The 121,896-nt window shown below is 45.1% G+C and overlaps 3 protein-coding genes and 1 pseudogene across 6 annotated transcripts in view; 1 reads left to right on the top strand and 3 right to left on the bottom strand.

Annotated features, from left to right (window-relative positions):
- Positions 1–550: 550 nt before the first annotated feature.
- Positions 551–12,055, bottom strand: SDS (serine dehydratase). The gene is made up of 8 exons (XM_083145724.1): positions 11,882–12,055; positions 7,391–7,549; positions 7,110–7,149; positions 4,724–4,863; positions 4,489–4,580; positions 3,016–3,243; positions 2,338–2,462; positions 551–1,274 (listed from the first exon to the last, which is right to left on the bottom strand). Exons 1-8 carry the CDS (start codon positions 11,957–11,959, stop codon positions 1,066–1,068), a joined length of 1,071 nt encoding a protein of 356 aa, XP_083001850.1. The 5' UTR covers positions 11,960–12,055; the 3' UTR covers positions 551–1,065.
- On the top strand, positions 9,183–79,948 carry SDSL (serine dehydratase like). Of its 4 annotated transcripts, none has more exons than XM_083145735.1 (9): positions 52,516–52,566; positions 54,006–54,082; positions 62,964–63,140; positions 67,358–67,397; positions 67,562–67,701; positions 72,602–72,690; positions 75,850–76,080; positions 78,307–78,431; positions 79,729–79,948. In XM_083145735.1, the coding sequence occupies exons 2-9, from the start codon at positions 54,071–54,073 to the stop codon at positions 79,920–79,922; spliced, it is 1,008 nt and encodes a 335-aa protein (XP_083001861.1). In that variant the 5' UTR covers positions 52,516–52,566; positions 54,006–54,070; the 3' UTR covers positions 79,923–79,948. The 4 variants fall into 4 exon arrangements, with proteins under 4 accessions (XP_083001878.1, XP_083001873.1, XP_083001861.1 ...); XM_083145741.1 differs by having other exon boundaries at positions 52,532–52,566; positions 54,003–54,082; XM_083145752.1 differs by lacking the exons at positions 52,516–52,566; positions 54,006–54,082 and adding an exon at positions 9,183–9,305.
- On the bottom strand, positions 15,031–15,237 carry LOC146045452 (U2 spliceosomal RNA; annotated as a pseudogene).
- A 27,811-nt stretch (positions 79,949–107,759) lies between the features above and the next one.
- LHX5 (LIM homeobox 5) overlaps positions 107,760–121,896 on the bottom strand; it is a 40,151-nt gene continuing 26,014 nt past the window's right edge. Inside the window, exons 4-5 of the mRNA XM_083145714.1 lie at positions 119,526–119,691; positions 107,760–109,485 (exon numbers count right to left, since the gene is read on the bottom strand). Coding sequence (XP_083001840.1) covers positions 109,118–109,485; positions 119,526–119,691 — 534 coding nt within the window. The 3' untranslated portion in view covers positions 107,760–109,117. The remainder of the gene's footprint in view (positions 109,486–119,525; positions 119,692–121,896) is intronic.

Raw genomic sequence — 121,896 nt, 5'->3', positions numbered from 1 at the left:
CCTACAATACAGCAAGCATCTGTGCACCCACTGCTGCTGGACTGTGAGATGGGACTCACATCGTGAATGCTGATTCATGGTGCAGATGAGTGAATGTTGTAAGTCTGACCTAGTGGCCATTGTCACACCTTGTTTTAGGGAAGGGGTGCACCAAATTTCAACTTGCCTCCGGATAACTGGGATGAACTTATGCCACTGCTGCAGGTCAATATATGTAAATGCACCCTTCTCTCTGATATCAATATTACTAGGAAGGACACTAAAGAAGTGGAGATCTTACATTACCTGTTTGCCTACTTCTTGAGCCACTTTACCCATGAATACCTTATAAGACAATAGAACCTCTTAAAAAAAAAAAAAAAAAAATGGTTTTGGCGGTGCCAGATCAATATGGTTTGAACTCTGTCCTCTTTCGTTACATTGACTATACCATTGCTGATCCACCATACAGAAAATGATCAATGTATGTTCACTTCACAGTTGTTGTTTTTTTTATATTTAATTCACATAGAACATATACATTAAACATATTACAAAAAGTTAAGTCAGTGTTAGGGTCCCTAAATGATTGCATCCTTCTGAAACAGGTATACACAGTGATGTCTCGCATCACATTGAGGTAGCGTAATCACTTTAAAATAAACTTTTCCAAACTATCCACCCTGAAACTTTTGTTGAAATAAAGCCAACCCTCTCTCTGGATGCCAGAGGTTAAACTACAAGATATGAATGGTGGCAGACATCATATTTTTTTTTTTTTTTTTTTGGGTGGTTTTCTTTCGTCCATATACCCTGAATTTGCATATTTGTATATCACCAGTTATTAAAACCAGTAATAATCATCTGCTGTAAGCAGACGGCTGTTTGAGACGAGCTAGTCTAGGAATGTGAATTAACGGCTGCCAATGTTTTATGAATACATTGGGTGTATGAACTCCAGATCTTGTTTGGGCAGAGCATGGTACTACTATCGTGTTCCTCCTGTGTTATGGTGCCAGTAAGGTTAGATCCAGGAGATTGTTAGCTAAGGTAGTCCATACAGTAGATCTAGAATACGCAGACATTCTATGTAGCACAGGATGACTTGATGCCTAACTCCTGCTGGAGTCGGAAGAGCTGTGTTAGGGTGATGTTGTTTCCGCCACATACAATGATAACCAGAGAGGTGAGGTCTTGAGGCAGTTTGCCTTCCTTCTGCAGTTTCCCAACCACATCACTATAAATTACAGCAAGAGCTGCACCGCATGCTGGCTCCACAAGCATCTTCTCATCATCTAGAAAAATACACGCAGCATGATTGGAAAAATATGATTATATTTTATGTACAGTAATACCAAAAGACAATTATGAAAAATCCTAAAGACCTTTAATGTTTTCATAGGTTGTAGCTTTCTAAATAAATCAACGTCGACACTATACCCTTTTTTTATACTTTGCTGTTCCTTATTGTAGCCCAAGTGAAGGGTGAAGAGTAAGGAGGAGTGAGGCACCTGGCCTGAAGTTATGCAAGTAAAGCGGTACACTAATTGGGGGTCCATGTGCTCAGGTGATGACATTGGCACAAAGAAAACATGAAAAATTAAATTCTACCATTTTCCAGTATTGAGTAGTCATCATTGACCTTTTGGTATGGGAGAAAGTGTCAGATCAGGGATTAATTGGGGAGTGAGGACAATGAGTGTCCTGGGATATATTATTATTAAGGGGGGTTCAGTGGGTGTCCACTGTAGGTTATTTTATTACATGGGGAAGTGGGCGATGGGTGTCCAATAGTAGGGGTCCCAGTGTATATCTCTTTCCGGGGCCAGCAATGCTGATAATATGGCCCTGAATTAACTGTTTTAATGGGTTGGCAGGCCTTAGGTTGAGACCTGAAATAAGTCGACATGGCTAAACTCAACAGGGTTGGAAGGTCGACACAAGCATTGTTTTTTTTGTCCCATATGTCGATATGGACACCTTCGAACTGGACCACGTCCCCTCACTGCGCTCTGTGCACTGTTCTATTCTTCCCTAGTGGATGGTACGACAAGAAACACTGCCTGTCGGCTCGAAAAGAACATGAAAAACTCATGTAAACCTTTTGACTGTTGACCTTGCCATTGTCAACCTAATGCCTTCCAACCCTGTCAACCTTAGCCATGTTGACTTACAGTGGTCAACCTAATGTCGACCTTAATAGGGTTGACCCAATGACCGTATCCCATTTTAATATAAGACCTGTTTAAGTATACTGTCCTTTCATTTTCGTATAAAGCTGTTAGGTTATTTAATCTTGCGTGACACTTGAAATTTCACCATTATGACTGACAAACTAGACCTTCTGCATTCACTTACCCAGAAACTTCTCAATAGCGCCTACAGCCTCCTGGTCTGAGATCACCTCTGAGAAAACGGGATGTTCCTGAGCCACTTTTAATGTTTGCGCTCCCACAGTTTTTGCTCCCAATGTCTTTGCAACACTAAGAAATATAAATATTCAGAATTTGTTAGGCCAGTCCAAATTGACAAACAGATCTGGTGATTTGGCAATTTTACTTTAACATTTATGATAAATATTTTCTAGCATGTCGGGTCAAAAGTCATGAACCGATTTTGAACAAGCAGAATAGCAGAGAACCATGTTTTTGCTGCATCTTTGTGGTTACATACAGAAGTGGCAGCCAAGTTCTAATTCAACGGGAGATGTATTCAATTCAGTTCTCTGAGATGAAGTGGAAGCTTGTCTTTAACTACCAATGTGCTGCTGGAATTTTTGTATTCTGGGTTAGATAAATGACTGATGAAGCTTATTGAGTGTTATGTAATTTTGTCATTTCAAAGGCTTGAAAGCTCTCTCCTTTAGTGACTCACAGATACAATGGATTATTCACCATGCCACACAGAGCACAGGCTATATACTTTGTCAGTCAATGGCTTTCATACCGATCATCACCTGTCCGTATGAGCAATCATCATGCATAGTTTCATATCTATCTAATCTAAACATTGTATAGGTTAAGATTATATGCATACCTGGTAATTTCTGGAAGAGTCACTAGTTTCCCAGCTTCCACAGCAGCATGAAGGCTGTGAGCACCTATGGTTTCCATGGCAATGATGGGTACATCACCCCATCCTACTTCCTGCAGGCCCTGGACCACTCCGCAGAGCATCCCACCACCACCTACTGACAGTGCAATTGCTCCAGGCTTCGCAGGGAGGCTTTCCTTCATTTCTCTTACAAGCGAAGTGTGGCCTTCCCTGAAGAATGTGAAACCATGAATTAACAAACGTTTTATTTCATTTGGTCGTGCATGTAAATGCAGAAGCACAAATTATGGATCTAATTCAGGTCCGATTAGAAGGGGGCAAATTCGGCCACGTTCTGATGGCGGGGGGGGGGTTCTACGCATGTGCGTATTTGTGCATGTGCAGACCCCCTGTGGGTCATTCTCCAAGGCATTCACACAGGTAGGGGAGGAAGGAGGGCGAGACACTAGGCTGGAGCCGGGGACCAACTTTTTATGGGCGTTCCCCTGGGAACGCAGGTGGGCAGATGCCAGCGCAGGGTGGGCGGCTGATGTCACATGACATCAGTGCCCACCCCTTTTTTGGTCATCTCCGGCTGAAATAAATTTCTCTTTTATAAATAAGTTTTCTCTTTTATTTCTGAAGGGGACAGAAATCATTCCGTGGTCAGTCACTCCCCAACTCTCTCCTTCGGCTGCATGCAAGTGTTCACGGACACATGTTACTGAGGGTATGTGGGCGTTTGTCGGAGCGGTGCTTGCTCGCTAAGCAACGAATATATGCTGCTTAACGAGAGCGTCTGAATCAGACCCTATATATGTAGTAATGCTGCTATTCCTCTCTACTAATAAATGTCTAATATGAAGCGGGCCGGCAGCTGATATCCATTGACATCAGCTGTCCGCTCCCGCGTCACGCGTGCATTTCTATGGTAAAGCCCATGAAATGCTGGGTTTTCCCATGTGCGCAACCCATGGCCACTGACCCAGTCTGCACTGCGGGGGGGTAAATGAGCTGGCAATTAAGCAATTTGCCACGCCCGCTCGCACCAAGCAGACGCTAAACACTGCTCCCCTGTGTGAGCGAAGCGACCTGAATCAGGGCCTATATCGCTCCACCTTTTCTCTCCAAGGGCCAGATGCATTTAGCTTGAAAAGTGATAAAATAGGGAGAGTTAAACAACCAGCCAATCAGCTACTAAGTGCCATGTCACATGCTGTGTTTGAAAAATGACAGGTAGGAGCTGATTTGATTGGTGGTTTATCACTCTCCATTTTATCACTTTTCAAGGCTTAGTACATCTCGCCCCAAGGTCAGTTTGCTGGAGGTGCAGATGCTGACCAATTTCAGCCACATTTGTAAAGTGCCATGGTTTTGCCTTGTAAATGATTACTTCTGAAGAAAAGTCAGAGATCTCGATCTCTGCTGATTACTTTTATCTTTTTGCAAACTATGATGACATAGGCAATCTCTTACCATATCAAAGGATCATCAAATGGGGGAATGTACACCCATCCGGGGTTATTTTTCACTAGCTCTTTAGCATGCTCGATGGTCTCATCTAATATCTAGAATAAATGGAGATTTCAAAGATAACATCAGATTGGATAATGCTGCTCTAGATATAAGTGTTATAGCACACATAACCTTTAGTCTGTTTAAAGTAATTTATGTGTTTTATAGACATTACTTAAAGGACTATTGAACGGACCTCTCCCACCACAGTGACGGTGGCTCCTTCGTCTTTTACCCTCTGAATGGTGAACGCAGGGGTAGTGACTGGCACAAGAATGGTGGCAGGAATAGACAGCATGCGTGCACTGTAAGCTGCTGCCAAGCCAGCATTACCTCCTTTAAAACAAAGATGAAAATGAGTAAGTTTATATATTCTATCCATTTTGTGTGAACAGTAAGTAGCTATAGAGTTTGATACTGTGCTAATTAAACTAAAATATATATCTTGTAGACAAATAAAGTAAAATAATAATAATAAAAAAATAGATTCTGTTAGTTTACAGGCTGTGGCAGGAGAGTAACTGGAACTTTGTGGATCCCAAAGCAAAATTTAAAAGGCTGATGGAGACTTTTGTCACTAGAGAGAGGGGATTGAGAAAGTGAGAGGGTATGGACAGACTGGCAGAGGCATAGACAGACAGAGCCTCATGTGGGGTCATAGATCAGGGAACCCCCGAATCTCCCTGGCCACGGCGGTAAATTACCATGATTCGCGGCTTCCTGGGGAGTGGCGGGGCTAAATATGCAAATTGCGTCATTTAGTTCTGCCATTCCTCAAAGAACTGCTACGTCAAGTCGCACCCCCAAAGTGCTGGTGACAGTCTCCTCTCTGGCTTCTCCCAGAGAGGAGACTTTAAAAGTAGGCAACCCTGGCATTGATGGAAGTTGGCAGCATTGACGGCACCATATGGGGTCATAGGTGGGTTGACGAGTGGGGGCATAGACTGACCAACAAGGACTGACCCTCTAACTATAGCGGGTGCAAGGAATGTAGCTGGCGGTTTGTGGGTTAGTACTGCTGCTGCAGGACAGGTTTGGTGTATGTCAGTTTACTTACTGGGAGGGAGGCAGAGCCACCCTCAATTGTTTTACACAATCCAGAAGTGTAGCAGCGCTGTTAGTGTGAAGCTGCTGGATGTGACACTGTATAAACACAATCACTCCATGAGCCAGATGCACAAAGCTTCAAAAGTGATAAAATGGAGAGTGATAAGCAACCAGCCAATCAGCTCCTACCTGTCATGTCACAGACTGTGTTTGAAAAAATGTCAAATGATTGGCTGGCTGTTTATCACTCTCCATTTGATCACTTTTGAAATTTAGTGCATCTAGCCCAATGTCTGTCAACAGAACGCCCTGCAACTACCCTTCACACAGTGACCTGAATTCGGCACCTGCCCTGATGGTCGGGGATTGCGCATACCTCCCGACCTCCCAACTATTGTTTTCTTTTTGGGACGTCCCCCCGTCCCGGCAGTGTCCCATGGGGGGAAGGGGGGGTTGGGGCAGTTGGGAATCCCCCCTGTCCCCCAAGAATAGACACTGTGTGTATTTCAGCAGACAGAGGGGCTGGAGGCATAGCCAGTAGCTCACGAAGCTGCTGGGCATGCCTCCATAGTGGTAAAAAATGGGGGCATGGCCTCGTGTAGCACCACACGTACAGGGCACGCCCCTTTCCAGGTAGGCCATGCCCAAAAAATTTTGAGGGGGGAGGATCAGAAGTTGGGAGGTATTCATGCAAATTTCTACACCTGTGCAAACCCCGACTATGAACGACCCCGACTTTTCAAAGTGGAGAGGGAGGGAAGGTGGCGGCACTGTGTTCCCATGGGTACGCGGGTGGGCTAATGCCTTCCGGGGCGGGCGGCTGATGTCACATTGCCTTTAGCCCCCCCCCCCCTTCCTCAAGCCATTGGGCTTCATAGCAGCTGTGTCCCCTGCACCCTCCATATTTACGCCACTGTGCAGAGGCACCTATCTCATGACACTCCTATATGGTATTCTATTGCATAGCCAGCTCTGCAGCTGTTTTAAGTTGATAAGAAGCATCATCCTAGGGGAGGGAAGAGGTCAGGAATCTTCATCATTGGGCAGTGATTTCCTGGCCTCTGCGACAGAATGATGCCTAGTGGTGAGTCTGTGATCCAATACCTGGTTTCTAGGACACGGGTCAGATCACTACTGCAGCAGGAGGCCTCTACATGTCACAGATAACTCCTGCTGCATTACCACACAGCCATCACTGCTGCTGCTTCCAAGAAAGCTTCAGCGATAGCCACTCTGACCACAGATGAATCAGGCCCAAAGTGCAGAGCTGTGGCCGCCTATGCATATGTACATGATTTGCACCAGCCAATACTTACACCAATTCTATGCTTGGTGCAAAAGATAGGCCTCTAAACTGTATTTTCACTTATGTCCAAGTCTATATAAACAGCGTGATCCTGTTTGATGACCATCACTGGCTGACTAGCGGGTTAGGCTATAATAGCATGCTGCTAAATGTGGCTGAAATTACCAATAATAGGAATCAATGGAAGATCCAGGAGATGAGTAAAAGATGAACCCACTAATAAACTCACCTGAGGAGCAGACAAAATGTTTACAGCCCCGTTCTGCCCACTGTAAGATAAACATGCACAACATTAGTTCTAATGCAAACTATAATCAGACATAACAAATAGGCACATTATTAACTTTTTATTTTTAGGTAAGCGGCCATGAACAGCTTTCATTTATACACCAAGAATTATTTTTAAGTGGTACATCTTAATTTTATCAAAAATCCACAAACTTTTCCAAAGTGAATGCTATGATGGCCAAAATTAGCCTATAGTAGTTATGCATCGGACCGCGCACTTACCGTTTTACATAGATTGCCAATGCCACGGATTTTAAATGAGCCTGTGGGCTGTGCATTGTCCAGCTTTAGATATACTTTGGTCTTGCACAGTTTGGACATAGGAACACTGTCTCTCAGCGGGGTGTTCAAATGAAGACTGCTCATTTCTGGCATTGTGACCTGTCGAATGAGAATGCACCGTAAACAGTATGCAATGGGCTTATGCAATCTTGCATATCAATACTGTCCATTTTACTAAAGAGAATGGGCTATTGCACTTGATGGCTTGCACTGGAACTAAAGCGTATATTTACATTGTGGTTAATGGTGCCCATACACTAGAACGATTTTTTGTCCGATTTTCGATAAATCAGCCGATATATCGTACGATAATCGGTCGAAAATCGGTCGATATCGGTCCGATGCGCGCTCCCGTGGATCTTTAGCTGAATCTTCTGATCTTACGTGCTGCACAAAAGATCAGAAGATTTAACAAAAGATCCATAGGAACGCACACGTGATGTTAAGAAAATCTTTGGTAAAGATGTGCAATTGCCTGAAATCTTTGGTCCAGGGCGGACCAAAGATTTGAAGGCTAATTTATGCGCACATCTTAAGATTGCAGATCTTTCTAGTGTGTGGGCACTTTAAGATTATTCCATGGCACTGGATTTAGCAGTAATACAAGCTGATAAGAGTAGCAAGATAATATACAAGGGTCCTGATTCACAAATGCATTCACAGCTGCCAATTTAGTATTTAGTTCCGTGCAACAATACGCTCACATCGCTGCCACCAGCAGTTGTATGAAGATTCCCATAATCAATGCCACTGACCTGCAGCTTGTGTATCAGAGGTGCACACCAGGTGGACATTTACCATTTCGGAAATTCTATGGTCGCACAAAATGGTTACATTTTGAGTCACTACTTGCGTGTTACCTCCCACAAACGGTGATATTGGTCAGCACCTATTCAAGGGACTCGCCACTGCAGATCTGACTTGTTTAACAGTCAGTCCTGCATTGTCAGAATTGTCGCATTAGTGTCTGTTTCCAACCAAAGATGCGGGCTAGATGCGATCTAGCTAGGGTTGTCACCTCATCCCTTTAAAACTGGAGACATATTAATTACACAGGTTCTGTGGCTGGCTCACTTCAAGACTCAATTTCAACTGTTTAAAAAAAACAGCCATCAGACTTCATTCCAACTGTATTTTTTTAATCAGCCACAGAACCTGTGCAATTAATGTCTCCAGGTTTAAAGGGATGAGGTGGCAACCCTAGATCTAGCCCATAATGTATGCGATTCTCGCAGCGTGTATGGGCACCTTTAGTGCCTGCAACATTTTGCGGTGAGCACTGAGATGGTGAATGCATACATGTACATGCACCCGAGATCCTCCATAGGATCGCATGTTGCATACACTCCCACAATCGGCCTGCAGCTTGTTGCAATGGCAATGTGAAGGGGCACAAAATTTATGGTTTGCAGGAGGGCGCCGGACACCCTAGCACCGGCCCTGTTGGTATGGGTGGCGGAAGGTGGAGATACATAAGTATTTCTTATGAAGTCCAAGGTAATGGAATTGTTTCACAAGTAATTGTATATTACCCCCCACCCCCTCATACTTTTCTGTATGTGTGCTGCTTTACAATTAATAAATAACTACATTATCTGGGAGCAGACAATATGCAGGCTCATTTTTGTTAGCTAGTCCAATAACTTTGTGTTTGTGTTTACTGGAGACTGAGATTCAATGTATTTTACACACAAATGCAGAAAGTTTTAGCTGCTCCCTGTTCATCTCCTAGAGACCAGTTTTTTTGTAAGCCAACATAGTTCCCATGATCCCCTTGGGCTTCAGATAATAGAATTAACAAGCATTAGTATTCACAACTCTTCATTCTTGAAGATTGTGCTCAGCCGCCAGTCATGTAAGTACATCCACATTACTGAATTATTTAATGCTTACTATCAGTTATCATTTCATGTGAAATTAATTCTGTCCCTATGCATTCATATTATCACTTCTTGTTTTGTAACAGAAACAACATTGCCACAACATTTGATGCTAAATTAACTAATTCAAGAACAACAATTAATCAATCATACAATGCAATTCAAAAACCAATATTTCTATTTATTGAATTTATTACATATTGATCTGCAAAAATACAGAAACAAACCCTAAAGTGTCATACACATGGTGATATTTTGGATATGTACAATTCTGACTATGCGATTTCCTTTGAACTCCCCAGAGCACAGAACGATACAATCTTGACTATATTTGCTTGAGATATAGCTGATTTTGACTATACTAGAACACTAGACTGTATACAATACAGTATAAATCGGCTTGCCTGCACAGACTATTTTTTCTTGCGGTTCCGATCCCACCAGGGGCATGCATCGGCATCACAAACTGTATGCACACTGTGCGATTTCTGCTAACTTTTCTTATATAGTCAAAATCGGAAGCTCAAATCTCATTGTGTGTATGCACTTTTAGTGTTCCTTGCATGATGGATCCCTATTGGTAATGCTGTATAATCATTATTGGCATTAATGCAGTGGTCTGCAGTAGTCTTGAAAACAGGGTATACATAAAATATTGACATTCAGTGTAGACAAAATAAATGCAGACATGAGGACAAAGGATAGGGAGGGACTTGCTCATGCGTATAATCTAGTGATTAGCCTTTTGTCTTCATGTAAAATGTAAATCGCATATAACTTTAGATATCCTCAATAGTAAATTAAAGATTCAGGACTAATTCAGGTCAAACATCTAGGGGGTGATTCCAATCTGATGATCTGCAATTTCTCTGATGATCCCCAAAATTGAGCATGGTAAACATCCCATAACTTTTGAGCTGAAATTGGTGAACTGAGATTGTCCAACATTTTGTATTTTTCCTATCTCAGATAACAGTCAGCAACAGAATGGAGAAAGGACCTAATAGTTGCTTGATGTATGGGCCCCTTAACATCCAATCATTTTGAAAACCAGTGTCTCTTTTTATTGTCTAAAATAAATGACTTCTTTTTTTTTTTTTTTTTTTTTTTTTTTTTTTACCAACAGTTTGATAGTGACACAAATGTATTGCAGTTGAGGCCCATACACACTGGGCGACTTTGAGCTGAAAGTCGCTCAAAACAGCAGGTTTGAGCGGCTTTTAGCTCAAAGCCGCCCAGTGTGTATGGCCCGGCGATGAGTGCTGCTGCGCGTTCCCGCATCATCGCCAGGAAAGCTGCTCATCTGATGGTTATACCAGCAGATGAGCGGCTTTCAGGACGGTTTTGCATAGCGGTGCCAGGCCGGGGGAAAGCCGCTCAGTGTGTATGCACTAAGCGGCTTTCCCCCCAGTGATGAATGCGATCATCACTGTCCATACACACTGGGAATAGTCGCCCAGTGTGTATGGACCTTTAGAAAATGTGTAGTTTGCGGTGCACTGTGCCTTACTTATATATGCTAAAACTGGAGTATATTATTATAACTATAATTAATGATGCCTATGTTGATAACGTTTTCTTCAACATTATTTTTTTTTCTTTATAGAAAATTACATGATTGATTTTAGGGTTAATACCTGCCTAATTTACTGTATGCATGGTCCCTGTATGAAGGACTCTCATTTATATGTGAACATTTCATGTGTAATCATTATAGGTGCAATATTCCTATCTATCTATCTATCTATCTATCTATCTATCTATCTATCTATCTATCTATCTATCTATCTATCTATCTAAATGTGATTAACTAGAGAGTGGATGCAAGGGAACTCTTAGTGCAGAGGTTCCCAAACTGTGTGCCTAGGCACCCTGCTGTGCCTCATTACTCTTTGCAGGGGTGCCTCTGGTTGGTGGTGCTGAACCAATTGTAATTAATTATGGTCAAAATAATAGGCAAAAACAGTGCTGGTGGCTGCCAATCATAAAATATGTAGTCAAACAAAAGTGAATCCTGTCCCTCATCACATAATTAGCTTTAAGTATGATATAAACATAATCAACTTAATATAATATTTTTTTACATTTCTTAATAAAGAAACATTTGCCCTAGCGGTGCTGTGAAAAAAAGTCTGATCCTCTAGGCTGCTGTGATTCAAAAAAGTTTGGGAACCACTGCCTAATGCAGGGTACACACCAGAGTGATTGTGAGCAGATGGTCACACGATCTGCATCCCATCTGATTCCGATCCGACTCTGATCTGTACCCAGTTGAATGGGTCGTGCTCAAATCCTGACTGCAGCAGGTACTGTAGGATCTGCAAAATGGCCAAATGACCAGAGGGGATGCGCATCGGAATCGGATCTAAAACATGCCCAATCATTTTGGTGTGTACCAGCATTAGTGGCTTGAAAGTTTGGAATACTTTACAGTTATACAATCAGCTATTAAAAGTATCCATATTATTTACTCAACATTGAAAAATACAGTCCATAAGCAGAATCAATTGAAAGCATGATTCACATAGTAAACAAGAGACACATAACTCACCTTCTCTGTAACTGATAGTAAGTAGTGTGGTTCACTTTGATTTGCCTGCTGCTTTGTGTGGAGGATGCTTCTACTCATGTGATGGGAAAAACTTATAGGACCAAGACTCTTTCATGTGGCCAATAACAGACCAGTTAGAAGCACACCCCCTATACACCCAAAACACTCCCTCTTGTCCACATGAACAGAAGTCAGATTTTACAACTAAAGGAGGTGTTAATCTTAGATAACATGTTAGATCATACCAAAAGCGACAAGTTGTGGGTGGATACAAGCAGCAAAAGAAATGCTGTGTATTTAAAGGCTCATTTACCAAAAGGAGAACAAACACCCCCTGCAGGCCCAGAGTCCCCCCTCCCAAATGCATGCCTGATGCGTTGTCAAAAAACTGGCTTAAGCTGGACAAACTGGTTACTGGAGAAAAAAGTCCTCTAGTAAACATGAAACAGTTATTCTCCAGTTAAATAGAGAATGAAAGACAGTCTAGGCAGTGAGGAAACTGTTAAGCATGTGAAAGGTTTATTGTCCTGTTTTCACAACACACAGGTATGACATATGTTCTACAGTAGAGAATGGGCACTGCTGATAAACAGCCAGGAATGTTCGCCTCTAGGTCAGAGAAAAATAAGATGTTCTAAAAACAAGTATTATTGATGTGCTCAGGTGTCTGTGATTCTGTGAACAACATGTTGATATACTGTACTTACTGTACTTACTGTACTATACATGTATGCACTGTATAAGGGGCAAAAGTTTCTGAATGAGCTTTCAGAAATTGTATATGTTCTTTAAAACTACTATTTGTTAACGAAGCACAGCTTGAGGTTAGGCCTCTTAAGGTGGCCATAGACTAGGGCAATTTCTCTGAGGTGAGAAGTCGCCCGCGATCCCCTTTCAAACTGCCAGGGACAAATGCAACAAAGGTCCCTGGGTGAACGCAGCACGGAATAAGGTGTACTCAGCAAGAGGGTGATGTTTTTACCATTTAGCTCTTTAAAAACAAAGGGCCTGATTCAGTAACAATTGGTCCCCAAGGTATTTACTCCAGGGACCGATGTTTTGGCTCTGCGCATGCATATATGGCAATATACGCATGTGCAGGGCTGCTGTGAGAATGCCTTCGCCTTGCATAGTTGCCGAGGCATTCGCACATGGGGCGGGATGTACGGTCAGGGGGATAGCACATGGGGATGCCCAGCATTTTCTGGACGTTCCAACAAAAATGGTGAGTACACCCAGCATAACGCAGGAGTTCCAAAACCTGCATGGGGCGGGCGCATGATGCCATATACTGTCTGTGCCCTCCTCTTTTCCCACCATGTTTTTCGTAATTGAAAGTCAGCCGAGATTTACTAATTTAAAAACGGTTCAAAAATCATCCGATGGTTGACAACCATCGAATGATTTTTGCCCAGTACACTCCCATGCGAATGCATGTGTACGTAGCGAGCCTTACTGAATTGGGCCCGAAATCCATTGGATCGTTGTTTTGAACTTTCTTTAGCAAAGGAATCATTCTTGTACCAAACTAAGGGACTGATTCAGAGCGGTGATTGCTAATTAGAGAATTCACAAATGGAGCGATTATCGATAGACTGTGTGTAACTATTGTATCGCGCATGTAAATGAAAGGAGGGTCTGCGATATCCGTGCTGGCCTCAATCAGTTTCTCTCAGTTGCAAGGAAGGTCAGAGTTCCTCACATTTGCACAGACTGCAAAAACCTTTCAATGGTTTGGGAATTGTGTATGGATTTGTGAGCCAATGCCGGTCAGTGATCCATTCGCGATTCACTTGCAACATTACACAGGACAGGTTTTCTTTCTGTTAGAGAGAGGGATTTTGTTGAAATCTGCACACAAAAAGAAATAATAAAACCCTATATTGTTCTTTGGAGTGTATCCGCTACAACTACTTTTTTATTCTTTTTGTGACAGGTTTTCTTTCTGTCTAGGCGGTGGCTATCTAGTCACAATAATCTCAGGGTTGCCTACATGACCCTCTCCATGAGGGAGAAAATGCTCTGTTCCTGGACTTCCCTGGTAATGTATGATTGCCATCACCTGTGGTGAAACACCTATCTTATCAATTACCTAGCTCCCCACAGGTGATGGCAATCATACATTATCAGAGAAATCATGGAACAGAGCATTGTCTCCCTCATGGAGAGGGTCAGGTAGGCAACCCTGATATAGGGCTTGATTCAGGGTTGACTCAATGTCAATTGTGGACACAGTGGAGCAAAGTTCTGCTACTGAACATGTCCAAAGCCTTAATGTGCATGTGTGGCAATGGATTAGTGAAGCTTTATTTGCACAGTGAGTGGCAGGCTATTGAGCGTTTGGAGCATAGTTGAATACCCTCCTGCATTCTGAGAAAATGCTCTGATCCTGGACATCCCTAGTAATGTATGATTGCCATCACCTGTGGGTTTGAAAAAAAAATTTAGGAGCCCGAGGTGTGCTCCCTACAACCAGTGCTGTGCCTAAACACATGCAAAGGGGGCCGTGCGTTCGAAGTGGGTCCATCTCCCGAAGGAGATAGGGCCCCGTTTTTCCCCTAACCCCTCTCAACCATAAGGCCGAAGAGGGGAAAATAGGGAACGGTGGGTCCTCTTCGCCGAAAATCCAAAAGGACGGGGTAAGGACGTGAAGCGCTACCTGAAGGGGAAGTGCGCAGTGCAAGTGCCATACTAGTGCATGGTGATTTTGGGATCACCCGTGCATGTTCGGCACCCCCGAGTTTCCCCGGGGGCACAGTGCAGCCTCGGACTCCAAGCAACCGACCGATCAGCGTCCGACCAAGGTTTCTCTGTTCCCATCGTAGGGCATTTTCCAGCCCCTGGCATGGGAATGGGTACTCTACTGAGCTTTTCGAAAGACTCCCTTAGGGGCTGCACCCCCCTCGGAAGAGCAATCTACTCAGTCCCAGTGTTTCTCCGCTCCCAGGGTTAAGATACTAGGCTGAGCTTTTCGCTGTGCCCAGGCTGGTGGCTTTGCCAACCTGGACCAATCTACTCGGTCTCAGCTTTTCTCCGCTCCCTGGGAATGGATACTAGACTGAGCCTTTCGCTGACTCATCCTTCGGGGGCTACGAACCCCGTCAAGAGAGTCAAACTACTAGGCCCAGTGTTTCTCCCCCCCTCTTACCAGTGGATTTACGGAAACAACACCTCCTACCAAAGGCAGAGGTGAAGGTACTCAGCAAGACTTTTCACCACTCCCAGGCAAAAAAGAGGGGTCCCATCAGAGCAGCTACTCAGTCCAGCCTTTCTCTATTCTCTGCCAGAGGCCAGTCCATACCCACTGATAAGAACAGATACTACACTTGATCTTAGCCAAAAGGCCGAGTGGGGAGCTAGTTAATTGATAAGAAAGGTTTTTCACCACAGGTGATGGCAATCATACATTACCAGAGAAGTCCAGGAACAGAGCATTTTCTCCCTCATGGAGAGGGTCAGGTAGGCAAGTATTAGATAGATACATTTACATTGAATCATCAGCACCATTTGCCAGCACTTTAACAATTATAGTACCTCCTACTAACTGCTTTGGGGCTCATCTACATTTGAATATGTAATTTTAAAAGATTCCTGTCAGATGTAGCCGTACACGTTAACCCTTCTAGGTGCCAATTTCCATATCTTTTTTCCCAATCTCTCCATATATGGAACTAGTCACGCCCTTTGGGTGAAGCATGACATGCCCCCTCAATGGTGAGCCGTGCAAAATTATGTTACCAACTATAATCACCCTGAAACTATTTTTCAAAAGTAGGGAAGTATGGTTTGGATGACTGTTTTCTGGGCATTCCAAAGTCAGCCACTGCGGATTCGCTTACAGCTGGAGAGCCCTCAGTGTTTTAGGTCAGACGCTCATTATGAGAAAACATAGGGTTGTTCCAAGGCTCGGTGGTGCCATGATTTGTGGGTATTTAGAGGGTGGGGCCTAATGCCAGAAAGTGGCCTCAGCATTAGAGTCTTCTGCGGCTGCTGGAGTCAGGGAGTACTCCCCCCCCCCCCCCCCCCTCTGTCTTTATCCCTCCCCTTGTGTTTCTCCTTCACTACGGAGCTCTACCTGGCATAACACATAATGTGGGCTTTACCTAGTGTAATGTATACTGGGGCTTTACCTGCTGTAATGTGGGCATAATGTGTACCAGGGCTCTATCTGGCATCATGTTTAATAGGTTTTACCTGGCGAGTATCGGAAGCTCTACCTGGCGTATTGTGTATAAGAGGGCTCTACCTGGTGTATTGTGTAAAGGGGTTTTACCTGCATAATGTGTATAAGGGGGCTCTACCTGGTGTAATATATAACAGGGCTCTACTTGGTGTATTGTGTTAAGGGGCTCTACCTGGTGTAATGTGTAACAGGGACTCTATCTGGTGTATTGTGTAGAAGGGGACTCTACATGGCATAATGGGCCTTATTCTAGTTCACTCTTAGAGGCAAATTCCTTCTCAGATGGACAAAACCATGTGCACTGCAGGGGGGGGGGGCAGATGTAACGGTGCAGATAGAGTTAGATTTGGGTGAGTTATTTTGTTTCAGTGCAAGGATATTAACTGACTGCTTTATTTCTACACTGCAATATAGATCTCACTTTGAAGAAAAACCCCACCCAAATCTAATTCTCTCTGCACTTGTTACATCTGCCCCCCTGCAGTGCACATAGTTTTGTCCATCTGAAGGAATTTGCCTCTAAAGGTGCATACACATGGGGGAGATATATTGCTCAGCAATATATTGCTAGGAATATATTGCTCAGTGTCTCCTTTTCATTAGCGACCAGAGATGGTCGCTGATGAAAGGGAACCTTTGCCGGCGGTGCTGCAGAGGTAAACAGCTGGTCGCAGAAGCAAGCTCCTGCGACCAGCGATTAGAACGGGGCTGAAAACTGGAGCACGCACCCGGCGATTTATCGCCGGGGCACACTCCCATCACTGGCAATATGGTCGCCAGTGACCATATTCCCAGCGATTTCAGCAGCCCCCATCGCAGCCGTGTGTACACGGCTTTAGAGTGAACTATAATAGTTCCCTATGTGTAAAACCCTCCTGCATTCTGCAGGAGATTCCCTGAAATAGCAGCAATCTCTCTCTCTCCCTCATTAGTCTAGCAATCTTCCTCATTTCACCTAGCCCACATTACACTTACATTTTTGGGGAAAAAGGGAATGAGAGATAGATACATTTACATTGAATCACCAGCACCATATCCTAGCACTTTAGCAAGTATAGTAGCTCTTATTAACTGCTTTGGGCTCATCTACATATGGATATAAATCATTTTAAAAGATTCCTCTAAAATGTAGCAGTACACACCCACGCTTCTAGGTGCCACGTTCACAGTATCTCCTTATATGGAACTAGACACACCCTTTGGGAGGAGCATGACACGCCCCCTCAAAGTGGCGCTTTGCAAAATTATACTACCTACTATAATCTCCCTGAAACTATTTTTCAAAAGTAGGCAAGTATGGTATAAAAGGGGGCTCTACCTGGAGTAATATGTAAAGGGGACTCTACCTAGCATAATGTATAGGGGTACCTGGTGTAATGTAATGTGTAAAATCTGCTCTAGCTGGTGTAATGTATATAAGTGGCTCTGCCGGATGTATTGTGTATAAGTGGCACTACTGTGTGGCATAATTTGGATAATGTTGACTACTATGCTACATAACATAAATTGGTAATTTTTTATGACCTCGCCTCTAACACATGAAGACCTGTATTTGTGAAGGTGTGCACTGGTGTAATTTTAAATATGAGAGAGGGGGCACTAAATATTTTTCTGACACAGGGTATGTCTAGTTATGGAATGTCTCTCTCCTTCTCTCCCTGATACTGTCTCTCTTCTCTTGCTGACATACTCTCTTTGACTTTCTCTCCCTAACACTATCTCTCTTTCTCTATCGCTATCTCTCTCTCTCTCTTGCTGACACATCCTCTCTCTTCCTGACACAAACTCTCTCTGTCTCTCCCTGACACTCTCTCTTGCTCCCCTCTCTTTGATTCCTTCTCTACATTCCTCCCTGACACTTTCAATATCTCTCTCTCCCTCAGGACGGGATGTACTAAGGGGAAAATGCGGTAAAACCCTGTTTTACTGCATTTTCCTATGTATTAAAACGCCGCCGCCACCACGATACCTACAGTGTAGGGTATCGCCACCTTTGGGTTGCGATCCACTATAGAAGCCTATGGGCTTCTTTTCCCCGCCAACCGCCGACCCCCGTGTCCCCCTTCCTCTGGCTTACCATAGTCCAGGTCCTCCTGGACCCGGAAGGGAAATCCTTCCTCCCCCTAGTAAAGCAGCCGGACATCCTTCCGGCTGCAGGGGGGAGGAGGAGATGCCGGGGATAGCCTGCTTAGCTGTCCCCGGCGTAAGGGGGGAAGCAGGCGGCAGGGAGATGACGGAGACCCCCCGCACACCACAGTACAGGTATCACGCGGAGTCTCCAACACCGCACCGCGATGTCAGCCGCATATGTTAGTACTTATGCGCTGGCATCGCGGTGGGCGGGCGGCAAAGGGCGGCAATGTATTTTAATACATCCGGCCCTTACTCCCTAGCTCCTTCTTGTTCTCTCTCTCTCTCTCTCTCTCCCTGATGCCTCCTCTCACTCAACTGTCTTTCCCTCCATCCTTCATTTTCCATGAAATGTTTGGGGCTTTCAAAATTTGTCTATAGGGCCTACACAAAGTTATAGTTACGCCCCTGGCTCTATGTTCCCAATGATTCCACTTTTTGTACGTATGAGGATGTGAGGCACTGGCAGTGGGCTTCTCTTTGCACAATACGGTGTCGTTAGCATATTTTCACAAGACAACTGTGAAATTGGAGCTGCACAAGAAACTGAGAGCCAGACCCGTAATGAGCTGGCATGGAAAGTGGAGACACACCAGAATTAGTGTGTGCGAAGGCAGAGCTTGTCCTTCCTTGCTGGAGTAGGCTTTGTGTGGTGCAGAGCAGAAATTGTCATTATTTGTGGAATTCATGAGTCACCAGGTGTCATAAGTGTTATGTGACTTTAGTTAAAGGGAGAGATTTTCTTTCTTTTATGTGTCAGGGTCATGGGGCTGGGGATAGGGGGTGGTGCAATTTAGGCTAGGATTTAGGATTATAATAATTACCTTCTAAGATTAACCCTGGTAACCTTCAGAAGTTTTCTGAAATAAAATTTGAAGCATTCTGCTTGAGAAGAGTATGGGACATAATGGCATGTCCGCATTAGGTTTAGGTTGTAAAGTACAGTACACATTGTACACCTCTTCTCTGGGTCTCTGTGTAAAGGTGACCGTGTTGTGCGAAAATGCTTCTCTATATATCTGCTGAAGAGAAAATGGTGACTAAATACTTTGCATTTCAAATGTTGAATATGCAACACAAGGACAGGCACACGCAGACATGCACACTCAGGCGCACACAGACACACACACACATATTGATTAAGAACAATAGGGGGGATGAGCGCTAATAAGAATAGATAGAGAGGTATTGGATAGAAAGATCAGTGAATGAAAAAACACCTGAAAAAGTAAAATGCGGGTTAATAATAATGTTTACAGCTCCTTTGAGCTGTTTTGTAATGTCCGTGGTGCGTGCAGCCTTACTGTCCCTACCTCTAAGTCCCGGAGTCTGGTATGGATGGTAATGGGAGACCCATGCGTGCCTGTTGATAGTTGCGCCGCACGTCTCCTCTCTCTCTTCAGATGCTGTGATTTCGGGACTGGACCGGGGCCGGGTGAGGCGGATAGGAGTAGGCGCAGTGTGACTGATGGAATAGCCACACGCTTCTTCTCCGCTCCCGTCCGTCCGTACCTTCACTCCCTGCGGTGGCTGATGTATAAGCTGAGCAGAGATGGATCCTTCGTCCTGAGGAGGGGGGCACGCTTGGGAATCCACGGATTAGCCTGTTCAACGCGTTTTATGCCTTTGGGCACTTTTTCAAGAATTTCTTGAAAAAGTGCCCAAAGGCATGAAACGCGTTGAACAGGCTACTCCTATCCGCCTCACCCGGCCCCGGTCCGGTCCCGAAATCACAGCATCTGAAGAGAGAGAGGAGACGTGCGGCGCAACTATCAACAGGCACGCACGGGTCTCCCATTACCATCCATACCAGACTCCGGGACTTAGAGGTAGGGACAGTAAGGCTGCACGCACCACGGACATTACAAAACAGCTCAAAGGAGCTGTAAACATTATTATTAACCCGCATTTTACTTTTTCAGGTGTTTTTTCATTCACTGATCTTTCTATCCTATACCTCTCTATCTATTCTTATTAGCGCTCATCCCCCCTATTGTTCTTAATCAATTTAAAAAAAAAACTGAGCTGCTTTTTTTCACTCCAGCGCAGTGAATCCTATATATACACACACACACACACATATATACATAGAGAGATTTGCATTTGTGCACTCTTTTACTCTTTTTGTTTTGTATAGATAGATCATTTGCTAAGCAGAGGCAGAACTACTATTGGTGCAGCAGTTGCAGGGGTGCCAAGATAATTGGTCCCCGGTACAACAACTTCCCGAGGCCCCCAATATATATAAATATAAATAATATAAATATTTATATATATATATATATATATATATATATATATATATATATATACTGCAGTGTGGCTTGCAGTTCTTTTGAATTAAGTGAAGCCCTACGAGTGCCACCCCAGTACCTAGGTACACACATCGACTATTTGATCACCTTGTGGAAGGCACCGAGGCATTCTAAATTCTAAGGAGGAATGCCGGACCCCAACCCTTGCTATATATATATATATATATATATATATATCTATCCAGGAAAAAATGACAGGGGGGGGGGGGGGTTGGACACCACAATTAACAACGGGGAGTGCCACTGCTGCTAGGCTGATCTTCCTTACAAGACACTCATCGTCTGCTGATCCGCTCTTCCAGTCCCTTCTGTGGTTGCCTTCAGTATAAAACACTTCTACTCACATATAAAGCTATTAACCATACTGCACCAGCATATATCTCTTTACAATCACAAAATATCTCCCATCTCGAAAACTACACTCTGCACAAGATTTGCGTCTCTCTTCTGCACGGATCACTAGCTCCCATTCACTATTACAGGACTTTAATCTGGCTGCTTCCACCCTATGGAATGCCCTTCCATGCACAATAAGACTCTCCACTAGCCTCCAAACTTTCAAGCGTTCCCTGAAAACTCACCTCTTCAGGCAATCCTATCATATTTAAGTTCTACACGCATAGCTCTCTGAGGAGACAATGAGCAATATATTGCTCAGCACTTACATATAGCTTTTCTTCTGGACTTGCAACTTGGTGGGACTGCTATGCTATTACTGGTGCCTGTCCTTGTGTTTCCCTCCTATGTCCCTATAGATTGTAAGCTTGCAGCAGGGCTCTCCTACCTTCAAGTCTGTCTGTTGTTACCCAGAATCTGCTGCGCTATATAAGAAACTGTAAATAAATAAATGATAAATAAATAAATTGTGTAAGCAGGTCTCTAGAAAAGGGTGTATGGCCTAATAAAACATGGTTGTGGCCTCAAAAGGGAATGCTGTACCCAGTGGCACAAGCAGAAATAATTTGTTAGTGGTACCATAAGTGTGCGCCTTAGGCACACAAGCCAAAATTGGGCTTGGCCATGTGTCATGATGGGGCATAATCATATGAAACTATACAAGACTACATGACAATAGGGGAATGGCCACATTATGCAACAAACCATATGAATCTTACAAATTATACCACACGCTGTAATACCCAGTACACATTATGCCCCACCCCATAAGGGAAAACCCTGGGCAATGAGCCTCCAACCATGTCAGCTCATGCCCCTCTCCCCGCACTGCAGCACTGTCATATGCAGCTGAGCTGCCTGAGGCTGTTTATAACTCAAACTCACTGACGGTGATTCACCAGTCCAGGAGAAGGACCACCAGGAAGTCGGTGCCCAGACTCCTCTGACGGGCGCCCGTGCTGCAGCCGCTGCCTCAGCTGCTCCGCTGATGTCATGGCAGGGCCGGCTGTCGTACGTCTGTGTCCCACTGGCAGTGACTCTCTGTCCCGAACCCAGGCTGCGCTGTTCATCTGCATTTTGCGGCAGTGTGGGGCATAATGATGTGAAGGCGGGCGGGCGACATCCACATATTAGCTCCTCTGCACTGCAAAGATCATGTGTGCAGAGGAGCCAACAAGATCCCGGACAACAAGGGAGGGCTTACATGCTTATAGCTAGCCCAGCCCAGCAGAGCCCTTATGTTTTTTTTTTACAGTGTCCGGGGCAGCCAAAACTTAAAAATAAAAAAAAGTGAAAAAACTAATAAACAACAGGAAATCATGTGCCCGGGTTATCTCCCCCCCCCCCCCCCCCCCAAATAAAAAATAAAAAAACAGCCATGATATTATATACAGAAAAATTTACTTACAGAATAGACTTGTTTTTACTGGGTCAGCTCAAGCACCTTCTCCACTGCACCTTCTCCTCCCTATGGGCAGACTGCAGCATCCGGTCCCAGCCAGGCTGCTGCAGACACACAGTCAGACTCGCGAGATGATGAAATCATCATCTCGTGAGAGTGTCCATGCTGGTGCTGAGCTCCACAGCGGTGGGTGACTGCTGCTGCTACCACTGCACACACAGTGCAGCAGGGCCGTCTTAACAGCAGTGTGGGCCCCTGGGCAAAGCAATGCACTGGGGCCCTTACCTATTCTCCCCTCCTAGAGGTGGGGGGTGCTATCAGCAACAGCTTTGATGTCCCACGGGTGGCAGGGGGTGCTCTATCTACCATTCAACATGTAGGACCTGAAGAAGTAACTTCTGCTAATTACTCCTTTACTGCACAGGTGGTGGGAGGTTGAACACCAACGTGTGGAAGGGGGCACTGAGCTGAATGAGGGGTCCCTTGTAAATGACTTCCAGGGAGGTAGGGGGTGTTTTATACGCAGGGGAGGGTTGGATAATGGAGTGGGCTTAATATTCGTCATTTTCCGGTGGAAGGGCAGCTTGTTTGACTGCAGATATCGCCATTATCTGGAAATAGATTTCTTAGCCTAGTATAAAAACCTAGAGTCCCAACTTTCAGGAGATGCTGGGAACTTGGAGATCAGAGATCAGGAGCCAGAGCAATCCATTGACAAAAATATAAAACTGTACACCAGACGTTTATATCCGGAGCAAGGACCGGCTGCTGGTAGGCTGATATCTCTGGTTCTGGGTATGATAGAGACAAGCCACTAATGTTGACAGAAAGGGGAGAGTCCCAGCTTTTGGAATATATTCTCAGAAAAACTCAGAGAGTCAGAGAGAACCTGAGAAATATGACTGGGTATTACAATTAACAGGTCGGATGTGGACTGCTGCTTTGAAGTTGGAAATCTCCAGTTTCCTATGGCCGATTTTCAAAATTCTGAAATCCCTGGAAAAAGAGGGTCCTCAGCTATAAGCATAGTGCCCTTATACACCTGTGGCCCCTGGGCAAGTGCCCATTAAGCCCATACGAAAAGACGGCCCTGAGTGGCAGTTGACCTGCTCTCTCCTACTCCTTATGCCCGGCCGCCCCCGCCCCTACCACCTCCACCACGGCTACAAGGCTGACCCAACAGCTGCCACATCCGACGGATGACATATAAACACAATTTACTTAATGTAAGATTTTTGGGGAAACTGTTGACCTAGGGATGCCATGGAAAAAAATACCGATACTCTAGGGCAGTGGTTCCCAGCCTTTTTTCTCTCCCGTACCCCTTGATTAGGCTTTTCATTGATAAGTACCCCCTCCTCTCATTTTGAAATATGGACAGTACTTAGCACTTATGCGGATCCTTATGCATGTCCTTATATTAAGGAGGAGCGGAGGAGTAGTATACAGCAAGGAATAATGCCCTTCTGTGTCTAGACAATGGTTGTGTATTATCTCCAGGATTCCCGCTAACACCTGCAGGATTAATGCCGCTGCTTCCTCCACCTGTGTCAGTGTTGGGCAGATGAAGGCTGATGTCTGAGGGCAGCATGGGAAGCTCCCAGTGGATTGCTGGTTAGGCATATGACACAACATGGTTTGTCTCCATGGCAATGGGTCTTCTTCAGTCATCAAAAGACCTTTTCATCGTCCGCCATTACCAATATTATTTTCAAGTACCCCCAACTGGTCTGCAGAGTAGCCCCAGGGGTACTAGTACCCCAGGTTGGGAACCACTGCTCTAGGGTGATTCAAATAAGTCTGGGGTAGCCAACCCTGGTCCTCGAGAGCTACCAACAGTGCATGTTTTGCAGGTCTCCTCACAGAATCACAAGTGAGCTAATTAGCTCGATCTGTGTATCTTTTAAAATGTGTTAGTGATTAATGAGTGCAGCTGTGCAGCAGCTAGGTTGTCTGGAAAATGTGAACTGTTGGTAGCTCTCGAGGGCTAGGGTTGGCTACCACTGAAATAAGTTTTGGAACCATTGGAACAAGCAACTGTGAATTTGCTGCACATTACAAAAAAGTCATAATGTTCACTGAGCTCATTGGTAGTACAAGATTATCAGGAGAAGCATGGAGGCGACACATTTCTGTGATTAAAACCTGAGCTATGAGAGGAGACAAGGTGAATAAAAATTTTAGAGAAATAAAATTACTTTGGTAAGTTTGTCTACAATTACTAGTATGCTGTCATAATAACTAGACAAGGGAGCTAAGTCATATATATGGGGGGTTATTTTTGTTTACTCTTTCTGACAAATTCCTTCTCACTGCAGGTGAGGCAGATTTTATTTGTGCAGAGAGAATTAGATTTGGATGGGGTTTTATTTCAAAGTGAGATCTATATTGCAGTGTAAAAATAAAGCAGTCCTTATTTTCCCTGCACAGAAACAAAAAAAATCACCCAAATTTAATTCTCTGCACATGTTACATCTGCCCCCCTGCAGTGCTCATGGTTTTGTCCATCTAAGAAGGAATTTGCCAGAAAGAGTCAACCAAAATAACCCCTAGTGTCCATTAAATGGATCACTAAGGACCTAAAAGATGAGGCAGAAGTAATAAGAATGGAGCTGGATAAGCATGAAGGAGTTTATTCCTGGTATAGGTGGAACAGATTACAACATATTGTCATATTGTGTGTTGGATAGTTGGCCCCATAATATCGGCTTCCAGATAGCTGAAAGACAATGGGGAGTATTCAATCTGGGCCAGTATTTACGATGAGGGAAATAGCAGTGACCGCCTATTCAATGCTGTCTTTCCCGACAGCATTGAAGAGGCAGATTGACAGAATCTAGATAGTGTGTCGAGCCACCGAGCCCGAAGTGTGGCGAGCAGACGCGGAATACGAGCCCGAAGCGTGGCAAGCGCAGCGTGAGCCACGAGGCGACGTGGAATACATGTAAAGTAATCCGTGTCCCCTCGCGGGGCTCGCTGCGCTTGCCACGCTTTGGACTCTTATGCCGCTTCCCCACGCGGGGCTCGCTGAGCTCGCCACGCTTCGCGCTCGCCACACTATCTAAGATCAACTCCACGCCGACGTGGATAGTGTAGGTATGAAAAGGTCAGAGAATGCCTACCGCTGTGATCGCCATGCTTCGGGATGGCGTGGATACTGGGGGTTACATCTCATTGTAAGCACCCATCACATCTCATGGCATGGGTGCTTGTACAATTAAAAATCGAATCGCATCGCATGCTGCAATATTCCAGGGGAATGCGACACATCTGGTACCCCCTCTAACACCTGACGGCGGCGGCTGCCCCTGCTGTCAGTCACTGGCTGCTATTCCCTGCTACTTGACGTGGCACTGGGCGCCGCCATCTTGTGACGTCACCCCCCAGGGCTGCACTGAGCTGCCACTGAGTGATAGTAGTGAGAGAGAGCTGCTGCTGTAGGAGGGCAGGCAGAGTGATGCTGCTTTCACACCGCAAACCTGCTTTAGACCATGTATTTACATGCGATATGAAAGGGGTTAAACTTGCTCTGACACCTTTAAAAAAAAAATGTTTTAAATACCTGGTCTAAGCAGGTTTTGCGGAGTGAAAGCAGCATAAGTGTTACAGGTATGACACACAAGCTGCACTTAGCTTTGTGCATGTTGCAGGGAACAGTCACAAACTGAATCAGTGCTTGTGACTAGCATACCAACAAATATAGATTTTAATGCCTTGTTTTTTTGAGTACGTGAATAGTTCAGTTAGGGAATAGGTTAGGGAGGGTGTGGGAAGGATGTATAAGAGAGAACAATATTTTCATGAAAAAGGCCCATGTAAATGAAATCAAGGGGCATATACTGTACTATCCTTGTAGTTTGAAATGGGGGCTACAGAAAAACTAACCACCAACCAACTCCTATCTGTAATTTCTCCAACACACCCTGTAACACAGGGTTGCCTACTTCATGGCTGCAATGTCCAAGATGTCCATAAGGTAATCTTCTCAGTGGTAAAGTGTGCAAATATACATGCTTTCTCCTTTACCATCAATATCCGGAGACTTTCCGAGGTGGCAATATAACTGCACAGTCCCCCAGGTCTACCATACACCTATATATGTGAATCTGTTGGACTATCACCATCTATTCCACAATTCCATATTGGGACTATGCTGGCTACCTGGTAACTTTTATGGCCGGTTTTATGGTATTGGAGATGTCTTTGTCCAATTATCATATACTTCGGCCCCAGGCCTCACACTGACTTTCGTAAGCCTCACTGACTCTACCCCCCCCCCCCCCCCACCACCAATCACACTGGCTCTCCCTCCACTGCTGCCTAGAATCTGTGCCGCTAGCCAAAATAAGTACCCCGTGTCTCCCCTGTGGTGTTCTACATCTGCATTTTTACTTGTCTACCTATCTGGCTGTTGCAGTCACCAAGTGGCGCCACTAAAGGGCTGCCTAGGTGCTATACAGCTCAGTAAATATATGTTCCCCATGTCTGTGCCCTCACCAGGATATGCCATGTCCTTCGTCAGGATGAGTCTAGTGCATATCTGTATTGTTATATATCTGTACTGTCACTGTTTTGCTTGTCCCCACCCTGGCTGTTGCACAGCAATCAAAATCTAATTCCTAGTATCAGTGGCGTAAGTATTTCCCAGTTACCCAAAGACAAGATGAATATTGGTGCCCCCCCCCCCCCCACACACACACACAACGTTCTTCAAAATATATATAGTCTGTTATGTAATATATAGTATATACTGTATGTATATACAGAAAGAGAGGGAGAACACATATATATTTCAGAACTCAGCCACAGAAGCGATTTTGATGGCTTTCAATTAATGAATTAAAACTGGCAGTGGTGGAGAGGTGCCCCCTTGAGGGCAGGAGCCCAGCGGCAGATGACTCCATTGCCTCCCAGAGTTCTGCCACTGCCTAGTATACACAAGTATACCTGGCCAATTGAGCTGATTCTTTATATGTATTAAATGGTACTGTGCTTTGCTTGCTTTTATACTCATAGATATGAGCACATCACGTATACTATATGTAATTTTAGTATGGAATTCCATATGGTAAGAAAATTCCAATTTTTTAAAAGCAGCATTCATTTACACTGCAAAATCAAATTGGTTTTGAGGTATAAATGATTGCCGCTTTAAAAAACCCTGGAGATTTCTTACCAAATCTCTCACTTTCTAAATCTCTCATCCTATTAAATTTCACCCTAAAAATTTAATATAAACCCCCCCCTTTTAGCCATTTTAAAAATAAAGAATTTGTACACACATTCCAAAAAGGGTGTGTGGCCTTACTGCAAGAGTTTGGCCTCACTGCAAAGGGTGTGACTTGCAGGAGAAGACTACCTTAAACCCATAGATGTATATCGGTTTGGGTTTGTCAATCGCACAGATTCTAATCAAACTCTCATGCGAATTGTTGTTGAGGGGACATGTCTGTCTCAACCTTCGGGCATATCTTTTGCCACCCAGGTGTGTCCCCTGCAGTGAAAAATGAAAGTACAGAGCGCAGTACTAACTACACACAATTACATCACACCTACATTACATGCAGGGCCGGTGCCACCACTAGGCAGCTTTAGGCATTTGCCTGGGGGTGCCAGCCACTGGAGGGTGGAACTCGGGAGCAGGTCCCCCCCCCCTTCCCGGTGGAGCCAGGGGAGTGGCGGCCACAACCCCCGTACAGTGGGTGAGTGGTGGGGTTGGTTTGAAATCCCCCCCCACACCCCGGTAGAGCAACTCGGCAGCGGCAACTCTCCCTCCCGTGGAGCGGCGACGGCCGCATCACCCTCCCCCCCAACCCAGCATGCTAGAGCTATTGTACTGTGCTTGGCCACTGCTATCCACATCTCCGTGGTGTCGTTGGCCGGCCTTTCAGCAACATGACCATGACCCCCTGAGCACCCATCTAGCTAGGGGCCCTCTATGGTGACCCGTGCCCCCCAAAAGATACCGGTGTCAGTATTAGGACTGCCGGCATGCTAATCACATTCCCTTTATAAGGTGTATTTGCCAAATCATCTATGGAGGAGCTTACATTCAATTGCCTGTAACTGAAAGTCAGCATGTCCACAGCCAGGTGCAGCAGAGGTTAAGTGTCTGTCTCTGCTGATTTGTATTTTACAGAAATAATTTTTCCAGCAGGACAACCCCTACTGCAGCTGCACTAAATCTAAATGCCACATCCATACACAGGGTACGTTGACAGTGATAGAAAATGGAGATGACATGAGACAGAGGTTACATACTGCAAAATGCATGTTATGAATTGGAGTCACGGCTCTGTGCTGGCTGCGTGTGGGTTGCGTCAGTCCAGTGTCCGGCAGTGTGACTGTGAGGCTGTACCTAGTTGTACTGGAGGATGCAGTCCACCTCTGCCTCTCCTTGGCGGGTGGCAGGCAGATGAGTCTTGTATGGCAAATCCGTACTTTCTTGCCACTGGTGCTAGCAATGCCCACATGTCCGAGTCCCATCTGACTGTCAGCTCAGGCTGCGCAACAAAATCCCTGCAGACTCGGCTGGCACTGGCTCCCCTAAGCGGGTCTGCAGAACCATTGTTATGCCACTGTTGATATGTATACATATGTTTTTTTTAAATAATTATTTATTTTTATTTTTTACAGTATATAGCATAGAAAAATCTGTTTCGCTTTACAATAGGAAACAGTGATAAAACAAACTGGGTAGTAAAAAAACAATTTAGAGGTAGGAGGGCCCTGCTCACAAACTTACAATCTGTTATTTGTTACACATATAACATGAAGAGCAAAGACGCTTAGCAATTACATTACCATTACCTTACCTGTACGTGTTTAATAAAATTTATAAATTCATAAAATCTTCATGATATAAAAAGTCAAAGCCCTTTATGGCCATGCGGATAGCCTGCTACATGTGAGGAAACATTTGTTAAGATACCAAAAGAATGAGTGTAAAATAATTGCTCAGCCTGTGCTGCCCTCTGCTGTTGTAAATACTTACAATATCTCATCACTTTATATCCCAGCAACTGATATAAATCAGACAGTCTCAGTAGCCTAGCTAGGTTTTGACTTGAGGGGTAGCACAGAAAAATAGAAGACAACGGTTTATATTTTTAAAATGTAATTTTTCATACTTGTGTGAGACTGAAGAAAATCTGGGCTAGTGTGTGATCTGGGGAATATTCCATACTTGCCGACTTTTTTTTTTCTCCTCTCCGGGAGAAGCCCGGAGAAGAGACCCGACAGGAGCATGTCAGGGGGGCAAAACAGGCAGATGTCTTCAAGCGCCGCCCCCATGACAGTCAAACAACGTAATTCGTGGGTCCACGAATTGTGGGAGGGGCTAAAATGACGCGATTTGCGTCATTTTAGCCCCACCCCTCGCGTGGACCCGCGAAAACCGGTAATTTTGTGCAGCAGGGAACGGTTGTGCGGGGGTTGCCTGGCCAATGCGGGAGGATTGCCCACCTTCCCGGGGGGCCGGGAGGGGGACATGATTTTTGGGATATTTACAGCTGGCAGGATTAGGCACAGTAATCTTAAAATAAAAAAAGAGTTTACCCTTTGTCCTCGTGCGCTACAACATAGTATCTTTATCAAGGTATGAGGAGAATATTTGCTGTGCACAGTGGCATATCTATACCTTTTTATCCCCATGCAAATAGTTTCTGGTGCTCACGCCAAACAAATAGGACATAGTGCCGCTTACTGAGCCTGCAGGCCTAAGGCCTACCTATCACCTATGTCCACCTATCATGCCCAACACGCCTTAGCCTGATTGTACCCAACTTCCCTGATGTATGGGTGTTAGGACAGGGAGGCCTCACTGTAGCCCAATCTGTACCATTGGGGGAGGCTGCGGTGGGCTGCTTCTTTAGCTCTTTCATTTCTCCCACACTGCAACACTCCCTGGTCCTCAGCCACCTCTTCATTTCTTCTTTTATTTGGCGCCTTCTGCCTTGAGCATGGCATCTTCTAGGCTCTTCCATGGCCACTGGAGCTCTTCCACTGGTGTCTTCTCCCTGCACCTCCCACTGCACTTCTCTCTTATATTCCTCCCGCCAGCATCTGATGTCAGAGGCATGGGAAGTGGCAAGCTCTAACACAGCAAGCTTTGATTGGCTTGCCACAGCATGTGCTTCTTATTGGCTGCCGGTCTAGCACCAAATTTGAAATACAAATTCCAGGGCGCTGCCCGATGCCAATTCAAGTCCTGTGCTGGGAGCCAGCAGGTGGTCCCGGCACCAGACACTCACTGCAGCTTTTCTTCCAAGGCTGAGATCCGACGCTTGATCCCAGTGTTGTCCCCCTGGAGGCACAGCTCCCCCACAGCCTGCTGCTCTTCTGGCACTGATAGCACACACACTACCCCAGCAAGGAGACACATTTCCACAGGAGCTAACACCGTGGGGTCTGCGGGGGCTATTGCTGTGCCACTGGGGCAAATATATATAACCCTAATGAATCCATTAAAACATACTAAATACCTAATAACAGACATGAGTCAATTAGCCAGGAAGCTATACAGCAATTGTATAGACTGAGATCATTCCCATGCCCCTCCATAGTTCCAGCCAACTGTCCATCTTCCTTTCTTTAATACCAAAAGTATTTGTACTCCATATGCATTCCACTGATATCACTTCCGGTGACATATTTCCTGTTCCTCCAATTGTGGTTTCCAGTGCATGAGAGCGTTTGTTCTCTACCATATCCAGATATATTCAATGTCCTTCTTTATGGCAGTGGCCATTTTGGAATGGTTTGTAGGGTTTTGTATGCGGTGGCCATTTTTTATGAAGTTTTGTAGAACCATACAGAAATAATAATAAAAAAAGAAGAGATTAAAGACATAAAAAAAAACGTTATGCCAATTGTAGGTACATAAAAAAACATACAAATAAATATACTAACAAATGGCAGACTTAGCTTAGATATATATTATATAAATCATTTTACCTAGAAAAAAGGCAGATGGTAGAATTTTTCAAAATTGGGAATAATTAGCATTTAATTTTTAGCCAATTCTGTCTGCAATATCACAGCCTCTTACATCTGCATGAGCTTTTTTTTTTTAATGCAATGACGTTTCTTATGTAGCTAATATTGTAATCATGTATATATTTAAAATGAGGCTCTCTTTTGGTATAAAATTCTTCTGTAAAAATAAAATAATTGAAAGAAAGTATAAAATGAATGCCTTTAGTTAAAGTCCTGTAAATCTGGAGCAAGAGAGAACTTGGTAAAAACATCATTGACTGCCTTTACTCCTTTTTGATAATCTACAATTGTGAAAACAGAATTTACATTGGTTATTAATTATTTTAAGAAATTAAAAAATTACCTGTATCTTTCAAATATCCTAACCTTCTATTTATGCCTATTTATGCTCACTTCTACCCCTTCTGTGTCTCCCCTGTCTGCCAGGGCCCTCTCTCCTCATGTGCTTTTCATATATATATATATATATATATATATATATATATATATATATATATATATATATATATATATGTATATATATATATATGTGTATATATATATATATATATATATATGCAAAGAAAGGTGAGGGAGCACAGTGTAAGCATATATTTCAAAGATAATTTTACTGAAGTATAAAATCTCACATACATTAAAATATACAATGACCAGCTTGCCACTGATGTTATCAACGCCCACCACACCGACGGGAGAGGCCGGGACCAGTCTTGCAGCACCGCCGATATACCGTGGACCAGGACGTCTGTTGAAGAGGTTGTCGGTCAGAGGCCACGCGTGGCTATCGGGCACCACCAGTGCAGAGCTTACTCAGGAATGGCAGCAGGCAGGTGTGAGTGATTGTGATGAATTTTGGAGGATGGCCTGGTGTCAAGAAGGACAGCAAAGAATCCACTTCTCTCCAAGAAAAACAGGGACAGATTGATATTGTGCAAAAGGTACATGGATTGGACAGCTAAGCACAGGGGTAGAGTTGTTTTCTACGATGATTCCCGTTTCAGATTGTTTGGTACATCTGGGAAAAAGTCTTGTCTGGAGAAGGCAAATTCTCTCTATAATGGAAGAAACAAAACACTAAACATGAAGCTGCCGGTATTTTCTCTGCACAGAAACAAAATAACTCACCCAAATCTTTGGCGAGTGAACCAGAATCAGGCCCTTAATCCTACTGATAATTTATCACAAGTTCTGACAATCTCCAAGCACCGATTAGGCCAGAATGAGAGGCCATCAGTCAGTATGTGGCCCAAAAGTTGATTGACTGCATGTTAGTGTGAATTTCAGATGTCTTCAAAAAGAAGGGTCAACAGTGCAAATATTGACTCTTTGCATGCATTTTATGTAATTGTCAATAAAAGCCTTTGACATTTATGAAATGCTTGCAGTTGTACTTCTGTATACCATAGTAACATCGGACAATAAGCGTAAAATTTAATAGGATGAGAGATTCAGAAAGTGAGAGATTTGGTAAGGAATCTCCAGTTTTTTTATAGCGGCAATCATTTACACTGCAAAACCAGTTTTAATTTGAAGGCTAAATGATTGCCGATTTAAAAAAACTGGATATTTCTTACCAAATCTCTCTCTTTCTGAATCTCTCATCCTATTAAATTTCCCCCTAAATGTCGTAAAACACTGAAGCAGCAAACTTTGTGAAAAGCAATACGTGTGTCATTCTCAAAACTTTTGGCCATGACTGTACAATTGGGAATGGTAAAGTGTGCTGAATGAACTGCTAGCGGAGTGAGGCACCAGGCCCCTTCACAGAGAAAATTGTCTGTTCCTGGACTTCCCTGGTAATATATGATTGCCATCACCTGTGGTGAAACACCTTTCTTATCAATTACCTAGCTCCCCACAGGTGATGGCAATCATACATTACCAGGGGAGCCCAGGAACAGTGCATTTTCTCCCTCCACGAGAAGGTCAGGTAGGCAACCCTGAGATTAATATATCTGTATCATACAGTATAAAAAAATGTTAATAATATATATTGTAATGGCACAGTGGTTGGCACTGCGGACGAGGCTCAATTCCAACCAGTACCATATCAAAATCTTAAACTCGGCCCTCAGGACCCCACACAGTGCATGTTTTCCAGGTCTCCTCAAAGAATCAAGTTAAATAATTAGGTCCACCTGTGGATCTTTTAAAATGTTTCAGTCAGTAATGAATGCACCTGTCGGGTGACCTGGAGAACCACTGGTGTAGACTTTGTAAGTGTGTGTGGGTGTCTCTGTATGTATTTGAAAATATAGGGTTCGATTCAGCTTTGTTAGTAAAGCAAAAAAAGCACCCAACTGGGCAAAACCATGCTGCACTGCAATGGGGCAGATGCATAACTCCCAACATGACCCTCTCCAGGAGGGATACAATGCTCTATTTCTGAACTTCCCTCGTAATGTATGATTGCTATTACCTGTGTGGAAACACTTTTCTTATCCATTTATCTGTTTAAAACAGGCGATGGTAATCATACATTAAGAGGGAAGTCCAAAAACAGAGCATTGTGTCCCTTTGGAGAGGGTCACGTTTGGGAGGTATGCAGATGTATGGCATTCTAGCCTACCTAGGGTGACCAACTCATCCCTTTAATCCCGGACACATATTAATTACACAGGTTCTGTGGCAGTTTAAAACCAGGTGAAATGGAGTCTTGAGGTGTGGCAGTTTAAAACCAGGTGAAAGCCAGCCACAGAACCTGTGTAATTAATATGTGTCCCAGATTAACCCCTTCCCGCCGCAGCCTGTTTTTGCCTTCCTGACAGAGCCCTTTTTTTCAAATCTGACAGGTATCACTTAAGTGGGGATAACTTTTTTTTGCTTTTACTTATCCCAGTGATTTTGAGATTGTTTTCTCGTGACACATTGTACTTCAAGTTAGTGGTAAATTTGGGTCGATACAGTCTGTGTTTTTTTGTGAAAAATACCAAAATGTCGTAAAAAAATGGAAAATTTAGCAATTTTCAAAATGTTAAATTTGCTGCTTGTGAGACAAATAATCATACCACTCAAAATAGTTAATAACTAACATAGACCATATGTCTACTTTATGTTTCCATCATTATTTCAACATCCTTTTAATTTTTTTGGACACTAGGAGGCTTAAAATATGAATAGCAAATTCTCAAATTTTCATAAAAATTTCAAACACTGATTTTTTTTAGGGACCAGTTCAGTTCTGATGTGACTTTGAGGGACTTGTATGTGAGACACCCCCATAAATGATGCCATTTCAAAAACTGCACCCCTCACAGTATTCAAAACAGCATTTTGGAAGTTTGTTAACCCTTTAGGTGTTTCACAGGAATTAAAACAAAGTAAAGGTGAAATTTCAAAATTTCATTTTTTTTGCAGATTTGCAATTTTAATACATTTTTCTAAGGAACACAGTAGATTTTACTAGAGAAATGTGACTAAAAATTGATTCCCCCAATTCTTTAGTTTTCATAAATATCCTATATGTGGCCCTAGTGTGCACGTTGACCAAACCACAGGCTTCATAATAGAAGGAGCACCTACTTGATTTTGGAGCCTCCTTTTTTGGAGATTATTTTTTAGGCACCATGTAGGTTTCTAGGCACCATAAGATGCTAAAAGTTAGGAACCCCCCCACAAGTGACCCCATTTTGCAAACTACACCCCTCAGGGAATTCATCTAGGGGTATAGTGTACATTTCAAACCCCCAGGGGTTTCACCAATTGTGGTACAACTGGGCAGTGAAAATGAAAAATTAAATTTTTTACACAAAAATGCAGTTCTGGCTCAAAATTTTTCATTTTCACAAGGAATGAAGGAGACAAAGCACCCCAAAATCTGTGCCCCAATTTCTCCCGAGTACGGCAATGCCTCACATGTGACCAAAAAATACCATTTGGGTGCATGGCAGGACTCAGAAGGGAAGGAGTGATATTTGGATTTTGCAGCACAGATTCTGGTGGAATGTTGGTGGGTGCTATGTCGCATTAGCAAGACCCCCGAAGCACCAATACAGTGGAACCCCCCCACAAGTGACCCCATTTTGCAAACTTCACCCCTCAGGGAATTCATCTAGGGGTATAGTGTACATTTCAAACCCCCAGGGGTTTCACCAATTTTGGTACAACTGGACTGTGAAAATGAAAAATTAAATTTTTTACACAAAAATGCAGTTCTGGCTCAAAATTTTTCATTTTCACAAGGAATGAAGGAGACAAAGCACCCCAAAATATGTGCCCCAATTTCTCCCGAGTACGGCAATGCCTCACATGTGGCCAAAAAATACCATTTGGGTGCATGGCAGGACTCAGAAGGGAAGGAGTGATATTTGGATTTTGCAGCACAGATTCTGGTGGAATGTTGGTGGGTGCTATGTCGCATTAGCAAGACCCCCGAAGCACCAATACAGTGGAACCACCCCACAAGTGACCCCATTTTGCAAACTACACCCCTCAGGGAATTCATCTAGGGGTATAGTGTACATTTCAAACCCCCAGGGGTTTCACCAATTTTGGTACAACTGGGCAGTAAAAATGAAAAATTAAATTTTTTACACAAAAATGCAGTTCTGGCTCAAAATTTTTCATTTTCACAAGGAATGAAGGAGACAAAGCACCCCAAAATCTGTGCCCCAATTTCTCCCGAGTACGGCAATGCCTCACATGTGACCAAAAAATACCATTTGGGTGCATGGCAGGACTCAGAAGGGAAGGAGTGATTTTTGGATTTTGCAGCTCAGATTCTGGTGGAATGTTGGTGGGTGCTATGTCGCATTAGCAAGACCCCCGAAGCACCAATACAGTGGAACCCCCCCACAAGTGACCCCATTTTGCAAACTACACCCCTCAGGGAATTCATCTAGGGGTATAGTGTACATTTCAAACCCCCAGGGGTTTCACCAATTTTGATACAACTGGGCTGTGCAAATGAAAAATTACATTGTTTACACAAAAATGCAGTTCTGGCTCCAAATTTTTCATTTTCACAAGGAATGAAGGAGACAAAGCACCCCAAAATCTGTGCCCCAATTTCTCCCGAGTACGGCAATGCCTCACATGTGACCAAAAAATACCATTTGGGTGCATGGCAGGACTCAGAAGGGAAGGAGTGATTTTTGGATTTTGCAGCTCAGATTCTGGTGGAATGTTGGTGGGTGCTATGTCGCATTAGCAAGACCCCCGAAGCACCAATACAGTGGAACCCCCCCACAAGTGACCCCATTTTGCAAACTACACCCCTCAGGGAATTCATCTAGGGGTATAGTGTACATTTCAAACCCCCAGGGGTTTCACCAATTTTGATACAACTGGGCTGTGCAAATGAAAAATTACATTTTTTACACAAAAATGCAGTTCTGGCTCAAAATTTTTCATTTTCACAAGGAATGAAGGAGACAAAGCACCCCAAAATCTGTGCCCCAATTTCTCCCGAGTACGACAATGCCTCATGTGTGACCAAAAAATGGCAGGACTCAGAAGGGAAGGAGTGATATTTGGATTTTGCAGCACAGATTCTGGTGGAATGTTGGTGGGTGCTATGTCGCATTAGCAAGACCCCCGAAGCACCAATACAGTGGAACCCCCCCACAAGTGACCCCATTTTGCAAACTACACCCCTCAGGGAATTCATCTAGGGGTATAGTGTACATTTCAAACCCCCAGGGGTTTCACCAATTTTGATACAACTGGGCTGTGCAAATGAAAAATTACATTTTTTACACAAAAATGCAGTTTTGGCTCCAAATTTTTCATTTTCACAAGGAATAAAGGAGACAAAGCACCCCAAAATCTGTGCCCCAATTTCTCCCGAGTATGGCAATGCCTCATATGTGACCAAAAAATACCAGTTGGGTGCATGGCAGGACTCAGAAGGGAAGGAGTGATTTTTGGATTTTGCGGCTCAGATTCTGGTGGAATGAATGGTGGGTGCTATGTGGCATTAGCAAGACCCCCGAAGCACGGTGAAATGATGAACCTAATAATCCATAGATGTGTGGTATATTTTAAAACACTCCTTTATACATAGGCCGGGTTTGTCGGGGCAAGTTTCACAGTGGAAAATAGTATCCTTTCTTATTCCCTTTTTATAGCAAACTTTGCACCTTTTTTGTGTCCTGCCCTTTCTTGCAGTGGAAGGGATTTCGTTAGGAAAATGCTGCCCTGGTACAATACGGGGGCCAGTACTAGAAGTACTGGGGCCCTCTGCCTGCTGGTTCCCAAATATTAGGTCCTTTATGACTTCCTCTTGAAAGTGCATAAATGTCTCCCTCTGGCTGGTAGAACGGAATAGCACGTAAGCGTTATACAGTGCCATCTGGATGATATACACGGCCAGCTTCTTGTACCAGATTTTTGTTTTCCGCAGGGGACTGTACGGCTTCAGTACCTGATCTGAAAGATCCACTCCGCCCATGTACTTATTGTAATCTAGGATACAATTAGGTTTTGAGGTGTGGGTACTGGTACCTCGTACAGGGATGGAGGTGGTACTGTCTCCATGAATTGTTGTCAGTATAAGGACATCCCTCTTGTCCTTATATTTGACCAACAACATATTTTCGGTGGATTGTGCCCTGCTTTCACCCCTTCTCAGTACTTGGGCAATGTGCGTTTTTGGGAGGCCTCTTTGGTTCTTGCGCACAGTACCGCAAGCTGCTGTACCTCTTGAACCAAGGGCCTTAAACAGGGGGATGCTAGTGTAAAAGTTATCCACATAGAGGTGATAACCTTTATCCAGGAAGGGGTGCACTAAATCCCAGACAATTTTTCCACTAACACCTACGAGGGAGGGGGGGCATTCTGGCGGTTCAATTCTTGAATCCTTCCCTTCATATACCCTAAACCTGTGGGTGTACCCTGAGGTGCTTTCACACAGTTTATACATTTTTATGCCATACCTTGCCCTCTTACTGGGAAGGTACTGGCGGAATTTAACCCTTCCTTTAAAATGTATAAGGGACTCGTCGATACAAATAAATTTTTCAGGGATGTACATCTCTGCAAATTTGGCACTGAAATGATCAATGACCGGCCTGACTTTGAATAGCCGGTCAAAGGTGGGATCATCTCTGGGTGGGCACTGTGCATTATCGGTGTAATGTAAAAATTTAAGGATTATCTCAAAACGAGTCCGAGTCATGGCCATACGGTAAAGTGGGGTGCTGTACAGAACATCTGTACTCCAATATTGCCTAATTTCTGGCTTTTTTACTATGCCCATATGTAACACCAGACCCCAAAACGTCATCATCTCTACTGCATCTACAGGGGTCCACCTAGCAAATGATGACGTGGGGTTTTGAGCAATAAACTGCTGGGCATATAAAGTACTTTGGTCCACCATTAAATTTATAAAATCATCAGAGAAAAATAATTTGAAAAAGTCAATTTCTCTGAGACCTGTTGAATCAAATTGGATTCCTGGGATGGCCAAAAACTCAGGAACCTGGGGCTCAAAATTGTCTGGTGGTGGGGTCCATACGGGATCAATCATTTGGGGGGGGGGGGGGTCTCAGCTGCTCTACGGGGGCGTCTTTGAGGGGGTACCTCATCACCAGAGGAGGAAGAGGAGCTTAAGACGAATCCTTCAAATTCCCCGCTTGCATCACTGGCTGTGTCAGAGTCAGAGGCAAGCATGGCATATGCCTCCTCCGCTGAATACATTCTTCTGGATGACTGGGATGACATTTGGGATGACATTTGGGATGCCATTTTTATTTTTGTGTTTCTGTAAGTGTAATGTTTCAACACGTGTATAGTGTAGGGGGGGTACAAACTTTATTTCAACACGGGGGGTATGTAGTGTGTAGTGTGTATGTAGTGCAAAAAAAAAAAATACTTTATACAGGAATTTGATCCCAATAAAAAAAAAAAAAAAATTGAAGGGGTTAAAAAAAAAAAAAAAAAAAAGGTCCTGCGCCAAAAATTGAGCACAGATGTTGGTCAGTAACGTCCGTCACTGAACAGCGCTCAAAGGCAACAGGACACCCACAAAAGCAACGTGGGTGTAAAAACAAAAAAAAAACAATTTAAAAAAACTGCAGAAAAAAAATTATTTCCTCTACCTCCCCCATGGCAGCCATTACATATGGGGAGCCAGAAAGACAGGAAAAGTTGATTCAGCCAATAAAACCCTTATTAGGGGAATCAGTGACTACAGCGGAAGCATGTATGAAGGTGTTAGGACTGATGGCCTCGGCGTTAGAAACCTTACAGTGGGCAAGGTTTCATACGAGAAAATTGCAGAGGTGCTATCTGACGCAGTGGAATGGCAACAACAAGGATCTGACCCAGCGAATTCGACTAACACAAAGGGCGAAAGAAGATCTGAGGTGGTGGTCAGACAGAAGCAGATTGCAGGCAGGAAGACTATTTCATCTGCCCGACCAGGTGGTGTTAACGACAGACGCGAGTGGAACTGGCTGGGGAGCAGTCTGCGAGGGTCAGTCGTCCCAAGGGGTCTGGTCAACAGACGAGAAAAAAATGCACTCAAATCTCAAGGAGATGAGGGCAGTAGTGTGCGCATGCAGAGCCTTTCAGAAAATACTGAAGAACAAGGAGCTGGTAGTCAGGTCGGACAACCAAGTAGTGGTGTCATACATAAACAGACAAGGAGGAACACGGAGTGTAGGCATGATGCAGGAGGCCGAGAGACTGCTGGCCTGGGCAGAAGTACAAATACTAAGTTTAAAAGCAGTTTACTTGGCAGGCAAGGACAACCAAGTGGCGGACGGCCTAAGCAGGACCCTGTGTGTATCAGGAGAGTGGGGACTGAACAGAGAAGTCTTTGCAATGCTAGCGGAAAAGTGGGGCAACCCAGCTGTGGACCTCATGGCATCAAGGCAAAACAGGAAAGTAGAGAGGTACTTTTCAAGGTTCCAGGACCCACAGGCCGAGCAGTGGGATGCGCTAACAGCAACCTGGCCAAAACAACTTCTCTATGCATTCCCACCGTTCCCGATAATCCCAAGGTTCCTAAGAAAGGTGCAAAGGGAGAAGGCGACGGTGATCGCAATCCTACCAAGTTGGCCCAGGAGGCCGTGGTTTCCCCAACTACTTCGGATGACAATAGAGGGACCAATACAACTCTCAAGGAGGGTGGATCTGCTAGTACAGGGCAGAGTGCAGCAACCTCAACCATCAGCCTGGAATCTGAAGGCGTGGTTGTTGAGACCAGGACACTGCTAAAGAAAGGGTTCTCTAGTAAGGTGGTGGAGACGCTACTTAAAGCTAGGAAGAAGAATACATCGAAAGTGTATTATAAAATTTGGTTAAAGTACACTTCGTGGTGCAGGGAGAAAAACAGAAGTCCGGAACAGATTCCAGTGATATTAGACTTCCTACAAGAAGGCCTGGATAGAAGACTGGCAGTCAGCACTCTGAAGGTGCAGGTGTCAGCACTAGCAGCGATGCTGGATAAAAGTATAGCAGAGGATAGATATATCCAAAGGTTCTTCCAAGCGGCAAAGAAAATAAGGCCAAGGTTTCATCAGCCGTTAGCACCATGGGACTTGAATTTAGTTCTCAATGCACTCACTAGAGAGCCGTTTGAGCCGTTACAAGAAGTCTCGCTTAAAATACTTACCTGGAAAGTGGCTTTCCTTGTGGCCATAACGTCGGCCCGAAGAGTATCGGAGATACAGGCGCTGTGGTCAGAGGAGCCATTTATGAATGAGTTTGAAGATAAAATAGTATTACGGACAAATCCGCAGTTCTTACCCAAAGTAGTAACGAACTTTCATGTAAATCAAGAGATTGTACTCCCGTCGTTCTGTGGGAATCCCAAAAATGATAAGGAAGTTCGATTGAACAAACTTGATGTAGTCAGGGCCCTGACGATATATAAACAAAGAACGAAAGAAATCAGAAAAGATAAAAACCTATTCATACTTACAGAGGGTAAGAACAAAGGGCAGAAGGCGTCAAAAATGACAATTGCCCGATGGATTCGGTGCTGTATTCTAGAAGCTTATAAAGTGATGGAAGCAGAACCGCCCAAAGGGTTGAAGGCGCATTCTACCCGAGCAATGGCAGCTTCATGGGCGGAAAAGGGTGAAGCATCCATACTAGAACTATGTAAAGCCGCGGGATGGGCTTCGGTGCACACCTTTGCTAAATATTATAGGCTAGACGTGATGGCGTCAGCAGACGCAAAGTTTGGACGTAAGGTATTGTCTGCAGTGATTTAAGAGTGTAAAAAAAAAAAAAAATCATGTGAAATTATTGTTATGTTGAAATATAATTGCCCAACCCTGAAACGTGGAACTGCTTGGGTATAACCCATATGTAATGGCTGCCATGGTGGAGTAGAGGAAAACATATTATCAGGTAAGAATCTGATATATCAACCCTGTGCCAAAAATGCTGTTCAGTGATTGTACGTCACTGATCAGCGGCCACAGGACACCCACAAAAGCAACGTGGGTGTAAAAACAATTTAAAAAAATATACCACAGCACTCTCCAAAAAAAAAAAACAATTTAAAAAAACTGCAGAAAAAAAATTATATCAACCCTGTGCCAAAAATGCTGTTCAGTGATTGTACGTCACTGATCAGCGCTCAGCGGCCACAGGACACCCACAAAAGCAACGTGGGTGTAAAAACAAAACCCCACTACACTCTCCAAAAAAAAAAAAAAACTGCAGATCTGTGATGCAGTGATGCAACACTGCAGATCTGTGATGCAGTGATGCAGTGAGGGGCAGCAGGCACACAACTGTGGGTGCAACCTGACAGGGTATATATAAAAAAAAAAACCCTGGACCCCCAAAAAGTTGCTGATTAATTAATTTAAACTGATCAGCACAAAAGGGGGGGCAGCAGGGGGGGCAGCAGTCAGTTGCACACGCAGCACAACCTTTGGTGCAACTGACAGGTATATATATATATAAAAAAAAACCTGGACCCCCAAAAAGTTGCTGATCTTAATTAATTTAAACTGATCAGCACAAAAGGGGGGGAAGCAGGGGGGGCAGCAGTCAGTTGCACAGGCAGCACAACCTTTGGTGCAACTGACAGGTATATATATAAAAAAAAAACCTCTGCACCCCCAAAAAGTTGCTGATCAGCTCAGATATAGTGATCAGCACAAAAGGGGGTGCAGCAGACACAAAATATAGCACTCTCTATCACTCTCTATCACTCTCTCTCACTATATCTGACTATCTCTGACTATCTCTCACGATCTGTGACTCTATGACACTGCAGCAGCAGGACACAGGAAGTCACAAGATCCAGGAAGCATTCAGCTGCTGGCAGCACGCTACTAGTGGTGATCAGCGGTGATCAGGTAAGTATCAGGCAAGGTTCAGGTATGTATAGCAGGACAGAGTGGCCGGTGACCGCTCTGCACGCAATTCCAGACCGGAATGGCGTCTGCAGCGCAGTCACCGTTAGTTTAAATGGCGCGCCTTGGCTGTGATTGGTCCGTCGGTCCGACGGACCAATCACAGCCTTGGGGGCAGGTGGGGTGAGGTGTCGTCGTCACCGATGACCCCCTCATGCCCCCTCACACCCGGCGGTGATTGACACCTGTGTTACCGAGCGTCTGATTCGCCGGTAACACAGGAAAACGCTGCGACTGGCTGTTCACATTGAACAGCCAATCACAGCGATCGCCGACGGGGGGGGGGGGGGGGGGCGACATCGCCGCCCCCCCCCGGGCATGCAGGGACATGTCTGCTGTCAGGGACAGCAGACATCGTCCCTCTGTCACTGCGTCTCTAGACGCAGTGGCACTTTGAAGTCATGACGTATATATACGTCATGTGTCGGGAAGTACATCCCGGCCATGACGTATATATACGTCAAATGTCGGGAAGGGGTTAAAGGGATGAGTTGGTCACCCTAGGTAGGCTAGAATGCCATACATCTGCATACCTCCCAAACGTGACCCTCTCCAGAGTAGCGGCGTAACTAGATTTTCTGCGCCCCCCTGCCGACAATGCAGGAGGCCCCCCCCCCGGTAAGAAAAAACGGAGCGGAGACTGTCTGCGGTATGGGGGCAGCCATTTTCCAAGTGTCACCTTTTTGTATTAGAAGCACTGCGGCTGCCGGGACTCGGGAGAGCTGGGACCCGGTGCAAATAAAACCACCGGCGGCAGAAGGCAACCAGTGAGTAACTATCGTCCCGCAGCCCCCCCCCGGCGCCCACATACCCTCAGCGCCTCCCCGCCCCCGCGGGGGCTGCGGGACGATAGTTACGCCACTGCTCCAGAGGGACACAATGCTCTGTTTTTAAAGGGATGAGTTGGTCACCTACCTGACTCGCTCCATGAGGGAATTTTGCTTTTTAGAACTGTGCTCCATTAAAACAAGCGCCCATCAATCAATTACTGGGACAAGAAATCGGCCCTGGCATTTTGAGCAGACAGGCCCACCAAAGTAAGCGGGACCCTTGTGCGGCGAAGCCGTGCATCAAAAAGGGTGCGTGACCTCATGAAAAGGAGGCGTGGCATCACAAAAAGGAGGCATTACACATTATGGAACACACCGTTATGCCCATTACACATTGCCGCACACTTGTCCCAGTCACTTGTCACAGTCCGGCCATTACATATTATGACACACACTGTAATGCTCATTACACAGTATGGCACAGACCGTGATGCCCATGACAGACTATGACACAATCAATTATGCCCATTACACATTATGATACACACACACCGTAACGCCCCTTTACAGAATATGACACAATCCTTACAGTAACAGTAAAAGTAGTATGCCCCCCCCCCCCCACACACACACACACACAAATAAATAAAGTGTGGCTCTTTTTTCACTATATATATATATTATATATATATATATTTATTTATTTTAGATATATATAGCCTGGCACTCGCTGAAATCTTATTTCAAGTGAAGCTGCTCCGGTGCCCTCTTAAACTGATAAATCAGCTGGATATATTGTAGAATGAAGTGGCACTCTGGAGACTTGTATGTGTGTGTGTTTGTGTGTGTGTGTATATATATATATATATATATATATATATATATATATAAAAGACACTTTTTATGTTGACACTTGTCGAATATATAGAACCACCCCACCCAGAATAGCAGGCGGAGCACATCCTGATACAGATGGTTTTACCTGTGTGCGGGCCGGATTGCTGTGTGCTCTTTCCAGTGGCTGACTGGCTGCTCTCTACAGTTCAGTGCACCAGCGGCTTTAGTAGAAGGGCAGCGGGCTGGGTGGAAGGGGGAGAGCCAGGCAGGGAGAAAAGCAGAGGAGCTCTCGCTTAGTGATGGGGCGGGTCATTGAGCTTCCATCCCGCCACTGCAGTGGGCTCAGGACGGTGCCGCATCATGACGGGGCAGGTGGGGGTTGGCGCCGCATCATGACGGGGGGGGGGACGGCGCGGCAGTGGGCTCAGAGTCTGCACTGCTACTGCAGAACTTCTAAGTTCTAAGAACTTTCGGTACTTGTTTCCTAGCACGGCCACACCGATATGAATCTTGTCAGTCTTGAGCATCGCGTCGCATCGGTGTCTTTTTTGTAAGGTTACGATGATCCCGACCCTTAAGATACCCCCGATGTAGTTTTGTACTCCCGATGTATTTTTTTGGCCTCGGTATTCACATCGGCATCTTGTTCATTGAGTCGGGTCCCTTTTAACTATGTACCCCCGACCGACGCGATACTACCGATGTACTTCTTTCCTCCCGATCTTTGTCTTAAATCGCGTCGGTCGCGTCGCATGTTTAAGCAAAACCCCCCGATGCTCATGATATACTACCGATGTACTTCTTTCCTCCCGATCTTTGTCTTAAATCGCGTCGGTCGCGTCGCATGTTTAAGCAAAACCCCCCGATGCTCATGATGCACACGATGTTAATCTGGCCCATTGGTCCTACGATTTTCCCGCTGTTTAGGCCCTTTTTAATAGGCCCAATTAATCTTTATAGTCCAACCCCCTATAAAATCTCCCTAGTACCATATGTTTTAATGTGTTGTAATGTGTGTTTCTATGTCAATATGAAATCTGCCCTCTGTAATCTGCTCAGTTACAGCATCAATGTCAATATTTATTGTGATAGTCCGGCCCCTTACTTTGACAGCCCCTTCTGTTTTATTTTCCCCTACTGCCTTTGTGGGTTTGTCTCGGTAGGAGTGAGATGTGTATTCAGTTGCTGGTGATTTTTTGGCTGATTGATCCTTTGCTGGTGATATCTCCCTGATTGATCCTGTGCTTTGAATACTATTTGCTGCTGATCCTGAGCCTTGTGCTGCGGATTGCTACAGATCCAGTGGATTATTGCTGATCCTGATTATTCTGCGATTGATTTCTGGTGATCCTGACCCTGAGCCGTGCTGATCCTTAGTTCTGAGCTGTGGATTGGTGTGCTGTGGAGTGCTCTGTGGGTGTTTCCGTGACCTCTGAGATGGCTGAAGTGAATATGTTCTCACTGCCTACAAGTGAGGAGGAGGCAGTGGCGTTTCTGCAGCGCCATCATCTGCTGCCATCAGAGGCTACGTGCGCCAATGGTCATCCGATGCGGCTGAATCTGAAGGAGACCATGTGGCGCTGTAATGTGAGGGACTGCCGTTTGAAGAGGAGTCTGAGAGCAGGACTGTTCTTTCCTGGCTGTCGTTTGCCATTCCTAACGCTGGTCCGCATTATATATTTTCCTGGGTACAGGAATTTACCAGCGTGGAGTACTGCGAGAAGAATTTGTCCCTCTCAAAGAAGACGGCTGTCCTGTACAATAAGTACATGAGGGAGGCCTGCCTGCTGGACCTCATGGCGCAGCCGCAGCGCCGGATTGGAGGTCCCGGCAAGATCGTTGAGGTGGATGAGACCCTCTTCGTGAAAAGGCAGGCAAATGTTGGCCGAGTTTTGCCTCAGCAATGGGTCTTTGGTGGCATATGCAGAGAAACAGGGCAGTGTTTCGCCACTAAAGTTGCCACTCGGGACGCCAACACCCTCATGGAAGCTATCCTGCAGTTTGTGGAGCCTGGGTCTACGGTCTACACCGATTGTTGGAGAGCGTACAGTACGGCCCAGCTGAATGCTGCAGGATATGAGCATGCCCAGGTGAACCACCGATATAACTTTGTCGACCCTACAACAGGGGTTCACACCCAAAATGTGGAACGGATGTGGGGGGCATGCAAGTGGCGGAATAAACGTCACAGGGGCACCGCCAGGCATATGCTCCAAAGCTATCTAGAAGAGTTCATGTGGCGGAAGAGCCTTGGACATGATAACCCTTTTGCCCGCATATTATATGCCTTGACTTTATTACCCAAGGACTCTTGATATTTACCCCCATTCCTTTTTCCCCCATTACTGTTCATGTAATATGTTTTGTTTTCAATGACTTATATACAGTTTTTCCATTTTCATTTCAAAAGTAAAATTTGAAAAATGGTTTTAAAAAACTTGTGTTTCTTGTCTCAGCTGAATGATTTGTGATGGATGAATGCTATGGAGTCACACCACCACTATCCAAATAATTTTTGGAGCGCGGTGAGTGCAGTGGACCACTGAGTCCAAAGCGTGGTGAGCGCAGCAAGCCCCAAGAAGCGTGTGTGGGTTACTAACATAATAATTTGCATAGGCTTCTGGGGCTTGTGGGCCTCACCATGGTTTGGACACAGAGACCCGCTGTTATCAGCATACTAAACATGATCAACTTGAAGTTGACATGTTTAGTCGACATGTCGACATGATACACATGTTGACATGTTTAAAAGCATATCGCGTCGGACGCAATGTACTGTGAGCTTAACAGCTCAATGCTGCCGACCGACGTGACATGTAATTGTATAAGCACTATACAGTGTTCATACAGTTCTTAACATGTCCGTCGCGTCGGGAGCATTGTACAACGGCTGCGACCGACGCGATCGATCAGTATAAGCACTATACAGTGTTAATACTGATTTTAACATGTCCGTCGCGTCGGGACCATTTTACAACGGCTCCGACCGACGCGATCGATCAGTATAAGCACTATACAGTGTTAATACTGTTCTTAACATGTCCGTCGCGTCGGGAGCATTTTACAACGGCTCCGACCGACGCGACCGATCAATTTCCAAGTACCTCCCCGCATTACGAGCTACACCGTACATCTACAAAGCAATATCGCGTCGGTCGGTCTTATGCATTGGCGTGACCGTAACATCACCGCCCGACCGACGCGATTTTTCTGCCTGCCGGGAGAAACGCGCCAAAAGCACTCTGGGGAAGGACATCAGCAGCCATTTTGATGGTAATTATCTCCAACACGCAGCAGCTGTGTCTGGCTCCCTGCCCCTGCACAAAAAAGTAAGTTGAATTTGAGGATTACTGAGCATAGGTGGGCCTTGGGGTTTGTGAGGAACATATACAGGCTTGGGGGGGATGTGGGGGTTTGGGGGGGAGGGGGTGAGGGGGTTTGGGGGGGTGGGGGGTGGGGGCGCTTACTGTGGTTACTGATATATATACATGTGTGCTTCATATATCATTTTTTTGTGGATTAGGGGGTTACCATTGGGTGTATAGAGTGGATAATGTTTATGTTCAAGGGGTACTGTTTATCTAAATAGCTAGAAAGTGTTTATGTGCAGGAGTTTATGAAGTGTATGGCTTTAGTGTCATGCTAATAATGAAAATCTGGATAAAACAGGTTTATGTGCAGAGGGTATCATGTGCCTGGAAATGATGTACTGTGTGTTATAATACATGCAGAATACTCTGCTGTTTGTGATAGTAATGCAGGGTGACATAGACTGTAATGATTTCTTGGTACACATATGTAAAATATAGCTGTTTGAGGTGTCATGTGCTTGTTATTGAAATGGTGCAGCAGGCAGTATGCTGTGTCTACTTTATAGTAATGTGCATGTAAAATGTTTGGTACTCTTTACCTAGAACGGCGCCCATCGCGACCATCGAATGCACTAAAAATCGGGTGCGATGCGATGCCCGTGATGGCCGCGACTTCTCATAGGGACCAATGTTAAAAATGAGATTGGACCCGATTTTAGTGTTCAATGCCTCAATGCCCGCGATTTTTACATAGGAAACAATGTTAAATGGGCCACAGAGCCCAAATAGTCACTGTGAAGTCTGAAATGGCCCCCACAATTGTTAACGCCACCCCACGATCAACGTCAACCCGAAGCGTGGCGAGCGCAGCGGTACGCGTCCTCCGACCTTTTCATGCCCCACTATCCACGTGGGCGTGGAGTTGAGAATAGAATAGTGTGGCGAGCGCAGCGAGCCACCGAGGCCCGAAGCGTGGCGAGCGCAGCGAGCCCCGCGAGGGGACGCGGATACCTTCACAGTTATACGCGTCCCCTCGCGGGCTTCACAGGTGTCCGTGGCGATGTGGACACCTGTGAAGCCCGCGAGGGGACGCTGATACCTGTGAAGCCCACGAGCGGGCGTGGACACCTGTGAGGCCCGCGAGGGTACGCAGGGATCTGTGAAGGTATCAGCGTCCCCTCGCGGGGCTCGCTGCGCTCGTCCACGTCGGCGTGGAGTTGAGAATAAATTAGTGTGGCGAGCGCAGCGAGCCACCGAGCCCGAAGCGTGGCGAGCCCCGCGAGGGGACGCTGATACCTGTGAAGCCCACGAGCGGGCGTGGACACCTGTGAGGCCCGCGAGGGTACGCAGGGATCTGTGAAGGTATCAGCGTCCCCTCGCGGGGCTCGCTGCGCTCGCCACGCTTCGGGCTCGGTGGCTCGCTGCGCTCGCCACACTAATTTATTCTCAACTCCACGCCGACGTGGATAGTGGGGGTATGAAAAGGTCGGAGGACGCGTACCGCCGCCCCTCGCGGGGCTCGCTGCGCTCGCCACGCTTCGGGATGGTGTGGATAGTGGAGGGACACAAATATATCAGTACTTCTGTTGTCAAATGTGGTGTAGATTGCATTTATTATATCATATGCTATGAGTATCTCAGATTAAAGCCTTGTTTTTTTTCTCGGATTCTATTTCAGTTTGATTGAGATTTATTGTGCCTGAAAGGCTATTATTTGGCCCCTTTTTTTTTGGTCCTGCTACCAATTGAGGTAAATATTAGTCGCTTTTTTGTAGTGTGTTAAAGAATAACATTGGAGTGCGTAGTGTTTTCCATGCAAAATTGCATTTTCCTAAATTTTGTTGTTCTAAATGTGTATTATGATGTATCATTTTAGTATTAAAGTGCGAGGAGGTTTTTTTTCACATTTTTTTTGGAATGACCTGTTGGAGTAGACTTTGGGTAACTTGTGTCCCATCACAGCGGCCATGTCACACCATCCTGAAGTGTGGCGAGGGGTGGCGGTACGCATCCTCCGACCTTTTCATACCCCCACTATCCACGTCGGCGTGGAGTTGAGAATAAATTAGTGTGGCGAGCGCAGCGAGCCACCGAGCCCGAAGCGTGGCGAGCGGACGCTGATACCTGTGAAGCCCACGAGCGGGCGTGGACACCTGTGAGGCCCGCGAGTGTACGCAGGGATCTGTGAAGGTATCAGCGTCCCCTCGCGGGGCTCGCTGCGCTCGCCACGCTTCGGGCTCGGTGGCTCGCTGCGCTCGCCACACTAATTTATTCTCAACTCCACGCCGACGTGGATAGTGGGGGTATGAAAAGGTCGGAGGACGCGTACCGCCGCCCCTCGCGGGGCTCGCTGCGCTCGCCACGCTTCGGGATGGTGTGGATTCATGTGATTGTTTGCATTAGTGGGCACAGTTTTCTAGTGTGCCGTTATCTTCCCATGCCTCATTTCAATTTGCCTGGTTGTGATAGCCAGGCATCTATTCTCTTTGTACTGATCGATCAACTTCTTCTGAATTTGATGTTGTCGCCGTAATTGTTATCCGGCAAATTGTTGCTGGAAAAAAAAAAAGTTTGAAAAAGTAAAAAAAATTAAATAAAAATAATGATATTTGATTTGTTAAAAAAAAAAAAAAAAAAAAAGCTGTTACCCGGCAATTTTTTGCTGTAACAAAAAAAGTAAAAAAAAAAAAAATAATAATTATATTTGTATTTATTGTTAAAAAAAAAAAAGCAAAAAAAAAATTATGATATTTGTATTGTTAAAAAAAAAAAAAAAAAAAAAAAGCTGTTAACCGGCAATTTTTTGCTGTAAAAAATAAAAATAAAAAAAAATAAATGAATCATTATATTTGTATTTATTGAGAAAAAAAAAAAATGTTAACCGGCAAATTTTTGCTGTAAAAAAATAAAAAAAATTGAAAAAGTATAAAAAAAAAAAAATTATTATATTTGTATTTATTGTAAAAAATAAAATGGCAAATTATTGAATGATTCTTGTATTTATTGATAAAAAAAAAGAAAATGGCAAAATTATTGCTGAAAAAAAAAAAAACCTTAAAAAAAAGAAAGTTTTAAATAAAACCTCTTAAATCTATTGTCATGTGTCGTGTGATTTATTATTTCATGTGTGGTTAAAAATAGGGTACAAACTGTAAATGTGGGTGTAAATGTGGGGTTCAATTGGAAGCAGCCATGTCAAAACATGAAATGGCTGCTTGCAATAAAAAAATCGCGTCGCTCGCGTCGGGGGCATTGAATACTGACATTCAGTGCTCCCGATGGGACCGATAGTTCGTAATGCCGCCGATACCGGTGAATTCTTCAATTATCGCGTCGATCGCGTCGGGGGCATTGAATACTGCCATTCAGTGCTCCCGATGGGACCGATAGCTGGTAATCCAGCCGATTTCGGTCAATTCTTCAATTATCGCGTCGGTCGTGTCGCGGTAATTGAAGCATGGTACAGAATACCCACGATTTCTGAAATCAAGAGCATCTCCTCCGTCGGGGTTGATCGCGGCCCTTAAAGTGCACTAAATAAGAGCCGCGACCGATACCGATTGTGGCCGTGCTAGGAAACAAGTACCGAACTTTCTGCACAAAATCGGCCCACAAGGCCATCGGCCCTTCTGACATTTGCCAGAAGAGCCAGATGGCCAGTCCGGCCCTGATCACACCTGTGGTGGAACACCTTTCTTATCAATTACCTATCTCCCCACAGGTGATGGCAATCATACATTACCAGGAAAGTCCAGGAACAGAGCATTTTCTCCCTGAAGGAGAGGGTCAGGTAGGCAACCCTGATTTCAGTGGCATAACTATAGCCCCGCAGCCCCCGCGGTGGCGGGGAGGCACTTAGAAGGTGAGGGTGCCGGGGGTGCTCCAGGGCTATTTTTACCCGCTGCGTCTGCCCAGGACCTGCCGCCGGCGAATCAGTATGCGGTCCTGCTCTCCTGGCTTCTGCTGCCAAAAAAAATGTGTCACTCAGAAAATGGCTGCCCCCATACTGCAGACAGTTTTTGAGGATGCTAGAGGATCCTAGGGGGCCTAGGGGGGCAGCCATTTTCTGAGTGACACATTTTTTATGGCAGCAGAAGCCAGGAGAGCAGGACCTCAGACTGATTCGCCGGCTGCAGGTCCCGGGCAGACGCAGCTGGTAAAAATAGCCCTGCAGCACCCCCGGCACCCTCACCTTCTAAATGCCTCCCCGCCACCGCGCTGCCAAGATTTGTGGCAGGGAGGGATATTTCATAGTTACGCCACTGCCTGATTTAGACCCTACTCTTCAGTTGGGAAGGACTCATTGCTTATGATGAAATATTCTATGTACTGTTTAATATGGTTGCAAAATGTTGATAAATGATATTAAATCTATATTAATTAAAGATAATTGTAAGCACTGCAACTTGTATGGAATGTGGAGTGTATTGTGCACAATCCTTATCAAATTGCACAGGAAGAATGCTGTCACTTTCAGGTCAGCGTGCTCAGCTAATCGTATGATCCATTCCTGACTCTGCGAAACGTAGATAAGTGCTAAGCTCCTGCTGCAAATGAGCACAAAAGTCAACACCAGACCTGAATAACTCAATGATAATGACACGTCATATCCACATGTGTTCCTGCACACCCCACAATATTATCAGTCTTTACAAATCTGTGAAAAATAAAATGTGCCTTAAGGGCGGATTGCTCAGAAAGTTACATATTTAACAGAATTTGCAGATTTGTACTATATGTTTTTCTATTCAGTGACAACATGGAACAAAAGAATGAAACCAAATAGCAGATTACATTGTATCTAGAGTGTCTAGTTCCATTTCTGAAAACCAAGGAGCTACCGTCTATTTTACTTGAATGCACATGTTTGCTGTAGACTCTAAGAGCCATGTGACAACGATACTCACATGAACTATTAGCACCGTCCCACGTAATGGGTGTATGCAGACACTCCCATTAGAACCTTGATCTGTGTTACAACTGTTCTGTTTGTCTGACTGTTAGAGTGTGACTTTCTGAGGTATCGTATTATTCTAAATTATCCTTATATTCAAGCTATTTAAGTACTCCAATCTATATGATATTAATATGTTGATGCAACTGTGTTCCTTATCCAGATCAGTTTCCACATGTGAACTCTAGTTCTGTGTTATAATGTATATGACAGAGGTGGGCATCCTGAGATTGGCAGTGCCTACTGACTAGTTCAGCAATGGCTGCTGAGTCAGAGATTACCCACCTCAAGCATAGATAATAATGGGGTCATACTATATGTGTCAGGATAGTCCTAGTCATATGAAGAATGGTCACTGTCACAAGAGCAAAGTTTGCATTGCACAGGGCACTAGGGTGTACAAATGCACATACTGTATATAGTGTGACAATGACATTGTTTACTATTGTGTTTATACTCTTTCAGTTATCTTCTATTAGAACTGTTAATACAGTAACAATAGCACAGAAGCTCTAAATAATAGCATACAAGGCATCCAACGTACTTACTAGGACAATGGCCCTTATTCTGGTTCACTCGCAAAGGCAAATTTATTCTCAAATGGACAAAACCATGTGCACTGCAGGGGGGGGGGGGGGGGGGGGCAGATGTAAAATGTGCAGAGAGAATTAGATTTGGTTGATTTATTTTGTTTCTGTGCAGGGTAAATCCTGACTGCTTTATTTTTACACTGCAATATAGATCTCACTTTGAAGTAAAATCCCACCCAAATCTAATTCTATATGCACATGTTATATCTGCCCCACCCGCAGTGCACATGGTTTTGTGGTTTTGATGGCAGATAAGAACCATTGGGCAAATCTAGTCTGCCCCTTTCTTAACCACATGTGTCCCTATAACCCTATTTGATCCTTATTTCTTTGTAAGGATGTCCTTATGTCTATCCCATGCATGTTCTTATATCTCCACCTCCACTACCTCTGACGGGAGCAGGGGTGGATCTAGACTTTTCTTCGGGGGGGGGGGGGGGGGGGGGGGAATACCCCCGCACCCACGCCACTGGCCTAGGGGGGCAATCGCCCTCTTCGCCCCCCCTTAAATCCGCCCCTGGTTGGGAGGCTATTCCACTTGTCCACTACCCTTTCTGTAAAGTCATTTTCCTCAGAATTTCCTTGAACCTCCATCCATCCAGTGCCAGTGCATGCCCTTGTGTTCTAATGCTTTCCATTTCATGAATGTTTCTCTGCTGTACCTTGATATATTTGAAAGTTTTTTTTATCAACCCCCTTTCACTTTTCTGCTACAAACTATACATATTGAGATTTTTTTTCAAATAAACTTTATTAAACACCATTGTACAAAGACATATAAAACATACATTTAAGTAATGAGCAGTATATGACAGGTATGAATTGCAATGTCAAATTTTTAAGATCCATTTGAGTCAAATATGTTCCTTACAGAAAAGGAAAGGAAGATTAAAATCAGTATGTATTGTCCAGTAGGGAACAGCAATGAACGCGGTTAATCAACAATATTCACCGGAGGATCACCAGAAAGTACCCGGAGCATGTACCATTGGGTATGCTGCAATGAATTATGTATTTTCATTCTCAATGATAATGACAATAAAGATATATAACTTTCCCATACACTAAAGAATTTTTCTGAGCGTCTCTCCCTCTCCAATAAGCACTCCACCCACTCCATTGTAAAGACATGGAGTAGTTTATCTTTGAATAATTGTAAAGTCGTGGGCCTAGCATCAATCCACGCCTGTAATATAGACTTACTAGCCACTGCACTGACTATTAGAAGCAGTTTTTTACAACCCTTGGCCACCCTCTGTCCTTCTGGAAGCATGCCGAAGATAGCCCAAGTGTCCCCAAATTGGACATAATTTACTAAATGATTTAAAGTGAATGTTCTAACCTTCACCCAAAATGCCCTAATCAAGGGACAACCAAAGAAATAATGATAGAGGTCGGCAACCGCTCCCCGGCACCTAGGACATGTGGCCGAATCTATCATCCCTGCCAGGTATTGTCGCTTGGGAGAAAAGTAAGCCTTATGATATATATTTAAAAAACATTTCTTGGTACTGCATAGCCGGCATTAGTTTCCTTGAAGTCTGTAGGGAACGTAATATCTTGTCCTGTGTTAAGGTAGGCATGGCCTTGACCCAGGCCTGTCTGTTGGTGTTCATGTTTAAGTGTAGGTCTCAAAAATAAATAATGGGTAGAGATGGCCTTTTTCTTCATTGGTTGAGATAGAAGCATATTGTCCAAGTCATTGCGCCAATCCCTCTCCTTGAACTCCCGGATTACCGAACTGACATAATGTTTGGCCTGTATATACGCAATAGGGAATCGGCCAAGTGTAGGAAAATTCTGTGATGCTTGTGTGTATGATAATGGTCATTTAGAGTTCATGTCCAAAAGATCCCCTACCCTTGCCAAGCCCTCCTTCCTCAACCGAACAAATGGCTGTGATGCCATACCTCCCTGAAAACCAGGATTCTCCAAGAAAGGGAGAAAAATGGAGTTGTAGGCATTAATATTGGACCTGTGGCGAAGGATATGCCAAAGATGTTTAGTGGGCCACAGTAGTGGATTAGCACAGACCGTGTCCTCTATGTCAGATTCCGGCATATGCAGGAAAGCAGGTAAGCTGCAGTTCTTTAAGAATTCTTTCTCCACCGTAGTATTCGCATATAGGTCCTCGCCCCAGATCCAATGTCTAAGATATCGCAGAATAGAAGCATGGTTGTAGTGTAATAGGTTTGGGAAATTAATGCCTCCGTTAAAGTAAGGCTGTTGGAGTTTGTGTAATCCAATTCGGGGTCGCTTAGGACCCCAAATTAATTTTCTAAAATAACCATTCAATGCATTTATGTCCCTCTGTGTCAATAGGAGAGGAAGGGCCTGAAGCTGATACAACAATCTAGGAAAGGTCACCATTTTAATCAAATGGGCTCTACCCAGATAAGAGAGCTTCAGATGTTTCCATCCATCAAGCTCTCTTTGCGTGTCCTGCATAGCTTTGGTGATGTTAAGTTTGTACAGGTCTATTATCTTTTTGGGAAGGTGAATGACTAAATAATCAATCGCGGAGGTAGCCCACTGGAGGGAGATCTTATGACTCCAGCTTGGGATGGTAATTCGAGGGTGCAGACACAAACCTCTGGATTTTGAGAGATTAACTGAATATCCCGAGATCTCTTCGAAATCCCGTAGTTTATTCAGAACTCTCTCCAATGCCATTTCCGGGTTATTGATATATAGCAAAATATGGTCCGCAAACGCTGAGAGCTTAATCTCAGTCCTGCCTATTTTCATCCCCTGAAACTCGGGCCATGCCTGTAATATACGGAACAAAGCGTCAATACAAAGATTAAACAGTAGTGGAGAGAGAGGACACCCCTGTCATGTTCCTCTGTGCATGACTATTGGGGTTCCTTTTTTCCCATTTACAAGCAGGGATGTGGATGGCCGGTCATCGAGATTAATAAATGTGTCCCCAAAATCTCTGATCTCCAATATCTTAAACAGGTGGGGCCAAGCTACGGTGTCGAAGGCTTTGCTGGTATTAAGACTCAGCAACATACCCCCTGGATTGGGACTCTGAGTACCCGCCACCACCGCTGCAATGGCCATTCTAATGGCTCTAACAGAATACCTGCCTTTTATGAAGCCTGTTTGATGTTGTGTTAATAGTTGAGGCGTTATTAGTTGTAGCCTGTTGGCTATTATTTTTGTCAATATTTTGAGGTCCATGTTGAGTAAAGATATTGGTCTGTAAGAGTCTACCAACATTTGATCCTTTCCCGGTTTTGGGATTAAGGACGTATAGGCTTCTGTAAAAGAATGAAATTGCGGTTTATCGCTCAGAATAGTATTATAGAGTTGGAGTAAAGTCGGGGTTAGTTCCATTTCCAAGAGCTTGTAATAAGCCCCCGAAAAGCCGTCAGGGGGACTTATGGGAAAGTAAATGTCTGATAACTTCATGTAATTCCTCCGTGTTTATCTCTTTCGATAAGGCTTCTTTCTGTTCCTGAGTTATTCTAGGTAATTTGGCCTGTGATAATAGCTTTTCCTGCCTATCTTTTTGTACTGGGAATTCCTGATATAAGGATTGATAATAAGTTTGAAATTGGGCCTGTATATCCTTAATAGACGTAAGGATTTGGTCATTAGAGGGGTTTTTAAGTACGTTTCCTATAAGGTTTGGACATTAGAGATAACAGTCTGCCTGATCTGTTTCCCCATTTGTAGTATTTCTGTTTAGTAAAGTCTAATTTTGTTCTAGCTTGGGCTGTCAAGAATGATTCTAACATTTTCCTATGCTGGGTGAATGTTTCTAAATTATTTTCCGTAGGTTGTAACTGGTATAGTCTGAAGGCCTGTACCACAGATTGGCAGAAGTGGATACCTAAGTATCTGTAAAGGGCGCCAATGTGGGCGTGCCTTGCCAAGCTGCAACCTAAAAAAGGGGTGTCACACCCTTACAGCAAAAAAGAGAAAAATGGGGTGGTTGCGCTATGCAGTACTATTCAGTCATACATGGATTAAAACATGGATATTTATTGCGATAAAAATGATATATTCACAAGATAATATTAGTGCACACTTTTTGAGCCTATGGCTTCAAGAATATCAATATTAAAAATTAATTAATAATAATGATGAATAATGAAAACAAGTAAAAATACAATATAAAGTGCAAGAAATGAGTGCTGCGGTGGTCTGTATATAGGGGATGATAGTCCCAAAAAGTTCACCTCAATTCAGCTGTGTCCTGTCCTCTTTTGGGCCCAAAAGGAAATTGTTCCCTGGAGATGGGTGGACAGTGGAATGGGATGGATGTGCCACTGTATTGTCTCTGTAGTGATTTTATATCGGAGTCACCCCAAAGATTGTTGTGGATATGGGGTCCTGGTTCGGCAGTATTACAGAGGTGGCGTTCCTCCACAAAGATGGTATTGCCCGTCCTAGGATCCCGCACTCCAGGCGGTGTTTGTGGTCCCAATGGGAAACCGGATTTTAGGAGCACTGCTGGTAGGCACAGGCTGAGGGTGATGTAAAGGCAGCTGGATGGGTGTACCAAATGGCCAACGCGTTTCGCTGCCCCTGCAGCTTTTTCAAGGTGGTTTGCTAGGTACAGCGTCTGGGTATAAATGCCCTCAGTAATTGGGGTATTGTGTACATCTGTGTTAATTAAATGAATTTATTGCTTTCACAAAACATATTAGAAATTATAACAGCATGAATAGGAGACAGCTCTAAACACTTGTATATCTTCAAAGTTAAAAAACGAGGTTTCCAAATGATAAAATATACACATTACATAAGGTATTGGAATGGGATAGTATAGTTGCGTTTCCGGACTTCCGGTGACGCACTTCCGGTTCAGGTGGAACGCAGGGATGTTGCATATTTTTTATTGGGTCACGTGACCAGGAAGTATCCATTCGGTACTAACACGCAGGAGGATAGTGACTGCGCTGGTGCGGCACATAAGAAGTACACACTAGCCACAGATGCCGCATTGCATAACAAATAGTTGCTAGAGAGTGTTTAACACTCCGTTTCCCTGAATATAAAACCGCGATTATGTGGGTCACCTGCGTTCCACCTGAACCGGAAGTGCATCACCGGAAGTCCGGAAACGCAACTATACTATCCCATTCCAATACCTTATGTAAAGTGTATTTTTTATCATTTGGAACCTCGTTTTTTAACTTTGAAGGTATACAAGTGTTTAGAGCTGTCTCCTATTCATGCTGTTATAATTTCTAATATGTTTGTGAAAGCAATAAATTAATTGAATTACCACAGATGTGCACAATACCCCAATTACTGAGGGTATTTATACCCAGACGCTGTACCTAGCAAACCACCTTGAAAAAGCTGCAGGGGCAGCGAAACGCCTTGGCCATTTGGTACACCCATCCAGCTGCCTTTACATCACCCTCAGCCTGTGCCTACCATGTAGTAACCGCCATGGGTCACAAAGCTGAAGGGTTGTCTTAAGGGTTTGTATATTGTGCCAGGATAGGGGCAGGGATCTGAGGAGAGGGGGTGATTTATCTATTGTTGGGTCAGCTACTGAATTAAAATCCCCTGCTATTATTAGTTTATGTATTGTGCGACCAGCTAATAGTTGGGTCAATTATGACAGGAAACGTTCCGGCTGTATATTAGGGGCGTATATGTTGAGAATAGTTTATGGGGGGGGGGGTGGATCTTAGAATGCACACCCGATTTACATGAGGTGCTATCATGCTGGGACTTGTAGTTCTGCAAAGAAAGACATGTGGTGCAGATGCACACTCCATATTATTAATCAAAATCAATCAATAATAGAGGTTCTTGGTATATTCATTGGCCAAGAAATATTTGCCCACCAACCAGCTTCACGGTAACCTCATTTCTGGTGGGTCCCTAATACTAAGAATCTGGGGCGCGGAACCCCAAAAAGGCCAACATAAGCCAGTCACCCAAGGGCAGCACACAAGTGAAAAACTAAGCTATAAATGTGTGTTAATAAGAAAGAAGCAGGAGCTAGAGGTTAAAAAGTGTAGTGGTAGGAAGTATAATATTAGTGAAAATAAATAGTGCTAAATGTTGAGAATAGTGTAGGTGGTATGCCCTATTTCAATATCAAGGAGTAAGTATCAACCCTCTATGTCCTCAACCTTGTCCAAGAGTTTATGTTGTAAATTTTTATGTAGCAGGATGGCCACTCCGCGAGATTTAGTTCTGTATAATGCCGTGATACATTCCCCTATCCATCTGGCTCTAATGGTAGATTCCCCATTTGCTAGCCAATGTGTCTCCTGTAATAATACTATGTCCGGAGACAATTTGCGCAAGCGGGTTATTACCTTTTTTCATTTAATTGGAGTGTTAAGGCCATTCACATTCCAAGAGACAATGTTAAGGTGGGGTGGGGGATTATTCCCACCCAATGGGCCTACGTGATCAGACATGATTCCAAACTGCTAGGGTATTGGGAGGGAGAGACACTGCGCTTCTGATGAACCCATAGTATATAACACATATTAAATAGTGTGAAACACATTTTGAAAATTCCTTTCCCCCCTTCCCGGAGTTTGACAATCACAAGATAAATGTACAATAAACAGTTGCTCAACAAATTTACATGGTGTTTGTTTCTATTTTTGAAAAAACCCTTGTCGGGCAAAAATTGCCCACTAACTGTAACTGAGGACCCCATCTTGTTCCAGGTGGGGTTCTCCGACAACAATTTTAATATTCTTATACCTCTTAACTTTTGTATTGTCATAGTATAGGGCCATAGGCCTCCTCTAATGTAGGAAATATAAAGCATGTTCAGGAATGCAGACTTATAGATATTCAGTATTACAATTTAACAGAAGGATAACTTCAACTCTTGTAATCCCTTTTAAATCTTATCATCCAGAAATATTAATCTAAATCGTCAACCAGAATCGTCCTGACTATTACCCTTACGGGTGATAAGGGGACCAAGGTTGTCCCCTCATGAGATATTCTTTAGCTCTTTCGGGATCAGTGAAGAAAATGGGTCTACCATTTTCCATGATTCTCAGTTTGGCTGGATACATTAATGCAAATCTACGGTCACGTTCCATCAAGAGTTTACAAACCGGGGAGAACTCCTTTCTTTTCTGAGACACCATTGTGGAAAAATCCTGATTTTGTGACCCTCAACCTGGAGAGTTTGTGCGGCCCTATAGGCCGACAGGATTTTTCCACAATGGAAAGTCTAGAGATTTAGCTATCGTCGGTCTAGGTCTAGAGGCCTGATCCTGCCTGTCAGGGCCCACTCTATGCGCTCTCTCGACCTGTGGAGGGTCATCAGGGCTGTACACACCTAATGCAGTAGGAATTTTAATTGTAATGAAATCTATTAATTGGGGTCCACGTATTGCCTCTGGGACACCTACCGGTATGAAGCGTAAATTGCTCCTCCAATTCCTGTTCTCCAGGTCGTCTAGTTTCGCCATGAGAGTTTGAATTATTTGTTCTCTGCAATCAATTGTGGCCTGCATAGACTGGGTCATATCCTCATTGTTACTAAGTCGTTGCTCTAAAGTCGCTATTCTAGTGGTATTAGAGTCAATTTTAGTAAGGGAGGTTTCTAGTCTGGTGTGTAAGTCTTCAAACTTTTTATCAAGCAAGGGCATTAACATCTGTATCATGACTTTAGCGTTATCCTCAGGAGTAGGTATCGCAGAGGGTGGTGGAGGGGTGGCTGATTGTTCCATAATGGAACTATTTGTGGAAAATAATGGGGGAGATCGTGGTGACACCACTGTAGATGTTTTTTGGCGGTTCCTGCCCATGTTTTGATCAGAGGATTGAGTACTGGTCTGTGATGAAGAGGCCTTCTCCAAGTACCTGTCCATACCCCACTCGTAGAAGGATTAGGCCCTAAGTCCCCCTGACTGATGGAATTTTTTTTTCGGTGATCTCAGATAGATTACCACATATGAGAGAAATATCTAGTCTGCTAAATAAATGTAGGAGGCCCAGATACCCCAAAGCTTAGGAGTGAACTACATTCTGTCACCCGCAACAGGAAATTCAGTGATATTCTACTTCAAGTTATTTAGAGTTATGTTCTGGGGGAGCTGCTATCAGCTAGTAGAGATATGAACAGTGTAAATAACAACTGGTTATTAGCTCAGTATGTCTAATTTAGCCATGCAACCTGAGCAAGGCACACCAGGTGGCGCCCCCATATCACACCATGTATAAGAGGCAGTTGATTTGAGTACCCGATGCACCCAGGCAATTCGTTAAAAAACATGAATATGACAAACAGTGCATAAGTACCATAAATTTCTATTGGTTTCCCTTCCCAGCACACAGCCCCCTATCTAGGAATTAAGCGATCAGACAATCCCAAATACCAGTTTGGAGCCTGCACTGAAGAGGAGTTTTTCAGCTGCTTGTGCAAGATTCTTATGAAGTTATGTGCAGGAGGCAAGGTAGTCCGGGCACACACCAGAGCCACCCAACGGGCAAGTACCAGCCCAATTCGGACCTCAAATAGATAGAAAATGTCACCAAGTTCAAATTAAGCGACCGTGTATCAGTGAGCCTGCGGTATCCAGCAGTTAGGGGTAACAAGCTTCCTCCCTCTCCAGTTCCATCCACAGTGGGTCGAGGTGATTCCAATTTTGGAATCACCTCGATTTTGCAGCTAATCTCAGGGCTGCACTATTTTCGCAGGCTGGGCGACGATTACCTGATCACAGGGCTCTGCAAAGTAGCAGCCATACGATCAGGTCTGAATAACCCCCATTATAATGATACATGTGCAATTTGTAAATAAACTACAATTATACACACACACACACACACAATTCACACTTCTATAGCTTCTCTGTTTTCTCTGTCTACCTCTTTTGGTTCCCGTGTTATAGCAACCATCCCCCAATCCAACCCAACCCCTCTTTTTTCTCCCCATTCCCTCCTAGAGTTGCACTGTGTTCCCTATAAGTAATATAATAGCATAAGTAGTGTTGATTCTAGTACCCTGCATCAGTTTTGCTTCCCTGCCTTGGGTGTCGCTCTCTGCTGTGCTGCAGCTTCTAGCACAGTGTGGTCTGTATATCAGCTATGATATGCAGTCCAGACCTGTGTTAGAAGCACCACAGCATAAGATGCAGGGTGCTAGAATAAAGAAAGTGAAGTGAAAATTTACTTTATTGTTCATAGCAATATTGACTTTATTGTTTTAAAAGTTAAGCAATCTGCGACCAACTAATGGCTAATTTAACAACCCCTCCTTCCAGCCAGTAGCCATTGACACTGTCTTTGGCAGACATCACAGCTTTTTAACACTTATGTTAATTGCAGGACTTTTATGTAGGTCTGGAGTCTTTCTGTTTTTTTTTTTTTTTATCTTATTTTATGTTTCTCTCTATAACTAATACTGCTTTCACATTGCAGAAATGGGTAATGACACGGTATTCTTAAATGGGACTTTAAAACGGGTCTGAGCCTTGAGACCTTTCACATTGCAGGTGAAAACCGTTTTAAAAATCATTTAATACCATTCAAACATTCAACCCGTTTAACCCCCAAGGGACACGTTTCAAGCCATTGAAATAGAGCTGTTCAAACTGCCAAAAAGCGGCTTTAAAACGTGTAGGACTCTGCTTTTTAACCGTGTTGAAATACCGGTTAACTTTAACCGGTAAATCAACTCTGGCACTTTCACATTGCAGCCTTAAACGTTTTAAAATGGAAAAAAAACGGCAATATACCGTTTTAAAAGTGCGATGTGAAAGGGGTATTAGAGTTAGTATAATACAGTTGGTGCTTTATAAACTGACTCATTATAATACAGATTGGATACTATTTTTATGATGTGAGATAATTGCACATAAAAGTTAAACAGTAATCTGTTAACAGTAACAGTAATCTGTGTCTCTTCTGTCAACTCAGCCAATGATCCCAGCAGTGATGGATTCCCAAGATGAAACTCCATTTCACATTGTCACTCCACTGAAGGAAAGTTTTGCTCTGTCCAAGGTAGCTGGGACACAGGTCCTCATGAAGCTAGAAAACATCCAACCAATGGGGTCCTTCAAAATACGTGGTATAGGACATTTCTGTCAGAAGGTATGTTATGATGGTCACCCATAATGTTTTGTTTTTAAATGAACTCTGAAGCTGAGTAAATATTAGCCAATTATCGTAAACGACATGCATGATAACGATATTGTTAATGGTATTTTAATGCTTTTTGGCTAAATGTGTAAGCACTGTGGGACTAATTGAGCAATCAGGTGATTTTCACACTTCGTCACATGCGCAGTGGGCACACAGCACATACACAAAGCTTATAGTGCAATCACATTCCATAAGGATGCGATCACACTTTGAGTGACAGTGGCGTGCGTTGAAGGGGCGGCAATACAGCATTTAAGGTGAGTATTCCGGACAATGCATGTATGGATCATTTTTGGGGTGGTTGCCTGATGACACAAGCAGCCCCTGCAATACGAACAATAGCTTCAATGGGAAGAGGGTAAAAGCCGGAAACATCGTAAATGCATTGAAAAAGTCGGAATCCTTGTAAAGTGTATTAGAAAAGCAGGAAATTATAGCAAATGCATTGGAAAAGCTGGAAATCATAGTAAATGCATTTAAAAAGCTGAAAATCATAGTAAATGTATTGAAAAGGCTGGAAATCATAGTAAATACATGTAAAGTATATTAGAAAAGCCGGAAATCATAGTAAATGCATTGAAAAAGCCGGAAACCATGTAAATTGTATTGGGTATGTATCATTGGATAGACAGCAATTAGGTCGACAAGCATTATGTCGATACCACTAGGTCGACATGACTGAAGATCGACGTGGGTCAGGCATGTCATTAGGTCGATACAAGCATTTGGTCAACATGGGGAAGGTCGACATGGGGTTTTTCACCTTTTTTTTTGTCCCGAATTTAGACACAGTCGACAAGGACACTGAAACTTAGCACCTCGTAGGGCTCGATGCTCTAGTGCATGTCGACCTAGCGGTGTCGACCTAATGCTTGTAGAGCTAGTTACCATATCCCAGTATATTAGAAAAGTTGGAAATCATAGTAATGCATTGAAAAAGACAGATACCATGCAAAGTGTATTAGAAAAGCCGGAAACCATAGTAAATTCATTAAAAAGCCGGAAACCATGTAAAGTGTATTAGAAAATCCGGAAATCATAGTACATGCATTGCAAAAGACAGAAACCATGTAAAGTGTATTAGAAAAGCCGGAAATCATAGTAAATGCTTTAAAAAGGTCGGCCACCATGTAAAGTGTATTAGAAAAGCCGGAAATCACAGTACATGCATTGAAAAAGCCGGAAATCATAGTAAATGCATTGAAAATGACAGAAACCATGCAAAGTCTATTAGAAAAGCCGGAAATCACAGTACATGCATTGAAAAAGCCGGAAATCATAGTAAATGCATTGAAAATGACAGAAACCATGCAAAGTCTATTAGAAAAGCCGGAAATCACAGTACATGCATTGAAAAAGCCGGAAATCACAGTACATGCATTGAAAAAGCCGGAAATCATAGCACATGCATTGAAAAAGCCGGAAATCATAGCACATGCATTGAAAAAGCCGGAAATCATAGTACATGCATTGAAAAAGCCGGAAATCATAGCACATGCATTGAAAAATACAGAAACCATGTAAAGTGTATTAGAAAAGCTGAAAATCATATAAGATGCATTGAAAAAGCCGGAAGTCATAGAACATGCATTGAAAAAGTTGGAAAAGGCAGCGACCTTACCTTACAGTAGGATTTTGCTAAGATTTTTGCAAATTAGCTGACATAGGTTCATGACCCTATACAATAAACATATTTGTTTTTCTCTAGCCAATGCTATATACAAGAAGCATGCTGCTGCTCAATACAACAGGGCCCATTTACCATAGATTGCATATGCATATGCTTTTTCAATACATTTACTATGTTTCTGGCTTTTTCAATGCTATGATTTACAGCTATTCTAATACACATTACATGGTGTTTGGCTATTTCAATATATTAACTATGATTTCCAGCTTTTTCTAATACACTTTACGTGGTTTAATGCTTGTATCGACCTAATGAAATGTCGACCTGACCCACGTCGACCTTCAGTCATGTCAATATTTTTGCATGTTGACCTTCAGTCATGTCGACCTACTTGCTGTCTATCCAGGGCCGGTGCAAGGCACCGGAGCGCCCCAGGCGAGTCGGGGTGGGGGCGCCCCGGTGCCGGGGGGGGTACCTGTCCTGCGGCGCTGTGTATTTAAATCTGGCGGCGTAGGCAGCGGGGGTCCCTGCAGTCCATTAGAAATCACGAGCGCTATCCGCCGGGCTATGCGGAAGCGCTTCTAGTGTGAAAACACTGGCAGCACGCTGATTGGCTGAGATCAGCGTGCGCCGTGCTGCCAGAGTTTTCACACTAGAAGCGCTTCCGCATAGCCCGGCGGATAGCGCTCGTGATTTCTAATGGACTGCAGGGACCCCCGCTGCCTCTGCCGCCAGATTTAAATACACAGCGCCGTAGGACAGGTACCCGGGCGTCACAAAATGCCGCCCTCCAGTGGCCGGCGCCCTAGGCAAATGCCTAGATTTGCCTAGTGGTGGCGCCGGCCCTGTGTCTTTCCAATGATCCATACCCAATACACTCTACATGGTTTCCGGCTTTTTCAATGCATTTACTATGATTTCCGGCTTTTCTAATATACTTTACATGTATTTACTATGATTTCTGGCTTTTTCAATACATTTACTATGATTTCCAGCTTTTTGAATGCATTTACTATGTTTTCCAGCTTTTCCTAATACACTTTACATAGTTTCCGGCTTTTTCAATGCATTTGCTATGATTTCCGGCTTTTCTAATACACTTTACATGGTTTCTGGCTTTTTCAATGCATTTACTATGTTTCCGGCTTTTACCCACCCCGCTTCAATGCGCCTGTCTTCGCAACCAAGCTGCAAAGGCAGGTGTCCACCCTGGTTGCTGCGATTGTGGCAATTTCTAAAATGTGATCACAATTATATTGCTATTGAAGAGCAGGGCGGCCCATTTCAAGCCAGGCATCCCCCAGCATGCAATAGCATACAGTCACAGTTTTGTTATTTTTAGCAAAATTGTTACTGCAACTATATTAGCCCCTAAATTGATAATGCTGCATGCTCTCGTGGGTCATTAATGCCCCCCTCTGTCATCTGTGCATGCAGTCATAATATGACAATTTCATCAACAACAGCATTCATATCTGTATGCATCTGTACATAGGCGTGCGCAGCACATTTTATTAGGGGGTGCACTGTCAAAGTGGACCTATTGGGCATGTCTAACACCGCCAATCAGGCGTGCACTCACTACAATATAAAACGTCTCTCAGCCACACCATAATCTCCTGCCTATTTCAGTTTTAATCCTCTAATTACTCTGTGTAACAGTACATGCAAATAAAGTCAAAATCATATCTGGATGACAAAGATACTGTATGTAGTGATACTGTATGACAATGGTGTAATACAATTAATAATGCAAAACACACATACTGTGATTGATGGGCGGTTGTTTTAATGGAATACAGGTCTAAAAAGCAAAAGTGTCGACCTTTTGTCTATTTCGCCCTAATGCATTTTGACCTTTTTGTGTGTCGAGCTTTGGCCCGTCAACCCAAAGTGGTCAACCTAATGACCGTGTCCTTTTTACTGTTGACCCTATGACCCACATTCTATGCTCCAGATACTAAACACCACCTGCATTAACCAGTGTCTGGCTGGACCTGTCATGCTGTATATTCCAGCATTGTATTGACACAAAATGAACCCTGTGTTGACCGGCTTACCTCGTTATGGGGGGGATGCTCTAACATCCGCACCCCCTTACCGCCTCCTGGGTGGGATGTACTAAGGGGAAAAGCGGTAAAACTGCTGTTTTACCGAATTTTTCTATGTATGAAAACGCCACCGGCACGAAACCGCAGATACCTTATAGAAGCCTATGGGCTTCTTTTCGCCGCCTGCCGGCTCCACCGCTGCCCCGTTGCCCAAAGGTTGCACAATGCAGTATCGTGCCGGCGGCGTTTTCATACACAGAAACATGCGGTAAAACGGGTGTTTTACCGCATTTTCCCCTTAGTACATCCCGCCCAGAATCTCCCCCTATACCTTGTTAATAGGCCAGTCCCTGGTTAAGTTATTCATACTGTGGCCTAACTTCCATCACACACCGCAGACACCACAGCAGTTATTTTACACTGATAAATATGATGTTTTATGAAGATGATTTAAAATATAACATTTTATATTTTTTTCTCTGCAGTTGGCAAAGAAGGGATGCAAGAAATTTGTCTGCTCCTCAGGTATCCAAATCCTATATTTATGATGATCCTATTTATCTGTTCTTCAATGCTCCCAACTTGTCTTTCTAGGTGTTTTATATTTCCCATGTACACCTTTGTAAACACCAGTTTCTCAGTATATCTCATTGGTAAATACAATCTGATTTCCCTGCCATCTCTCACAGGTGGGAACGCTGGGCTGGCAGCATCATATGCCTGCAGTAAGCTGGAGCTTCCTTCTACAATTGTTGTTCCTGAATGCACTTCTGAAAAAGTCATACACAAACTGCGGGATCTTGGAGCAGAAGTTGTGGTGACAGGGAAGGTAATAGAATCAGTGGCATATTTATAATGTGTGCAGTGTACATGGGCCCCTGAGTCCAGGGGTCCCCACACAGCTCAGCCTGCATACCCCTCCAGAGTCCAGCAATGACGGCAGCAATGCTACGGAAATTGCCAGAAAATGTCCGCTGGAGATCTGTGCATGACCATTAATGTCTGAGCCCTCTACAGCTCAGATTTTACAGGAGGCAGCCCAGATGGAGGAGGATGCACGCGGGCCTCCTTCTCTCTTACAATGCCCCTGTTCAGAACAGAAATAGGGGAACAGCATTGTGCAGGTATATGTATCCATGTATCCATACATAGGTTTATTATTAGAGAAGAGCATATACACATTCATCAACTTATCTACAGTACTTTCAGAATTAATCAAACACTCAAGGGCATTTTTATTAATCATTGTCCTGATTTTAGATATAATATCAATATCAATATCAATATCAATATATATATATATATATATATATATATATATATGTATATATATATATATATGTATATATATGTATGTATGTATGTATGTATGTATGTATGTATGTATGTATGTATGTATGTATGTAAGAGGTCATTAAAGACAGCACACAGTTTCCTCCTGTAGTAAATTCTTGTATTTCTGGTGCACAGTTCATAAAAGTAAAATATTCACACTCACCCTCCTGTAGATAGAATAGTGGGAGAACTGGCAATCCAGGTATAAAGAGCCAACGTAATATTATTAAGGCATGAGAGAAGTGTACACACATACAGCCCAACAGCCGCTTCAACTGCACACAGCAGTCTTCCTCAGGGGCTGAGGAAAACGGCTGTGTGTACATTTCTCTCATGCTTTAAGAAAATTGGATCTTGATACCTGGATTGCCGGTTCTTCCACTATTCTGTCTATAGGAGGGGGAGGGTGAGGGTGAATATATATATATATTTGCTGTGTCAGTCCGGCACTCTCCACAGCATGTGTAAATGTCCCGGGTGCCCTGCAGATAAAATGGATACAATTCAGCAGAAACAACAGTGGCACTCAGCTGGTAAAAAAAAAAGTTACTTTAGTTAAAAACGACCAATGTTTCGGGGTTCAGCATAACCCCTTGTACACCTTCACAAAGGTTATGCTGAACCCCGAAACGTTGGTCGTTTTTCACTAAAGTAACTTTTTACTTCCCCCCTGAGTGTCACTGTTGTTTCTGCTATATATATATATTACAATCTGTGCTATAAAATGCGCATTTTACACTGGGTGCGATCTGAACTACATGAGATTGGAACTACACCAGACTTTGGCCACACTACAATAGTATGTAGTAGAATACCTGCATGCGCATACCATTTTGCACTGTGATATTGACTACGCAGGATCATGCATCGCATCACAAGATAATTTGAACTAGACGTGATGCAATTTGAACTAAATAGATCAAACTGCACTGTGTGTGTGTGTCTAAAATGCATGCTCCAGAACCTTTGTATATAATTTTGAGTAACTACAGGTGACAGTCATAAATGTAACAGGGTGGCAAATAGGCACTGCAGGTCTCTTGGTGCACTGCTGGTGGTGACGGCTGCTTTCACAAGTGGATGGATGGGAGGGTTGTATTTATTTCCAAGTTGGTAATATTGCTGATTTTAACGTAACTTTAAATTAGGCTTATATAGCCTATCATCGATGACCACTTACTATTGTAAAGCGCAACGGAATCTGCTGCGCTATATAAGAAACTGTAAATAAATAAATAATTGGATAAAGAAGCTAAATGTAGACAATTAACTAGATGATGAATAACATAATAGGCCCATACCTGACTCCAAATTCTCCCCATCCCAGTGCATCAATTCAGCCATTTGAGAGCTGCGCCTAGGGCATAAATGATCTTCTGTCATCCCCATAAGGCCTCTACAATGAGCTGACTTATCTGTCTTTTGAATTAATAACCCCCATAGTCTCTCCATTGTGCTAAGCCAGTCTACTCTATTATTTTGAGTATGAAGGAACAAATAATTTATCGAGATTGCTCTATAGGAGGGATTCTCTCTCGTCAACTAATTGTCTAAAGCAGGTGATTCCCAAACTTTTTGAATCACGGTACCTTAAAGTATCAGAATATTTTTCCTAGAATTTCATTAAAAAATTATTAAATGAAATAAGTTGTGATTAAATTTTCTCCTTAGGTCCAGTAATGTGGTAAGGAACATGATTCACTTCTGTTGACCCACATATTTTATAATTGGAAGCCACAAACACTGATTTTGCCTATTATATTGACTATAACGCACACATATTCCGCAGCGCTTTACAGAGAATATTTTAAACATTCACATCAGTCCCTGCCCCAGTGGAGCTTACAATCTATATTCCCTACCACATGTACACGCACACACAGACATTGTAGGGTTAATTTGTTGGGAGCCAATTAACCTACCAGTATATTTTTGGATTGTGGGAGGAAACCGGAGTACCCGGAGGAAACCCATGCAAGTACAGGGAGAATATACAAACTCTGCATAGTTGGGGCCATGGTGGGAATTAAACCCATGACCTCAGTGCTCTGAGGCAGTAATGCTAACCATTACACCATTCGTACTGCCCCAGTCATCTGATCAGAGCACACTGGAAAGACCAATGCACCCCAAATATAATTAAAGTATACATTTGAACAAAAAAGTATTGCTTTTGATAATTTTTATATTCACAAAATGGTAGTCACCTGCCAGTGGCGGCTCCAGGCGGGAGGCTGTAGCATAGGCCAAAATTCAAATAGGGGAGCCACAACCACTGCCAGTGAGTCAGTTTGGAATGGCAGTTGGTGGCAGTGGCTGTGCCTTCTCTATTAGTATTTGAACTGTACTTCTGAAATCCCCCCCCCCACAGGTGAAACAGTCAACATGACTTTCTGTCGACAGGTTGTTTTTTCACTGTTTTTTTGACCTGACATGAGCCGACAGGCGGTATTTCATGTCCTACCATCCACTAGGGCGTGGTGGGAGAATAAAATAGTGTGCCGAGCGCAGCGAGCGAAGCGAGGGGCTGCAGTTAACTGCCAACTGTGTCCATGTCTACTGTGTCGACATTCTGATAAAAAAACAATGAAAAAACCCATGTCGACCTCGCAACCTGTCGACGGAAAGTCATGTTGACTGTTTCACCTGTACATTCTATATGTCGGTATTTTGACCATGTTGGGATTTTAAATGTCGTGATTTTGTCCTTGTCGGGATTTTGACCTTGTCGGGATTTTGTCTTTGTCGGTATTATGACCCATTTGGGATTTTGATCCTGTTGGGATTTCATACCAAATCCCCCACTAACATCCTTCTATATGATTCCGCTAATCGCTTACTGCAAATTGGCATTTCTATTTGGATATATACGAAAACCCAGGTGTGTGCATTTGTGCAAAGTCTGTAAGGAGTTTCATGAAACAAACTCACTTTTGGCGACTTGCACCTATTTGGATTTACTCCTAAAACTGTAAAACATTTCCTGAGATCCACAAAGAATGGTTTTTAGTAAACTCTTTAGTATAGTATGAAAGCAGATAGTATTGGCAGATATTCTGGGACCAGTAAAGTAACAGTCCTGGCTATTAAGAGATGGCTAAAACAAGATACCTGAGAGCTGAGACAAGAATCCAGGGTAGCGTATGCAGATCCAGAGGTGAAGAGACACTCCCCACTGCAAGTGAATGACTGTGCTGCTAGCCATCTTACCTAAAATTAAATAATCTGATGGAGGAGTAAATAAAGGAGTGTAATTCCAAAGTATGATGGGTTGGGTGTTCATTCTTTCAACACCTATGTTTGCATTGCACTACTACAACTGTTTCACCTCAAGTAGCTTCCAAATGTCATTTTTCAACTGCAGCCTGTAACAAGGCAGTAAGCTGATTGGTACAAAATATGATAAATCTCCCTGGTTATTAAATTTAAAATAGTCCTAAATCTATCTCACGAGATTATCAAAGCAGAGTCACATATATTCCTTTCATATTTTTAAATGAGCGTGAAACTTGCTGAGAGATAGTCAATCCTTCCAGACAGATTATAAATGCCACCATTCCACATCGTTTTTAATTGACAGAACACCATCATCTTTTCTGTCATTATTTGTGGTCTGTTGCTGCCTCGTGTATTATCTGTCTGGACGGCTTGTGTACTTATATCACCAGTTATATACAAGAGGCAGGTAACAAACATCCCCAAGTGTGGCTTAAGCAACGTATACATTGGACGACATGCAAATGATGGGATGTCCTCAGCAATTTACCTTGAATTCCTGGGCAAATGAGAAAGTGCATACTCACTGTGCAATCTTGCAAAATATATCATCAGGTGTATACTGGCGTTGTCAATCTTTCTGCATGTTCAAAATATTAGTAGAAGCCCCAAACGACCAGCGGGAATGTGCCTCGCCATCCGGATAAAATGTACACAGTGGATGATGTAATCCATTCATTCAGAACCCGGCGTTATCATCCACATAGTTTAAAAAGTTGTCTATGTGTACAAGCTTTAGACTCATCGGGTTTATTTACTAAGATGGGAGTTCTATTGAAGATGCGATGTTGCCCGTACCAACCAATCAGAATCTACATCTTATTTATTTAGCAGATAATAGCTAGAATCATATTGGTTGCCCATAGCAACAGCCTATCTTCAATTGAATTCTCATCCTAGTAAATGAACCCCATCGATGGGATGCCTTGAGAGGGAACTTGTGCAGTGGGAGCATGTGTGTCCCTAGGTGCAAAAAACACCATTCACTGCCGCAACAGAGAAAGGAGCAGTCTCGGCACAGGTACAAGTTTTACAGCTGAGTGGGGCTAAAGTACATATTTATTCTTATGTCAGATAAAATATCTTGTGTAAAGTCATAATAAATGAATCTAATCCAGGTCTGGGATGATGCTGATGCCTGTGCTCACCGCGTGGCCGAAGCTCCAGGCACTGTATATATCTCTCCGTTTAACCACCCTTTGCTTTGGTGAGTATATGGTACGAAGCCCACTAGCGGTCTGCGAGCTGCTGTACTGCATTTTACTACTCTCCTTTTTTTCCAGTTTTTTGTCTTTGGCTTTGTAGAACTTTAGAACACAGTTCTAAACCGGCACTGGACAGAAGCAGAGAAATTGCTTACCCAAATAAAACTAAACAACCTTTATGTATGGGGAATGGAATATCTTATTAGCTTTTACCCACCATTCAGCACCTACATAGCTGCATCAAGCAATGCTTATGGACTCTGAAGGCTCATAAACACTGGGCGACTTTGAGCTGAAAGCCGCTCAAAACAGCAAGTTTGAGCGGCTTTCAGCTCAAAGCCGCCCAGTGTGTATGGCCCGGCGATGAGCGGTGAGTGCTGCTGTGCGCTCCCGCATCATCGCTGGGAAAGCTTTGATTACGGCTTTGCATAGCACTGGGCTATGCAAAGCCATCCGCCCCCGCTGACCGCGCCGGGCGGGGGGAAAGCCACTCAGTGTGTATGCACTGAGCGGCTTTTCCCCCCAGCGATGATAGCGATCATCGCTGTCCATACACACTGGGCATAGTTGCTCAGTTTGTATGGACCACCTTGTGATCATAAGCACAGGCCAATTTTGACACCCACACCACATTTGGGGTGGGGAGCACAAATCTCCAACTTGTCTCTGGAGGACTTAAATGAACAAACATCCCTGATTGTAGCAGGCATGCGCAAGCAAAAATAGCGTTAGAAATAGAAAAAATATCTCATCAAAATCCCCTCGCAGTTTGATGGACAGGAAGTCAGCGTTGGCGGGTGGAAACCTGATGTTTTCTGCGAGTGTCAGGAAAATGGCGTGCCCAGGCGTTTTAAGAAAGGGTGTGTGATGCCAGCGCCGGCCTCAATCAGCCTGTCTTTGTCACAGAGTTGTGGAAGGGTCAGACTTACTTATATTTGCACAGACTCGGAAAATCATTCAATGGTAAGTGGAATGGTATCAGGATACTAAAGCCTGGAATGCCAGTGGTCAGAAGACAGACAGCAAGATGGCCAGGATCCAAACACATTTCAGATACATATGCCAACCCTTCTCCTCTAGCCCCATCCCACCCTGTCGGCAGCCTAACCACCTCTGCAGCCTAACCCTCCCTCTATTGCCTAACACCCCCCCCCCACTCTACCCCTTTCCTCCTACCTTGCATCCTAACCCTCTCCAAGGGCCAAAACCTAACCCCCCTTACTGCCTAACCTTATCCATCCCTGGCATGTTTATATCCTGACTGTCAGGATGACAGCGGTGGCATTGTAAGAGATGCCGGGATTCCAGCATCGGTATTACAACTGCCGGCTTCCCGATCACTGGTATGCTAACAGGATCCCATGTAAAATAATTTCTTTACTTGTTCTTTAAAGGATAAATACCAACCTATAGGGGAAACCTGTCCACAAAACTGGTCCTGGCTGCACTGCTTAAAAAAAGCACTCTGGTTGGGTTTTCTATATTTTGATACTTCAGATACTCACTCAAAGATGTTTGTTTTTCTTATATGTTTTGAAGACTGAAACTTTGATTTAATTTTTAGGGCCAGATGTACTAAGATTCAAAAAGTGATAAAGTGGAGAGCGATTAACAACCAGCCAATCAGCTCGTAACTAATATTTTTCAAACACATCCTGCCACATGGCAGCTAGGAGCTTATTGGCTGGTAGTTCATCACTCTCTACTTTATCACTTTTTGAAGCTTAATACGTCTGGCCCTAATGCTGGCCAAACATCAGACCAACTTTCCTCCAGCCATCCAACTAGTTGCTTGGATGGAATAAAAATATGGTACTGGATGGGAGCAAAGGACAATGAGATATGTGCTCACAAACCCAGGAAAATGGACAAAAACTTTCAAATTGTTTACATCAAACAGGTAAAACTACAGTACCGTGTCTGAGAGTTAGTTTTTGTCCTTTTCCAGATTTTGGGAGCAAATTTCTAAAGTAAATATTACATTTGCTCCCATCCAGTACCATATTTTTATTCCATCCAAAAAGCAGGGTATATTGCGCTCTACCTGATCTATGTGCGTGGTGCTGCTTGTCCTAAGGGTTGTCCAAACCCCTTTCGTATAGTTTTAATGGGTAGATGGATAGCGCACTCTGTGGTTGTTTGTGGTGTGAGTCAGTCGGGGGAAGGGGGGGGAAGAGGTGGGAGGACGAGAGATGGGATCGGGGAAACAAAGGGGAGGGAGGTGTTTGGGAGTAAGAGAGGTGTTGGATGGGTCACTTAGGTGTTCAAATAACAGTCAGGATGGATGAATAGTAAAATTAAGAATTTTTATTGAAGATACAATCTTTAGTGGGTGCTCCACTGGGGCTAGTGTCGACATAGTCTATGGTATAGGTGTCGATGGATGTCGGGGGACACCTAGCTGTCCCTAATAGGAGCCCTTGTGGGGATTGGGATGCCAACAGGTTCCCTTATACCATACGTCCTAAAGGGACCTATGTCTCCTAAAAGGGATACAGTTGGGTGTAAAATGTCTCTGTGGGCTGTGATGATCGTTAATGTTGACGGCGTGTAGTACTGTTTAGGAGCCCCGTGGGGATCAGGGTGCCAACAGGTACCTTTATACCAAAAATCCCGCGGACTTATGTCTCCTGGAGTCTTAGGTGGCACTGCTTGAGCAGTGATGTATATTGTGGAAGTCCTGGATGGGAGAAGTGAAAGCAAGTAGCGGCGCCCCGCACCTTGCTTCTTACCCCGTTCGTTGTAGATGTGTTGTGCCGTCCTGGGCTCTCTTGGAGTCCAGATGGGTCCCGTTAGGTGCTTGGACCAGTGTAGCGTCTGGTGTTAAATCCCCGCTGACAGCGTGTGTGCCGAGTCGCCGGTCTGCTGGACCCGGCGTGTCTCAGTGCACCGCTTGTGACGTCAGCGCGCTCTACTCACACGGAGGAGACGGAGGAGTATGGTATTGTTTGCAGAGCCTTGTGGGTGCTGTAGTTTCTTGTCCAACGCGTTTCGGCTATGAAAAGCCTTTCTAAAGTAAATATTACATTTGCTCCCATCCAGTACCATATTTTTATTCCATCCAAGCAACTAGTTGGATGGTTGGAGGAAAGATGGTCTGATGTGTGGCCAGCATTAGTCATTCTCTATGCCATGTATTATTTTTCATATTCATTTTCTAGGGAAGGTCATTCCAGTCTTGTGCTTGAACTGAAAGCTTCCATGGGCTCTCAGAAACCAGGAGCGATTGTGGTTGCAGTCGGGGGTGGAGGTCTTCTGGCCGGACTGATTGAAGGGATTACCAAGGTGGGCTGGTCTGATGTGCCCATCCTTGCCATGGAGACTTTAGGAGCACATTGCTTGAATGCAGCCCTCCAAGCAGGAAAATCGGTCACTTTACCTGACATTACTAGGTAAGATGTCTTCAACAAATCATGAGGTAAATTTATTTTGATGCATTTTTAGAGGTTTGGGATACTGGATTCAAAGCAATAATATTCAACACAAAACATGCCGTGTTTTATATTTAATATTATTGCCCCTATAAATCCAGTGGCTGAAACTGCAAAAGCTTTGATGAATACTGCATAGTCACTTTACCCTATGAAGGGGTTATTTTTCAAGAGCAAATTCTATAATACATCCTTCAGACTACAATACTATTGTCTGTGAACCAGCCTTATGCACACATGTGACTAAAGGTCCATACACACTGGTCGACTATGCCCAGCGTGTATGGACAGCGATGATCCCAATCATCGCTGCGGGGAAAGCCGCTCAGTGCATACACACTGAGCGGCTTTCCTCCTGCCCGGCACCATCAGCAAAGCTGTCCGCAAAGTTGCTCATGAAAGTTGTAGGTGAGCGGCTTTTCTGGCAGTGATGCGGGAGCGCGCAGCAGCGCTCATCGACGGGGCATACACACTGGGCTGCGAGCTGAAAGCCGCTCAAACTTGCTGATTTGAACGACTTTCAGCTCAAAGTCACCCACTGTGTATGGGCCTTTACAGAAGAAAATTCCAGAAGTAATAAGCCATTCTGTAGACATTTAGGGCCTGATTCAGACCTGCTCACTAGGCTGTGTATATTCACTGCCTAGCAAGCAGGCAAATACCGCCTCACCGAACGCATCACCCCCCCCCCCACCGCTGATCAAATCTTGCATGCTCACCCCCTTGCTGCCCATCCTGTTGTGAACGCCCCGGTGAGAGTGAAACTCGCCGAAGGTGTTCGCTCCTGGCGGTTGCACATGCGCAAACCCCAACCATCGGTAATGGTCCTCTTCATTTTCTTCTATATGATCTATCATTTTGAAAATATGATGCACTTCCGATATTAACCCTAATAATAAAAATGCATAAAAACACTATTTTGGCACAAGGCTATTTGGGCAGCCCTGTGCTAAAGGGAACAGCTAAATAAAGCTAAACTAGGGAAAATCATTTATTACTTCTTAACAATAACATTATATTGGCATATAATATAACCGATGTCAACAACTATTCAGTTTGTGGTGTATTTTGTGAGAGACAAAGCAAACAATTGTATACTACAATTTATGTGCTTCTCTTTCCAAAGGAACACATCATGGAGGGCTTTTGGCATGGGCGGGCAGGGGTAATTGGAGGACATGGCCAAATCCTTGAATTGTGTCCACATCTTTCGAAATGTTAAAAAATGCCATGTGCAGTGCAATACACTACTACAGTATGTAGCAAATCCATACTCAGTTATCTTAATGCAGAAGGAGACATCTGGTATAAGTAGGCACCGCCTACATCCATTTGTGATTCATTGCTGTATCTGATTCCATTGGGTGGCTGAGTGACCCGTGAGGTCACGAAAGGCGGCTGCCACAACTCCTTCTAAGAGGCCAAGAAATCTGCTACGGATCCTAGCCTTGGCACCCCCACAAATTACTAATAGATCACCCCAGGATAGAATGCAGCTGAAAACCGTACGATTTCAATTAGATTTTGACTATATAGTCAAAATTGAAAAGTATATCTAACCGTGGGGCAGATGTGTTTGAAAAAAGTCAGTAAGGAGCTGATTGGCTGGACATTTATCTCTCCTTATCACCCTTGCATTTATCTCTTGTTAAGGCTTAATACATCTACCCCAGTGTGCCCACAGCTTAAATGTGAGAGTGGAACACTGAAGTGCGAGACGACTCTTCAAACCAGTCACACAAGAGTAGGGCTGGCCATCCACCATCAGTGATTCTACATTATCAATGGATTTGGGCTGATGGTGAATATTTTTGCCATGGATGGCAGAGAACCAGAGGGTTTCTTGCCATTGATGGCACAGAACAGGCTCTTTTTGTTTTCTTTATCTAGAAGGTGCTAGGGCATGAAGCATTGCTCTCAACTCCTCCCTAAAAACCCTGCCCCGGGCTAAGACTGGCCCACAAGAAAGTCAGTGTAAGAACAGAAATGACCATCAGCTGGTGAGATTATCAATGGTCATCCATTGCATAGTTTGCACCCATTGATATTACACCATTGATGGTCATCCCTAAACATTACACCATTGATGGTCATCCCTAAACATGAGCATGATAGAGGGGCATTGCCCATATGATTATGTAGTGTTGTGTTTTCTAGTCCCTTTACTAAAGCATCTATATCTTACAGCGTTGCAAAGTGTCTAGGTGCAAAGACAGTATGTGACAGAGCATTGGAGTGCGCAAGGAAATACAGAGTCATATCTGTGACTGTGGATGACAGGGATGCATTGCGGGCATTGGAGATGTTCCTAGGTAGGTAGAAAGTGCACAGCTATTCTACTGTCTCTCTTTCTAGTGACTCTCTTCATTCATATAGTCTTTTTGCACACATTTCTGGTATTTATGTTTGCACAAAAGATCTGTATATCTAAAACCAGGAACTTTTTTTTGGTACTTGTGGAGTATCACGGCTCCCACGACCTGCATCATATGCAGATCGTATGCTAAAAATCGCATCGCATCGCATGCGATCAAATCGCATGAGATGCGATGCGATCGCACCCGATTTTGCATTGAAATGCATCAGAATACATTGAAATGTGTATTAAACTTGTGAAATGCCCCCAAATGCCATTTTTCATAGTGCACCACCCCCACTATCAACGTCAACCCGAAGCATGGCGAGCGCTGCGAGCCCGCGAGGGGCGGCGGTACGCGTCCTACGACCTTTTCATACCCCCACTATCCACGTCGGCGTGGAGTTGAGAATAGAATAGTGTGGCGAGCGCAGCGAGCCACCGAGCCCGAAGCGTGGCGAGCGGACGCGGATACCTTCACAGCTATACGCGTCCCCTCGCGGGCTTCACAGGTATCCGCGTCCCTTCGCGGGGCTCGCTGCGCTCACTGCGCTCGCCACACTATTCTATTCTCAACTCCACGCCGACGTGGATAGTGGGGGTATGAAAAGGTCGTAGGACGCGTACCGTCGCCCCTCGCGGGCTCGCTGCGCTCGCCACGCTTCGGGTTGACGTTGATAGTGGGGGTGGTGCACTATGAAAAATGGCATTTGGGGGCATTTCACTACTTTAATACACATTTCAATGCATTCTGATGCATTTCAGCGCAAAATCGGGTGCCATCGCATCGGATGCCATCGTATGGCATCCGATGCGATCGCATACGATTTTTGAGCTAAAATGCTCAAAAATCGGTAAAACATCGTATCGCATCGTATGCCATCGTATGCCACTACATATGGCATACGATGGCATACGATTTTTGAGCAAAAATGCTCAAAAATCGGTAAAACATCGCATCGTATGCCATCGTATGCCACTACATATGGCATACGATGCCATACGATGGGAGCCGTGATACTCCACAAGTACCTTTTTTTTTTACCCTATTTCATGCTAATGGAAAACAGGTACCAAAGAGCCCTTTTACACTAAAGGGGTTATTCTGGTTGACACGCTCCGCTACATGTTTGCGCAGGGGAGCGATGTTTTGCAACTGCAATTGTATACTGTATTGTATACTGTATTACACATTCCTGCTTATTTCCATGGCATACAAAGTACTTTCTCTCACATATTTGTTTTTTTACCAGAGGATGAATTGATGCTGGTGGAGGCTGCATGTGGAGCTGCCCTTGCTGCGGTATATTCAGGACACATCCAGCGCCTGCAGCAGGAGGGCAAATTGGAAAAGTCACTGGGGCCAGTGGTAATGATAGTATGTGGAGGAAGTGCAATTAGTTTGTCTGAGCTTCAGAACTTTAAATCCCAGTTGGGAATGGTCTGACTTCTAAATAAAATCATGTAAACTAACATGTCTTTTCATTTTTACTTGTGCTGCTTTAGCTGGCTGACAATACTCAGTTTATTCACTGGAGGGAGTCTGGACACCAACAAATACCTCCGCTGTCTAGGGGAACAAACGTTTGCAAGATTTCTATTAACCTCTGACCTCATTTCTAGCTATTGATCAATATAACGCTCTCGTATTTTCTCTTTGCCTTCTGGTCTTTTCATTTTTTTTCTCTCCCTGATTTAACAGTCTCCCAGCCTTGTGCTTCTGTCTCTTCTCCCCATCTTCTGATGAATTTCTTTCTATCACGAGACCTCGTGCAGATTCTCTTTGGGATCAGACCCCTATAAATCATAACTCTCCAGCCAATAACTTATGTAAAAAGATACCTTGGGGCGGGGAAATCCTATTACCAGAAGCACCATTAATTATACCAAGTCAGCTCTCCCTCCAGTTGTAATACATTATCTACAAACCCTGTAGCGCAGAAGGTGGCCTTCTCTATAGGGGCTGGAAGGGATGCTTAAGGCGTATAGAAAAATATCAATATACTGTAAAAGCCACAAATATGAATTTAGTATCCATCTCTATACATTTCTATTTATCTATATCCAGCTCTGTTTTGCAATTGACTAATGGTGTGTGTGTGTGTGTTTGTTGGTCAGGGGTAGAGGGTATAGATTGTGGATGACTGGTTTGTGAGCTGTTGGGTAGCACCTATAACTTAGGTTTGAATACAGGGTGATGTCTCCTTGCAGGTATGCCTTGGATTGGTCGTCCAGGATAGGGAGGCCAATCCCGGGCCATTTTTTCAATCCCGGGATTGAAAACCTGTCAATCCCGGGATCCCGGGAGTGGCCTCCTGATATGTGAAGGAAATGTGTTAATGGCTGCTGGGCACTGCAGCAGCTCATTACCTGTTCCTGAGGAGCAGGAAGACTGCTAACAGCCGTGCCATGTACACAGCAGCAAGCGGGGGAGGAGGTGCGGAGACTCCGGTCAGACCTGTCTGACCGGAGCGGGGTTGAAGAGATGTTGACTGCAGACTGAGGAGGTCCCGCAACGAACGCAGTGGTGATGGGAGGAAACCAGCCTGCCAGGTGACTTTCGACAGACACGGCGGGGTCAGGACAGTGCATAGCTGCGCAGCGTGACCTCTGACATCACGCTGCGCAGCCACACAGCTTGTTGCTGGGCAGCTGGTGCTCAGCGCTGCTCAGCTGAAAGGGATAAAATATGCATGCGCTTTACAATCCCGAAATCCCGGGATTAGAGACACCAATCCCGGGATTCAAATCTTGGACAAAAATGCCCTAAATCTCAGGATCCCGCCGATCCCGATCCTGGGATTGGCATCTCTAGTCCAGGAACAATTTGAATTATGGTAGTGTAATAGACAAAACCAGTGCTAGTGCCAATCATAAAATATATGTATAAACAGAGGTGAATCCTCTCTCTCGCCACATAGCTGAACCACAGGGGGGTATTCAATCCCCGCCCCTATTTCCGAGGGGGGAAATAGCCACGAGAGCCTATTAAATGCTGTCTTGCCCGACAGCACTGAAGAGGCAGATCGTCAGAACGGGCCTGACTTTAAAAGCTGTCGTGCCAGTTTTGTCGATAACGGCCGTGAATTGTCACGATCACGGACGAATCTTGAAATCCGTACCCGTTTACGTGGACACGCCCCCTTTTCACTGATCGTCAAGAGGAACATTGAATCCCGCCTGGCGATATGCTGTAGAGAAAAGAGAAAACGGGCCAGGGTTATGGTTGTCGGGACGGATCGTCAGTCGTGTCCCAGGATTGCAAACTCCCTTTAAAATTTCTACTCACCGCTGTTCTACCTGAATATAAACGGTACGCTACAGACACAAATCCCGATGTGTGCAGGGCCGGTGCAAGGCACCAGAGCGCCCCAGGCGAGTCGGGGTGGGGGCGCCCCGGTGCCAGGGGGGGGGGGGCGGTGGCGGTGGTACCTGTGTAAAAAACCTTCCGCGCCGGCGTCCCTGCAGTGCTGGAGCAGGCAGGGGTGTCTGTGCCGCGGGGGTACCTGCGGCGCTGTCATTGTGTATAAAGCTGGCGGCGGCCGGCGGGGTCCCTGCAGTGAATAGAAAATAACTAGAGCTATGCGCGCGGCGGCGCGGGAAGCGCTAGTTATTTTCTATACACTGCAGGGACCCCGCCGGCCGCCGCCAGCTTTATACACAATGACAGCGCCGCAGGTACCCCCGCGGCACGGACACCACTGCCCGCTCCAGCACTGCAGGGACGCCGGCGCCGAAGTTTTTTTACACAGTTCGCTAACCCTCCATCATCATGCTGGGGGTGAGGGGTGAACTGCTGCCCTCCAGGTGCCGGCGCCCTAGGCAAATGCCTAGAGCTGCCTAGTGGTGGCGCTGGCCCTGGATGTGTGACTGCATGCATCTATATCAGCATGATTTCACTTGTTTGTGCTGGAATATGAATGGTTTAGCGCACCAAATGGAGGTAACTGGGAACTGCAAAAATATCATTTTTTTCATTGGGCTATGATGAGCTCGGCTCTAGACAGGAGGAGCATTTTAACCACTTAAATGACAAATATTTTTTTCCATTTTTTTTTTTGGGAAACCATTTAAAACATTGATGGGCAAGATATTGAACTACTGTTGATGATCTGAACGTGACTCACATTTTCCCAGCATCTGCTCCTCTCTGCAGCTACTGAGTGTACACAACAAGATAAGGGCTGCTTCTATTACATTTCCTGGTGGCTGCTAATTTTTGCAGACCCTGGGTAGGGGTGTTGTCGGTATGCCCAATCAGCAGTGATCAGTAGCAACGGCAGCACAGTGAATGTTCTGACGTTGCACCCAGTGACGTTCAAGTAAATACGGTAGCTGGAGAGGCACTGGGTAGTACCAGTGCCGGATTTACACACACAGACACAAATACACACACATGCGCTTACTTTTCAGGAACGGAGGAGGAATGATGGTGAGCAACCATTGAATGATTTTTTCCTTTGTGCGGTCGCATGCGAGTGGATGTGCGTTCGCCGGGGTGAGGTTTACCTGCTCGCTAGGCAGCAAATATACGCTGCCTAGCGAACAGGTCTGAATCAGGCTCTTAGTGAGTTTTGACCACGGTAGGTTAAGTGTATGGGCACCTTTAGGGTGACAGTAATTAGGTCGACCACTATAGATTGACAGTCACTAGGTCAACACATAAAATAGGTCCACATGCATTAAGTCATCGTGGTCATTAGGTCGACATGGAAAAGGTCAACATCAGTTTTTCATGTTTTTTTATGCCTATGTCGACTTGTGCTTATTGATCTAAAAATCTTCTAACATCAGAACAATCCTGCTTCATTACCATATATACTAACTCCAATAACAACATATACTCATTGTAATATCTGCATAATCACCATCACATCCTTACTCTGAGGATCTACTTACTTTCATTATTCGTTGGATCTCAGGGCCGGCGCCACCACTAGGCAGGACTAGGCATTTGTCTAGGGCGCCGGCCACTGGAGGGCGCTGAGGTACCATAGAGAGGTACCTGAAAGCAGGGAGCGGGGAGCAGGTGAGTATGTAATCCTCCTCCCTCTCCCCTCCCCGACCCCCATCCCGCCCGTTAATTAACGCTGCCCCCCCCTGCGCCGCCCGCTCCCCGCTGGGGGGATTTCAGTGCTGCAGTATCGCCCGCACACACCCCCCCCCCCCTGTGCCACATCGCAGTATCGCAACCCCCCCGCCACAGTATCGTCCGCACCCTCCCCCCTGGCGGGCGGCACGGGGGGTTTGCCTGGGGCGGGCGGGGGGCTTGCACCGGCCCTGTTGGATCTACTCATAAATTGCATACAGATGGAGCTGGCCACATCTTTGCAGGGGATGGCGATTCTATCACCATCTATCACCGGTCCCCCTCGCCACCCGACTCCCCTGAACTGCGCAGCGTCTCCCTGAAGCGGAGACCAGCAGGGAGATGCTGCCCAGCCGCTGTGATACTGGGACGCACGTCCCAGTCTCTATCGCCGGCGTCGCCAGTGAAAGGGATCTGGCGAGCGCCGGCCAAGGATGGCAGCGGCTCCATCTGTATGCTCAATGGAACCAATTATAATGGTTGTCTCCATCTAAATATAATTACCATTGTTTTATATGTGCTGAATTTTGTATTGTATTATTATGGTTCTAATGTGAAACCCTCACCGGCCAGTATTAATTGTTTGAGTTATTGCGGGGCTGATTCACATTGTGTGTTTATTTTATTATTATTTTCTCTTATTTTCTTTTCAAATAATTATTCCTCAGCAGTCTACCTGTTCTTTTCCACTTATTGAAGCTATATATCTCATCGAACGGATACGATGTATAGTGATAAGTAACCATTCACTTTTTGTCATGTACTTGAATAGACGCCAATGTTACTTACCCAATACTAAAACAATAATTATAAAATGACCCAATACTAAATAGGAACAGCAATTTAGACATATAGGGGGAAATTTACTAAGATGATTTAGTAGAAAAAAATCGTATTTTCCTACGAAAATACAAATTTTTGGGGTGTATTCGTATTTTTGGCATTTACTATGCCAAAAATACAAATATTCGTATTCATATTGATGGGACATTCGTATTTGTATTTACAAATACGAATGTCTACACCATCGATAGAATACGACAGGAATCACCATTCAAAAGAATGGTGGTTCCTGATTTACTAAGCAGCCGAATTGAAAATACGGCTGCTAATTAGTGTAAAACTGCCACGGATATACGGCAGGAAAATACACCTTATTTTCCTGTCGTATTTGGCAGAAGCCTGCACGGATCAGTCAGATCCGTGCAGGCTTTAGTGTTAAAAAAATTGTAAATTTTTTTTTTTTTTTAAATCAGCGTGGGGTCCCCCCCACAGCTGTAACCAGCACCAGGCTGACAGAGCCGGGGCCGGTAATTAAAAGTCAGGGAACCCGACAAATAGGGGTTCCCTGATTTTTAACAACCAGGTCCGGGGCTGGTTCCCAAAATACGTGGGACAAAATGAGTAGGGATCCCCCGTATTTTAAGAACCAGCACCAGGCCAAACCAGCCAGCAGAGTAATGCCACAGCCGGGGGGAGACTTTTTATACAAGTCCCCCCGGCCAAAGCATTAACCCTCTGACCAGTCAGCCTGGCCAGGGGCCCTGGGGGAGTGAGGACCCCCCCAATAAAGGGGTCCCCCCCCCCTCCAGGACTTACCTGACCAGGCTGAAGCCTGGTGCTGTCCCCGGTGGCCCTGTGCGGTGGCCACCGGGCTGATTCAGTGTAAAAAAAATAGATTTAAAAACTAATGTTTTAAACTGTGGAACTATGAGTCCCAGCAAGCCTCCCCCGCAAGCTGGGACTTGGAGAACCACAAGTCCCAGCCTGCGGGGCATTAAAGGGCCCGCTGGGTCTTGTAGTTCCACAGTTAAAAAAGTCGTTAAATAAATACACACTGACACACCAGAAAAAGAAAACTTTAATACATACATAACACACACATACTGGTAAAGTTTTATTTTTCTGGTGTGTCAGTGTGTATTTATTTAACTACTTTTTTAACTGTGGAACTACAAGACCCAGCGGGTCCTTTAAAGTCGTATATGACTGCTTTGTAAATCCCCCTCCGGAACACGACTTGGCATACGAGGTATGCAGTCGTATTAATTCGTATTAAGAATACGAATGCAACTTTTTGCATTCGTATTCTTAGTAAATTTCCCCCATAGAGGTCACTTAAGAAGGATGCTGCCAGGACTGTACTCCAATGAGTCCCCTCACTGATCTGTTATACTACCCCCTTTAACACCAGAAATGCAGAGACCAACCTGGGAATTAAATTCCAGGGACATTCCTGGGTTGGGCCCCGTTTACACATGCTTTGAAGCAGGGACATTGTAGGTTGGCATCTTTCATACTGATTCTGGGATGACCCTGCAGTTCTCTGAAAATGTCATTAGAAATGGACTTTTTTAGGCCCATTTTAGGTCATTGAGGGAGGGGAGAGGGGTATTGGGAGAGAGGGATTGACGGGCCTTTGCAGACATTGTAGGGTTTCATCGGTTAAATAGCATTGCTGGGGTCTGTTGTGCCACAGAGCTTGCACAGTGTTTTCCTGCATAGCCAATCAGCATCAGCAGAGGCAACACGGGAAGGAGGGACACCTTTCATATGAGCCAGTAATACCCCTCTCACACCAGAAATGCAGGGACAAACCCGGGAATTCAGTTCCCGGGACAAGCAGGGACAATTCCGGGTTTGGACCCATTCACACCAGAAATGTCACTGCATTTTCTGTTGTGTGAAGGGGGCGGGAAGGAGGCGGGCAGTCAGCGGGATGGCGGCGGAGGTGGACAGGAGGTGGGGAGAATACTCAACCCGGTTGCTGGTCCTCCGCACAGGCCAGGGATCCACACAGGCGGCAGCGCAAATGACGGGTAAGGCGGCGGATGAAGATGACGCAGCTCTCCGGCGCCCTTACTGCCGCCGGAGAGCTGCGTCATCATCATCCACCGGCTGTCCCATCATTTGCGCCCGCCGACTGCGTCAATTCCCCGCTGGACAGGACACCGAGGACCCGGCAATCCAGGTAAATATACCCTAACCCATTCACACCAGCCAGGTCCCCGGGCTGAACCCTGGAACAACCCTGCTACCAAGCAGAGTTGGATTGCTGGCATATTTGCCCGGTAATTTGTCCCGGGTACCTTTCACACCAGAGGTAGTACCAGGTTGTTCCCGGACTCAACCCGGGAATTTAGGCTGGTGTGAAAGGGGTATAACCCTGGAAGGTCCCTCGACCAACCCTTGCAGCTAGCAGGGTTGAAATCCCAGGGCATCAGTCCCCGGATTTTGTCCCTGGACCCTTTCACACCAGCACTAGTCCAAGGTTGTTCCAGGGACCAACCCGGGAATTTTGGCTGTTGTGAAAGGGGTATTACTTACAACTGGATCAGATATATGGTATTTTTGCAGGTCTGCAGATCACTCTCCACACTTGCCGTAAATAAGTCTTGGCTAGATGATCCTAGGGGCACTTTTGTGTAACTGAAGTATAATATTTCATAAGTCCAATTCGTTCTTTCTCCTGAGTATTTATGGTCTGATTCAGATGTATATTTGCTGCCTAGAGAACAGAGAAACACCGCCCTGCTGGGCAAATCCCCGCACTAGCATGCGAGTGGAAGTGTACGCTTACACAGCGACTCGCATGTGGCTGCACAGAAGAAAAATCATTGATTGGTTACTCACTATCGAATGATTTTTTTTACCTTTCGCAAATAAAAATCAGTCTAGACTGACTTCTATTCTGGCCGGAGATGGCCGAATTCAGGGTGGGAGCTGACGTCATGTGACATCAGAAGCCCTCCCCAAGCAGGCATCGTCAGCGTTTCTATTGGTGCTCCCTCCATTTTTGGAGCAAACGCTACAAAGTGTAACTACAATTCGGCTGCAGTTGGGTTGCAACAATAACAGACTACTGTCCCCACAATCCTGATGGGCAGCCAGGGTGTAGCACCCGTGTGTTGAGGAAAAGGAAACCCTAAAAAGCTCACTAAGGTGGAAAGTGTTTGTGGAGCTGAGAAAGCTGCAGTGTTGCCGAGTGGATTTATTGCTAATGGAAGCAGCTACAGAGAGCAAGATTTGTGAGAGACGCCACAAGCTGGGAGAAATAAGAACCATTCTAGAGTGATTTCAGGAGGATGCTCAGTGTACAAATGCTGGGAGGTGATTTGTGAGTGCAGAAGAAGAATGCTGAGCAAGAGATGTGTTGATAGAACTGTGTAAAGAGCTGAGAGCAGACTGATTCAGAGATCCACACTGCCATAGACATGTCTGCAACCAGTGGTGTAACTAGGGCTCCGCAGCCCTAGAGGTAGCAGGGGGAGCCAGCTCCACGGGGGGCAAAGGGTCACGGCGCAGAGACCTGTCTGAACCGGTGACCATGACAGGGTGAATGCTGGGGAGGGCAGCTACTCCCTGGTGCACTAGCTGTGCTCTCTCCTGCACAGGCATGCCAGTGGCGTAACTATTAAATTTGCGCCCCCCCCCCCCCCTGCTAAAAATGTTGGCAGCTCCTCGAACTTGGCTCCTGCTGTTAATGAAAACTGACACTGACAATAGTGTCTGCCCCATACAGCAGACCGTTACTAAAGATGCAAAAGGAGGCTGTTGCCTCCTCTAGCATCCTCAAAAACTGTCTGCTGTATGGGGGCAGCCATTTTGTCAGTGTCAGTTTTTATTAGCAGCAGGAGCCAGGAGAGCCAGGAACGCAGACTGATGCGGCAGGTCCCGGCAGGTGGCAGCGGCGTAACAATAGCCCCGCAGACACCCCCCCCCCCCCCGGTGCCCACACTTTCTCAGAAGGGGGCAAGTGAAAGCCTGTGGCTGTGCAGGCTGCTGGTGGAATAAAACAGCCTGCGCAACCACAGGCAGACAGCCCAGCTCTGTACTGCCATGCACTCAGCAGGTTAGTGCGTGCCTGTGCAGGGGAGCGCACAGTAGCGTCCAGCCCCCAGCATTCATACTGTCTCCAGTTCAGGCAGGTTCCCCGTGCAAAAAGAAAAGGACTGTTCTGCTAGAGAACAGAGAATGGGCGCCTATGTATGAGGTGTCTCTTTAAAGCAGCTGCTGGGGTACAGGGGTAGTCAATCCCTGTTGGTATTCCCAAAGAAGAAACAGAAAAAGACAAAGAAGCAGCGCTGGAGTTACTATGAATATCCAAATCAATTTGAAATAAAAATTCCTTTATATGAAACTACTGCAAAGTTTATAATAACATTTACATACATACATATAACACAATTGATATAAAAGAAATAATCTCACTAGTTGAATGGATCAGGAACCACAAGGGTCTCAGCCCTTAATAATATCAGTCCAATTGGTAAGTGCACTTGACCATATTATTTTCTGCCAGGTTGGGGAATTGGGGAATTGGATGGGGGAACAGTTCACTGGTCCTCTCTATTATTACGGTATTTTTTTGGTGCCGCTGGAGGAATCAGTGAGGGGGATGTCTGTTTAGGTCCTTATATTCAGGGCCCTTCTTGGGACCTCTAGAAGTGGATTTGGGGCACTGTGTACCCAAGTGGGAAGGTCTCCTGTGTGTGGCTTGTAAATAAAAGTCACTGGTGATAGTAGTGTTATCACACTTTTTGGGAGGGGGGCCGTGGATTCTCCAAAATTTAACTTTGGGGGACCTAAACCTCAAACGGGTGGCGGTGGAGATGTTGGCTCACCTGGAGGTAGGTAGCCAGGCTGCAGCGAAAAACCTGACGCGTTTCGTCACTAAGACTTCATCAGGGGTAAAACTGGGAATAGTACAGAAGAGAAGAGGGGAACTTGTAAATTCATAATAAATTCAAATTATTATAAAACATATTAATTTGTTGGTGTATTGTATTACATACCCAATCGGAAAATTATTTGAGCAGCTGGTCCTAGTGAGAATCTTTGCTGATCATTGTAGATTTTGGGGGACGTCAGCAGCGTCAAGGAGGTGTCAGCGTCAGCCAAGGATCCACCCCAACGCGTTTCGTCAGGGTATGACTTCGTCATACCCTGACGAAACGCGTTGGGACGGATCCTTTGCTGACTTCGTCAGGGCTGATCCTTGGCTGACTTCGTCAGAAGTCACACCCTGACGAAACGCATTGTCTGCTTCCGTGGGATATGGTGAGTAAAGCTGCACTACATGTGATTCTACTAAATGGACGGATCAATCTAAATGCTGAATGCTGAAAGTGGGGATGCCCACTTTTAAAAATGAAGCAAATATGAGGGGGATACACAGGGCCGTCTAAACATAGTCAGGGGCCCCTGGGCAGAACATTAGTGGGGCCCCTGGGTAGAACATTAGCGCCCCACCCCCTCCGGAGCCTGGGTGCTGTGGCAGATAGTTACCCCAGCGGCTGCAGTCTATCCAGATGGTCCTCTTCCCTCTGACTGCGGATAGCAGCTTACACCTGGATGGGAGTGAGCCTGGCTGCCAGGACATTCTCACCAGAGCTGGTTGGGGCTACTGCTGCTTTCTCAGCGCCTCCCCAGCCCGGGAAGCAGGAGGAGGAGGACGTGCCGGAGAGAGTTGTGTATGCGGCTCCTGCCGGGAGAGCCAACTGTCCGCGCTGCCTGTCACTTAGCTAGCAGCGGAGGCAGGTGGCCAGCGCACCTCCATGCTCTCCTCGTCCGATATTGGGGGGATGCTTTGGGTGGCGGGCAGCGCTGCTGATTTTGAAAAGATTGGGTGGACGCTGATTGGCTGAGAGAATTCAGCCAATCAGCGTCCGGTCAATCTCTTCAAAATCAGCTTCCCGGGCCCCGGCAAATAGTGCAGTGCTGAGCGCCCACACTGCACAAGGTTCAATCCAGCTACCGCTGCCCACCACGCACCCGCTGCCGCAGCTCCCCAGGGCAGTGCCGTCCTTCACATTGGGATGGGCCCCTAGGATCCTTGGGCCCCTGGGCAACTGCCCATTGTTCCCAATGGGAAAGACGGCACTGGGGATACAAGCTTTTAAATTTGGACAGTAAGAGAACTTGCCCACGACAATCAGATTCTAGCTATGAATTATCTAATATATTTTATAAAATGAGAGCTAGAAGCTATATACAACTTCTTCACCTGTCGTCTTTAGAAGATTTGATACATTTTCCCCATACAAAAATGCTTAAAGGACAAAGACTTAATTTTCTTTCATTATTGTTCATTATTTGAGAGCAAATTATGTATAATTAATTATATAAAGTATTTTACTTATAATTCCCATTTTTACAATTTAACTTCCATTTCCTAAGATGGGAGTTCTATTGCAGATGGGATGTTGTCCATAGCAACCAATCAGAATCTGAATCTTATTTATTTAGAACTTTCTAGAAGATAATAGATAAACTGATTGGTTGCTATAGGCAACATCCCCTCTACAATAGAACGCCCATCTTAGTAAATTTACTCCAAATTAATTTCAGTTCTATTGAAAGGGATATATATTATAGACAATTCAATAATACCAAGACTTTTTAAATGATAATTGGAATCTCACAACTTAATGTAATATGAGATAGATGTGTAGTTGAATATATTCAGTTAATTGTGAGGAATAATTTATATTCTAGCTAATTTGTTATAATGGAAAAATACAGATTGATTAATATTCAGAAAGTGTCTCGAACCTGGGTAGTCCAGCTTATCTGGTTTGTGATATTGCTCTGTTCATCTTAGCACTTCTTTGCTCTGATTGCTCCATGCAGCCAATCTGTCCTGTGTAGCTCTGACTGATTGAAGCACCTGAGTAAATCCAGTTTGCAGCAGATATCTTTCATAACCCTTCGGTGTCCTGTAACTTGCCATTCACCTGTCTAGTCCTGCCTGAGATCTCCTGAATCCATGCCTTGGATTTTTATTAATCACCCTTCCTACTGTTATCCAATCTTTGCAAGACAGGAAAGATACATTTCCTGCTTTGAAAATCAGGAGTTGTCTCAGCAACTCATCTTCCTAACGCCTGTTCTGGATGCTTATTGCCAGGGCCGGACTGGGAACAGAAATCGTCCCTGGCATTTGTGACACGCCAACGGCAGGGGTGTATAGTTTACCTTGAGTTGCTGGATACTCGTGGTTCCACACTGATTCTTCTTCTCGTCGGCTGCAGGGACCGCGCCGCCTAACAACTCAAGCAAGGCGTTCAGCAAGTACAACTGTTTGCGTTTTTATTTAATGTAGGTATAACATCCAAGTTTAGCGTATACTAAGTTGGCAACGGCACTGTAACAGCTTATTTAGTTAATAACACTTCATAGCCGCCTAGCGGATTAATACTCCAATACTGTCAATAGGTTCTAGAAACTAATACATACAATTACGGGGTGTTTAACGTTACCGGTGACAGACAAATTATAACATATCACATGTCCTCCAACCAGACACATTTGATGCGACACGGGGTGAATATCAGCCAATATTCCCTGAATGAGTAAGGGTAATCCAGTACTTATCGGTTTTCACCCCCAGATGGCAGTGTCTCCAAAGCTAACAGTAATGTGCAGGAACAGTGAGAACTTACACCTGTGGGGCTTTCCTGACTTCCCTGGGTGTCACTGAATTAAGGTTAAATGGGTCTTGTATCCGTTCTCATGGAGCGGCAGGTGGAAGAAAGTGAATCGGGCAAGAAGGATCTAGTGGGTCTTCCTGGGAGTCCCTGAGGCTCCAGCATTGAATCACGTTGGTGACAGGGAGTGGAGAATGGGCTCCTAATATTTGACACACAGTCACGTTGGTGGCAGGGAGTGGAGAATGGGCTCCTAATATTTGACACACAGTCACGTTGGTGGCAGGGAGTGGAGAATGGGGATCCAGCCTGGGGGCCCTTGCACAGAAAGATACCTGTTTTGCTGGACCAAGGTGCAGGCTCCTGCCCGTCTCGACTGGTCCTCCGGTCGTCTGTCAGACTGGTGTTGGCTTCTTCTCCTCTGCAGGGGCACTCTAGTGTGGGCGCTGCTATTGCAGCGTTGCCACACTCAGATGCGCCGCTCCTGCTCAGGGCTGCTTCTCCCCAGCGTCTTCGGCTCCTGCCACTGCTTCCCCGGGGCTCTGGTGCCGTCCTGAGCGCGGCGGCGTCTCTTCCCGTCGCGCTGCTGCACCCACGTGGTCTCCGTCCTCTCCACGCCGTCTAACTGCTGCTGCGGCGCTTCCTCGCTGCTGCTGCGGCGGCATCTGGCCGGTCTTCAAGCTCCGCCCCAAACGCTTCTCCTCTCGTCGGGCGCCACACTGTCCCTCTCCTGTCGTCACGGTCCCGCTCTCTCAGCCTCCTCTCCTCCTGCACTTCTCACTTCTCGCCCCGCCTCTTTTCCTTCTCGCCATTGGTTCCCCCGCTCTGTCCATCAAACCGGGGTTCTGTTTCGCGCCCTCCGCTGCCTCCAGGATTAACCCCTTAGGTCCTGGAATGGGGGTTTTCGCGAGTGCTGCGGTTGCCTAGCAACCCAGCGTGCATCGTCCCTGCTGGGGTGCCACATATCCACCCACTTTAAGGATGCTCGTCCTCGGGCATCGAACTAGAAATGTTCCGGAAAAAGTCTTCTGAATTCAGGTTCAACTATTTACTGCCCTCAGGAAAGGGGCCACATAAGCAAGTCACATTTACAGTTCTTTACTCAATATGTACAGTACACAACATTGGGACATTATGTATAACATATCTATTCCCTGTAACGCAGGGGCAACACGCCTCTCGCGCTCCTAACTGAACGCCTCGCTCCAGTCCCCGGGGGCGCGATCTCAACGAGTTCCGGAGCAGGTTCATCGATTCTCAGACTGGTCTGCGGCGGTACATCCGGAGAGAACGGCATGGACCATCTTGCGGCAGGATAATCGTTGTCCAGGCTTTCTTTGCTGATCGACTTGAAAAGAACTGGGGTTTGAGTCAGATACGGTTTGATCCGGTTGTGATGGGTCCGCTGTGAGTGGGCACCCTCCCACTTCGCATCAAATATACTCTTGTGACGATTTTTTCTTTTGAACACCGGGGTACCAACAGGTATGCGGTCAGCGTGGGCATTCTGGTCAGGGTGAATCTTCTGGCGGTCTCTACTTGGCGCCAACTTTTGGTCGCCCAAGGCTCTCGTGTTAATCAATCTGGGCTGATGTTCTTGCACCCAGGGTGCACATGGTTCCCAGCGGGACGGTACTGGATTGGTGAAAGTGGGTGTCTCTATCTGCTCTCTGTTATCCTCCATCTCTCCCTCTGGGTGAAGAGGCAAGCGGGAGGGGGCATCGGCGTTACTGTGGCAGCGCCCACTTCGGCACCGGTGGTAGCGCCTGCGGGCACGACGCCTGTCGGAATCAAACCGACTTCCTCTTACTGGTACCCCACCTGGGCCCGTCACGTCTATCGCTTGAGCACCCTTTTCTCCTTCTACCACATCGAATTCCACCGTCTCGCCATCTTTGACACTGTGTAGGAACTTCTGCGGGTGGTTTCTCTTTATGGCCGTCCGGTGGACAAAAACATCATCTTTTGTGTCATTTCGGTTAATGAAGCCATATCCCCTTCGGACGTTAAACCACTTGACAATCCCTTGTGCCCATGTGGCCAGCACTTTCTTCACCCCTTGACTCCTCTGGACGCAGATGATGTGTTGCAGGGTTACCTCCTCATCCTGATCCGGGTTAACCTGTTCCTGCTTAAGTGTCGCCATCAGCTCTTCGGGGCAATGTCTTAAGATGTTCATGCCCAGGATGATGGGGGAAACCTTTCCTTTCCCACAGGTGATCACCAAATATCCCTGTTTGGGTAAGTGTGTTCGTCCGATCTTCAGGTCGGCTTCCCAGTACCCGTTGCAGGTGACTTCTCGGCCGTTGGCAGCAACCACTTTTACCTGCGTGGGGGGCGGTCTAAATGATACTTCTTTCCCCCAATACTTTTGGAGAGTGGGTAATTGTATCATCGATACTTGCGACCCGGTGTTGATCATGGCTACTGTCTCTATCCCGTTGATCCACACCTTGGTCCTCGGGCATTGTCCTACGTATTGGGCCCACCAATCTTCCGGGTCTGGGTCTACTCCCGGTGTTCTCCTCGACGTTCGGGCCCTGGCCTTGGGGTGTTGAAGTTTAAAGACTCCGGACGGTAGCAATTTCGCTCCACTTGCCCCGGTTCCTGGCACCGTCTGCAGATGGGGCGCCCTTGCCCATCAAATTGGTCAGTGCTCCGACGGCCGTTTTCTCTGGGGGTGTCCCACCGGTTACCCGCTTCCCTGCGGTTTTCGGCCCGCCACCCGGGTTCTCTCTCATTGTACGTTGGTGTTCTGGGTCGCTGGCGCATTTCCCTCTGTATGTCGGCCATGCCGACTGTGAGGTTCTCGATTTGTTTTTGTAACATCTTGAACTGGTCATCTGGCAGGTTCTGTGCAGCCTGTATGACCGTGTCTCTGTTCTTCCTTGCCCCTTCTGGGTTTGTAGGGGAGGCCCTCCGTGGGTACTGTTGCTCACAGAATCCTAACAGTTCGGGGTATTCCTCCTCCTCTTCCTCTTGCACCCCGACTACCACAAGAGCAGCGTCTTTGAAGTCGGCGAAGGTTACGCCCGCCATCTGTCTTCGCAACAACCTCAGTTGCGCCCGTATGTTCTCTTGCCTGGCCCCTTCGATCAGCTGGACTATTAGGGTTTCGTCCACGTTCCTCATTTCCTCCGGGTCGATGGCTTGTATTGCCTTACTTAATTCTATGAGGCTGAGGGCATAATCCCGCAACGTCTCGCCTGTTTGTTGCTTCCTTCCGTACAACTTCAATTTTAATTCTGGGAGACTTCGCGTCTCGAAGGTGGTGGATAGCTTCTTCAGTATCTGTGCTACCGTCATCCTGTGTTCGGGTGCCCATGATCTGACCTCCCAGAGAGCAGATCCCGTTAGTTGTCCTATCAGGATTTGAACCTTCTGTTGTTCTTGTAGGGTGTACAATAAGCTTGTTGACTCCATCCCCCTCTTGAATTCCTCGAATGTGGTTCCCGGCGCCTTCCTCTTGTCTCCACTGTAGCTGGGTAACCATGACGCCCCGAAATAGTACGGGAGTGTGATTGGGGTGGTTGGTGCAGCAACGGCTTGTCTTTGTTGTTCACCCCCGGGCGCTGGTATCTCTCCGCCTTGTGCTGGCGCAGCTGGTTGCGCCGGTGCTTGTACCGCTTGTTGCTCCATCTTCCTTGCTTGACTGTTCTCTCAGCCGACTCGTATCCTGTTCGTGACGCCAATTGTGACACGCCAATGGCAGGGGTGTATATTTTACCTTGAGTTGCTGGATACTCGTGGTTCCGCACTGATTCTTCTTCTCGTTGGCTGCAGGGACCGCGCCGCCTAAGAACTCAAGCAAGGCGTTCAGCAAGTACAACTGTTTGCGTTTTTATTTAATGTAGGTATAACATCCAAGTTTAGCGTATACTAAGTTGGCAACGGCACTGTAACAGCTTATTCAGTTAATAACACTTCATAGCCGCCTAGCGGATTAATACTCCAATACTGTCAATAGGTTCTAGAAACTAATACATACAATTACGGGGTGTTTAACGTTACCGGTGACAGACAAATTATAACATATCACATGTCCTCCAACCAGACACATTTGATGCGACACGGGGTGAATATCAGCCAATATTCCCTGAATGAGTAAGGGTAATCCAGTACTTATCGGTCTTCACCCCCAGATGGCAGTGTCTCTAAAGCTAACAGTAATGTGCAGGAACAGTGAGAATTTACACCTGTGGGGCTTTCCTGACTTCCCTGGGTGTCACTGAATTAAGGTTAAATGGGTCTTGTATCCGTTCTCATGGAGCGGCAGGTGGAAGAAAGTGAATCGGGCAAGAAGGATCTAGTGGGTCTTCCTGGGAGTCCCTGAGGCTCCAGCATTGAATCACGTTGGTGACAGGGAGTGGAGAATGGGCTCCTAATATTTGACACACAGTCACGTTGGTGGCAGGGAGTGGAGAATGGGCTCCTAATATTTGACACACAGTCACGTTGGTGGCAGGGAGTGGAGAATGGGGATCCAGCCTGGGGGCCCTTGCACAGAAAGATACCTGTTTTGCTGGACCAAGGTGCAGGCTCCTGCCCGTCTCGACTGGTCCTCCGGTCGTCTGTCAGACTGGTGTTGGCTTTTTCTCCTCTGCAGGGGCACTCTAGTGTGGGCGCTGCTATTGCAGCGTTGCCACACTCAGATGCGCCGCTCCTGCTCAGGGCTGCTTCTCCCCAGCGTCTTCGGCTCCTGCCACTGCTTCCCCGGGGCTCTGGTGCCGTCCTGAGCGCGGCGGCGTCTCTTCTGCACCCACGTGGTCTCCGTCCTCTCCACGCCGTCTAACTGCTGCTGCGGCGCTTCCTCGCTGCTGCGGCGTCTGGCCGGTCTTCAAGCTCTGTCCCGAACGCTTCTCCTCTCGTCGGGCGCCACGCTGTCCCTCTCCTGTCAGTCACGGTCCCGCTCTCTCAGCCTCCTCTCCTCCTGCACTTCTCACTTCTCGCCCCGCCTCTTTTCCTTCTCGCCATTGGTTCCCCCGCTCTGTCCATCAAACCGGGGTTCTGTTTCGCGCCCTCCGCTGCCTCCAGGATTAACCCCTTAGGTCCTGGAAGCGGGGTTTTCGCGAGTGCTGCGGTTGGCTAGCAACCCAGCGTGCATCGTCCCTGCTGGGGTGCCACACATTTTGAGCACACAGGCAGTAGACGGGTCCCTTTCGCAGCGAAAAGGGGGCATGGTCTCATGGAAAGTAGGCATGGCATCAGAAAAAGGAGGCATTACACATTATGAAACACATCGTAATGCCCATTACAGAATATGACACAATCTGGACCCCACAGGCTGCTCCGCCTGTATAATAACAGGACACAACAGGCTGCTCGCCCTGTATTATATTAATATCTGGACCCCACAGGCTGATCCCCTGTATAAGAACAGAACACAACAGGCTGCTCCCCCTCTATTATATTAACTGGACCCCACAGGCTGATCCCCTGTATAATAGCAGGGCACAACAGGCTGCTCCCCCTGTATATTAAAAATAACAACTGGACCCCACAGGCTGATCCCCTGTATAATAACAGGACACAACAGGCTGCTCCCCCTGTATTATATTAATAACTGGACCCCACAGGCTGATTCCCTGTATAATAACAGAACACAACAGGTTGCTCCCCCTCTATAATAATAATAACAAAATGACCCCACAGGCTGCCCCCCGACTAATAAGGGGTGGGGGGCTGGGAGAGACAGAGAGGGGGGTTGGGGGGTGGGAGAGACAGAGAGTGGGGGATGGAGAGGCAGAGGAAGGTGGGGGGTAGGAGAGACAGAGACAGAGGGGGGAAGAGATGGGCGGGTGGGAGAGACAGAGAGGGGGGTGGGAGAGACAGTGAGAGGGAGTGGAAGGGTAGGAGAGACAGAGAGGGGGTGGGGGGGGAGAGAGAAGAGACTATAGAAATACAGATGGACAGAGAGTGAGACAGACAGGACAGAAACCGAGAGAGAGAAGGAGAGGAGGGGGGGGGGGGTTGTAAATAAAATATACAATAACAATACTACCTTCTACTGTATGATCCCAGCTCCTGAATGTGATGTCTGGATTCAGGTCTCTCCCCCACGCTGCTGCTGCCTGCTCCTGCCTCCGAGCTGCTGCGTGCACACCATCTTCCTCTGTCACTTTAGCTTAGGGATGGCCATCGACCATCGATGATTCGAAATCATCGATGGTTCATGGCCGATGTCGAATACTTTTGCCATCGATGGGGGAGTACCAGATGGTTTCCCTCCATCGATGGAATAGCAAAACGATGTTTTGCTGTTTTTCCCCCCCAAAATGCTGGGACATGGAGCATAGCCCTGCCCCCGACACCCGCGAAGCCCCGCCCTTGTGTTTTGATTGGCCCAGAGGCCAATCAATCAAACACAATGGATGACCATCGATATGTAAAAATATCGATGGTCATCCATTGCATAGTTAATGGCCAGTTGCTGAATTGCCATTGATGGCAACCATCGATGGCAATGGCAACGATGACCATCCCTACTTTAGCTTTCACTTTGTGCTCAAAGCTGACACAAAGCAAGAGACACCTAGAGGCATCCAGCCATATTGCAGTGAGCAGTGACACTGGCTGAGAGGAGAGCAGAGCAGCAGCAGCAGCAGCAGCAGCAGCAGCAGCAGCAGCAGCTGTCCTGTGTACTCCAGCCAGCCAGCACATCCAGGGCCGGCGCCACCACTAGGCAGCTCTAGGCATTTACCTAGGGCGCCGGCCACTGGAGGGCAGGGGTTGGAGCTGGTGTCGCCCCGGATGGCATGGAGGTGAGTGCAACCCCCCCCCCCCCCGCCGCATAGCCCATTCCCCCGCCCCTCCCCGTGGAGTGACTCGCCAGCAGCACGCCCGTCACCCCCCCCCCCGTGTCAGCAGGCCAAGCAGCCGGGTGCGCTGCACGACCGCCCCCCCCTCTCCGCGTGCATCAGCAGGCCGGGTTGCCGGGTCCACCTCACCCGGGGCATCACCCCACCCCATGTTTCTCTCAGCAGGCCGGGTAGCCGCCCGGCATCGCCCACCACCGCGCCGCATTACCGGGCCTGGGCACATCCGTCCTCTCCTCAGAAAAGACTCAAAAGACTCAAATTCGGCCCACCTGGCCATCGGCCCTTCTGGCTTTTGCCAGAAGTGCCAGATGGCCAGTCCGGCCCTGCTTGTTGCTATCAGACACCAGTTCTGTCATTACTCTGCTCCTGTACCTGGCTCCTGTTTGTACAAGCTATTACCTGCACTTAGCCCATGCCAGACTTCCAAGCTGCAACCCAGACCTCTGCTGCTGAGTCGCTTTCTGGTACATTACCATTATCTGGTTTCTAATCACTATTGCCACTACCCTATCTTCAGCAGCTATTCAGACGCTGTGTGCCATCTGGCTCAGTCCAGCATCCTGTACCCATTCACTGTTGGTAACCTGCCACTATCCCATCCACAGATGTCATCCGGTTTCCAGCTGGCTTTCGCCATCTAGTCACCCAGTATCATTACCATGCTATCCTGCGTCCAGTTGCTTAACAGACCTTCAGCCACAGAGTAACATTCAAGTCTCCGGTCCTGAGCACCTAGCTTTCCAGTGTTCCCATATCCTGCTTTTGTTCCCAAGTCAGGCCATTTAAGTTGTTTCCGATCAAGTTTTCCACCGAGGAGGCCATCTCTAAGTTATCCTGTATCCCTGTTCCCAGTTATCCGCAAAGGAGGCCATCTTAAGTTAATCCTGAGTTTACCTAGTTTTGTTATTGCCAAAGATGCATACTTCTGTTGTTTTACCTAGAGACTTTCCTCAGTTATTTCAGTCCAGTGACTCTAAAAGGCTGTACTGCGAGACTCTGGTATCACCAGATTCAGCAACAGGAGTAAAAACCCATTGATGGGAATTTACTAACATGGGAGTTCTATTTCACATTGTATGTTGCTATGGGCAACCAATCAGAATATACATATTTATTTAGCACCTTATAGAAGATAATAGATAGAATATGATTGGTTGCCCATAGCAACATCTCATTTTAGTAAATGTCCCCCATTGTGTGGCTTTATGCTGTAAACGGTGTAGAACCATTGATTGTTAATCATCGCTGCAAGAACAAAAAAAGAATTAACCACGTAGGTGCGCAATTAATACAGAGTGCAGCTGTATCCCAAGACACACAGTAGTCTCACCTTCAACTACCACAAATTACATAGCAGAAAAAAAGATGGTGAATGGGAGGGTACAGCGCTCAGTGTAAACCATGCAAGGCAAGGTGTAGATAAACCTTGTACATAAACAATATAAAATACAACCAGGTCGAATTTTAGCAGAGTCGACAGGTGTAAGGTATTCCAAAAGTATTCCAGGTTCTCCCCTATTTACATATAAAGGGGAGACATAATAGAGAACAACATGGTGCAGGTCAATATGATAAAAAGAATTTAATAAAGCAAATGCACTTACAATAAAGTGACTTGTTTAAAAGCATAAACACAGTGTCCCAGGCAAAAACAGCAAGCATATGATGTCATCGGGGGCGTCCTTCAGGCTGGGTCCCTTGATCCGGAGGCAAGGGGGGCTCAGTCCAGGATACTCCTCTGCTTAGCCGCTGCTTCCACAGGTCGACACACACAAATTTAAAATGCACGCTTGAACGCGTTTTCGGAGAGTTCCTCCTTCTTCAGAAGCGTGACTAATCAGTCCACAATAGGGCGTATAAATACCCCTATCAATCAAATTTACATGCACACTATTGGCCGCTAATCGGCCTCCAGAATCCGGCCTCCGTGCTTGGCAATATGGCGATGCGGTTCATTCAACCGGAAATGTAGAGTGACGTGTATACCACGTGCAGGGAGCGCTTATCCGGCCGAGTGACGCTGCGGTTCATCCACAGGAAGTGTAGAGCCGCTTGCGTTCCATCGATGGGAAGTGTAACACCGCTTCTTACAAACACGGTGATGTCCTAGGAAAAGGAAGATGGCCGTGCGTTTCAGCACTTAATCGTATGCGTCCCACTGCATATATAATATCAGCCATAAATTCACTGCTCAGCAGGGAAGACGGAGACTGTTTACATAGAAACAATATAAGTCAACTCTAAAATGAAAAAATGTATGTTAGTTAAAAGTCTCATAATAAAAATACATAGCCACCACCATGGTTCTCAATATAGGGGTGACCTCAAGAAGCATATAGAAATGGAGAACAAAGAAATGAGTGTGTAGCCTATACAATCTTTTTAACTTAGAAAGGGCTTTAACTCAAATTCTGTGTTAAGTCCCTTCGGGACCAGAGTGCGCTGGATACATCGTTTGGGCACTCTGGTCCCGAAGGGACTTAACACAGAATTTGAGTTAAAGCCCTTTCTAAGTTAAAAAGATTGTATAGGCTACACACTCATTTCTTTGTTCTCCATTTCTATATGCTTCTTGAGGTCACCCCTATATTGAGAACCATGGTGGTGGCTATGTATTTTTATTATGAGACTTTTAACTAACATACATTTTTTCATTTTAGAGTTGACTTATATTGTTTCTATGTAAACAGTCTCCGTCTTCCCTGCTGAGCAGTGAATTTATGGCTGATATTATATATGCAGTGGGACGCATACGATTAAGTGCTGAAACGCACGGCCATCTTCCTTTTCCTAGGACATCACCGTGTTTGTAAGAAGCGGTGTTACACTTCCCATCGATGGAACGCAAGCGGCTCTACACTTCCTGTGGATGAACCGCAGCGTCACTCGGCCGGATAAGCGCTCCCTGCACGTGGTATACACGTCACTCTACATTTCCGGTTGAATGAACCGCATCGCCATATTGCCAAGCACGGAGGCCGGATTCTGGAGGCCGATTAGCGGCCAATAGTGTGCATGTAAATTTGATTGATAGGGGTATTTATACGCCCTATTGTGGACTGATTAGTCACGCTTCTGAAGAAGGAGGAACTCTCCGAAAACGCGTTCAAGCGTGCATTTTAAATTTGTGTGTGTCGACCTGTGGAAGCAGCGGCTAAGCAGAGGAGTATCCTGGACTGAGCCCCCCTTGCCTCCGGATCAAGGGACCCAGCCTGAAGGACGCCCCCGATGACATCATATGCTTGCTGTTTTTGCCTGGGACACTGTGTTTATGCTTTTAAACAAGTCACTTTATTGTAAGTGCATTTGCTTTATTAAATTCTTTTTATCATATTGACCTGCACCATGTTGTTCTCTATTATGTCTCCCCTTTATATGTAAATAGGGGAGAACCTGGAATACTTTTGGAATACCTTACACCTGTCGACTCTGCTAAAATTCGACCTGGTTGTATTTTATATTGTTTATGTACAAGGTTTATCTACACCTTGCCTTGCATGGTTTACACTGAGCGCTGTACCCTCCCATTCACCATCTTTTTTTCTGCTATGTTAATCATCGCTGGTCAATGGTCATCCCTATTACTACCTCATTTTCACTAAACGCTGCACGAGTCACGTGGCCTGATGCCTGCACTGTTCCTGACCTGGAGAACTCATGTGCCCCTACTATGGCTCAAATTAGTACTGGGATCTCATCAATATTATACCTCTACTTGCTCTCAGGCTCCTCTTTTTCCTATTTCCCTCACTGCTGGTCTAGCTGTTCCCCCCTGATCTCCTGCTGGCTTCAGAACGGGACTCTCCTGGAGGGTTCCCTTGCCACATTTGTGCTAACTTCAGTCGGCCTCTGTTTTCTGTATTGTATAGCTTTCCATCTCTCCTGGGACTGCCTACTTCAATTTACCTGCTCAACGCTTCCAAGATTTCCCTTGGGAGCACTACTCCACCAGAAACTTTCTTCTAGGCCTGCGTTCATTGACTGACAGTATATGGATGCCACTGGATCTTTGTGTGCTGCCTGCTTCTACCCTGCTTTCCTCTGCTGAGCAGTTCCCCTTCCTCCCAATCTGCACTGGATCTCACAGCAGCTGCATCTTGGAATGATAGCAGGAGTTCTCTGCACCACTCCAGGCTCAGCATACCACTGTCAGATAGTGGCACCTGTCCATACATGGGCTGGCTGGTAACTTTCAGTCTGGGGTGCAAACACAAACAAGTGGCCTTGGCTTCTCCACTAGCACTCATATATACAGAGGTAGAAGTGGAAATTTTAAAGTGGGTCTTTCCTGTATACTGTATATAACTCTCTTAGGGGCCCATTTATTTGCGGCTAATGGTTAGCTACAAATATTAAGGTTTCCTAGGGGGATGTGATGCTGCCTGATGTATAAATATCAGGCAGCATCGCATCAGGTCCCTAGGCTACCGCTATTCTGACATGTGAGTAAAACATTGTAGCCTATAGGCTACATACCGCACCCCCGCCAGGGCAGCATGGTGAGCGCTAACAGTGGCACCAGGCTGAGCGCATCGCAGGAGCCGCACACAGGAACATACATGCCGCCAATAGGACTGCATATTAAAGTTCATTCCTGAAGCATTAAGATATCACCCATATTGCATTCTAAATGCAATCCTTGTTAAATGGGCATCTAAGTCACACAGCACACACATACACTGATATGGACACAAAATGCTAACATGTATGCTGACACACCGACCATCATACACTAATATGCAGACAAATGCTGACACAGACAGTTCCTGACACACTGACAGGCAGACAGAAGTGGATAGATCATCATACCTCCCAACTTCCGTCCGGAGGAAATGGGGACACTCGCGCGAGCGCCCGAAAAGGGGGTGGGGCGTATGCAAATGAGGGTGCGGCTTATGCTAATTAGCCGCGGCCTCATTTTCATACGAGAATAGACGCTGTGCGCATGCGCACAGCGTCTATTCTACTAGATTGGGGGGTCTCCCAACTGCCACCCCCCGCAGCGGGACAATGCCTGCCGCGGGTGGGACGTCGGGACAGGACCCGAAAATCGGGACTGTCCCGACGGAATCGTGACAGTTGGGAGGTATGGATCATGGACACTGACAAACTGACAGGCAGTTACACATTGACAAATGCTGGCACATTGTCACAGCCACTGGGTGGGAAGAGTGTCTTTAAATGTATCTTACTGTGGGTACAGCAGGGACGTGCAGTCAGGGGAGGCAGGGGAGGCGGAGCCTCCCCTGTCATTTATGTTTAATATAATAATACAATACAAAGAAAATACTTATGACACATATTATGTGTCATAAGTATATGCTTTGTATTATTAGAATCATTTTTACTCTTTTTTTTTTTTTATTAGCTAAGGAGGCATCAAGAGCGATGCCTCCCACTGTCTATATTAAAGTTACAGACACAGGGGCGGGCAGTGGGCAGGGCTGAGAACTGAGCTGTAAAAGCTCATTTAAAAAATGTGTATAGGCGGCACCTATAGCAGTGCCTCGGTGACAGGGACGTGCTTTTCTGCCTATATGAAAGCACACCCCTGTCACTGAGGCAGAAGTGATTGGACACAGTGGTGTCTCAGTGACAGGGGAAGCTTTCATAAAGGCAGAAAGCGCGTCCCTGAACGATGGCACTTCTATAGGTGAGGTGCCGCTTATACTGTAGCACAGTTTAGTTTTTAAGGTGGACGAGCCGTGCACCCCCTGCACAGCTCGTCTGCTGACTTGAATTGCCGATTTCCTTGATGTGCTAATCGCTGCACTGCATCGACTTATTACTACTATCACAAGGTAAGCCATCTGCCGGCACTAGTAGGACCCAGTGGCTTAACAGAGGCTGGACGGAGGCAGCAGCATGCAGGAGCATAGTATGATTCAGGAAGTGTCATCTGCGTGCGTGTGCTGGCAAAGGGAATGGAGGTGAGAGAGATATAGGAGCGTGGAGACACACAGGAAAGACAGTGCAGCCTGCCACACTATAGAGACAGTCAGAGATAGTTGGAGGGGATAGGAAAGAGATGCTAACAGAGAGCTGGGGGAGTGCAGGAACGGAGAGACTGTCAGAGAGTGATAGGGGAGTCTGGACACAGAGAGTTAGACTGCTGCTGAGAGAGGGAGAGAGAGACTGCTGCTGGGAGAGAGTGAGAGAGACTGCTGCTGGGAGGGAGAGAGAGAGAGAAAGACTGTTGCTGGGAGGGAGAGAGAGACTGCTGCTGGGAGAGAGAGACTGCTGCTGGGAGGGAGGGAGAGAGAGAGACTGCTGCTGGGAGGGAGAGAGAGAGACTGCTGCTGGGAGGGAGAGAGAGAGACTGCTGCTGGGAGGGAGAGAGACTGCTGCTGGGAGGGAGAGAGAGACTGCTGCTGGGAGAGAGATAAACTGCTGCTGGGAGAGAGAGAGACTGCTGCTGGGAGGGAGAGAGAGAGACTGCTGCTGGGAGGGAGAGAGAGAGACTGCTGCTGGGAGGGAGAGAGAGAGACTGCTGCTGGGAGGGAGAGAGACTGCTGCTGGGAGGGAGAGAGAGACTGCTGCTGTGAGAGAGAGATAAACTGCTGCTGGGAGAGAGAGAGAGAGAGAGAGAGAGAGAGAGAGATGACAGAGGGGAGAGATCCAGAGGATTCCCAGCAAAGAGTGACAGAGTGACAGGGAAGTCACAGAATACAGAGACTGGGCTGGGTTTCTAGAAGCTATGGGGCCCACAATTTTCTAGTTACGCTCCTGCTCAGCAGCAGTGAGCACGGCTTCCTGAGCATCACTGTGCTGAGCGGACAGCACCTTAATTTGCATATGGCGTCATGAAGCACAATCAGGTGGGCCTGAGTGCTCAAAATGCCAGGTCCTATTTTTGGTCCCAGTCCGGCCCTGTTGCCGGGGGTGGGGGGCGGAGCTGTGCCGAGCCGCTCAGGCATCAGCTCCCGCTTATCTGGCCACCAGGAACCGGCACAGTCTGCTCCCCTTACTGTCCGGGGTCTCTTCTCCCTCCCACCCGGCACTATTGTTCTAGGTCTGCATGCCTGTCCCGGGACGCTGCAGTCACTGCTGCCTGGGTATCCGCGGTGCCTGGCTAAACGGTAATTTGGCGGGTGGGGGCTGTGTTTTTTATAAAGTGGCATACAGTAGGTGTTTATTTGTGTTAAGGGACAGACAGACGTGTGTTTGTGTTGCTGTGACAGAGGTGTGTATCTGTATTTGTGTAAAGTGACATGTGTGTGTTTGTGTAATGTGACAGGTGTGTACTGTTTCTGTGTGTTTTTTAAATTAAGTATATTGGCCCACTGTACTGGCCTCTGAGTTCAGTGGCTTTGTGGGGTGCTGGCTGAACTCAGAGGTTCTTTTAAAGAGGCAGACATTTACAAGGCAAAACCATGCATTGTAAATGATTGCCCTTTTAAAAAAAAACTCAGTTCAGCCAGCACCCCACACAGCCAGTGAACTCAGAGGCCAGTACATTGGGCCAATACTGTATACTTCATTTAAAAATATACTTATTTTACACAAACACACAGAAACCGTACATACCTGTCACTTTACACACATACACACCTCTGTCACAACACAAACACACAAGTCTGTCCCCTAAGAGGCTAGTTAGTACATTTGGCTGCATGTTTTTTTTTGTTTTGTTTTTTAAAGTGAAAAGGTATGTGAGCAGACCCCATGGTGGCTTGGTGGAGCCAGTGGTGATGGGTCTGTGGCGAGCGCTGGGTCCAGGTTGTTTCTGCGCTGACAGGCAGCAGCTGCTCTGGCAGGTCTCTGCTGCTTATGCAGGGGGCAGCTACTGCACCTGCCTGCCAGTGCAGAAACATCCTGAACATAATGCTCCCCACAGAGCCTGGCGGCACTGGCTCCGCCAAGCCAGTGCCTCACCAACCACAAACCTCACCGCACGTCACTGGGGTACAGCTACATGCACTCTAAATAACTGACAGTCCCCTCTTCTCAAGGTAGCAGCAGCATAAATCTGCTCCTCGATGTCTTGGGGGGGGGGCGGAGCTTATCTCGGCAGACAACAGGAAATGGAGGAAGGGGAAGTGACTTGTGGGAAGGCTGCTGGATGCACCCAGTAATGCAGCGCAGGTAGTACTCAACACCAAAGGCAGAGAAGCCTTCCTCCCCCTATAAACACCTGTATTTGCTAAGCCCCACCACTGTTCTAGATGCCGGACACTAGCCCCGTGCGCAGCTTCCATCTACAGCTTTGCCCTGACAGCCGGGAGGCAGAAATTTTGTGGCTGATAGGTAAATAAAATCAGTGCAGCAGTGGCCCCAATGCTGCATAACTGCACTGGCCTGGGGGGCACTTGGCATCCTGCCCCCCGGCCCAGCCCGCCTCTGTGTCCAAACCACCGAACTCAGCCCTGTGGTGACCTCTCTCTGCCTGTCTTCTATACTCTAGCATACCTCCAAACTTTATGATGTGGTGCAGCGGGACAAAATTGGGGGGCATGGCCTAGTGGCAAGGGGCGAGGCCTAAGAATTGTATCATTCTGCGAGGCCACGCCCCGTTTTGCCGCTGTGGGGGCATGGCAAAAGACTTGGGGCCGCATTTATCAATCAATATTTGCGGCTAAATCCCCGAAAACAGCCAAATGTATCAGGAGGGACCACAGCAGAAATATTCTGCACTGCCGCCGGCCGCATCCCTGTATCAAAATCAGGCAGCAGTGCTTCGCATCCCTGGGCTACCACCATTCTGAGATGGTGGTAGCCCATTGCAGACTAATCCACACACAAAGCTGTGAATTTCGCAGCTTTGCGTGTGGACCAGAATAAGGTCCTTTGCGTATAGAATGTGGAAAAAGGTGGGGTCCATTCACTCCATAAAAATGCAGCATTTGCTATAGAACATAAAAAAGGGCAAGATACAATTTTTGGGGTCGAGGGGTGTTATTAAAAAATACCAATATATTTGTCACAAATAAAAAGGCAGGCAAGCAATGTACAATAAATAATAAGGAAACACAAAACGTACTTTATTTTTTTCCATTTCTTTATACAAAATAAGTAAATGTGAAGCTTAGAAGCTTCTTCAAAGTATAATACAGCAAAAGGGGACCCTTCATACTGCCCCCTCCTCTTATTGTCCCAATCGAATATTTTATTTACTGTGGGTTGGCAAAACGTAAGAGATAAAAAAACAGCTTGCCATATCTTGCACATCTTCTGTGAGGTGCCTGGTTATTACATAAAAGTGACATTTTGCTCATCAGTGAAAGACTTAGCCTACAAGTTACCACTAGAGGGCACCCTAACACCATATTGCTGGTATACATTAGTCAGATCAATTTAAATCTCTAGAATTATTTGAATTTTTTTTTCCATTTCCATTGCATTTTTATCACCCAGTTGTAAGAACATAAGGGTCATGTATTTGACACCCATTTCTTAAGCAGTCTGGGTTAATGCCAGCTAAGAATTTAATCAATGCAAAAACTTAGAGTGAGAGCAATAGCTAAACCCAATACTGTTCATTAGCATGTACATTTCAACTAACACTTCTTATTGCTTCAAATAACCTGCCCATCATGACAGTTAATGCGTAAGAAAAGAAAAGATATATTTTTATCACCAAAAAGAAAAAAAAAATGCCATACAGTTAGAAGGCCATTCATTGGCCCTCTGGTGACAGTAACATTTTGAGGTGGATTACACATTTTGTTCCTATTTTTTTTTATATATAAAATTCTAGAAAGAATTCTGAAACGCAAAATAAAATATATTATTTGGGATACAAGCTATTTGCTAATGATCTGAGTACTAAATGGTTCCTTCTTGTGATTATCTTTTGGACCAAGCTCAGAAGACACAAATACCAAGTAATACAAAGTTAGGGTAGGAAAATTGGTCCCAGTCCATGTGGTAGACTTGTTGTTTCCCCGGCTTCGGTCACAACTGGTACAGGAGGCAGATTACTCGTGAACAGCCATGGAGGTGAATTTTGGTTTCAGTGCCATGTTGGTCCCAATGATGTCCCTCATCTGGCTAGATGGCCCAGTACTTTGGGATGAGTAGTAAGGAGACAGGCTAGAGGTCTATCTGTATCTGTGAGGGAGGTGGATTTTGGTTCTGTTTGTACTTCTTGCTTTGGGTTTTATCACTTTGCCCCTTTTGTCAGAATATTCTTTTTATTTTCAGCTGAGAAAGGGACATGATATTGAAGCGCGAGAGGTACTGTAGGACAGCTTGTGTTCCTTTTCCAGGATCAAGTCTTTGCCCTATTATTTTGAAAAGATGGCATGAAAACCAAAAGATAGTTGGTCAATGAAGACAGTAAGTGTATCTCCCAAGCTACTAGTTATTACCATACTGTGGCCTCATTAATGTCAGGGTTCTGATGGGGTAGAGGACCACTAAAGCCACTATTGCTAGACATAGAAAATGGTGGACTTGGACCACTGCTGAAGACCTCCCCAGATATTGGATGTAGAGATCCAGTCATACCAGGCTCTGGGCTGGGCGTATCAGGGTGAGATATCATGTCCGCATATCTTTGGTTTTCTGAGGGGTGATGAACAGATAATGGTGGTTCTAGAGAACCAAGTTGGGTTGAACCAGGCCCTGAATTCTGTAGGTAGCTGGAATCTGCTGGGGATTGCGTCTGGGAGGATGGAGGACCATGAGGAAAAAAATCGTAGTTTCCGCTTCCATAATAATCTCCTTGGTAATCTGAAGAAAAACACAAAGAAAATAGTCTTAGAGTAGATACAGAATAGACTACATTCAGATAGTTTGATTAAAGTCCTCTCTCTACTCTTATGTCCTCGGGGGTGGGATGTGTGGGAGTGGTGCATCAAAGTGCAATATTGTTTAATGCAATTTTAAAATCACCAGCAATTTGATACTTTTATTTTTTTTAAACACAAATTGATTTATTTAATGTTATTACTCCGCAATATGGGTTACCCGCACATCCAATGTATGCTGCTTTTAAATGTCCTTTCAGACTGCATTTCAGCTTAGAACAAGCAAAACAAGCATAAGGCAAAAGCTATTAACTCCTGATTTAAATTGTTACAATGTATCATCTTTTGATTTGCAGAAATCGCTAAGATACACCTTTGAGGAGTGTGAGACTTTAGGTGTCTCGCACAACAGGTGTAAGTGTACTTGTTGATGGTGATGACTGTTCCAGCTGTGATGCCTGTTTGCTATATTTATACATATGATTCATTTTGTGTCTGAATGAACCTTGGTGCCTACTTTGCAACCAAACTTTAGCAATCAAAGGTAAAACAGCCATCTTTGTATAGTTATCATATATAATTTGTGCGCTGTGACCTATGATGCCAACGAGGACTTTCTCAGAGATCTCTGTGGCATTCTATGCAGCCTTGCCAACAAAACTTGTTACATCGTTAAGTTGCTTTTTTTTTAGCAAATGGACAAAACCATGTTGCACTGCAGGTCGGACAATGTCCCTTATTCTGATCGGTGCGGATATTCCCGCATGCGGACGGACCGCCGATGTTGATCGTCTGCGCATGTGCAGAGGTCACTCTGCGCATGTGCAGGCAATTGCGCCGCACGGATTCTTTATACGCCGCACAGGGGGCGTAGAGGGGCGTGAGGGGCTACTTAGCCTCATTACCCTATGCATACGCCCCGCGTTTCATGGGCGTTCCCATGCAAACGCGGGGCGTATGCATGGTAATGAGGCCGTGACGCGTGGGTACGGGGCGGGCATCTGACATAGCCGGATGTCAGCTGCCCGCCCCCATACATGATTTCACACGGACAAGTGTCCGTGTGGTCTTGTGTTGCGGGACCTGGTGGAGTGTGCGGCCCTGCATTCGATGTTCAGCGACCATCGAATGCAGGGGCTGCTCCCAAGACGGAGGAGGCGTATCCCCGTCCAATTTCATGCGGATCGCCACATATCCGCGTACGGACGGCAGGTGGCGATCCGTATGGAAGGCGGGGATTCGCCTGCACGGTTGCGGCCGCATATTCTGATCGGGCCGCACCGATCAGAATAAGGCCCAATGTATCATGTGCAGACAGAGTTAGATTTGGGTGAGTTATATTGTTTCTGTGCAGGGTAAATACTGGCTGCTTTTTTTTTTACACTGTAATTTAGATATAATTTTGAACACACCGCACCTAAATTAAACTCTCTCTGTACATGTTACATCTGCCCCACCTACAGTGCAGCATGGTTTTGTCCTTGGCTGAAAAAGCAGCTTTGAAATCAGGTTGGAATTAGGTGTATTGTACATATGCCAGGTCACACTGCTATTTGTGATTTGCCAGTTATTTAAAAATAAACATTCTGATGTGAGATTTCTACTTCATGAACTGGCAGGGTCTGAAAATGTAACAAAAATAAAATAAAATAATAAACTCAAAATAACACAAAACAAAAACAATAGACTTTGGTACAACGCCATCCCAGTCCTCGCTGCTTTCTAACCTATGTACTTTGCTCCCTAGGAGGTCTACCTCTGGCCTTGTACACATGTTGGTATAGTACAGTGTTTAGCCTACAGAGTTTTAAGCCCATCTTGGTGGCTGTGGTACATGAGATAGTGCCGGAGAGAGAAGCTCTTTTGTGTGTTTCTTTGTGAATATATAATTTATTCTGTCAATGCGGGAGAGTGCTACAGATAAAACCAGCCATAGGATTAAAGAGCAGATGACAAGCATATGAAAACTACATGTAGAAGAAAAGACAAAAAGAATGAAAGGGGGTAGAAGCTACTGTGAAACCAGAACTTGCTTTGCATTAATTAAGACCAAGACAGGAAAGGTGAGAAATTCATTTTTTTTTCTCACAACTTCCTCAGTGGAAAAACCTGTTTTATTAAGAAAAAAAAAGAAATCCAACAATTTAGGTGAGAAGAGACTTTGCTTCAGGGGAAGACTGGCATCTTTCATCAAGTTTAACTCAGCGTACTCCCATATATATATATACAAGTTTAACTGTAATTCCATTTTTGCAAGAATTTTTTTTAATATATAAAATATTGCAGAAACAAGTTAACACACACACACACACACACACACACACACACACACACATACACACACACACATATATATATATATATATATATATATATATATATGTATATATAAAGTCAGTGGTAGACAAGTGCGCCTTCAGTGTAAAATGTGAATTGTGAATATACTTATATACTTAGAAATAAGGTGATTTTCTAAATTTCTAAGGATATTCACTATTCACGTTTTACACTGAAGTCGCACTTGCCTACCACTGACTTTATTTTCAAACCGGTCACGTCAGAAAAACGTGGCCATCTGAGACTTTTTGCAGCCACATGTATTTTCTTGGAGTGTTATCAATTTTGTTCGTATGTAATTTTTAGTTGTACACACCACATCATCATTTAATTCACTGTTGTTAGGTTGCACTTAGTGCACCACACATATTTATATATGTATATGTATATATATATATATATATATATATATATATGTGTGTATATTTATATATGTATATATACATATATATGTTTGGTCTCAAAATGTTGCTGTGGCACTTCAAATATACTCCTGCAGTGTGCCTGATGTTGTATTTTCTTCCCATTTTACATACACACACACATGCAGAATCCTTTTTTTGTTTATGATCCGTCAGTTAAAAGGCTAAGTGTGCATAGTGTTAGCAGAGTTCATTATAATTTCTTACAACACTGCATTCTCCAATGCAATGAGATAAACACCTCCCATAATACTAGCCTGTCTCGGGTCAGTTCACTCATGCACTAATTAATGGTAAATAATAAGCCAAACACTTAGAAGAAATAAATCACACAGCTAGCAAAATGAAACCCATTTCTAAGTGTGGCAAGGCATTAAGTGTACAGGCTATGCAGGGCTGCGTGAGGCGGAGATGGAGAACACAAAGATTCAGGGAGGGAGCAGATGGGGAAATAATTACTTTTTAGGCTACTTATTGCACAATGAAAAAATGTAGTATGATTGACTAAAAATGATATAATGTCATACATTATAGACACCTGATCTATAAAACTTGAATTATTGTATGCAAAGATAAAACCGCATTGGATTAAAAATAAGCACAATATTAATTCGATAAAGAAACCTATATGTATTTATTTTTTATTTTTATAGCTTTCAATGTAAATGCAAAGAAGAAAGCAGTGCTCGGGTCAGATTTAGTATCCTTTTAATTGAATTTGCAACTAAATCACCTACAGGAGAAGGAATAAAGCCATGTATTTGAATTCTTTTGTTTTGCTCTTTGCTCAGAATGAAAGAACCGATTCTGTAATCTCTTGACATACAAATCTATTGAGGGCACAGAATGCACAGCTCTTGGTAAACAGACATCCCCATTCATACATCTCATAGAAACAAGACGCATCCAACTTGTAACAGATCACGAAGACAGGGGAAGGGGGGGTGATGTGTGGAGGAGAGGGGAAAATCGGAGATTCGGGGGAGGGAGGCAGAGATGTGGAAAGGATTGTAGGAGGAATATATATTAGGTAGAAAGATGGAAAATGTAGAACAAGGATGCAAGTGGGTAAATGGGGTAACAAAATGCAGAAAAAACAGGAAGGGAGAGTGCGCAGTGGAAGACATGGATACAAATGTCAGAGCCTGGAGAGAGATTAACAATGTCACTAAATGTATAGTAACAAACAATGTGGGGTCCAGTTATTTAGATGATAGGAATAAAGTAAAATGACCATATCGCACAGACAGACATGCTGTAAATGTAACAGTTTCTCTCCATGTAGAGTTCCATCTAGAACCCCTTTAGTACATATCAGGTCTGTTAACATGACGCATGCATAGGATGTCTGTAAGCATAAATGCATAAAATGTTTGTAAGCATAAATAAAGGAAGATAAGCGGGCCAAAGAGAAGACATTTCTGTATGCGGCCTTTGTTAAATCTGTGGTTATACTGCAAGCATAACTAAAACACAGCACGGATGTAAAGAGATAAAAAAAGAGAGAGGAACCATATACATGAGAAGTTAGAGATGAGAATGTAAAAAGAGAGAGAATACGTAACCCTCAGAATATTATCTATGTCTAGGATTCATGGGCACAAGACACAAATGATAATTGCAATGGGTAAATTGTGAATCGGAGGAAGGAGAAAACAAACAGAAAGGCAGGGTACCCTGCTCTCTTCCAATCACCCTCCATATGTTCCAAGAATGTGAAGGTAATTGGAACAACTGTTGTCTGAATAAGGTACAAAGAAAGCAGCTGTGCTATTGTCCCCTACAAAAAGAGAGATGCAGAGAGGGAGAGAGAGAAAGAGAGCAAGCGAGTGAGAGAGGAGAAATGCAGAGAGAGAGAGAGAGAGAGAGAGAGAGAGATCGACGTAGAGAGAATGAGAGATGATCAGATACACAGAGAACAGATAGGGAGAGGGGGGGGGAGAACAGGGCGGCAAGAAGAGACAGGGGTGAGACATGTCCACCACAGTAACATGCCTTTCTCACTTTCTACTTGCTGCAAAGTTTAGAGAAAGAGACCTTTAAGAGGTGATGACTGCGCTAAGAAGAGGAGATAGTGGTGGTGGTGGTGGTTAGAGGATTGAGAGGGAAAAGCAGATTAAAGAGACCTCAGGAAGAAACCTTGCGAAAATCCTTCTATTGGAGGCTTTGCAATCATCTAATCTTTGAAAATGAGGTTTCTGGGTACGACAAAGGTATTTTAGGGATAAAGAAAAACAAAATCCTCTACTACTGCTTAAACACTGAACAGACATTGATGAAGGTCACCACACTAAAAGGCATACTTCTCAACTGAATTATGAATTTGCATTATTGACCCCATAGGCAAAGATTGAAAAAGTTGGTCAGCTTCAAGTTGTGTTGCTCTTGGCTTAATACACAAATATATTTCTAGATGTTCTACAGGCAAAATGATTTTACACAAAATTAAATAGGTGTTTTGGAATCTATTAGACAACTACATCCATAACAATTTGTACACATCACCTGCATGCCAGGGTTTTTTTTTCTCCCCCTAATATAAATATAATTGAATCAAGTTTGTAGCACAAAACCATGTACTAGGTGCAGCTAGCATACTCACTGGATTAGATTTATTTAGTTGTATCTTGTTTCCTGAAATCAGCCCTCAAAGTCCCTTTACAGCCCAAGAATATCCAAGCTTGATGACAAAGGTATCTGTGATCAAGCAAGTATCCATAACAGGTACTAAGCCTTGGAGAGAGATAAAGTGAACGGAGATAAAGTACCAGCCAACCAGCCCATAACTGTCATTTTGCCATGGTAGTTAGGGGCTGGTTTCTCTGTAGACTTTATCTCTCTGGAGTAAATTTATAGTGACTATAGGGCCAGATGTATCAAGCTTCAAAAAGTGATATAATGGAGAGTGATAAACAACCAGCCAGTCAGCATCTACCTGTCATTTTTCTAACCCAGCCTGTAACATGTCAGGTAGGAGCTGATTGGCTGGCTGTTTATCACTCTCCACTTTATCACTTTTGAAGCTTGATACATCTGGTCCTATGTGAGAAAGGGAGAGAGTCTGCATACATAAGGTAAGATGTGGGGGGCAGTAGAAAGAGAAGTTTCTGCAGGTACTACTTTAATAATTAATGATTAGAATTAGGTGATTACTGAAAGTGGGTGAAGGCTTCATATGTACTTGGTCAGAGGTGTGTATTTTACTGTGTATCTTTTAGCATTCCACATACTTTCCCTTTTGGGTATGACAGTGCCACATTGTTGTCCCTCTTGTGTGTGTGTGTGTGTGTGTGTATATGTGTAGGGGGAGGCTTTAGCATGAGCACTCTCTCTCTCATTTCTGGTTTGCAGAGCAGCAGGTGTATAGATGCTACGTGCAGCCCGGCCTCTCTGGGAGTGCATGGTACGTACATCTCTGGAGTGATGGAAATGAGACCAGGTCCTTTCCCAGGAGACCAATCGGCCTAATTCAAACCTGATCACATGGCTGCGAGTTAGCAGTCCGGGCGATTACGTACGGCACCTAGTAGGTTTGCGGGAGGCCATCTTACTATAAAGCCTGCTGCTTATTTTCATCTCTGGCTGTAAATATAAAGGGGAGCACCGATTATCATAAAAAAAAACATATTTACTAAAAAGTTTTTAGGGGAAGTCGTTTTACGCCAGCTCCGGCCATGAGCGGCCTGTTTCTCTCGCAGCCAACGAGTAAGTCCTGGGCTACGCACAGACTGCACACAGTAGAAAAATCATTTTATGGTGAGCAGCTTGCCAATGGATTTGCTGCTGTTCGCAGGCCTGCTATATTTTTGCAAGCCGTGTTAAGCAATTTGCAGGATAGCACGGGTGAGATTTCACTGTTGCGCATGGCATATACGCAGTTCCATAGTGTGCAGGGTGTACAGTGTCCCTCGGAGCACTCAGTAGCTCTGTAGTAATGATACTGGTTGCAGGGTGCAGTTCCTCCATCCTGCAAGCCACACGCAGATGTTGGGGGCCACCAGAAAAAGTTACAGTATAAATTTTATTTAGCAGGAGATGATGGAATATGTGCAGTCGATATTTTGTCCTGACCCTTCACCTCACACCTGCAATTCAGAGCATGTTGGCATGATGGGGATGGGACTTTATGATGTCATGATCCAGCCTAGCTCCCTGAAGTGGATAACTGTGTCTCCTCTCCAGGATTCTCCTGAATAGGAAACTTACATACAGTGTTGGACTGAGGCATAAAAGGCCCATCGGGGGAATGTAGTGGTAAGGGCCCATGCTTAAAATAAATACTGCTGTTGTATGTATGATAATGTACCAGATTAAAGCCGGAGGTGCACTGGAGAAGACACACCATAGTCCTGTGCAGTATAAGGTAACATATGTATAATGTATAATTTAAGTGCACGGTCTGAAACCTGATCCCCAGAGGAGGAAGTGGGGCCGCTGGCAGTAGGACCAAATCCCTGTACCCAGAGATAAACCAGAACTGTGCTGGCTCCGTAGCAACATATTGAAGGGATTCATGTCTCAGTGATTCTTGAGAGATACCTCTCCACAACAGTTATTACTTTTATGCCCCATAGTAGTGTCCTAGTTCACTTTCTGAACCATAGTATTATATTATTTTATGAACCATCACACTGTAGTTCATTAGTTTATATAATGTCTTCCTGAAGGGCTGCCAGTACACATTATGCCACACAGTATCCTTAATTCACATTATAACAGTGTCCCCAGCTTATAATATGCCACACTATAATGCCTCCATCTCATATTGTGTCACATTAGAGTGACCCAGTTCTTATTATGTTGCATTATAGTGCCATTCACATTATGAGCAGATCAGATTATTACACATCACAGTGCCTTATTGTTGTGCTACATTACAGTGGTCTCTAGTTCATATTATGCCAAATTACTTTGTCCCCTTACCATTATAACATTCACAACATACACCTCTCACCAAAAATGCAATGTCCACAATTCATGCAGAGCAATCAATCATACCCAATGGCTAAGCTTTGCAATCAAACTTGGGAAATTGGTATGCACCTCTTGTACCCTATATCATTACGCCCATGCCTATACCCCTGTAGTCCTGTCCAACCCCTTTTCCATATATAGCAGGCAAGTATGATATTGTCAGTGTATTAGGAGGGAAGTCAGGACCTAAAATAGTTGTCAGTGCCTTTATAATATTGGCAGTATTTTTTCTCATCTTTGGCAGTGAATATGTTAATTTCTGTGAGCCTTTGTTGCCAATGTGAGTTTATGTTCTGTGCTGAAATCATAATTTTACAGCTGCTTAATTTTCTACACACTGTACTTGGGAGGGGGTCAAGTGGGAACACCAACCTAAAGGGTTTATTTACAAAGCATCAGGCTGTAAAACCCCAATACTTTGTTTATGCCGATGTTTAAAATCACTGAGTTTTACAACCTGATGCTTTGTAATAAACCCCTAAGTATCAATTGTAGTGCAGTATTAGATCACTCATTTACAAGGTTCTATTACTGGACCAATAGGAATCATTCTTCTGTTCACTTACTTCTGAACCCCTAAGCAGAGAACACACCCACATGGACTTTGTGATGGCAACGGGAACATTGTAACTACTTGAGATTTTGATTTTGTCAATAAATACCCTTTGATGTGTAATTACTAGAAATACTTTATCCTTATTGAATATACTGTGAGTGGTGTCCCGACACTGGTAAGAAGACCGGGATCCCGACATCGCTCACAATGCCGGCGACAGGAGTCCAGGCTGTTGGCATTCCAGTCGTAAGTATGCTAGGGAGGGCTAAGGTTAGACTGTTGGGGGTTAGGTCTAGGCTCCAGAGAGAGGGTTAGGGTTAGACTGCGAGGAGGGAGGGTTATGATTAGGCACTGAGAATGACGTGTTTGGGTTAAGCAGTAGGGAGGGAATGTTAGGGTTAGGCACTGAGAAGGAAGTGTTTGGGTTAAGCAGTGGGGAGGGAGGGTTAAGGTTAGGCACTAAGAAGGAAGTGTTTGGGTTAAGCAGTGGGGAGGGAGAGTTAAGGTTAGGCACTGAGAAGGAAGTGTTTGGGTTAAGCAGTGGGGAGGGAGAGTTAAGGTTAAGCACTGAGAAGGAAGTGTTTGGGTTAAGCAGTGGGGAGGGAGAGTTAAGGTTAGGCACTGAGAAGGAAGTGTTTGGGTTAAGCAGTAGGGAGGGAGGGTTAGGGTTAGGCACTAAGAAGGGAGGGGTTGGGTTAAGCATTGGGGAGGGTAAAGGTGGCCATACACACGCAGATTTATCTTCAGATCTGGCTGGTTGGAACAAAAACATGGTTATGGATGAGAGCAAATGACAGTTGACCATTTGCTTGGAAATGCTGGAAAACTGACAAACTGTCACTCATCCATAACCATGTTTTTGTTCCAACCAGCCAGATCTGAAGATAAATCTTACTAGTGTATGGGCACCTTTAGGGTTAGGCACTAAGAAGGGAGGGTTAGGGTTAAGCAGTGGGGAGGGAGAGTTAGGGTTAGGCACTGAGAAGGAAGTGTTAGGGTTAAGCAGTGAGGAGGAAGAGTTAGGGTTAAGCAGTGGGCAGCACTGTACCACCTGTACTGACAAACAATAACAGCACTTGACCTCAGGCTTTATGCATAGAAGGAGGAAGGGAGGATATGAGTCTTGATGTCTCTGATTGGCAGTATTCAATTAATAGTGATGTGCAATGCATATTAGTGTTTACTGTGATAGCCCAATAGTACAGATTTTACTGAGAAACTCTGGGGTACAAAGGATTTTCTGTGAAGTTGGTGGTCGCACGCTACTAGCCATCGCTACTACCTTCCTATATGTCTGTATATCCTGGTGGTATATTATATATATATATATATATATATATACACATAAAGTTAGCAGTATGATCTGATATTGCATAATGTTACTGGATTATGCAGTTTGCTTTTCTTAAATGCACTCCTTAATATTAACCATCTTTCCAAGGGTGTAGAACAAGGACACATTTCCCAATTAAAATATGCGTTACAGTTTATTTAGAAAAAGTGCCAAATAAAATAGGGATTCAAAAAAAGTTGAACAAATTCATTGCATGAAAGTGACACAGCAGTATGTACATTACAATAATTCATGGTCCTGTTTGTAAAAAAATTTCAATCCAAATTTAGGTTTTCACCAGTAAGTATCAATACTGAATCTGCCTTCCATATCACAGGCGGTGTACCAATCAGCCGAGTATTTCCTGTCTAAGGACACATCACACTCAGGCTGTAGGTTACCTCCATAGTAGCTGTAAGGGCCAGACCCAAGAATGTCTGACTCATCAAGTCTTCCTCCTAATGGCCTCATTCGTCTGGGGCTTCTGAAGAAAGCGTGTCTTCTGGCACCCAAAGCACTCAGCTGCTTCATCCGCCTCTCCTTGGATCTCCTGTTTTGGAACCATACCTATAATAAGGCAAATGAAATATTATTGCATATCACTTACAAACCAAACCTATTGATATATCAAATATAACAGGACTCATTTAGAGTTAAGGCATAAGCAGCTAAATGGTGCTATTTGTACCTGGACAAATTATGTTCATACTGGAATTGAGTGATGGTAAGTAATAATATATATAAATATATATATAAACTGGATACAGGATGGTACTCACTGACTGAGTAGAATAAATGCACTTAAAGTATTATTTAATAGTACGTTTCGGTTTATTCAAAACCTTCATCAGGAAATGTTTTGAATAAACTGAAACGTAGAATTAAATAATGCTTTGACTGCATTTCTTCTACTTAAGCCCGCTAGTGCTGTCCTGTATATATGTCTAGTGTCTGATTATGTGTCTCCAAAACACTGCCATCTGTTGGCAGCAAGTGAAACTACATCTCTTTCTTTCTCACACATGCACAAAGACAGAGGCAATAACAAGGTAGCAGACTAGCTTTCGAAGCAGTTGCTTCGAGTGGGCCTAATAGTATATATATCTATACAGGTGACAGGTCTTTCTCTCCGTGTATATCTATATATATATATATATATATAATTTATGTTTATTATTTATGTTTTGCATGCAGGCAAAATAATGTTTGGTCTTCATTTAGTTCAAGGTTTATTTTAACATGAAGACAGGAGTTGAGATGAGACATATAACTTTCAAATCCAAATCTTTGCCAAGGTCACCTTCTAGCTGGATTGACTATTAAGTTTAAATTAAGCAATATAAGTTATAGTCTAATGTGCAACAATTATGCTTGTTTGGTATATACATTTTTTCAATAGGAGTTATATGGAGGGTTTCAATAAAGTATACACTAATGGAAATTTAACGGCTAAAAATATCCCTATATCTCACCTTCCACCTGGAAAAAAAGCCCAGACCTGTATATAGACTAGCATGCTAATCAGCCTGACTACTATGCTAATTGCTTGGCTGAGCACAGAGGCTGGGAACACAGAGTCATTAGTGTGCTACTTACTGTTCTCTCTCCTGGGGCAGGGACATGCAAATGGTCGAATTATCATTTTACACTTACATTGATTTAAGTGGCATGCACTGCTTTTGGAACTGATGTGAGACATTTAGTGGCATATTTATTACATCCCACATTTTTTATGCGGCTGTTATAGGCTAATATGGGCTAACACCATCAGAAGATGGCATTAGCTACTGAGGCCAAGCTTCAGAATGCATACCTCCCAACAGTCCCGATTTTATCAGGACAGTCCCGATTGTCAGGGCCTGTCCCGATGTCCCACCCGCGGGCGGCAGTGTCCCGTGGTGTGGGGGGGCTGTTGGGAGTCCCCCCTGTCAGCTGCTAAACAGCGGGGAATAAACGCTGTGCGCACGAGCACAGCGTCTATTCCCGCAGCCAGGGGGCTGGGGGCATGGCTAGAGGCTCACAGAGCCTCTGGGTCATGCCCCCATAGCGGCAAAATGGGGGCGTGGCCTCGCGGAAGAGCCGCGAGTGTAGGCCACGCCCCCGAAAATTTCGGCGCGCCTCCGACGAGCAGGAGCATCGTCCCGCCTCCAGACCTTCAAAAGTTGGGAGGTATGAGAATGCAGCTTTAGCAGGTCCCATTAAAAACTATAAGGGTTGATTTTGTGATTGAAAAAAGGGGTCTGCAACATATCTCCGATATCGGCTGTACTCCCCTGTACATCCCCCTCTTATACATCCTGGTTATGCTGAATATTTGTAGGTAGCCCCCTAAAACTTCAGATATACAGCATATAACATTTTGCCATCATAAGATTGATCAGGTTACTTGCTGTCAAAAGCAGTACTGTATTTGCAGTTTTATTTAGAAAATTTAAAATTATTGAAATAAAAAATTAGAAAGATATATACAGTAAAGTTCTACCTTATACCCCTTTCACACATAATGCTGGGTACACACTAGACCATGGTTCTTCAAACTGTGGCCCTCCAGATGTTGTGAAACTACAAATCCCAGCATGCCTTGCCACAGTTTTAACACTCCCTTATAGCAAAACTGTGGCAAGGCATGCTGGGATTTGTAGTTTCACAACATCTGGAGGGCCGCAGTTTGAAGACCCATGCACTAGACAATTCCCACGGCCACCAATATAGTTAACAATATCAGCGGTGCCGTGGGATAATGATATTGAGCATACACACACTGGCCAATAT

Source organism: Crinia signifera, chromosome 1 (genome assembly GCF_055691185.1).
Source record: "Crinia signifera chromosome 1, ASM5569118v1, whole genome shotgun sequence".
NCBI classification, from domain to species: Eukaryota; Metazoa; Chordata; class Amphibia; order Anura; family Myobatrachidae; genus Crinia; species Crinia signifera.
This window is presented reverse-complemented; position numbering and strand designations above follow the sequence as displayed.

What these genes read in the sequence shown, in the direction of transcription:
- SDSL (XM_083145735.1), top strand. An exon ending in TTTAACCACCCTTTGCTTTG is followed by an intron (nt 72,691 to 75,849) that starts GTGAGTATATGG and finishes TTCATTTTCTAG; the next exon opens with GGAAGGTCATTCCAGTCTTG. An exon ending in GGCATTGGAGATGTTCCTAG is followed by an intron (nt 78,432 to 79,728) that starts GTAGGTAGAAAG and finishes TTTTTTTACCAG; the next exon opens with AGGATGAATTGATGCTGGTG.
- SDS (XM_083145724.1), bottom strand. Translation starts at nt 11,959, where the DNA reads ATGAGTAGAAGCATCCTCCACACAAAGCAGCAGGCAAATCAAAGTGAA. An exon ending in TACTATCAGTTACAGAGAAG is followed by an intron (nt 7,550 to 11,881) that starts GTGAGTTATGTG and finishes CTCATTCGACAG; the next exon opens with GTCACAATGCCAGAAATGAG. An exon ending in ACTCTTCCAGAAATTACCAG is followed by an intron (nt 2,463 to 3,015) that starts GTATGCATATAA and finishes TATATTTCTTAG; the next exon opens with TGTTGCAAAGACATTGGGAG.